Below are 140,845 nucleotides of genomic sequence, written 5' to 3'. Positions count from 1 at the left end.
ATGCTCTTTCTTTCCGCGAATGAAAGAAGGATCTGCAGGGCAAGAACTTGAGGAACTACATTCCACAACAACTCAGTCCAATTCCATTTCATGAACTTTTTTTTTTGGTGAGGAAGATTGCCACTGAGCTAACAGCCGTGCCAATCTTCCTCTATTTTGTATGTGGGATGCCGGCACAGCAAGGCTTGATGAGCGGTGTGCAGGTCCACGCCTGGGATCTGAACCCACAAGCCCCAGGCCACCAAAGCAGAGTGTGTCAAATTAACCACTACACCTCTGGGCTGTCCCCCCATTTCATGAACTTTTACTAGCACGTGAATCTATCTTTCCAATCTGCTTCTCTTCCCTTCCATCTCAGATGCAGCATCACCAACACCATCATCTGTCTTGGGACATCTGCAGCAGCTTCCTACCTCTTCAACCTATTCTCCTCACTATAACCAAAGACATATTTCTAAACATAAGCCTCATCATGTCGGTCCCCTAATTAAAACCCTTCAATGGCTCTGCGTGGCTCTAAGGACTTGGGCTAGAACCCTTCATATGGCCTAAGAGATTGGGCGAGAGCTGGGCCTTCCTCCCACTTCCTGCCTCATGGCTCAAGCCCTGTGCTCCTGTCAGACTGCACTTCCTTCCGTTCCTCAAAACCACGCTCTGGTGTTGGATACACAAGCCTCTCTCTGAACTTTCTTCGTCTGGCCAAGTCCTACTCGCCCTTCAAGCTTCAGCTTAGAACTCAGCTCTCCTGGGAGGCCTTTTTGCAATTCCCCTCACAGCACCCTGTACCTCCCCCCCCCAGGAGTGCTTGTCATCCAGCATTGTCATCCAGCATTGTCATTTCCGTGTCCTTGCCTATAGGTCCCACTGGAATCGGGTTTCTGAGGACAACTGCCACGTCTCTTTGGTTCACTGGAACACCTCGCACCTAGCACAGGGCCTGAAATAAGAGTTACATATGGAAGATAAATACAGATGCTGGTTGAAACTGAGGAAGTAGAGACTATTACCAAAGGGGAACTTGTAGGGAGAGCGAGACAATAAATCAACAAGGGCAGAAACATTAGGCACATTCGCAGGGATGGTGAAAGAGATTGCTTAGAGGGCCAAGAGGAGGAGAAGCCAGTGGCATCACCACGGGAAGAGAGAGGGTTAAGAAAGAGGAGCCAGGATGCGGGAGAAGAGGGTGTTGAGGTAACTAAGCGACGAGGCCATCAGACTGGGGGGCTCTGATGCCTTGTAGCCTAGGTAAGCGAACCAAACCTGAGCCAGAGTCAACGCACTCGAATCTGAGAAGATGAAGTCTAATAACAACCAATCACAAACAACTAGGTTTTCCAAATAAGGCAACTGCTTAAGCTATAGCCAATCAAATCATTTCCTTGCTTTGCTTCTGTCTTCTCTTTGAAAACCTCTACCCCAGCTCCTGTTGGTGCACTGCTCCTAGCCACGTCTGGCTTGGCACTGCCTGGTTCCAATCGATGTAGGCTCAAATAAACTCCTGAAAATGTTACTGTGCCTCAGTTTGCCTTTTAACAAGGGGGTTATTGTAGGAGAGAGGGGATTACTGACCAGGCAGGTACCAGAGTAGCGGGGTATGGATTACAGTGACCAACTATCCTGGCTTGCCTGGGACTCACTCAGTTTTCACACTGAAAGTCCTGTATCCCAGAAAACTCGAAGTCCAGGCAAACCTAGGTTGGTCACCCTAGGGTAGACTCAAGATGACCAGAGGAGCCAGAAGTTTTGGACAAAGGCTACCTCTCCCCCGAGTTACGCGGGTTGGGAGAGAGGTAAAGCAGAGCAGGATTAAACAAGGTGTAAGGGCTTTGGAACCGGGAAAAACTTTGCTTCTGAGCTGTGTGATCTTCTTAAAATTACTTAACCTCTCAGATTCAACTTCCCGTAATTTGGCATAATTAAACAAGAACGAGCGACGTGAAAGCGCCTATTCCAACTGTAGGCTCACAACTAGAGCTAAAATGCTGTTTCCTTTGTTTCCTCACTCTTGCCGCTGCTCCCCTCTCCCACTTTCCTATCACTCTCCGTTTCCCTCCTTTATCTTTTTCTGCTGTTTCTCTCGTCTCGCCGGCTCCTCACTTTGGGTACCACCCACCGCTAGGTGGCAGACCGGAACAAACGAAGATGGGTGCCTCTCTAGCTCCCGCAGGTGAGCTCTCTATGGTGCCTACCCCTCCCACCCCCCAGCCCGTGCCGGGGGAGAAGGGGGTGGGGCCGGGGTCCCGTCACGTGAGCGGGGTGCCCGGCTCCGGCGCAGGCGCGGTGGTCACCTCGCCGTCGCCGGGCTCCGTCGCCCGCGCGGCTTCGCCTTCTCGGCGTGCGAGGCGGCCGCCCGGCGGTCCTGCGGGGTTCCGTGTTGCCGCTGCGGGCCGTGGGGCCGCGGCCATGTCCCGAAAGCAGGCGGCCAAGAGCCGGCCGGGCAGCGGCAGCCGGAAAGCCGAGGCCGAGCGCAAGCGGGACGAGCGGGCGGCGCGCCGGGCCCTGGCCAAGGAGCGGCGGAACCGGCCGGAGCCCGGCGGCGGCTGCGAGGAGGAGTTCGTCAGCTTCGCCAACCAGCTGCAGGCCCTGGGGCTGAAGCTGCGGGAGGTGCCGGGGGACGGGTGAGGCGGGCCGGGAGCGCGGGGGCTGCGCCGGGGGCGCGCCGGGCCGGGGACCGTCGCCCGCTCGCGTCCCCATTCATTCCGGCCGCTGCCCGGTGCAGGGCTCCGGCGGCGGGCGAGGCGGCGAGCCCCCACTCTGGACGCCCGAGTATCCCCATTGCCCTGATGCTGGCAGAGGCCGCTCGGGACTGGCCAGTGGTCCACAGATAGGATGCTGGAGCTGGTGTCCTTTAGACGGGTGCCCAGGGAGGCCTCTCCGCAAGGTGACGCTTGAGCCGAGCCCCGAAGGGACGGGATGGGGCCAGCCCTTCCAAGAACAGGACGCACGTAGAGCAGTCCGAACGACCATCACACGAGTAGACAGAGGCGGAGGCCCCGCCGGGGACCGAGCTCTGCCTCCTTCCTGCTGGGTCCAGCCCTCCTTTTACACTTGGGATGTTGGGGCCGTGAGGGCCTGTTGTTTACCGAGCTGCAGCCAGCTTCTCTCATCCTTACTTACCTGGGCCTCAGTTTTCTCTTTTGCAAGTAAGGGTGCTTACCCAAGCTTGCTTGGGGCTTAGACTGGAATCCAGGTTCAGCTTTTTTAGGGAACACGAGATAAAGAAATGGGGTGGGAGGGAGAGGATGGGGGAAGGGAAGGAAAAATGGCCTCAGGAAAGGTGATGTGGATGCAGGTGGACGCAGGGAAGAAGGAAAAGGTAGGGCGGGGGCAGAGAACGGTTAGCATCCCCATTGCGGGGTGGGTCAGAGGGCATCTGGTGGCTGGGATGTCACTCCGGAGGAGGCAGAAGTAATAACTGCCTGGCTGCTGTTCCTCCCTTCCATTGAGGGCTCAGATAGGGTGGAGGGAGGAATAAGATGAAGCTAAGGACCATACGGAGTTGCCTTAGCTATTAAGCTTGGAAAAGAGGGAGGAAAAAGTGTTTTCTGTAATTTCACATTACATCGTAGCTTATCAATGAAGACTTTGTGAAGTGGCCCTAATTTACCTTTCCCACCTTTCCTACATATATTTGCCCAATGCCCCAGGCGCATTGGATTTAGAGCACGATTGCATTTTATTCACCACCACCTAGTACAGTGCCTGGTACGTTGAAGGCATTCAGTCCATTTTTGTTGAATGAATGAATGACAAAAATATCACAGAGGGAGGCCAATTAGACCCTTAGGAGGGCTTCTCACAGGGACATTTTCTTAGTGGAGTCACTCCAGTTAAAGGCTTGCTTTGCTGGGTCTTGCTTTAGTGCCTTGATTTCGTCAAATATAGTTTATTAACTATTCAGGGCCTCACTGATCCTAATCAAACTCACAAGCACAAGAAGCTGCTGTATAAATCAGAATACCAGTTGGACACTTTACAGTGAGATTAAGGTGGGGTTGTCCCTGCAAATGATGGGATTGCATGTGTCTGCTCTACCGGGCATGGTATTGTCAACGTCGGGGGGTCCGGGAAGCTGCAGGACTCAACGGGACGTTCCTTACGGGCAGGAATCGCAGCACAAGCAGTTGTAAAATCTTGAGGGAGCGTTCCTAATGCTGTGGGAAGCTTTCAGGGTACTACCTGTGTTCTCCCCTCAAAGACAGCATGCTTCTTCAGTTGTTCAGCAAACGCTGGTTGGTTGAGCAAGGTGCTGGGAGCTCACTGATGACTAAGATGCTTACAGACTTCGTAGCCTAGTGAGAGAGACATACAACAGCGGGGCTCAGACACTGGTCTTAGGAGTCTTTACGCTCTCAGAAATTACTGAGGACTCCAAAGACCTTTTGTTTATGTAGGTTATAGCTACCAGTGTTTACTGTATTAGAAAGTAAAACAGAAAGATTTAAAACACAAGAAAATGCACACACGTTCCATTAGCTCTCAGAGCGATAACCTCAGGTATCAGGTAGCTTCTGGAAGACTCCACTGGACACTTGTGAGAGAATGAGTGAGAAAGAACAAACATCTTAGTTTTGAGCTCACAGATGCCCTGAAAGGGTCTCAGAGACATGCCTCCCCCAAACTGGGCCACACTCTAAGAATGGATTATATAGATAATTAAAGTACAGTTTGATGAATTCTTCACGGTGCCTGATTATAGTGGTGCTGTTGAGAAGGAAGTGGCTGACTCTCCTGAAGTGGTCAGGGCGGCCTTCTTCTCCGTTCAGCAGATACTCATGGGAACGTGCGCTGTGCTGATGCCCCTCAGAGGAGGTCTTACTCAGACCGGGTCATGAAGGCGCAGTGGGAATATGCCAAGAGGACCGTCTAGGCTGAGGAGTAGTATGTGGAAAGACACAGGAGCACGTTGTTTTTTGAGAGATCTACAGGTTGTTTAGGATGACAGGAGTATAGAGTAGAAGGGTAGAGGTCAGGGGCCCCGTTGACTGGAATGCTCATGTCTCTCACTCCTGAGGTCTCCATTCTTTGGACAATGTTAGATAAAACGACAATGGTAATTCCTCTTGTACGAGCTCCACGAAGCTAACCTCCTGTTCACGAGGTCTTGCCGTGGGTACCAGGAGATGGACGGGGTTCAGCCCTCTTTACTATCGTGGCGCTTTTGGATATGGTGATGATGGGAGTCATCACTGCAGTGGATGGTGTTTCCTGTGTATGTGATCAGTTGGCAGGTATCAGCAGATTCTTTTATTAATATTTATTGAGTACTCTTGGTGGAATCTAATAAAGTTATGGTAGTATAAAAGAATTGTTGACAGTCTCCGCTCTTCTGTCTTTCCATTCTGGTCTGATTACAATATTGAGTAGCCTGAGAGAGCATCTTGCTGTATAGGCGTATTCCTTGTTGGCAGGATGGGTTCTTGTAGCATTCTGGAACCTCCGGGTGCTTGGGGATAAATTAGCTGGTATCCTCTAATGTAGCCTTTCCATGAATGGGTCAGTTTAGCATAGATTAATCAGGGAGCTACTATGGGGTTTTGTGATGCGTCATGGGTCGCCTTCATATTTGTCGTGTTGTCTGGAGGGTGGACCCACATAAATTGGATTCAATTCCAAAACAAGAAAGATGTTTTACCCTTGATATTGTCCTTAAAAACATGATTGGCTATAGGGTGAAAAGAATCGCTAATAGGATTAGGCAATACAATATTAGCATCTCTGAACTGTATTTAGTTGTATCTTGCTAAATGTAGCCCTAAATTACATTACTAATTAGTAGTGTTCTAAAATTAAAACATTAAAGAATGCTTAATTTTAGCCATTTTTCTCTAAAAAAGTTGTTTTATTTTTTAATTTTGTGTTTGTGGTCATAGGATCTTAGCGATGGAAGGGCATTCATACATTGTCTTATCAAATTATCCATTAGTTACCTGCATCAGCGGTACGGCAGCCTCATGTTTTGTGTCTAGCTCAGTAGTTTTCAACGCTGAGGGCACGACAGAGTCGTTGGGGAACTTGGAAAGAAGTACAGTGCCTAGGCTCTCTCCTAGATCAGCTAGCACCAGAACCCCAGGCAGCCGGGCCTGGTTATTGACCATGTTGTAAAAGGTTCACAGGTGATTCTAATGTGCACCCATAATTGCAAACCACTTATTTCGAGTCTAGGTTCTCAACTAGTGTTTCTCAAACTTGAGCATGTAACGGAACCACCTGGAGGGAGTAGATTGCTGGGCTCCAACGCCAGGGTGTCTGATTCATCAGGCCTGGGGTGGCCCCAAAATGTTCAATGTGAACAAGTTCTCAGGTGATGCTAGTCAGGGCTTATGCTTGAGAATTAGTGATCTAGACCAGCGCTGTCCAATAGAAATAAAATGGGAGCCACATACGTAATTTAATGTTTTTCCGGTGGTGAGGGAACCATAAAGAAACAGGTGAAACTAATTTTAATATATATTTTAAGCCACTTTATCTAAAATACCATTTGAGTATATAATCAATATAAAAGTTTTTAATGAGATATTTTACATTTTTAAAAATACTATTCAAAATCCAGTATTTTACACTTACAACACACCTCAGTTTGGATTAACCACATTTCAAGTGCTCACTAGTCACACGTGGCTAGTGGCTACTATAATTTACAGCACAGATGTTGACAATTCCTGAGGATGGCCAATAGAAATTTACAAAACCCTGAGTCTGTACAGTCTGTAGTGCTAAAATAAAATTTCCTTTTATTTGCCAAAATCTTTGTCTCAGTAGGTCCCATGTTTTAGTTTTAGTTTCGTTGTATAACATGCCTTTCACCATAACAAATTGTTGGAGGCAACTGTCGTGTCCCCCTGAGCCGCCTTTAGGCTAAACGTCACTATTGTTTATGTTCTTCATGTTATGCATTTTAAAACCACGTCATCTCTTCTGAACACGTCTCTCTTCAAGTACGGTAACCAGGATGGTACCCAGTGCTTTAGCTGATGTGATCTCAGAATAGAACGAAACATGTCCCCCTCCTTTTCCTGCACATTTACTACTGTTACTGCAGCCTGGGGGCCCTTTCATTTTGTTATGTCTGTGTGTAATATTGTCTCATACTGAATGGTCGGGCACTGAAAACCCTTAGATGCTGCTTATGTAATGTGTTGTTTTTGTGAACTCAAATGCAAGACCTTATATACATCCCTGTAGCACAGTGGTTCTTAAGTAGGGATGATTTGCTCCCCAGGGGACATTTGGTAGTGCCTGGAGACATTTTGGTTATCACAACTGGCAGGGAAGGACGTCGTGGTGGTGCTACTGGCATCTTTTGGCTAGAGGCCAAGGATGCTCCTGAACATCCTGTAGTGCACGGGACGGCTCCGACAACAAAGAGTTATCCCCAAAGGTCCACAGTGTGGGCATTGAGAAGCCCTGCTGTAGTGTGATGGGTGAGGCTGTGGCCTCAGGAAATAGCCTGATCCCTTAGAGGTCCTTTGGGCAATGGTTGCTCTGTTCTCCGTGGGTGCTCTTGCTGGGCTCCCTGCGGGAACCCAGGTCGGCTGTTTGTTCACATTTCCTTTGTCACTACCTTGTAACTCTGTCAGAAGAGGAAGGGATTTGTCTATCTTGATATTTCATTTTGACTGTTTATTTTTGGTGAGCTCAAGGAAAGTTTGGTAAGTATAGAAAAGTATATTAGAGTAGGTTTAATAGTTACTCCTAACTCCACTCCCTAGAGATAACTATGGCTAAAGTTTTGGTGCCTGGGTTTGCATCCTGGGTCCACCACCTACTAGTTTTGTGACCTTGGGCAAGTTCCCTTACAGGGATTGTAATAGTACCTATCTCACGGAGTTGTGAGAACTAAACATGTTTAATACATGTGAAGTGTTTAGAACAGTCCCTGGCACATTCTAAGAGCTGTCTAAGTGCTGGTTTCAGTTTTTTTTCTTTGCATACATTTGTGTATCTCTCTGTATGCATATACTGCACAGATGAACATGGTTGAGCTCATGCAATGTACCCAGTTTTCTATCAGTTTTTGGCTTGTATAGAGAGCATTTGCCCGTGTTACTACACGTTTTTTAGAAAGCATGGTACTTTCTGTAAAACACCCTGAGTTTTGATATAGTAAATGTAAAATAACTAAATACATAATTTTGGGCTAAACCACACCTCCCCTTAAACTAGATTAAAGAATAGACTAGTGGTGGCAGATGCAAAAGGCTTAAGAAAAGTTTGAGAGAAAAGCTTAAAATTGAGAATGCTTTATCTTTTAGCTTACTTTTTTTCCTGTGGTTGAAAAAAAGACTGCCATTGTTAGATTTTAGCAACAGACATCTCAGTCTAGTGTATAGAACTGCTATATTCCAATCCCTTCTAGAATCTTGCCCCAGATTGAGGCAAAGCTTCTTAGTTTCTAGTTTATAGAAAATTAATCTTTAAATTCTTCCTTGCCCCTGCAAAAAAAAAAAGTGTAAATCTTTGTATGTTTGGAGAGATTCCTGCCTCTCTATAAATTCCTGTTGAAAACTCACTTTTCTCAGTTGAAAAACAAAAAACCTCTTTCTCCTACACATTTAGGTCTGAAGTCTTTCTGGAAGTGATGAGTTTATATTTTGGAATTAGAGTATCAGATTTTCATGTGGAAGAGCAAACAGTTTGCTGTGAAACTGGGCTACTGTTTGCCTTCAGAATGGCATATTTCCTTGGTTTAAGGATACTGATACCAGACTGTGTTTGTATGTTTCGTTCTCTGTGTATCTGGGTTCTGTGTCTGTGATATAGTTTGGATTTTTAGAAGCTTTTGAGGGGTTTGAAAGTAAAGATAACTCTTAAATTTTATTACCAGTATTTAATTTTAGAAACAAAACAAAAAATGGTGTTTCATTTGGCAGGAGTAAAAATAGCATTGTGGTTCCCTGGGTGAGAAGTTAGGAGCCAAGGAGGGGAAGTGTCATTGCAAGTGTCACTCCATGTTGTCCAAGTGCCCTCCTTCTCATGGCATTCTCCACTGTGTTCTTAGGACTCAAACTGTATGTCGAGTTCAGTTGTTTGTATTGGGAGCTTGACAAATTGCTCTCTTTTGGGTATTGTTTGTTACATGAATGATTAGTTAGCTGGGCAGCTATAGTGAAACTTGTTTCAGAAAAGAGGCAGGAGATAGGATTTATCATTTTGGAAGGGGATCTGGGAATCATAGCCCTTAGGTGTGCAATGGCCTATAAGGTCTGGACCCTGTCTTCCGGTGGATAACGTGTCACAGCTTCACTTGTTGAGGCAGCTGAGGCCCAGGGAAGTTTAATAACTTTCTGAGTCAGCCAGCTGGTAAGTGGGAAATAGGATCCTTGTTTATTGCTCTCGTGAAGGTGATGTGCTTGGACATCTGCCCTAGTGCTCTCCCCTAAGTGTCTGGGAAGAATTCTGGACTGGAAAAGTGCAGACTTTCTGTCTGCTCTATAAAAGATTTCCCGTGGAGGGCCTAGCGTGAAGCATCATTGTTTTGTATGAACTAAGTTCACTTTTAAATGGTCTTGACCAACATTTTTGTTTTGATAGCAATTGCCTGTTCAGAGCTCTTGGTGATCAGTTGGAGGGACACTCACGAAATCATCTCAAGCACCGACAAGAGACCGTGGACTACATGATACAGCAGCGGGAAGATTTTGAGCCCTTTGTAGAAGATGACATTCCTTTTGAGAAACATGGTAGGTTCACCGTGGAACACTGGATCCTCCAGGAGGAATGCATTGGGTAATTAAATCCATCAGAACCCCCACTCTCCCAGCCAGGGGTTTGATTACACAAATTATGGCATTCATTTATTCAACAATATTTATTTGCTTGCTCTGTAATAGGCAGCATGCTAGGCAATTAGGAATCAATAGGTTTAGATGTGTATGCCCTTAATAAAGTTGATAATGTTAATTGATCTGAAAAGCTATTCATGACTTCTTATTTAGTGGAAGGAAAAGCAGGCTATGAAATAGAGTATATAGGCTGGTCCTATATTTAAAAGGTAGACACACACAGAAGCACAGTAGGGAAATTTTGGAATGATACTAACATTTTATGGTGGTTAATTCTTGGCTCCACTTATTTTTCAGAAACCACTCATTCTCTTTAAACTTCTTCTATAAAGGGGAAATAGTAAGAGCACATATTTCACAGGGTTTTTAAATGAAGATTAAATTAAGTAACACAAGTTAAATAAGCTCTTAATAAGTATTAGCCATCTGGGGATAGTGGGACCTTGAGTATTTAAATTATCTTCTGCAGATTTTTCTGATTTTAAATGACCATGTATTACTTTTGTAATCAGATCAATAGAGTCATTTTAATTTCTCATCAAAAACCCAAACACAACCTGTTTTCTTTGAGGCTAGTCAGTTAGTGATTTTAATTAGTTTCTTAATAGGCACAAATCTAGTAAGAAAATATAGATGAGCTTTTAAACTTTAATATTGACAAATATTTGCTGAGGAACTACTATGCTAGGTGCTGATACATTTATGTTTTGCAATAACATTTTCATCACAGGGCTCACAGTCTTATCTGTCTGTTATCAGGAAAGAGACTATTTCCTGTGTTTTAGAGAGCTAACTCTGCAAACTGTCAAGAACGGATGGGGAGAGAGACTGAGAAGGGAGACGAGTTAGAAGGCTCTCCACATTGGCCATATGAAAGAATGAGATGTTCTCCACCAAGGCAGCTACTAGGGATAATGAATAGGGTCCAGCCCGGGACACAGTTTGGCAGCATAATTGACAGGACTCGTTGAAGGTGGGGAGGAGGGGAGAGTGAGGAGACAAAGGTGATTCTGAAGTTTCTGTTCGGGGAAAGGCTAGGTGGCTATACAGTCATGCGTCACTTAACGATGGGGATAGGTTCTGAGAAATGTGTTGTTAGGTGATTTTGTTGTTGTGTGAACATCATAGAGGGTACTTACACACACCTAGATGGCATAGCCTACCACACACCTAGGCTGTATGGTACTAATCTTATGGGACCACTGTCGTATATGCGGTCTGTCGTTGACTGAACTGTGATGATGCGTTGTGTGGCTGTGCTGTGAGCAAAATAGGGGGCAGCAGGAGGTAGACATTTGGCAGGGGATCTATCAGTGATCCCAGAGCCTTCCTCATTCCTCACTGTGAAAGAACTCCTTCATTAGGCCTCAGCAGCAGAAGAGACACAGCAGCAGAACTCTCCGTGAGTACTTTATACGAGTCCCTGAGTTCTGATGGCCCCTCCTCCTGGATCACTTTCTGTCTAGTGGATAGACACAGTTTACCAGACGGTCAGCAGTTCACAAATTAAATGTGGGTATATGAGGCAAGTTTTCTAGTTTAGTGCTATGTAAATCATTAAAATATGATTCTGGATGAAGTAAGTTTTTAGTTGGTGACATGAAATTCCGCTTTGAACATCTTCACTGACAGTCTTGTGGTAGATCTGGGGGTATGGCAGGACAAGGAACTCAGACCTTCATTCGCCAGTATGCTCGTCACTTTAGAGGTACAATGGGAAGGTGTTTTCTTGAAACGTCTCTGTGCACTCCTGATGGTTGGTTGGTGCTACGTGAGAAGTGGAGCATCAGAGAAGGAGAAGTGGCGCTGACTGCCATAGCAGAAGTGAAAAGAATCCTAGAAGGCGGCACATTCTCTTTGTGTGCCAGTGGAAGGCTAGACTTACCACATTTATCATTCTTAGAGTTATGTGTTTTTAGTCCCTGTCTGCCTTGTTACACTGAGATTCTTGAGCACAGGGCCTATGGCTGTTCCCCAACACAGCAATGCCTGGCACATTGTAGGCAATGATGTTTGTTGAATGAATAAATGAATGGCTCACTTAACTCTTCGGGACCTGATTACCCGTGCATCTGGCTGTCTTTTAGGATTATTCTTTTCCTTTAGACTGTGGCTTTGGAGAATCAGCAACCTCTTTCCCCCCAACTATACAGATATCCAGATCAGAAAGCTGAATGTTCTTAAGGCTGCCTCAAACCCAGGCATTCATTAGTGTCATTGCTTCTACTTCAATATTTTTTCTTTCACTGCTACCACCTTGTAAAATCAGGCCTCTGTGGCGGTTTGCCTAGATTTCTTGCATATTCTTTGGACTGACCGCATTGCCTCTTGACCCGTTCAGTTTGTTTTCCATGTTGCAGCCAGAGTGGTGAATGTAAACGCACGTCTAATACGCTGTTCCCCTATCTGAAACCTGTTGGCAGCTCCCCATTGACCTCAGGATAAAGTCCAAACTCTAGCCCTTTGTGATCTGTGATTGTCTTATTTCTCTATCCTCATCTCTGGTCATTTCCCACTACGTTTTCTTGCTCCCCCACCCTGCCATCTCAGCATTCTGAGTTCCTGCCGCACTGTTTAGTCCACAAGCTCGGCCTTCTCTCTCTCTCTCTCACCTCTGCTTGGAAGGTCATTTATTCCTCTTCTATCTGGCTGTTCCTACTTGTCCTTTGGGAATCAGCTTAGTTGTTTCGGCTCAGAAGTTTATCTGATACACCTTACCTCCCCTCCCCTCTACCAAACTGCCTTATGTTCCTGACCTGGAGTCAGCCAAAGTGTAAGGTTGGAGGGCACCAGTCTTCCACAAGACTCCCTCACTTCTTACACCAACTGTAAATTTGGGGTTTCCCAAAGCCACTCTCAGGTTTGCTAATTTGCTAGAAGGACTCAGAGAACTCACTGAAGGCTGTTATGCTCACAGTTATAGTTTATTACAAGGAAAGGATACAGATCAAAATAAACGAAAAGGTGGAGTCTGGGAAGAGTTAGACAGTACACAAGGAAGCTTACCTGAACTTCGGTGTCTGAAGTTTTTATTGGGGCTTCATAATGTAGATGTTATGAATTGGTCGCCTGAGTGGTTGAACTCAGTCTCTGGCCCTGCAGCCCCCTAGGTCCTTCCGACAGCAGAGGGCCAGAGAGACCCACCAGGAGTCACCTCATTAGCGTGAACTGTCAGGTCTGGCTGAGAGGCCCACCACGAATAACAAAGACACTGCTGTCACTTGGGAAATTCCAAGAGTTTTGAGATTATCTCCAAGGAGCAGTGACAAAGGCCAGACCTCTCTTTGAGCAAGGCCAAATTCTTTACTCCACATTCCTTTCCTGCAGCACTTGTGTCTGTTTTCTTGTCATTTGTCCCCCACCAGTTGTAAACTCCTTGAGGGCAGACTGACTGGCAGTCTAATGGAGTGGCCACGAGCCGTTCTGGGAGCCAGGTTGCCTGGGATGAAATCGCAGCTCTGCTGTGTACTGGCTCTGTGACCTTGGGCACAGTTATAAACTGCTCTGTACCTCGGTTTACTCATCTGTAAGATGGTGTGCATAATACCTCTTTCAAGATGTTATTTTGAAGATTAAAAGTGATAATCTGTGAGAAGTGAGTAGAGCAGCGCTTGACACATAAGCGTTCATTAATGCACACTATTATGATTACTGTGGTTATTGTTACATTTCCAGTGTCTTTTATAGAGTTAGTCATATAGGAAGCATTCAGTAAATATTTATTGAAGGAGTAAATAAATGAATCCTTTATTAATGATGGATTTATTAATCCTTTATTAATAATTCTGAGTAGCAGTCTATGTACTGTTCAACCAGCTAAATTCCTAGACTCTGACAAAGCTAATGGACTTTTCAAATGTATGCCCTCAGTTCTCATTATTTGGAACAAAATAAATACTAATTTTTGCATTTGCTTTTTGCATTTGGATTTTTCCATTGTAAAGACTTCATTTCACTCTCTCTCCATTTCCTTGCAGTGGCCAGTTTGGCAAAGTCTGGTACATTTGCTGGCAATGATGCAATTGTCGCCTTTGCAAGAAATCATCAATTGAATGTGGTGATTCATCAACTTAACGCCCCTTTGTGGCAGGTAGGTCACTTATTCAAGAATTTCTCTCAAGCTCTTGTTTGTAAACTAGCTTTGGGGATGTCCTAAGATGATGGAGCTTGACCTGTGATATTGAACTCTAACACAGTAACTAGGACTACAAGCCTAACCAAAGACCGGAAGCTTATGGGGGCTTGGAATTCAGCCCTGCACTGTGTACAAATGGAGTCTGAAGTATAATACAGAAACCTTTAAAGGGCCAGAAATATTATTCAACAGTCAGTTAGTTGGATAATTTGGAGGCAGAGAGCCTAATCTGGAAATATTTTAGGTAATTCTGTAAAAATATCTGAGTGAGAATTTAAAAGATTAGTGCATACAATTCCAGTTTGAAGTATGCACTGTTCCCTTGGTGTTCATATGTGTTTTTTAGGTGGAGGGAAACAAAGACCAAATTCACTATAACATGTTGAATTTTCCCTTACAGGGCACAGTGAGCAGGAGGGAAACAATATCTGTGCGTGGTGTTCTGTGGGGCCATGTTATTGGGTGCAGTGACGCTGGGGAGAGCTATCATATTTTTAGTGAGGCTTTTTCTTTCTATCGGTGGTCACTGAGCCAAGAATAGTGGTTACCTCCTTCACTGTCCCAAATTTTTGTCGTTAAATTTTCACTTTTTACCACAAGTCATCAAAATCATTTGAATATGCAGCATACTGACCTCATTCTTGAAGGAAAATACTCGATGCCAGCTTAGTAATCATAGCCTGCCTTTTCCTCCATCGATAACTTTTTTTTTAGTTTATTATTTATCTAGGTAGTTGTGGAAGATAATTCTGCATAGTTAAAATTTTTTTTTTCAAATACTTTTCTGTAGTACTCTCTTTCATGGTTAGCTAAACACTGAAAGTATGTTTTTAACCTAAACATATTTACTTTGTAATGGAACTGTCCCCTGGATCTTCCCCATCTCCCCTCACCCCAATGAAGCATCTTAGAAAGTTTGAGAATTGAAATTGCATTGGTTGCTACTGTCATGGGTAAGAGCGTTTTTGTGAATAATGAGTAGGCTTATACTCACAACGTGGAGATAGTGAAACCTACATTTTTTTCCTGGTTAGAAATAGAATATATGCTTCTGTGAACAATACAGACGTGTAACATAGAAAGTGCAAGTCCTCTCTAATCTCCCTTGCTATGAACATCGCAGTTAACCATATGGTGACAGTTGTTCCAGTTATTTTTTCCTATTCATAATGTGTGTGTAGATGATTATTACTTAAACATGTAAGAGCTTTAGGGATTCTGTCATTCAGAGTCTAATAAGCTAGTTTCCTTTTCCAGTACCCTTCCTGGGAGATAAGTGGTGATGCCATCTCTATTTTGTATGTCAAAACCGGACTCTCTGCACTTTGAGACCCAGATATTCTACCTGGGGAAAACTTACACGGTTCTCACTTCTAGACCTGTGTGGTTCCTGTTTGTTCCATTGACTTTTGCTGTGTTTTTAGACCACAGATATTGTTTAAATTAATAGTTGTATCTTACCACCTATGACTTTCAATAAAAACAAGAAGGAGGTACTGATGTTTTGGGGTTTTAACAAATAGATAGATAGTTCCCGGGCTTTCTAAGGGACAGATTTGGAATTACGTTCGTGTTTCGTGGAGGTAGTGGTCTTTTGGGAGTAGATGCAGGCTGGAGCTTAGGGCTGCTGTGTTGCAGGACTGTGGAGCCCCATTCCTGGAGGGTTGTGCTCCAGGGGCACCGTTCACGTAGAATGCCTTGTGAGTAATGCCTCCAGGGTTGTAAAAAGCAGTAGTACTGCGAGACTACATATAATTTTGTTTTGAAATTGATTAAAGTGGAAGATTTTGAGTTTGTGGTTCATGCTTCTCAGTAGGTGGTTGATGGAGAATGCTGTTTTCTTTTAACAGCAGAGGTAGGTTTACTGTGGAGCACAGCTGTCAGGGCCCTCATTTTTATGGCCTCCTTTCGAGGTCTTGGGAGGCAGTCTAGCAATATTATAATGGTAATTTTGTATTCTTTTTCTCAAAGAGGGCTCCATGATTGTTTGAGTTTCAAGCCCAACAAACCTGCATCTGGCCCTGGGCTTTGCCTCTTGGAAGGGGCCTGTGCGTTTGAGGGGCTGAAAGGTACTAGCGCCCCTGAAGCTTAAGCTCATTTAAGTTCATGTTAAGTTTTCGTTATAAAACTGCACTGTAAATCTGCCCCTCGTTTTTGAATATGTGTTTTCAAATGGATTTATTTCCATATCATTACATATTAGTAAGCACAAAGAAGTGTGCATACATGGGTGGGAGAGAGATAATTCAGAACTTGCCTAAGCAGTTTTTTTTTTAAAGAAAAAACGCCTTTCCTTTATTTTTTCCTGCAAATTAATGCAGAAGCTAAGAACACAGGACCCAGTGCCCAGGGTGCGGCACCGCTGCTCTTGTTGCAGCGGCTGCTTCTCAGACACCTTGTCTTCCAGCCCAGCCCTCTGGCACGCCCCAGTCATATTCCCAGTCTGTGTCTGTGTAGAGCCTGTTGACGGGGCTTCCTGGGCATTTCTTGGACAAAGTCGACACCGTCCAAGTCCTCGCTGGCATCTCTCCTTCTCTTGCCTGCAGATCCGTGGTACAGACAAAAGCAACGTGCGGGAGTTACACATTGCCTATCGGTATGGAGAGCACTATGACAGTGTGCGGAGGATCAACGACAACTCAGAAGCACCTGCACATCTCCAGACCGATGTGAGTGTGGCCTCTGGTTTCTTCTGTGCTCTCAGCCCTGGAGGAACCAGGGCAAGTGCCAAATGCCCTGGAGCTGAAAACTAGTAACGTTTTATGGAAAGGTGCCTTTAAGAATCTGTGGCATGATTGTTTACTGTTTTTAGCTCAGGTGAGAGTGACGGATAAAATTTCTTGTCATTCTTTTGCTTTCCCTAATAGCTGATAGCTATGATTACATGAATATAATTTATATAGAAATTTTAAATTTCTTTTTTGTTTTAAAATTACTCCATGCTTTGTATCTAAAGTTTGGAAACTATAGAAAAAGTAAAGAAAATGAAAAGTCCACAAAGTCAACTACCTGGACAGAATTTTTGTTATTGCTTTGGTATTTATATAGCTTTGTTTCCTGCTTTTATCAAGTAACGTTATTTGAAAAGCCTTTTCTGGCATTATTATGTGCTTTCTTTGTAATTTAAAAAAATAAAGTGAAGTCACTCTCCCAACCTTGTTTCCCTTCCTGGACGTGACCATTGTCATCAGTATATCATAAAATCTCCTAGAGATATTTTACATAGCAAGCAAATGTGTGCGTTTGTGCATGTATTCCACTTTTGCTGTTTTACACTCTCCCTACCCCCACTCGTAGCATCCTGCACATGCTGTTCTGCCCTGTGCTTGTCAGATTGAACATGTCGTGGAGTTTAATTTGTAGCAGTCCGGAAGGAACTTCGCGCATCTCTTCAAATGGCTGCATGGTCTTGTGTTGTATGGACGCATTAGGCTGTGTGTGACCAGTCCCTTCTGGGGACCTTTAGGGGCTTTCGAAGTTTTGCTTTTACAAACAGCGTGTGTTGCTGTATCTCTGCGTCTTTTCACACACGTGTGAGTGTACCTGTGGCATCAGTTCCTAGAAGGGCCTTACTGCCTGTATGATTTTGACAGGTGTTGCCAAACTGCTCTTTAGAGAGTTTTTCCCAGTCTACACCGCTACTCAAAATATATGTCACTGCCTGCACCTTTGCCCCTTCAGTGTGCTGTCAGATTTTCTAATCTTTTTCGATGCTAGGGGAAAAATTGTTAACGTAGTTTTAATTTGTATTTCTCTTACTAGTTACTTTATTTGACTTATTTTTATTTCCTTTTTTGTGAGCTGTATTCATTTTCTTTGCCTATTTTTTTTCTATTAAGTTTTCTTAGTGATTTTTAGGAGACCATGTATTAGGGAAATTATTAACCTCTGTCTGTGGTATGAGTTGCAAATATTTTTTCACAGCCTATTATTTGTGTTTTTATTCTGTGCTCTGAAGGAATTTTAGATTTTTATGTGGTTAAATTTATCAAGCTTTCTTACGTCTTCGGGGTTTGGGGTCATAATTAGGAAGGCCTTTCCCACTCTTGAGGTTAGAAAGAATTCTCCCATCGTTTATTTTAGCACTTTTATGGTTTCATTTTTTTTAAAGAAAATGAAATCTTGTCTCTATTTGGAATTTATATTCATATAAAGGTATGAGGGTTTGGATCCAACTCTGTATTTTTCCTTGTGGTTACCTAGTTGTATTCAAAACATTTATTAATTATACAGCTTTTCTCTACTGATTCAAAATGCCGCCTTTTTTCATACACTAAATTCCCATATGCGTGTGGTTCTATTTCTAGACATTGATTTTGCTTCACTGGTTTCTCTGTTCATGTGTTAATGTGTTCATTATGTTAATTAAGTAAGAGTCTATTTTAAAATCTGGTAGAATTTTTCACTCATTACTTTTTTTATACTTTCCTGTATATTCTTTTTTTGTTTGATATATGAATGTTAGAATGTCTAGTTAAAAAGAAGTTCTGTTGATATTTGTTTTTATTGGGATCTCATTAAATTAATAGATTAACTTAAGGAAAAATTGACATCTTTATGATGTTGAATCTTCCTAGCCAAGAACCTGATAAGCTTTTTTATTTGTCTAATCAACTTTTTTGGTGATCTGGAGGAGCGTTTTCTTCATGTAGGTCTTTCCCATTTTTTGCTAAGTTTATTCTTAGATGTTTGTGTTTTTTGATCCTATTGTGAGGAAAGGATCTTTTCCCTTTACATTTCCCAGCTTGTTATCTAGCTGTATATATGAGAGTTGTTAACAAAATGTTAATTATGTGTGTACCAGCTATCCTACAGAATTCTTTTTTTAATGGAGGTAAAATTCACATAACATAAAATTAACCGTTTTAAAGTGTACAATTCAGTGGCCCTGAGTACTGCCGAACCCAAAGCTGTGCAGCCACTTCTTCCATCCAGTTCCAAAACGTTTTCATCGTCCCAAAAGGAAACCTCGTGCCCAATAAGCACTCACTCCCCCTTTCCTTTCTCCTCCAGCCATGACCAGTCTACTTTCTGTCTGTATGGAATGACCTATTCTAGGCATTTTATAGAAATGGAATCATACAGTATGTGGCCTTTTGTGTCTGGCTTTCACTTAGCGTAATGTTTTCAAGGTTCATTTGTGTTGCAGCATATCTGAGTACTTGGTTCTCTTTTAAGGCTGAATAATATTCCATTGTATGGATATCCCACGTTTCGTTTATCATTCATCTGTTGATGGGCATTTGGGTTGTTTCCACCTTTTGGCTATTATGAAGAGTGCTGCTGTGAATATTTGTGTATAGTATTTGTTTGCGTACCTGTTTCACTCTTTCGGGTGTATACCTAGGAATAGAGTTGCTGGCTCCTATGGTAGTTATTTGTTTAACTGTTTGAGGAGCTGCCACACTGTTTTCCACAGTAGCCGCAGTGTTTTACATTCCCACCAGCAATCTGTTGAGGATTCCGCTTTCTCCACATCCTCACCAATACTGTTTTTCTTTCTTCCCTTTTAAAATTATGGCCATCCTACTAGGTACGAAGTGGTGTCTCATGGTTTTGATTTGCGTTTCCCTAATGACTAATGATGTTGAGCATCTTTTCATGTGCTTGTTGGCCATTTGTATATCTTTGGAGAGGTGTCTATTCAAGTCCTTTGCCCATGTTTTAACTGGGGTATTTGTGCTTTTGTTGTTGAGTTGTAAGAGTTTTTTGTATATCCTGGATACCAGATTCTTATAGATACGTGATTTGCCAGAATTCTTCTTCTTTGTCGTAGTGTTTTGGTTCACTCTGTTTTTTGGGTATAGAATTATATCATCTGCAAATAGTGATAACTTTTCTCCTTCCTTGTCAATTTTTTTTTTTTAGAGATTGGCACCTGAGCTAACAACTGTTGCTAATCTTTTTTTTTTTTCCCTGCTTTTTCTCCCCAAATCCCCCCAGTACATAGTTGTATATTTTAGTTGTGGGTCCTTCTAGTTGTGCTATGTGGGACGCTGCCTCAGTGTGGCCTGATGAGCGGTGCCATGTCCGTGCCCAGGATCTAAACCGGTGAAACCCTGGGCCACCGAAGGCCGCCGAAGCAGAGTGTGCAAACCCAACCACTCGGCCCTGGGGCCGGCCCCACCTTTTCAATTTTATACTTCGTTTTTTTCTTTTTGGTTAATTGCATTAGCTGTTACCTCCAAAACCTTGTTAAATAATAACAGTAGTAGTGAAAATCTTTATTGTGTTCCTCACTTTAATGGGAATGAAGCATCATTCTACGGATTTACTGTGGTTGTTTAATGGTCCCCACACTCTGGAAGCTTTAGGATGTTCCCCGTCCTTCACCACTTGGATAGCACTGTGATGTGCACTTTTACATGAATCTTGTCTATGCTTGACACATTTCCTTTGGATAAATTTCAAAGACTCTTGGTTCACGTTGCCAAATTGTCAGGGTATTATTTTATAATAGGTTGCTTTTTATTAGCATTTTAAGGAATATACTACACATTACTGGATTCCACTTACACTTTTACATGCAAAAAATAGAAGTGTCCTTGCCCGTTTACCATCTCCCTGCGTTAATAGGAAGCAGAGGGAGAAGGCACCTGAGCAGCCGGAGGGATGATTTTACCTTTTCTGCTTTAGGCTTGGCTTGTAAAGGCCTCATGGACGCCAAGTGAGCTGCTCTTTGTGGTTTTAGAATTTGGATTGACAGGTTCCCGTGAGTGTGGTGGTGTGCACACGAGGTTAGATGAGTCCTGCTCACCTGTGCCTGTCCATTGGCACAGGAGCTTCGCACGGAAGGTTGCTGATGATCAAATGGAGCCTGGCGAACCAGATGAGAAGCGTATGTATGTTTCTTCAAGACGAGTTGTCCTGCTGCAAAAGCTTGGCGGGTGCTAGTGTAGAGGATCTCTGCTGTCATTAAGCTCACAGCTCTGGAAATCAGTTGAGACAGATGTGTGCTGCACGAGTTAGCAGTCACTCCCAAAATCTTGGTATCTAGAAACTCTAGGAGTTCTAATGCCATTCTTGCTGAATAGTTTATCCCGTATCTTGGGACTTTCTTTCTTTTTTCTTTTTTGGTGACTAAAAAAATCTCAGGATGTTTATTAGAGCTAGAAGGAATCTTTTTTTTTATTGCAGTAATATTGGTTTATAACATTATATAAATTTCGGATGTGCATCATTATATTTCAATTTCTGTGTAGATTACATCATGTTCACCACCCAAAGACTAATTACAGTCCATCGCCACACACATGTACCTAATCACCCCTTTCGCCTTCCTCCCTCCCCACTTCCCCTATGGTAACCACCAATCCAATCTCTGTCTCTATGTGTTTGTTTGTTGTTGCTCTTATCTTCTATTTATTCGTGAGATCATATGGTATTTGACTTTCTCATTTAGGATAATACATTATCCTCAAGGTCCATCAACATTGTCACAAATGGCCAGATTTCATCCTTTTTTATGGCTGAGTAGTATTCCATTGTGTATGCACACCACATCTTCTTTATGCATTCTTCCCTTAATGGGCACCTAGGTTGCTTCCAAGTCTTGGCTATTGTGAGTAATGCTGCGATGAACATAGGGGGAGCATATATCTTTATGCATTCATGTTCTTTGGATAAATACCCAGCAGTGGAATAGCTAGATTGTATGGTAGTTCTATTCTTAATTTTTTGAGGAATCTCCATACTGTTTTCCGTAGTGACTGCACGAGTTTGCACTCCCACCAGCAGTGTATGAGAGTTCCCTTCTCTCCACATCCTCTCCAACACTTGTTATTTCCTGTCTTGTTAATTATAGCCATTCTGATGGGTGTGAGGTGGTATCTCATTGTAGTTTTGATTTTCATTTCCCCAGTAATTAGTAATGTTGAACATCCTTTCTTCTGCCTGTTGGCTACCTGTATATACTCTTTGGAGAAATGTCTGTTCAGCTCTTTTGCCCATTTTTTAATTGGGTTGTTAGTTTTTTTGTTGTTGAAATGTGTGAGTTCTTCATATATTTTAGATATTAACCCCTTATCAGATACATGGTTTGCGGATATCTTCTCCCAATTGTTAGGTTGTCGTCTTGTTTTGTTGATTTCCTTTGCTGTGTGGAACCTTTTTAGTTTGATATAGCCCCATTTGTTTATTTTTTCTATTTCCCTTGCCCGGTCAGACACAGTAGTGGAAAATGTGCTACTAAGACTGATGTCGAAGAGCATACTGACTATGTTTTCTTCTAGAAGTTTCATGGTTTCAGGTCTTACATTCAAATCTTTAATGCATTTTGAGTTAATTTTTGTGTATGGTGTAAGATAAGGGTCTACTTTCATTCTTTCGCATGTAGCTCTCCAGTTTTCCTAACACCATTTATTGAGGAGACGTTCCTTTCTCTATTGCGTGCTCTTGGCTCCCTTATTGAAAATTAGCTGTCCATAGGTGTTTTGGTTTATTTCTGGGCTCCCGATTCTCTACCATTGATCTGTGTGTCTGTTTTTGTGACAGTACCATGCTATTTTGATTACTATAGTTTTGTAGTATATTTTGAAATCAGGGAGTATGATACCTCCACCTTTGTTCTTTTTTCTCAGGATTACTGTGGCTATTTGTGGTCTTTTGTTATTCCATATAAATTTTAGGATTCTTTGTTCTATTTCTGTGAAAAATGTCATTGGAACTTTGATAGGGATTGCATTGAACCTGTAGATTGTTTTAGGAAGTATGGACGTTTTAACTATGTTAATTTTTCCAATCCAAGAGCATGGAATATTTTTCTTCTGTTTCTTTCAACAGTGTTTTATAGTTTTTGGTGTATAGGTCTTTACCTCTTTGGTTAGGTTTATTCCTAGGTATTTTATTCTTTTTGTTGCAATTGTAAATGGAATTGTATTCTGGGCCTTTCTTTGTAATACTTCTCTTGTGGCCTGGAATCTCAATGTCTGGATCAAATTTAGCCTAGTCATTGCTATTCCCTTAAGGTTGTTCTTAGAGTCTTTTCCCCATATATTTGAATGTTTTTGAGATTAGGGCATCTTCCTATGTTGAGGATTCTAAACATAGTTTGCTCAAGTTCCATGATTATTACTTTTTATAATTCCTTTAGTTTCAGATGCTTCATCAAGATGAATCAAATAAAAGAGAAAAGATCAAGACAAAAGGAGTGGACTTTGAAGATGACCTGAGAGATGAAGTAGAAGATGCTGTCCAGAAAGTGTGCAGTGCAACTGGATGTTCAGTTAGTGTTTCTGTCCTGCAGTGGTAATGATTTGTAACGAGCGGTGCTGTGCCCAGCTTACCTGCTGGTTCTGTAGCTCCGCTCTAGTGTGCCAACACCTGCTGGACCACAAAAGGTCCATGACGTTTGTAGTTTGATTAGGTTATGCGATGTGACTTAATGAGAGCTGTTTATTCATTTCCCTCTCGTTTGCTAGACTTTACCCAATACTGCTCAAAATCCTAAGGAAGTCTGTGGATTTATTTTTTTCTCATCAGTGCTGTTTTATAAAGAATGTATTTATTTTAAATAGTTATTTCAGATAACCAACGTTACTGAAAATTAAGACATTTTCTAAATGGAAAGGGTCTTGAAACCTTGCCTCAGTTCTCACTATTGCATCTTTTTATTTATCAAATTGTTGAAGTAGTGATAGGTAGAAAAATATACCCATAGTCTTGAAGTGTTCCTTTGTTTCTTGGATAGGATTTTGATTTGATAGTCCAGAACCTGGAAGCTGAAAACTATAATATTGAATCTGCAATAATTGCCATGCTTCAGATGAACCAGGGGAAAAGAAATAGTAAGTCTGTGATGGATATTTATGAGCTTTCAAAATGATTGTATTGGCCATTTTCCAAATATTTATTTTTAATCGAGTCACGGGTAGTAATTATACTGTCGTTTATTCATCCAGCAGAATGCGGGTTATCATCTAGGGCAGTGGAGACAGATAAGTAAACAGATACAACAATACTTAATGGAGTCGGGGGCAGGGTGCTGGGGGAGCACATGAAAAGGCCACCTCACCCAGTTTGGGAAGGGGTGGAGAGTGTCAGGGAAGACTTTGTCCTTTGAGAGTTAAGACTCCTTTATAAAACCAAAATGATAACCAAAATTTATGGAGAGAAAAATACCTTATTTTTCTGATGGAAATATTTAAATTACTAGAACCTATCAACTGCTGATAATTCAGACTTTTTTTACTTGAACTGAGTTTAATTTTGTGTCTTAGAGGGAGGGAAAAAGATGTGACATCTTACTGTTTTTTATTTACTGTCATTTATTTAAAATGATTTCAGTACTTGCACTGCCAGATATTATGTGCCAGATACTGTTCCTGGCATGGTAGATTTCTATGTGATTGGGTATTACCATCCTCTTTATACGTTTGCTAAGCCTTCTTAGAAAACTGTAGGTAGTGTGGTCTTTGTGCCTCTAAAGTGGCCCTGCCCCGTGTCCGTGCTGTCCAGTGTGGTGGGTACTTGACATGTGGCTAAGTGAGGCTGAGGAACTAAATTTTAAATTTTATTTCGCTGTAATTAATTTGAATTTAAATAGCCATATGTGGCCAGTGGCGACTGTATTGGACATCACAGCTTCAGAGCCTATTTCTTTTCTGGTTTTTGGGTGCGAATGAAAGATCCCCCCCTAAAAATTCATGGTCGAAAGTGCTTTAATCTAATAAGAGACTCTGCTGGTGGGAAGCTGATGATGATGCTGGTAAACACGTTGCTTTAAATTTCTCTTCCCAATTTTACCAGTGGTTTTTTCCCTATCTTGCCCGCTGTATTGACTTGGTGTTAGAATTTTGCCTCAAGGAAACCTGCTTTCCAAATGACAGTGATCTAGGAACCCAGGTATTTTTGGAGCCATTTAACAACGATCGCATTGTGTAACTGTCTTAGGTTCGCAATTCTAATAAAATATCTTTCTTTGGAAGATGCAGAGGAGAACCTCGAGTCCAGTGGCCGAGTACTGAAACAGTATGGCCCTTTATGGGAGGAGGGTGGCAGTGACACCAGAGGCTTTGGAAACCAGGGCTTAAATGAAGGCAGGACTGAAAACAATAAGGCGCGGGCCAGCCCAAGTGAAGAAAACAAAGCAAATAAAAACCAGCTCCCAAAGGTATGAAAGATGGGGTGGAGGGGACATGGTTGCTGCTGTAATGCGGTGGTGGTGGTGGTGGGAACTTGGAGTTTATTTTAGTGCGTCATTTTCTTTTGGTCTGTATAAGTAGTTACTGTAGAAGATACGGGGAGTGCATGAGGGTATATCAAGAAGCAGAATGAAGACCTTGCCCGTCCTGTTTGGTGTAGGAAGGTCACCTACGCCAAAGGAAGGAAGAACGCCCTGTGCTCTGTGTGCACACGTAGTCTCCTTTGCCCGCCTGAGGTTACTACATGTCTGGGTGCTTCCCGGTTAATCAACGTGCTAAACTCCTATTTCTCATTAATGCTGTCATCCACAGTGAACAACTTTGTGTACAAATCCTTGTATTTTGCATTATTTTCTTGGCTGGAGTCCCAGAAGAAGGACTGACAGGTTAAAGGGCATGGATCTTTGAATCTTTTCAAGGCTTTTTGGTAAATTGTCAAGTGCTTCCCCAAAATGTTGTATGTCTCCCCTCTCCACCCCCGACTCCCACAAGTAGTATATGACACTGTTCATTTTACTGAATTTGGAGTTCATTTTAAAGTCTTGACCAAGAAATTCTCAGCTCAAAATGCAATATAATAAAAGCCACAGGCAGAGGCAAAGATGCAGGAAGCTTCTGAGGACTGTGTTAGGATTCCCTGGGCCACTAAATTATGTAGAGAAAGGTGTCCTCTGGCCTGTTTGAGTGTTATCTCTTGCTGGACTGGGTTAATGTTTCTTCAGTTCATTTTGAATTGGTTTATGAGGAGAATGGAGTTGATTTTGTTTGCTAGCTGAGCAAGGGGATAGAAATTTAAGTGTAAATTTGAGCAGTGATGGAAAATAATTTTTGGTCAGTTGGGTGGGTTTCCTCTGCGGTTGTTGAAAGGCAGCGTGTGCCCTTTGCCTCTGTCAGCCCCACGTCTTTCTTCAGCAGGCGGCAGCCTGAGTCAGCTGTGCTGGCGCCTCACCAGCTATCTTCTCTTTCAGGTCACAAACAAACAGAGGAAAGAGCAGCAGCGACTAGAGAAGAAGAAACGACAGGAGGAGAGGCACCGTCACAAAGCCCTGGAGAGCAGGAGCAACCATAGGGACAACAGAAGTGAAGCAGATGCGAACACGCAGGTCACCTTGGTGAAGACCTTCGCTGCTCTCAACATCTGACTCTGGCCCTCTGGGAGTCGCAGGCGTGGATGGAAAATGGACCGCTGCGTACCAGGCTTTCCAGTGAGGCCGTCCTCGACAGGATGAGACACAGCCTGCGGAATCCACACGGAGGCTTGCACTCTGAGTTAATTTCCTTCAAGCTGCCTCTTTTTTGTTCAAAGTTTTGTTAGTGATGTGTTTTATTTTATGAAAGTGCAGTGAAGCCATTCATGTTCTGTAATTAAAATATCGAGTTTTAGAGGTGGATAGTTGGGTCAGGAAAAACCTTTTAAGTGTGGTTTTATTTCCCCTAAACATCAGAGTTAAGTGACGCTGGAGCTTTCCTTAACACTTGTGGTGAGTTTTGTTGTAATTGTTCATGAAGTTGTTTAGATTAGTTGCTAGAAATTCAGAATGACAAGTTTCTCTTTCATTTTCAAATAGATATTGATACACAGGATGGTTTATAAGCAATCTCCAACTCAGGAACCTGTTTAGATTTAATTTTCTTCTAAACCAAGTTAATCAGAAAATAATTCAGGAAGTGTTTTCCCAAAGTAATATGATATGAGGCTGTGGCCTGTAGTCAGGGGGGAAACTAAACAACTGTGTTCCTCTCCTTACTGATTCTGATGTTATTTCAGGTAGGATGCAGGTGCTGTTGGTCCGTTGCCCTCAAGCCATGTGATAAATGCGCCTGACTGTTAATTAGGCCTGGGCTTTGCTGGAAAATAAAGAGCGTTGTTGAGTTTTTGGTAGTTGTCTTTGACAATGAGGAGACGGTATGTTACTGCTCACATGGTTCTGGGATTCTGATAGAATGGAGAGCAGAAGCCCTAGTTGCAAAGGGAGGAAGCAAGGGATTTCTGAATTTTTGTCTAGGAAGAGTCTGAAGAGTTACTGGATTTTGTAGGGGAAGGATGTCTGGAAGAATATCTCAGGTGTTTCGTGTTTGCATGTGAAGTAACTATTTTCTTCCCTACTATCCTAGACTCAGAAAGATGCCTTCAGAGAAGTAAAAGGTAACGTGGTCTGTTGTTAAATTTTCTTACTATTGTGAAAATGAAAACTCATAAAATGCTGTGTTTATTTCTTTTTTTTGAGCTGCTGTTTGGGATTTTGATGTTGGAAAAACTCTCCAGCATCTGACAGTTGTCGATGACTTAGGTCAGACCTACAGGGCAGAGAACATGCTTGGGCTGAGGCCTTTGAATGACTCCGCTCTGGAGTTCTGAAACGGACAGATGTGGGCAGTGGAGAGATGTTGTTCCTGAAACCGAGTTAGCGGATGTGCCGTCTCCTGAGTGAAGTGGCCAGTCTGGGACAGTCTTTGCTGTTTGGGGACCTGATATGTGGATGATTAATATATGCTGAATCAAAAGGCAAATTCTCTCTCCCGCCACTCAAGTTTCAAAATTATGAAAGTTCTGAGGTGAAGGGAAAACTATGAAAAAGTTTTGACTTGTAGATGTGTCGTTGTCTGGGCTGGTCCTGGATCATTGGGTTGTCTCTATTAGCAGGCACTTTGCTTTCTTCTGTTTTGATAATGTACTTTAATTTTTGTCTGTTTGAATTGGTGACTTTTTGTGGTTGGATTATCAGTAGTCTCTTGGAATTGCTCCCAGGACATGGTGCTTTGGGCTTCTTCCTGGTACAGTACATTGTAATAGTTAGCAGATTTGGAAACTGCACAGCACTTTTTCTTTGCACATCCCAGAGTTCTGAGTTTGAGGCTCGAGCAGTCAGTCCAAACGTGGGAAGGGTCCGCGTTGCCTTGCTGTCTCCGAAGGAGTGAGGGCCACTGCCTCAGGATCTCCTGTTCTCTTGGCTTTCAGCTCTGGGCAGATCCTGTGGCTGAGCTTCTCTAAGGAACACTCTTTCTTGTCTGTCTGTGCTGCGAGAGTGCAGCAGCCCAGATCCTCTCAGAAAGATCAAGATTGTGCATCAGATATTGAGCAGAATTAGGAGTCAGAAATAGCTTAAGGGAGTCCCATTGTCAGAAATAGTAGAATTGCTTTAGTTACTTGGTGAATGAAGGTGGCCTTAGGCCCTTTTGGGTTTTAGAAGTTTTATAAGTTGTTAAAGTTATTAAAGAATATTGGGCACATTTATTTATAAATTACCTAATTCTGATAACAGACCAGCATTTCTGGGGTAAAATAATAGTGGTTTTAAAAACTAATCAAATAGCTTCAGTAATTTTCTTTTGTTTCCATTTCATGGTTTTCTAGTTACAATTGATCTGTGTTCAGTATGTTAATTATTAGAAATGGGGTGTATGTGTCCAACTTTAGTGCTGTCTTCTAGCTAGGGTTGAGTTTAGACTTCACTGCCTCAGTCTCAGCGAAGTAGGAGGTAGATGGAATCCATATACTTGGCTGCCTTGCTAAGCACTTGAAAAGTAGTCCACTGGCAGCCACAGTGGGGGCCCCGTGCATTTAGTTCTGGGATGGCTGTTGTCAGTGCCTGTCCCCTAGTGCAGGCGCTCATGTGACTCCGCATTAGGAAGCGAATCTTCCTTCCCCTCTGTGTTGTTCCTTGGCTGTTAGAGGTTTGTGTTACATGGGATTGTCTTGGTATCTTTCAGTGAGGCCGGGAGGAAAGGGCTGGGGCAGTGGTCCTAGCTGCTTACTAGTCTCGTAAACTGTATATAGAGGTTTTATGGATTTTAAAAAAAGATTTTTTAAATGTCCAAATAAGAAATAAAAGTTTAGTGGCAACAGCTTTGTACTAGAGAGGTAGATGTATTAAAACAACGTAGAACCACAACTTCTAAATAGTATAGTTGCCACCAATTAGAGAATAGAATGTGTATGTATATTTAATTTTTCAATAACATGAACATGTCCTTTCAGGAGCAAAGTCTGGTTGAGGAATTGTGGCAGAAAGAAGGATTTTAGTTTAGTTGAGGTTGTCTCTCGTTTCTTTTATGAACTGTAAGAACGCTTCCAAACCCGTTTTGATTCCGAGGGCTTGTGAAGTGGGCTCTCCCTGTGGGGCAGCTCGAGCTGGACTCGGAGGGAACATTTGTGTCGGAAATTTATAATGCCCTGCCCCGCGTCCCTGGGGAGCTTTCACTGTGTGAGGTGGGAGGGGCCGTGTTAAGTGGGGGTTGCTCACATGTTAAGTAGGTAGGTATCACGTGGACTTTGGCCTTGACCTGTACTCGCAGTGAGTCCCTGTCGACAATGTGCACTTTCTCTCGTTCTGAGAAACTACACACTCTGCCTGGGTTTTACTGGGTCAACAGAGAATGCTGTCCGTTTACCTCTGTGGAACGTTCACCTTGAGTATGCAGTCGGTTAAAGGAAGCTGGGATTCCTAGTCAGAGCTGCCCAAGTCACCCTGACCTGCGGCGTCCTGGTGGGCGGGCTGGGAATGGAGCGTCTCGGTTTCAGTGTGTCACATCTGTGGCCCTCCCCGACTCCCGTTTTGGGTAGATGCATAGCTCTTCGCCTTTTTACCTCCAGGCTCTGTCTGTCTGTGGCAAACCGTTAGACTCGGAGTCTGATGCTGTCTTTCTGTCCTGCTGGCCTCATTGTTCGCTGTCCTTCATCTCAGCTTTCAGAACAGGTGCTGCTAAAACTCTGGGGCCTTCCAGCAGTTGTTCTGAGGTGATTTACTGATGGCACTTTTTGCAAGGTGTGTGTTCCTGACTGAAGCAAATTGTGTTTTTCCACTGGTATCGTTGAGGATCTAGATGGCATATTTAAATGATAACACATCTTCTGCCGTCACAGATTAGAGGGGGATGTGGATAACTGGCTTGGAGTGGAGATAGCGAGCCCCAGTCTGAAAGCACTTGTGCAATGTGGAACTTGAAACATGTGCCGCAGAGCCTGGCCCTGGGGAAGAGCTGGGCCTTGTGTACTGCCTGGCCCTGTTGTGTCCCAAGGTCCAGTCCCTGTGAAACTCTCAGGCTCTTAACCATTTCTTCCAAGGGATTACTTTCCGGAGTCTCTCTATCCTAATTAGGATGACTTTGTAGCTTGATTAAAATGCTTAGCATCCTTGCCAAGTTACTTGAGAAGGGGCTGATACCAGTAAAGAGTATATTTCTGTAAAAGCAGGAGCTTCTGCGTGGTGTCTTTATTGGAAGCAGAACATACCAGTGATACAGAACTTCCGCTCACTGTGCTGACGGTCGTGGAGTGTAATGATCACTGTATGAAACTTCTGTGGTCTGCCCCTAGTCCTTTGCATGTCAGCCTCCAGCAGGTTGCTGTTGCCAGCCGTCCATAACAATCATTTGAGCTCATTCTGAGACCTTAGCCTGTGATTTGATCCCCTGGCAGGTCCTTCGACCAAAACTTGGGGAATGCTGGTGTGGGGCTCCTCATATCTTCTCACTCTCACTTTTCATTTTCCATAGTGGAAAGGGCCCTTGGCCTCCCTGGCTGCCCTTCCAGCATCCTCCACCAGCACTGAGCTCAGTGGGAAGAAGAAAAGAGCCAGGAGTTGGACTTGAAACCTATGTGTTCCTCTTGCTGATGTACAAGTGCTGGTGGGCGTCAGCCGCCTTTATGAAGGAGGGCAGGTGTGGCTGTGGAGAACATAGGGGCCTTCACAGGCTCAGGAACCTTCTCTTTTTTTTTTTCTAATTGCACTATACTTGTTCTAGCTTCAGTCTGGAGATATTTCAGACCTCCATGGGCTCATGATCCATAGACTTAGCAAGTCTTGCCTTATCTGTGGAGCTCGATGGGGAGAAATGTGGCCCTCGTCGATGTCCGTAGGTCATTTCCTCTAGCGTGTTTCTTTCCACAGAGTGTGTTGATCTGAACCATTTTGTTTTTTATTTACCAAAGTACTGTACTTGGCTATTTGCAGTGTTTTCAAAACCAAATGTTTCTTTTTTTGTGTTTTTAACCTTCAATACTTGGTGCAATAGAAGCTGCAAAGATGTGCCACTTTATCTATGAAATGGAGTTTTGTATGACAATAAATTCTAGTTTAAAGACAGAGTTTTGGGTGGTTTTTGTCACTCTCCGACCACTGTTTGCGCGCACGAGTCTGAGAGAGCATGCCGGGAAGCATCCTCCTGGGAGACCTGTGCGTGGAAGAGGTGTGAATGTCAATCCATTGTTTAATTGTTTGGAATCTCGCTGAGCTTAAAACCGCTACTTGTAGCTTTAGCACGGGCGAGCACAGCCACCACACACAGGCAGAGCCATCCAGAGGACTGAGCGCTGAAGATCTCTGCTTAATGTCTGAGAACATCTCTGACAATTCGAAGTTGTCTGAATATGGAGCAGCTGTCTGTTGGCTGCCAGCTTGGGGTTTCTCCAGAACTCCGAAGGTTGGTTTGACCCCATTCTAGGAGGGGGCACAGTCCCCCAGACACACGGGGACAGAAGTGATGGGAGCATGGACTCAGCTAGAACAGGTCCTCCGAAGAGGAGGAGGAGGGTGGCCACTGGAAACCAGAGGGAGGAGACCCCCTCAGCGCGTGCAGTAGGGCCAGCCCCCACCGGCCTCTGGGCCGTCGCACCAGGCCTCGCTGTGTCCTTGTGAGTTCGGCCTGGAGACTCCCACTCTCTCTGGTTCTAACTCATACTTATCAGGCAGCTTTTAGTTGACTCCACAGTACCTTGATACAAAAGGTATCTGGTATACCCTGGATGAAAGAAAAGAATCCTTTTGTGATTTTTACCCTGGTCCACGACTGAGGACCTCTGGGTGCACACACTCTCCAGTTCCTGAGCCCGTGAGGCACCCATTCTGATCCCTGTTAGCCCAGCTGAGTCCTTCTGAAGGATCTTCCAGGACTAAAGTGATGCCCCGATTTAGGCACACCTCCCCGCTGCTGGGAACTCCTGGCTCCTTAGTGCCATCTCCACAGTGGTTCAGCAGGGGCCAGGCCAAGGGGCCACTGGTAAGTCGGGTGGTATTTGAGGGGCTTCCTGCCTGGGTCTAGAGGACCTGTGAGGCTCTGTCTGTGAGGCTGGATGCCTCTGTAAGGACGGAAGTGTTCTCAGGCCAGGTAGGGAATAATTAGAGAACACATGGTTTATTATTTCTATTTTCCTCTAAGGCTATAGCATTGCTCACTCGGAGGGAGTGACAATTTATGAGCTAAAGATTGAAATACCATAACGGGGAAAGTGGCTGTTTCAGTGTCCCTTCTTGGAAACGAATTGCCCATGGTTGCCTAGGAGAAAGCCGGGTTGAAAACCCAGGTTCAAGTTACCTGTTCACCAGACGCCACAGCAAAGCCCTGTCCCCGGCATGCGGAGGCGTAAGCGTGCCTTGAGACACTATCAAAGTTTGTCATGATGTGCTCTGTGCCAAGGTGGCTTTGCTGGACTGCAGCCCAAGCGGACGCTCAGACCACCGTGAGGCTGAGGCTCAGAACTGTTTTAAAGTAAACTGTTGTAAAGGATCAAGACCAATCCAGTCACTTCAAAGATGCTGGCTTGGCAGAAGGAAAAATTGTCCAGCTGGGAGATACTTGTCTGAACCTACCTGTGGTGGAGGGACTTCGATATCTCAAGATAGTCAGTTTTTAGTCACTTATTCACCCATCTAAACATCCAGGAATCTGTCTAACATTTCCTAAATCTGTGCTGCGTGTGGGTCTTTATTTCTGGGCATTCAATCAGAAGTGGACGTTGTCCTCAAGAAGTTTCCAGTCCAGGAGGGAAAATGGACACATCATATGACCCAAGAGAACACAGACCATTAAGGGAGGTAGTGACAGGAGGGCTGTGAGCTCAGAAGGGAAATCTAGGAGGGCTGTGAACTCAGAAGGGAAATCAAGGAAGGCTTATCGGAGGAAGTGACTTTTGGACTAGGCAGGAAAGGGGAGACAGAATATGGAAATAGGGAGTGAAGGCATCTTGGACTGAAGCACCAGCATAAGCAAAACCTAGAGTGGGATGTCCCTCGTGTTTAGGACAGTTTATGAAGGATATACAACTGGTTTGGCGAAAGACTGGAAACTTGTTTCTTCCAACACTTGTCATATGCCTTTTGCTACTGGAAGGGAAATGCTGTGCTTGCTGCATGAACTCTAAAGACGGGGTGTACCGCATCCATCCTGACTGTTTTAGTGTCAGGAGTTGGCCCCGGTGTGCGTTTTGACCTTGGAACACATCTCAGGCAGCAGCCCTCCAGCAGGAGCGCTGCACAACGTCTCTCCAGCCAATCTTGCCCCATTGCCTTGGTGAGATGTCGGTTCAGGGCACTGAAGGTTGATGATTTTCAAACGCGTGTCCACGTAAGATAAATGAGCACTCAGAGGAGTGAGCCGAGGGGCTGTTCAAATCAGTGAGTAACGCGTTTATCATACACATGATGCCGCCTCCCCAAAGTACTTCCAATGATCAGGTTTCTGGGGCATCTAGTGAACAGATTTATTTAGCATCTCCTGTGGGATGGAGGCAATAGGGGAAGCAAAAATCCTGAAGTGACCCAGCATGGCTGGAGCTTCTCCAAGGCTCCAGGCACTTTGAATACGTTGTCTCGTTTAAACCCTGCAACCACTCTGGCTGACGGTTCTGTCCCCGTCTGACACACAAGAGAATACATAAGTGGCCCAGGATCAGATTGGTAGCAGAGGCAGGAACTGAACCCAGGGCAATCTGCCTCCACCCGATAGGCACCCCAAACAAGAACCCAAATACCTGGGGTAAGCGACACCAGGAAAGGCATGAACACACTGCTTGACATTCAGAGGAGGGTGAAATCTGCTCCAGGTGGACAAGCATCGTGGAAAAGGTTGCGTTGGGGAGGCACCTTAAAGCACGTGGATTTTAACATGGTGGTGAGTGAGCAGGGAAGCTTCTAGGTTGAAGGAAGCTACTGCACAGAGGTGTGAAGGCAGGAAGGCAATGGGCATATTCTGGGAGCGGTGAGGAGCATAGAGAAATACATATGGCTGGATAAATGAGACTGGAAAAGCAGATGATACCAAACTTGAATGCCAAGTGCTGGTGGACAATGGGGAGCCATTGATGGTTCAGGAGTTGAGGAGTAACGCGATGGAAATCAAGCTGTGGGAAGATGCAGCTGGCATTGATGGACAGGATGGAGGATGGAAGGCTGAAGAAACTTTGATCCTGCTAATCCGATCGTAGCTCTGTGACAGCACTTACTAGTGTAGAACAATTGTCTGTCTGCCGGTTGGCCACATCTGATTTGTCTCCATCTCCAGCATTCAGGAAGGGGCCAGGAGCATAGTTTGTATGAAAGCATATTGAAGGAAAGAATAAGCTTTAATACGGTGTCCAGTTCTCCAGCAGCGACACTGCAGAAAACCCCCCAGAGAAGCAGATGGACGTCCTGATATCATAATCAGACTCTTGAGTTAACTCGGGAATTCCAGTGTGATTTCTAAGCACTGAGTGAGTTATTTAATTGAGCGCTTCATTAGTAGCTTTTGTTAGGGGCTAAGTGAGAACAAAAGCAAAAACAATCCAAATCCTGTCGTCAGAATTGGAGAGGGAAGCTGTGAAACATCCGGGGAACGAAGTCTCTTCTCCAGGCTTGCTGTAGCCCCCATGCCTCATTCGTTCGTTCATTCATTCATTCAATGAATTAAGAAACGTAAAGTACTTAAAACAGTCCCTAGTCAATGCCAAATGCTTAATAAATGTTAGCTGTTATTGTTATTATGACTACATTCATTCATTTATAGAATACAAATGTTTATTATGTGGCCAGGCATTATTTTGTGTACTTTCACACAAGCTAACTTACTGAAACCTTACCACAATGGACCTGCCAGGGAAATGTCCTTGTTCCATTCTCCAAATGCAGAAACTGAAGCTGTGCCTGTGTATCAGTGCATCTTAGATTTTAACGTGCCCACGAATCACCTGTGGGTCGTCTTAACCTACAGATTCTGACTCAGCGGGTCTGGGGTCAGATCCAAGATTCCGCATTTCTAACAAGCTCCCTGACGATGTTGCTGCTGCTGTCCTCAGACCACATCGAGCGGCGAGCTCTGCAACAGATGCTAACTGCTAACTGGCAGAGCAGAGGTTTCTACCTGAACCTCTGACCTCAAGTTTGGGGCTCTCCTCTCCTTTTTTTAGTCCTTTCCACAAGTCTGCAGCTGGAAACCAAGTGTGTGTAGTATAGACACGCACACGCAAATGGAATTTAGACAGACCTCTTGATTCAGTCACCAAACGTTTATTGATCCCTGGGAAAACAAAGGATAAGACTTGGTCTCTGGCCCAAAGGTCACAGCAGGCTGCTCTGAGGTCTCGTTCTTAAGTTCTGAGTTTTGCTTTGTTGGATTGTTACACAGCTATGAGGTTATGAGGTCCTCGTCCATGGGAACCTTAAATCCATCACCCAGGGCACAGCTTCTCTCCGCCTCCCCAAGTCAGTTCCCCCTTCCCGCGATTCTTCATTATGCAGTGGCACCATCATTCTGAGATGGTTGTAAGGACTTAGGTGGTTATGTCCCTGCATGTTGATTATTTACAATGCGGAGCGAGCGATTTCACTAGCCCAGAAGCACGCTTTGCCCACCTGATAAAGGGGAAATCTAGGTTTAAGCCAAACTTAGGTTTCCCCCATTAGCCTGAATAAAGTGGACACCAGAGGGCGCTCCAGGACCACTTTCCCCGGCAGAGACGGCCGGCTTTCTTCCCCACGCGACCCATTTTTGCTTTGAGATCTGGTCTTCTGGTGATTCTTGACGGAGGATCTGAGTCAGTTACAGCAGCAAAGCGCGCACACCTGCTCTCCCTCCTTCTGCTAGCACAGAACTTCTTCACCTTTTACAGTTTATGGTGATCATCCCTTTTATTTCTTCACGCTCTCTCCTGCCCTCAAAGTCCTGAATGGTGTACACACGGCATGAAAAGGACAAAGGGAGTGAACATTTATTGTGTGTCCCCTGTGAGCTCTGCCCCGTGCAATGCCTTCTTACGTGCTTTATCTCATTGAATAGGCTCATCCCAATCCTGGAAACTTTTATCATAGTATAGATATGATATATCTATATCATATTATAGATATATATGATATTTATCATGTGATATCATATATATGACCATTTATCATTTATATATGGTATTTGTCATATATATAAAATCATATCATTTATATACGATATCGTATGATATTATAGATATATATATTTATCATATCATATTATAGATAGTGGATATATTTTATCTGTGTTTAAGAGTAGAATCTGCTGAATTATATTGTTCCCAGGGTAGGCTGGGGATCCTTTGGTGCATTAAAACCTTTATGGTGCCAGAGTTGGCCCCACCATGTTGGATGTTGGAATGTCTCCACTTCCCTCTCTGTATCAGGAACCTGACCCGGCCTGGGCACCCTCACTGCTGTCCTGCGCTGGCCACCCTGGTCTGTGTGAGATGACAGTCAGAGGGTCAGAGTGTCAGTGGCTGATACCAACTCATGAAGAAGTGAAGACACACTGGCCTGGGAGTGAGGAGCCGCCCTCAGGTAGAACTTCCCCTCTCTGGCCCCCATCTGTCAAAGCAGGGGTTTGGATAAGATGATTCTAGAACTTCCTTTCATTCTTAACCAGTCTTTGCTCATGAGAGGGATTTGACACCTGATGACATAGTGGGGACAATAGTTTTAGGTTGGTATTTTTCATGCTTCTCACATTATGTGACACGGCCAGAAGTATTTCTTCTGGAGACTGCCATTATTGTCTTAAGTAAGATTGTAGAATTTTAGAAAAAGAGAATCACAAAAACTTGCCATAGTGGAAAATTAAAAGGACAGAATGTTGAAACTGCATGTTGGGCCATCCAGGTCAGATTTGTTCCTGCCGAATCCCGGTACTTAGCATATTGCTGGCACATAGTAGGTGCTCAGAAAATGAATGAATGAATGAAACTGAAGACTAATTAAATCCTACAGTGATGGAATCTGAGAATATTAGAATTATGGGCAAACATTATTCACTTGTTCAGAAGAGGGACCTGAGGTCCCAGGGGTGGGGTATAGAGTCTTCTGGATGCAGAAGGTCCCAGGGCCCATGGGCTCAGCTCTTCCTAAGGGGAAGATGTGGTCTGGGAGGTCAGCGATGGTCCAGGCCACGGTCTGGGAGCTCTCAGGGAGGGATGGCTTTGCAGGAAAGGAATTTTCCAGAGGGAGGGCCTTCGGTGCCCATGTTCCCCAGGGCCGGGGCTACAGCAGCAGGAGGCGGGGGCCTGGGAGGCGGAGTACAGCCTCAGCAGGGCGGGGTGGGTCCGGTGCACAGCTTGTTGGGGTAACGGGCGTATTTGCGGTTGTAGGTGCCCAGGTTGTCGCGAAAGCAGAGTGCAGCTCTCTTGTCACACTCGCAGGTCTGTTGCTGGCAGGTGGTTCTCCCAGCTGGATGGGACAAGGCAAGTCAGGGACCCGGCTGCTCAGGCCTCCTGCTCTCAGACACACGTGGGACTGCTCTGGTGTCCGCGTTCTCACCCCCGTTCTGCTGGAAGCCCTTTCTCGTGGAGGATGTTCCAGGATGGGTGAGAGAAAGGGCAGGGCCTGAGGGGGTCCTGCTGGGGCCCGGGAGGCTGGGAAGGCTGGAAATTGGTCCTAGCCGTTCTTCCTTCCTCCCCCAAGCCCACTCCCCCAGGGAGACCATCTGGCCCACTAACTCTAGTCGGCCCAGCCGGGGGCTCTCTAGGCAGCTCCTTTGTCTGTGTGATGCATGGCTGACGGTGGATGGCAGCCGTCAAGCCGAGAGGAAAGCTATGAAATGACAGCAACCCAATCCCAGGTGGCCTGCGCAGGCCCCAGAGCAGCCCCCGTCCAGACTGGAGGTCACTGGGACCGAGGCTGGGGCCTGCTCGGGCCCTATGCCTGCCTCCATGAGTGGACGGACCCTATTTTCTGACATTTGCCTTAGCCCCCCACCCCCTTCTCCAAGTGTGTGCCCACACTCAGCCCAAAAGCCTCCCTTTGTCTCCGCTGCCTCTGTTTGCCCGCGGGACTCTGGCTCCTTCTTGTCCCCACGAATACATCTCACAGCTCAGAAGTGCCCGGGGCTCTCCTTTCCCCCTTCAAGGTCGGCCTCCATTTCGCGTCAGGGTTCTGCCCACACCTGCTGTTTCAGCAACACTCAGAGGTGGAGGGGGCTTGACCACCACGGCCGCTCTCTCAGGTGATTCTCGGAGGAGCAGGCCTCAGCCAGGGACGTGAGAGTGCTCATCTCGATTTTACAGACGAGGAGGCAGAGACTTTCCAGGGCCGCTAGCCCAAAGTCACGCATCGGGTAGAAAGCAAATCCCTGAGCCTGTGTCCCTATTCCCCTGACATCCCCTCACTCATCCTCTCAGTGCCATCCCTGATAGGTGGCCGTCCCCACCTTGCACAAACCCCCAGTGATGGGGAGCTCACTGCCTGACAAAGCTGCCTTGCTGAGTGGATGGCTGCAGAAGCAAGAAGCCCTGAGCCAAAACTGCCCCTGGGGGTTCTGGTTCTGGCTTCCCCCTCCCCCAGGACAGACCTTAGAGACCTGAGCTCAGTCTTCTTTGACTCTCCCAGGTCCTTCCACTGTGCCCCATGCTGGGCCTGCCCACCCCGCCCTGGCTGTGCAGTGGGAAGAAGACCTGGGTCTCTGACCTGGGCTCCCTCCGTGGGGCTGGGCTGCCTGAGGCCCTGCACGCTCACACTTGGTTCAGGCTGCTTCCCTGGGCCGGGGACCAGAGGAAAGCTAATTGGTCCAAGTGGGCACTGGACCCGGCAAAGCTGAGCAACAGGGCCCAGCCTGGCAGCCCCACTGGGGAGAGTCAGCCTTTGGGGACAGGCTCTGCGGTCCCAAATCGAAGTGCCCGCTCTCTCTGTCTGGGAGTGTGCTCTTGAGGCTCTGTCCTGGGGACCAGGCCTTTAGCTGCAGACCCCTGGGGAGGGCTGTGTGAGGGCAGCTCCTCTGGGGCCTGGCTCAGTTCTGCCCTCTTTGCTGTTTCCCAGAGGCAGAAGCTAGGAGGCCTTGGGGTGGGGGGCAGTGCCTGGGGCCAGGGCAGGAGTTGATGGGTCCCGGGGTTCTGTAGACTGGATGCCAGGTAAGCATCTGGGCAGAGGGACAGGCCTCTCCCCAATTCCGTGATGATGGAAGACCCCACTCCTCTTGGCCCTGACGAGGCCCAAGGGTCACCATCAGGAGGGGATTCCTGTCTGAAGCTGTCCCTGCTCCCTGGCGTCTGGGGTGCTTAGGGCTGTTTACTTACCACAGAGGATGCGGCGCCTGCTGGCAGAGAAAAGGTACTTTTCCAGCTTGGGTTCACAGCCCAGCTTCTCCAGACGCCCGTAGCAGCAGTCATGGGCGTGGCAGCACCTGTAAGGGTCACGGTCGACCTGGCGTGGACTGTGAGCCAGGCTAGGTTGGACCGGGGGCTGCCGGGGGCTCAGGGCCCAAAGGGCTCCAGGGAGAGGTCAGCACCCACTTTTAGGTGTCCCCAGCTCCTCCGTTCCCCAGGGAGCTCCTCTGGCTGGGCTGCCTGCTCACCAGTCCGTCTGGTCCACAGGCCAGTGGGAGCCGCCGACGCCGCAGTAGCAGCCGTAGTCGTTGTACTGCAGCGCGGGCTTGCCCGTCATCCTCTCGATCATCACCCCAAACTGGACCAGGTTCCCGCCAGCCAGGGCCACTTTGAGGAGGGAGAGCAGAGGCCTCAGATCCTCAGGGCCCCACCCTCTGCCACCAGCTTCCCCTGAGGGCCCCTCCAATCTGAGTCCAGAGGCCTCTCTGATGGTTCAGCTAACTTCGCCTTGCCGAGCACCTCACTCGCAATAACAAGGATGCTAATCAGTAACAATATCTCTGAGCCCTCCATCCTGCCTTGATTCCTAGTCCTCACCCCCATCATGTCAGCGCACCCAGTCCCCCTGCCGCTCCTCCACCATCTCCCAGAATGCCCCCACTCATCTTCCCGGTTGCTCCCCGCTGTTCCTCAAATGTTTCCCTGTGGGTCCTGATTGTCTCCCCAGGTGTCAGCCCCGGGCCCCCAGGAGCACTGTGTCCCCACCAGGTCTCCTCAGATGCCACGGGATAGGCTTTCTAACCACCTGGGCCCCCCCGGATTCCTCCAGGTCCTGCTGGTGCAATGATGGGGGACAGCCCGCCTGGGCAGGTGGCAGCCTAACATGGGAGCTGGGGTGGAGGATGGAGTGCGGGTGGCGGGAGCCTCGTGTGTGCAGTCTGGGATGCCCACCAGCCCCTTTCCCAGGCCCCCGAGGCCCCCCAGGCTGCACTCTTCACCTTCTCTCCCCTCTCGCTGGCCAGAGCTGGTTTGGGGAGAATTGGCCTCAGGATGACCCACCATGGCCTCCCCAGGGTCAGGCCAGGGGCCTCCGGGGAGCTTGGAGTGCCCAGCTGGGGTGGGGCAAAGTCAAGGGTCATGAAGATCACTTACCCAGGAGGCAAAGGAGGGTCAGAAGAGGGGGAGACTTCATCCTCGGGGGAGGGGAGGCAAGCAGGGGGCCAAGGAGCTGGGCTGTGGGAGAAGGAAGTGAGCAGGGGCACCTCTGATCTCAGGGCACCTCCCCAATTAGTTAAATACCCAGGTCCTGTCCACTCCCCGTCATTAACCCCCAAATGCCCAGTGATGCAATGACACTTCCAGGTCTGACACTTTGGCCAAGTCCCCAGGGGAGGGGCCAGCCGGGGGGCCCGTGGGCTCCCCTTCCAGGCAGTCTGGGGAGGGGACCCATCTGTGACTCTTTCTGCTCACTGCCGTTCCCATCACCTACCCCTTTCTAAAAACCGTCACACCAGCTCCCACTGATGGAGCGTGAGCCAGGGGCTACATCTGGTGCTTTTCATCCTTGGCATCTTCCCCTCATCCCCACGAGAGGCTGAGAAACGTAAGTTCACAAGGCCACGTCTGTCCTCTTTCCGTGCCCCTGGCTACTTGAGCGTGCCCTCTGCTCCCTGCCCCTCGCCCCATCCCCAGCCTCTGCGTTACCCAGAGTGAGAGCTTGACCACGCAGCAGGGCACCAGGAGTCTGGGGGGCCATCTGTCTAAGAACCTGAAGGCCACATAGGCTGGGACGTATAGGAAGGTATAAGCCAAGGGCTGGGCGCTCAGCCAGCTGTGCTTAAGGGTTTTTCTTTATTGTTCTTTCCCAGGCAGGTTCCCGCTTGTCTGACAAGGAAAATACTCCCAGATGTGACTTCTGTCTGCCCGGATCCTCGTGCAGTGGCGTAGTGTGGCTGCTGTAAAAATGGGCTCTGTCTGAGCCAGTTGGAAAACCCACATGCCTGCATAGCCTGGAAACTTCTGTCCTTTTGATGCTATCTTAGGGGCTGGGTGGGGGAGGCAGTAGCCCCCAGGCCCAGCTTGTCCAGCAGGTCAGGTCAGGACATGGAGGCCAGGCTTCAGAGCGTGGCTGCTTGTCAGTGGGATAGAGGAGAGGGCCCAGCTCAGTCGTGGTCAGAAATTTCAGTCCCACCAGCCGTGGACTCACAGTGGCCTCATTTGCTGGCTGCTGCTGGCTTCCGTGAGTCCCCTGAGGCAGAACTGGGGGCAAGATGCTGCTGTCCTGCCTGGGACTTCCTCCTGCCCCTGCCCTCCCTCCTTCTGGTCTGTGACTAGGATAACTTGACCAGCCACGTCCGTCGACCTCCAGGGCCTGGAAGCTGCTTGATCTGTGGCCTTGGAGTCCTGACTCCATGCTTATGATTATCCCTTGCTCCGGACCCTGGTTTTCCCGGCTATATTACAGGGATAGAGGCGTCCCGGGCTTGCCTCCTTCATGGGAGGGTGGCATGCAACTGAGCAGCTTGTTGCACCGAGAACTTACTACGAACCAGGACTGCGCCGAGCCTTCTCAAGCAAGACCTCAAGGAGCCCTCAAACAGGCCCATGATGCACGGGCCACCATCATCCTCATTTTACAGAGAGGCAAACTGAGGCACACGACTATGTAAACGGTGAGCCAGAATTTGGGCCCAGGCGGTTCAAAGAGGGTCCCGACGGTGGGTGTGGGGTCCAGCCTCCCTGATACCTTAGGGGCCTCCAAAATGTTCTAATTTCTTTAAAATCAGAATGACGACCATCCAGTCTGGATTATATTTGTCTTCATACCAATGGGGTCATAAGACTTGCTTTTTACTTTTTTTTCCTTTCTATGGAGAAAAGGGCCCACGGAAGCTAAAGCGCCCAGGGCCCACGCCACTTTCACGCTGCAGCCTTGAGTTCAACCACTGGGCACGTGGCCTCCTCCCTCGGGAGCCGACTCGGCCCGGCACCGGCCTCCATTCCTGGGGAGGAGGCTGGGGCTCCCATCACGCCCAGGAAGGACTCCGATACAAATTCCCTGACCCCACCCTGGCAGGGAGAGTCCCTGGGAGTGTCACCCTGGAGCGGGGAATGGAGCCCTGGTGGCCGGGATCCTTGACAGTGATTTGAGACTAATGGTTTTTAACGCAAGAATAAAGCCGGGTAAACACTGACATGTATTTGGCTAAGGCCCTGCCTCCATCCCTCCCATTTCCTGCTAATAACCGGTCCTGGAACTCTGCATGCTGGGCTGTCCTCGTCCCACTTACAGAAGACTTGGGGGGTGAGGGGCCAGAGAGGTGACTCCACCTGGCCAGGGTCACCCAGCCGCCATGAGTCATGGTCTCAGACAGGTGAGCTCCCCTTTGCTCTATTGCCTTTTGATTTTTAATGAGGGCATCTCCTGGCATCGCCTGGCTCCTGGCCTGGGACACAAGAGCCCAAACAGTGAGTCACTGAGGAGCTACGTCCTAAACAACCGAAAATTAGCTTTGATTCCCTGGAGGTCTGGCCCACAGCCCTTCCTGTAGCCGCATAAGGGTGCACCCCAGGAAAGGCCAGGTTCTTGAGACAGTCCCATTGGTGAGCCATTTTGAACCCTGTCCCAGCCAGGATGGGGCCCCTGCAAGCCCCTGTCAGTGTGTATCTGCAGCAGAAAACCGAGGACTGTAGGACCAGAGCCAGGCAGGGAAATCCAGGCAGGCTTCCAGGCAGAGGTGTCCCTCACTGAGGTTCGAAGTGGGGACGTTGAGAGGACTTGAACCTGGAGGAGGGTGTCAGGCATTCAGGAAACGTGGTGGATTTCATGGTTTTCTCACCAGTGGCAGAATGTGGCTGAAAGCACCAGGTTTCTGCATCAGCAAGACTAGGACTCAGGTGTTGGCTCTACCACTTAGAGGCTGTGTGGCCTTGGCCCATCCCGTCCCCTCTGGAGCCCAGCTCCATTATCCATGTCAGGGTGATGAGACCTGCCTTTCAGAGTCTGGGACCAGATGAAAAGAAAACGAAATGTGTAAAGCCCTTCGCAGGATGCCATGCCCCTTGGAGGAACCAGTACATACTGGGTCTCTCCTCTTGTCCCTTGTTACCTGGCCACAGGGGAGCCACCTGCTGTCCAAGAGCTCCCAACACTCACCCGGGCTGTGGTATAGCAGCTGGGTGAGGGTCCCCGGCCTTTCAGTGGGATAACTGTCCCCCTCGACAGATCTTAACTTCCACGACGGAGGGTGGTTGGGGTGGAGGACAGGAGAGGGACGAGCCCGGCAATGTCTTCTTTCCGGGAGTAAACTTGTCCCTTGAGGTTCAGAAGTCTTTGTCGTCATCAGCATCATCAGCATCAGCATCAGTGTCAGCATCATCAGCATCATCAGCATCAGCATCATCAGCATCAGCATCAGCATCAGCAGCATCTGCAGCAGCAACAGCACCTTAACAATAAAAATGGCAAACCAACTACCATTTATTAAACTCCTACAGTGCTGCGGGCACTGTGCTGAGAGCTCTTCCTCTGCTCAATCTCATCTTCTGTTGCTTCTCTCAGAGCCTGAAGCATCCGATGGAGCCCGCCCAGCGAAGTGGGATGACCTCATTCCTCATGGGATGCATGGCCTGTCCAGTCAGGAAACTATACTGGGGGCTTACTATGTGCTGGGATACGCTGGAGAGCAGAGCCAGGTACAGTTCCTGCCTTCATGGAGCTGACAGTCCAGGAGGGCACAAACGTTAGTAATTATATACTGAATGGAAACCTGCGCGTAGGGATGAGTAGCTTGACAGACTGTCCTGTGGGGTTATGAGAGCATTTAACAGGGGTGTGTCGTATGGGCAGGGGGTCAGTGAGGGCTTCTCTGTGGAAGAAATGGTTTAGCAGGGATCTCAAGAAGTTTATTGGATGAAGAGGGAAGTGGAGAGAGTTTAAATAGAGGGACAGCCCGTGCAAAGGCCCTGTGGTCTGAGGGGCACGGCACCCAGAAGGGGCTGAAAGGAGGCTGGGGTAGCTGGGCTGGTGGTGGGTGGGCCTTGAAGGGCATGATTCCCTGCGAAGCTGAACCTGAGACTGTGACCTCTCATTTACCCCACAGGAAGTCTTTGCCTAGCCTAATGGGGAGATGGCCTGGAGCTTGCAGTGCTGGAGAAGGCCTGGGAGTCCCCCATGAGAATGAGGCACCTCTCTGGAAGACCCAGTGGTATTTTCATCCAATGGGGAGCCTCCAAGGGCACCTGAAGGCCACGGAGGCTTGTCCCTCCAGTGGGAACAGGCTTGGTACAACTGTCACCACACATCTGGGTTCTCCTGCCTGTGATGGAGAGTAAAGAACAAGAATCCTTGGCGTGGGCCTGTTGTCGTCTTTTATAAGGTGGCCGACGTCCTTGTAAAATGGCCCACCGCGCCTTCTTGGTCTCTGTTCGGGGAACAATGGATGGCCAGTGAAGGGTTTGAAACAAGGAGGCGTCCTGCTCACATCTGTGTTTGGACCCGACGCTTCTGGCCGCTGAGAGGAGAATGAATAGGAGGGACACCAGCAAGGAAGAAAAGGCAGGTAGCGGGGTATCGCAGGCTCCAGAGGGGCACGGGCCACACACGTCAGGTGAGGGAGGGGCTGTGTTGGGAGCACTAGGTGGGTGGGGCCTGAGGAGGGGCGCCGAGTGCAGCGGGCCACACCCTCACTGAGCCTTCACGGGTACAGCGGCCGGTCATGAGGTGGGAGGGGAAACAGAGGATGCTTGTCCCGCAAGAGCCCCACCGCCCCGGGCTGACCCACGAAGGGAGCGGGAGGAGGAGGGCCCTGGGGCGCAGCGCTGCCCACGCAGGTGCAGGCAGGGGCCGTGCGCAGCACCAGCACTGTGCGTTTTGCTGGGGTGCGTGTGTCTGTAAGTTGCTGTGCGTGTGGGGGACAGGTAGGCCCCTCCCGCTGTGACGGCCCATTTGCTCTGAGTGCCACAGTGTCCTGGCTGAGGTGACTCTAGGGGCTCTGGGGTCAGGCTGCCTTGCTTCACCACCAGCTAACTGGGTCCTCTTAGGCAAAGGACCTCACTTCCCACGTCTCCGTTTCCTCGTCTGTACGGTGAGGGTAATAAAACTGTCTGTCTCATGACATTGTTGGGAGAGTTAACAGAACAATATGCGAAGGGCTTAGAGGAGGGCCCTGCAAGTACCATACTGTGGCTGCTAACAGCAGGGTTACTAGTCAACACAGATTTGGGGGCCTCCCCTACAAAGCCCCTTCCTACCCGTAACCCTCTTCTTTCCTCGAGGCCTTCAGAACCTGTTCTGGTTGGTGGTGTTCAGGATCATTCTTAACATTTTATGTTTTGGGGGTTTTCTGGTGTGTTTTTTTGGTGAAGAAGATTGGCCCTGAGCTAGCATCTGTTGCCAATCTTACTTGTTTCCCCCTTCCCAAAGCCGCAGTGCATAGTTGTATATCTGAGTTGTGAGTCATTCTAGTTCTTTTATGTGGGATGCTGCCTCAGCATGGCTTGACGAGTGGTGTGTAGGTCCACCCCAGGTTCCAAACTAGTGGACCCCCAGCCGCTGAAGTGGAGCACGTTAACTTAACCACTCAGCCACGGGGCCAGCCCCTCACCCTTAACATTTTAACATTTGTGGGGTCTGGGGATCCTCATGGTGTGTGCCTAAATACTTAGCTTACTAATCAAGCCGACAGACTGGGAAATAGAGCGTGTTCTATCCTTCCATCTCAACATACTTTTCTAACACACATTAAAGGATATATGAAAAGCCACAGTTTTTGTAAGACTGAAAGTCAGAAATATGTCTAAGCTGATTGAGTTAATTCTTATTGTGTGTGCTTGGGTGATCTGTCAATGGGCTGCCAATGTTCAAATGATATAAAACAAAGACTTACGTATTTCATAAATTATGATACATTTGTTCCATAAAACGTATTTTTCTTGCTTTCATTTCAGCAAAATCTCCATTTATGTTGTAATCAAATTTTTACATGATTTGTGTTCCCCTGACAGTAATGATCTAAAAGATTTTTCAAGTGTTATTGTATTTGAAGTGTATAAAATGTAATTGTTTCACAAAGAACAAAATAAGTCTAAAGAGAAAAGATTAAAATTATTTTAATATCTTTTCATAAGTTTTTTCTTCAAAAATACTCTAAATTCTCTATTAAAATTAAAAGGCAAAATATAAATTATAGCTAATGAATATAAAACATTTTAAGTAAATTTATTTGACTAAAAGTTGGCTTTTTGAAAACTGTTTTGTTGAAATTGGATCACGTCTTGCCAAATATTTTAATAAAAATAAAACTATTTGCAATTCTAACATTCAATCTCATTTAGCTGCCAGTGTACAGAATTGCCATCATGACCCAAAGTTATGTGTAAACCTACATTTATGTAAATTTATGAGTAACATGTATTGTCTGATATCACCCAGTGTCCTTTAGTGCCCCTGTGACCCTGTGGTGAATCCCGCACTAATTCAGGGGCACCTCTGGACCTGTGAGTTGGAAATGAAGGGGCACAGGAAAGTGGGTGTTTGGAGCTAGTGGCAGGCAATGTTTTGCTGGGCAAGAACTAGCTCCCTGGGAGGGAGCCTCTGAGCTGACCCTCCTGTCCTGCGCTCGCAGCCTCCCTTGGGAGCAGCATCCGTCCACGATGCGGCAACAGCACAGCCCGCAGCCTCGGTGATGTTCTGAGGCAGCTGCCCTTTGTCTTGTGGGCCCGGGGCAAGAGATGCGAGGAAGCGGTTTGCTGGGCCAGAACAGTGATAGTTAGGAGAGCCGATGTTTAAGGCTGGGGATTGCAGTGTCCCAGTGCTGGTGCCCGTCAGAGGACAGAGGCACTCTGGACCTTTCAATAGATTTTGTGTGTGTGTGTGTGTGTGTCCGTCGGCGTGTGTACATTTATGTGTGTGCATATGTATGTATGAGTGTGTGTGTGTCTCTGTGTGCATGTGCATCTCTGTGTACACGTATGTATGTGTATGTATGTGTGTGATTATGTGTCTCAGTATGTGTCTCTGTGCCTCCGGGGGTATGTACGTGTGAACCTGTGAGTGTATGCCTATGTGTGCATGTGTCTCTGTGTGTCTGTATGTGTGTGCGTGTCTCTGTGTGTGTCTGTGCATATGTGTGTCTGCATGTGTGTGCTCGTGCTTGTGTGTGTGTGATATGTGGGCGCCTTTCCCGCATGGGGCCCAGGGCGGCGCTGGGGGTGGTGACTCAGCTCCTCCTATGTTGTTCTAGGGGCTTTACATGTAACCGGCAGCACAGCCCTGTGAAGGGGGTATTGCTGCTTCTGTTTTACAGATGATGAAAGTCAGGCTCGATGTCCTGCCAGGGAAGGCCACAAAGTCACCCAGTTCCTGAATGGGTCAGGAGCTGGAGGCCAATGCTGTTGCTCCATGCTGCCTCCCAGTGGTGAGTTTAGGCACAGGCCTGCTGTCTCTTGCTCACTTAGATGTCCCGGGGCCCTGGGTTCCTGGAAGGTGACGAGGCCTAGAGAGGAGTAGGGATTTGCTGAAAGTCACTCAGGGAGTTAGTGGCCAAGTTGGCAGTAGAAGTTGGGTCTCCTGTCTTGCTGTTTCTTTGTTTCCCCCTCACACTGAGGGCACCTAGTAAATATGTTAATTTGCCTTGCTTCCAATAATGGCCGATGCACCTATGGTGGGTATATTCACGGGGGAGATATCCCAAGACCTTCATGAATCCTGAAATTTACGAAAAGTCAATAGCAGGAAGTAACATGCTGTGTGTTAACATACCATAATAATATGCATGGACTCTGGACAATCGGACTCAGTTCGAGTCCCAGTTCTGCCCCTGAGAAGTTCTGGGATCTGGAGTAAGTTACCTCTTCGAGATTAAGCCACATCCAGTGCCTGGGGCGTCCCACCCACACAAGGTACAACTGAAGATGGTAAGTAACCCATTAGGCCCTCAAAGAGAATAACCGCCTAGGTTGAAAGACAAATAGACGAGACAGTTGCTGCACTGCTGTAGATGCTGGGGACTGGCCCAGTGACTTGCCCGGCACAGGGCGTGACGTGTGCTAGCTGCAGGCTTTCTTTTAAACCCTTACCTGCACCACGCTCCTTCCTGTCCTGGGACACTTACCTGGAACGCTGCTCCTCACGGTCTCTTTACCCAGCGATCTCCCTCCCATCTCAACGCTGAGGTCGCTTCATCCAAGAAGCCATGTTGGTTAAGATAATACTGGAGGCTATAACAAACAGCTCCCCAGATTTCAGCGACTTAGCGTAGCACACCTTTGTTTCTGTTTCATATGATGGTCCAGTGCAGGATGGCACGGGGAGGGAAGGGTGGGCGGCTCTGTCTCATGCAGCCTTTCAGGGATCCAGGTGGATGAAGACTTTTCCGTCTTCAGCACGTGGCTTCCAAAGTCGCCCTGAGCTTTGTCATCAGCCAGCAGAAGAGAGAAGAGGGGAAGACACACCCGTTTCTTAACCATTTTAGCCTGGAAGTGATAACCATCACTGCTGCTCACCTTCCCCTGGTGAGAGCTAAGCACACGACCTCATGCAGATACAAAGGAGGCTGGGAAATGTAGTCCCTGACTGGGCTGCTGCCGTCATTCCAGCAATAATCTCCCAACAACCAAGGAAGCCTGAATTTTTGGTGTCTCTGCCACAGAAGTCTCTTTCATGCTTTAAAGGCATTCTATTCTTTTCCTTTGTAGCACTCATCATTGTTTTTAGCATTTAAAAAAATTTGATGAGTATTTTATTATCTCTCTCCCTTTGCAGACTCTAAGCTCCATGAGGGTAGGATATTCGTCATTGTATCTTCAGTGCTTAGCACATAATAAGTGTTCAATAAAAGTTTGTTGAATGAATAAAGGAAAGAAGATATATATATCATTTACAAATTTGTTGACTTTTTTATGACAATATACTCTTATATATTGGTGCTTTCCACTGCAAGTAACGAAAGAAACAATTTTCCATGCTAAATAATAAAGTGGATCTTTGGCTCAAGTCAGTGAAGATTCTGGAGGCATGGCAGCTTTCAGGCATGGCTGGATCATGGATCTGGTTCTGTTTTCTTTGCAATTCTTTCTATCCTGCTCTCTCCCAGGGTGCCCTCTGTTCTTAAGCTGGCTTCTCTAGTGACTGTAAGACAACTGCATGCAACCAGGGCCTCACACTTCCTCATTCTCACTGAGAGAAAAAGAGGAGGCATAGTTTCCCACAGTCATTGCACAAAAGGCTTCAGCTTCGTTCTGGGAAGACCAACCCAAGACAATCTATTGCAAAGGAGATAAGATGGAAATGATTGACTTATCCTTTGGGGCCCACCCTTGGATCTGGGGGAATGGGAGTAATTAACCCAACTGGATGATTGCTATTCAACAGAGAAGGGGTGGGTCCCCAAAGGGAAACCTGGGTTCTGTTAGGAAGGTGTTCAAAGGGCAAATGTATGCTACTGAGACACAGAGCATGTTCCCTTCACTACGGTATTTCCAGAAATGAGGGCATTTCTAGAACAACCTACAGTAAATCCAGAAATGCCTATTAAATTGGAAGCGGGGTGGGGAGAAGAGCCCACTGTTGTGAGATTGGGGAGAAAAACTGAATCCAAACCAATTCAGTAAAATTGTGGCACTGAAACTGCTCCCGGAGAAAAACCCAGAAGAATCTCACCTGGATTTGGGCAATTCTGGAGATAGTTGTTCTAAGCCCCAGAGCCTTGATCTAAGGATGTGAATGTTGCCGTCATCAGTTGTTGGAAGATACATCAGGGATATCAGGGAGTCAGCATTAAGAATCGCCCAGGGTGAGTCTCTGTCAGCCAGAACACACCCACAAAAACAATTGGATCCTCTTAAACAAAGAGAAATGACAAGCCTAGGAAGAAAAACCAGCAAGATAAGATGCAAGAACAAAGAGCAACATCTCAAAAACAAAGCAAGGCCGCTCTGGTGCTTCCAGAAACTCTTACAACATGAATAAAGAAGCTGCCAGAGGTCAGAGAGAAATTGCCAGAGCAGCAGCAGGCCCCCGTTGCCCTGAGATACCCAAAATAGGTGCAAATTAATGGTTACCAAGTCCGTACAAAGAGAGAAAAGAATTCAACACATTCAGTTTAGCAAACATTTAGGGTTCTAACATGGTGTTGATTCCAGCAGACAGATAAACAAGAGTGTGAGCGGCTATAACAGAAATGTGGACTAAAGCACCAGGGAGCTACAGAGGAGGGCACAATTCGTTCTGCCTGGGTGGCCTTCGAGGAGAGCTGCAGAGCGGAGCTGTCATAGGGTTCAGCTGACAACAGCCGCAGGGAGGGAGATGCAGCAGGAGCTGTGGGTACAGAGGCCCATGAGCTCAGAAGTCCTGTGAACATCACTGCTTTTCTCTGCTCAGCATCCCTTCTTCCTTTGATATCATCCCATTTTCCCTTCTCTCATTCCATATAGTCCTGGTAGAACTGCCAATCACAATGAGACCCCACCCCCAAAGTTGGGCACATGACCCCAGCCAGCCAATCAGACTCTGTCCCGGGACTCAACATCTTCAGCAGAGCAATGCACTAGCTGAAGGCAGATGGAGCACAGCGAGTCTGCTGTTGGTGTCCTAAAGAGGCCGTTCGTGAGGTCTTGCTATTGAGACTTCTTGTGTCCTGTCCTTCTCAAAGCCTGCTGGATCAGCTCTTCTTTCTATTTCACGAGTCACCGGCTTCCTTTCATCAAATTCCTTTTTGGCTTTGGTTAGCCAGAATAAGTTTCTGTAGCTTGCAGACAAAGATCTTTAACTGATGTGGAAGTTGGTACCAGAAAGAAGGTTGTAGGCAACAGGCCCTGCGGGAAACAGGGAATCTGGGATAGGTTACTCGGCAGAGATGGGACCATGGTTAGGCACGCTGGCTGCCCATGGTACCCACAGTCACTAAACAGCTACCTGCTCACCAAAGGCAAAGTTTGGGGGCCTGGATGGTTGCTGACATACAATTGAAAGGGGATGAGGAACGGGGAGGCCTCATCATGGGATGGGTGCTTTGACAGAATTAGGTTAATTAAAGATGGAGATGTTTATCATACCTGGCACCACCCAACACTTTATATGTCACGTTTCTCTGTTTATTTCTTCTGTTCTCCTCTAACAGAACGTGAGTTCCTTGAGGGCGGCCGCTTTGTCTTGCTCACTCTTCTATCCCCAGTGCCTAGAACAATGCCTGGCACAGAGCAGGCACTTAAGTATTCAGTGAACAAATGCACGTGTGAATAAACAGCAGGCTCAAGCTTAGGATTTCTGGAATAAGAAACAGAAGTGTTATCCCAGAAAGAATCAAGGGAATTTGCTAATTCATTTTACCAAAAATCTGGGGAGAAATTGTGGGAATAGATATTGAGGCTCCTCCACCAAGAATAAAATGTAGGATGAGGATGGAGTTGTTACTATGGGGGCCCTGACTTGAGATTCTGCAATTCTGTGGGCTAATTTGGGCAGCGCCTGTGTGTCTAATGTTGCCTAGATTGGCAAATTCAAATGCTGGTGCATATCACATGTCATAGACTTGCGCTCAGAAGACCCCTGGATGGGTGTCCCTAGGTGGTACATGGAGGTGAGGCAGAACCCCAGGCACTGTGGTTGGAAACCTCAACAAAGCTCCGTGGGCTCAACCTTGACTTGGAGAGAGTATAGCCCCAGCCTTTCAAATGGGCCAAGGGACCACCAGGAAACACAGCTGTGGCATACCAAAACTCTTTCCCAAATGTTCTTGGGCTGGAAAAATCCTGAGGACTAGTTACAACTTCAAGGGAAGGGGGAAAAATTTCCCCAAAACATGATTTGAATTGCCCTCAACCTGAGTTAGGGGAACCAAATTGATTTGATTTGGAAATTTGAAGCAATGTGACATTTCTCGTACTTGAGTGTCAGGGAAGAAATCATACTGCTGTCTCCCCTTCTTCCTCCTTATCATCATCGTCATCCTCATCACCATCATCCTCATCACATTTCCCAAGTCTAGGCTGGTCAGTGTCACGTCACACCACGTGTGAGATACCCACAGCCACGCTCAGGTCCCTTCCTTTCTCATTTTCCTCACCAACAGTTAAAACAGCTTCGTGTCCCTTCCTACCCAGGGTCACCTTGTTATACTCTGATGTTAGACAGAGAACATTTTCAGCTCAAGATCTGAAATAACTTGTCAATCACGTCCTTAGCTGCTGAGATAATGGAACAAAGGTGATCCAAGAACGGATGAAAGCAAACGAGATAAAAGTGACTTCAAGCATTAACAAAAGGCTAGCAATGAGCTACACGAGCAAGAATCAACCAGCGAATTAGACAATATGACACAAGACCTGCAAGCCATAGTTTCAGAGTTCCCATCTGTGGGAGGGGTCTGAGCAGGGCTGGCTGACCCACAGAACCAGGCTCTATGTCACAGCTAGAAGGAATGGAAGGATTACTTAATTCATAATAACACAGACCAAGGGGCCTAGTAAAAACAGTCATGATCACTCATTAAATGAATGTTTATTGAGCATGTCTTACGTGCAAGGTTTTGGCCGGGTACGAAAACAAATCAGATATGTAGCCTTTCCTCCAAGTTTGCCATCCCGAAAAGGAGATAAGCAGGGGCAGAAATGACTTTAACTCATGTAGAAAGTGATAAGTGGCAAAGGAGAGGTAGACTGAAATTCTACAGTACTTGTGTTAAAATGTTTCAAAACGTTGCAATTAGGCGAGATAAGGTATCCTTTCGGATCTGTGTTAACAGGAGACACATTTGAAGGTTCACCGCAAAACCTACCTACTTGGGAAGGGAAAAGTGCTATTTAATGACCTTGGCTCCAGAACCCAAATCTAATGTTAGCTAGGAATGTAAGAAACAAATAAGGAATAGAATTAGCAAAATGCAAGTCGTATTGGAGGCAAGCTGCTGTGTGCGTGTGGGCAGAGCTTCAGGTGGCAGTCCTGGCAGACACCGGCAGATTCACGGGCAGAGACGCAGCAAAAGCGTGGGCCATGCAGGCCTTAGTGTGTCGGCTGCTTCAGCGTGACCCTTAACAGAGGGGCTTGGCCTCAGCACAGCGCCCTGTGTAGCAGGGGGATTTAGCAGATGCTGAGGGTGTGGGAGCTGCAGCAGCATGCACAGCAGAGGCAAGGACTCCTCAGGGGGGAAAAGAGGCCTTTGGGATGCAGGTCCCGCAGAGCCTGGGGGCAGCGTGATGGTTTGCTTCGGTACCTGTGTTTCCTCAGCCAGGTGTGCAGGCCAGGACTGTAGCTTCAGCTAAATTCAAGTGTGTTTTTATGGGGCAGCACTTTTCAAACGCTAATGGGGATTTAAATCACCTGGGAATTTTGTTAAAATGCAGATTCTGATTCGCCTAGTCTAGGTTGGACCATCCTGTGGGTACCCAGGCAGGCGCCACCCCAGACCTCCTGAATCAGGATCTGCTTTTTAACAAGACTCCCTGGGTGATTTTCGGCCATGTTACGTTTTGAGAAGCACTGCTGTAGGGCACGAGGGGTTCAGCTTTTCGCATGAAAGGCCTACACAGTCGGCACAGATGGGTGGCCCAAATTCCTTTCTGTTTATGTTGTGAGTGGCCTCAGAGCCAAGGGACTAAACCGTAGAGGGTTGTTCTTAGCCAAGGGTGATTTTGGCCCCCAGGGGACATTTGGCAATGTCTGGAGATCTATTTGGTTGTTGCAACTGGGAGGTACTGCCGGCATCCAGGGGTGCAGGCCAGGGATGCTGCTAAACATCCCGCAATGCCCAGGACAGCCACCACGACAGAGAATTATCTGGCCTAAATGTCAGTAGTGCCGAGGTCGACACATCCTCTGTAGAAGGATCGGCCTTGGATTTACATGGCTTGTCTGCCTGTGGTCCATCCCACTTGAAGTCCCATGTTAGCTCTGAATTTATTCATTACAGAAGTCAGGCCATGGCCGAAGATGGGGCTCACCTAGGGAAAGATGGTAGATCTTTTAACAGAGAAAAAAAACAAAAAAGTAATGGGCCCTTTTCTTTTTTTTTTTTCTGCTTTTATCTCCCCAATCCCCCTTGTACACAGTTGTATATCTTAGGTGCATGTCCTTCTAGTTGTGGGATGTGGGATGCCGCCTCAATGTGGCCTGACAAGCAGTGCCATGTCCGCACCCAGGATCCGAACCCTGGGCTGCCGCAGCGGAACGCATGAACTTAACCACTCGGCCACAGAGCCGGCCCCTGGGCCCTTTTCTTATAAGCATAACGTGCCCTCTACCTGTCGTGAGGTAGAGAAATGATGCAATTCAATTATTGTCGACTCCAGGATCAAGAAGGCAGTTAAAGTGGCCTGTGTTTGTCACATTTTGTCTCTAGGGATCAAGATTGCTCAGGAACTTAAAAAAGGAGCCAGAACTATTTGAGAAGCATGTCTCAGGTTTTTTATTTTCAACCTGAACAAGAGCAGTTGGAGAAGGGAAACAACATAAAGGGAGACAGGCAGGTTAACCGAGGGGAGAGATGCCCTTAGACTAGTGATGCTCCAAATGTGGTCCCCGACCAGCAGCATCAGCATCTCCTGGGAACTTATTAGAGATGCAAATTCTCAGGCCTCGTCCCAGATCTTCTGAACCAGAAACTCTAAGGGTAGGGTCCTGGAACTCATTTTCATAAGCTCTCCAGGTAATTCTCATGCTCACTGCAATTGGAGACCCACTGCCTTAGGAGAAAGGCTGAGATGGTAGGGACCGACTGGAAACATAAAAGGGAAAATGAGGTCTTGAATCCTCCAGTTGCACCTGAGCCCATGAGGAATTGGGGAGGATAACTTTGAACCGTAATTCCCTTGGATTTTAGCTTGCAAGGTGGAATCGTATTCTCTTTAATCTAACATACCTTGATGCTGGTTTTTCTTTGATGTTATCTGAAGTGGTCAACAGAAGGTTTTTACACAAGTAGGTCAAAAATGCTACCCGTCAGACAGCTGTAAAATGACATCGATTTTAAGATGCATCTGGGTGCATAAAATGAGGGGGGAAAATCGTTATTTTAAAATAAATGAATTAGGATAATTTTCAGACTTTATTCCTTCTTGGGAATTTGAATGGGAGAGGGTTCATGTGCAAATAAAGGGTCCTTTATTGTTGGAATTTGTTGCTGGAGTATCTTTCTGGTGTCATTTGAACTTATTGCAGAACCTCTAATAGAGTGTGCTGGACAATGAGCGTGAACATGAAATGGGAAACAGAATGTGGAATGGATTTTCAGCTTTGGGTTTGGAGTGGTGTATCAGGATTAGGTGCAGCTGTGAATGATAGAAACCAAAAATAATGGTGGCTTAAACAAGATGGAAGATTCGTTTCTCTCTCACAGAAAAGAAGTCTGGAAGTAGGCAATCTTGAGTGTAAAAGTAAGTCCACAGTCGTGAAGGACTGGGTGTCCTCTGTCTTGCAGCTCTGCTATTCTAAGTGTTGTACCTCATGATTCAATATGGTTGCTTGAGTGCCAGCCATTTTGTCCACATTCCACTTAGGAAGAGGGTTCCCCAGGACTCTGGTCAAGTAAAGGAGGAGGCCTGCAATGGAGATGGAATGAGTGGCCAGTGAGGGGAGGGAAAAACCAGGAGAGTGTGGATCAAAAGGGAGGAGAGAGTTTGAGGTAAGAGGACCAGGGCTTCTCTTTCTGGTTAAGGCCAGTGTGTGCTTCTCTTGTTGCATATTTGTTCTTTGTTCTTTAGAAACATTCTGTTGAAAGATTCATCCCACAGGAACATGTAACATTTCTCATGGCCTCATCATTTTTTTTTTTTTTTTTTTTTTTTTTATATTCAATGGGACAGGGGACCATCAGCCTCAAGGACTGAGGTGAGGTCCCTCTGATCGCCACGTATTTATTTGCGGGCAAATAATCACAAGCATGTACAATAGCAGGAACTCGTGCCTGCAGGGACACGCAAGCCAAAGCCCAAAGGTTCTGTTCTTCGTCCCTCCGATGCACTCCAGCCCTATCCAAGGTTATTCCCTTGGGGAGTATCTTAAGAACAATCAGCAAGATATGCAGGTGGTGTTCTGTTCCTGCAAGGGCCCGGCATTCCCAAGCCCTGTGACTTCATGCTCAATAACATACTCCCTTCCGGCCTTGGGTTCCAAATCACAAACAATGTGGTATAATAATTATGAGAGTCAGCAGATCACTTATTTCCCAGCCACCCATTTGGAATGTATTTTTCCTAGGCTTAAAGCCTAGCAAGAATGCTCCTATGATCTCCTGCAGCAAGCTAACCTCTGTGCCAGTCCTCCTACACTTTATATGTGGGTCACTGGCACAGCATGGCTGACAAGTGGTGCAGCTCTGCACCTGGGATCCAAAGCCATGGCCTCATCATTTTTAACTTAAAAAATTTTCTTTCCTTTAAGTCGTAAGTGTGTACTTCTTTCTCTTACAGCTGTTGCACATATTGGGCACAACGGAATTAAAAACGCTGGGAAAAGACTTCAAAACACCATTCTCTCAAACTCACTCTGTCCTGGATACGTTCCATTTGCCCGTCCAGCTCTGTTCCCTGTCCTGCCTGCATCCCGGGAGGCTGACCTCTGTGGCTGTGTCTACAGGCCGCCTGCCCTCTGGATTCCCGTAGGGTTTGGCCTCAGGGAGGAGCAGCAGGAAGTCAGAGGAGGGAGGAGGGTGAGGTCAGGGCGTTTAATCCCCTGGGCCCCTCTCCGCGCCGCTCTCTGGGTTCCAGAAGCGGCTTCTTTCCTTTGATGTTTCAGGGGTGGGGATGGTGACAACTCCTACATGGTTCTGCAGTCCTTGGGATTTCCCTACACCTGCCCACATTCTTGCGGAAACTCCCCTAGAGCTACCCAACTTGAAGGGCCACCTCTTTTCCGTCGGGACCTTAACTGATACACTCTCTGATCAATGAGTCGCACGCAGCCCCAGCACCTCACCTCACGGCTCTTCCTAAGGTCGCCAGTGACGGCCGCACCGCTGGTGCAATGGCTGATTCTCACTTCTCATCTCCGCGGACCTGTTGCAGCATTTAACACGCGGATCCTTCACCTCCTTGGCCCCTTTTCTGTGCTTGGTTTCCAGCACCTCACCCTCTCCTGGGTCCCTCCCACTCCCAGATTACTGCTTCTCAGTCTGCTTTGCTGGTTCCGCCTCACCTTCCTTCCCGGCCTGTCCCTGGGGAGCCCCAGGCTGTCTTTGGACCTCTTCTCTTCTCACACTCTCTCCCTCAGTGGTGTCACCGCTCCCATGGCTTTTACATACCATCCTTTGGCTGATGACTCTCAAGTTTATATCTGCAGCCCCACCCACAGGAGATGCATTTAGTCAACTGTCTACTCGACATCTCTACGTGGGAGTCTAATAGGCATCTCATACCCAGCACGGCCGCCAGGGAGCTCCTCACCTGCCCAGAGAGCTGCTTCAGTCAGTCTCCCGTCTCAGTTGATGGCAATTTCTACTTCCAGGTGCTCAGGCTGAAAACCTTGGCGTCATCCTTGGCTCCTCACGGCCCTTATCCAATCTGTTAGGAAGTCCTGCTGACTCTCTTTCAAATCATAGCCAGAAACCGACCACCTTTCACTGCCTCCACGGCTACCGCCCTGTCTGAGCCACCAGCATCCCTCACCTGTATGGCTCCCTTCCTCCCTGTTTCTGCCTCTGCTTCCTGCAGTCTCTTCTCCGCACATCGGCCAGAGTGCTCATGTTACCTGTAAGTCACATCATCTCACTTTGCTCGAAAAGTTGCAGGGCGTCCCCACTCATCTGAGAGTAAAAGACAAAATCTCACCATGGCCACAGGGCCCTGATGCTCCAACGCCCTGCTCCTCTCCTGTACACTTCTTCCTCACTCTGCTCCAGCCATTCTGGTCTCCTGGCTGGTCCTGCAACATGCCAGCTGCACCCCTGCTCTGGGGCCTCAGTCTTGGTTGCTCCCTCTGCCTGGCAGGTTCTTCCCCTGGATATCTGCATGGCGGACACCCTCACATCCTTCAGTTCTTTGTTCAAATGTCACTTTCTCAGTGAGGCCCCCCCACCATTTACGATTACAACCCCTCCGCTGCCTCTGTTCCTCTTAACCTGCTGCACTTTTTCTTTTTCCGGAGCATTTATCACCTTCTAACATACCATATAATTTACTTATTAATTATGTTTATTGTTCACTGACTATCTCCTCCCTCCTGCCCCCCACCCCCGCCACCCCAGGGCAGGGACCTTTGCCAGACACCTGTTTTATCTGATGTGTTCTGAGTACCTGGAACAGTGCTGGATCGTAATAAATGCTCAATAAATGTTTATTGAACGCTTGCGTAAAGAATCTAACAGGTTTAATTCTATGCCCTGTAAATAAGGCTATTCCTTCTAGTGAAGTGTGTCTCGGATATAACCAAAGACAGACCATACATCAGGTCTCAAGAAACCATCAATTAATTTTTTAAAAAGGTGGAAATTGTGCAGACTTGGTCTACAACACAACAAGAAGTAGTGATAACTAACAAAAGGAGAAAGAAAAGCCCCCAGTCACTCAGAAAGGTAATTCTCCTAAAGGACCCTTATATGCATGAGGACACTTTTAATATTGCAGAATATTGAAACACTTGCCAGATTCTGCTCTAGGCACTGAGGATACAGCAGGGAACAGCAACCCCTGGCTTCAGGAGCTGACATTCCAGCAGGGGCTCCGAGTGCAGTGAGAGCTCAGCGCATGCTGTTGACTCTCGTATCCTTTAGTCATTCAGCAAACGCTTGTTGATACCTGCCCTGTGCTGGATGCTGAAACTACAGGAGGACCAAGATGTAGGGCAGCCTGCAGTGTACACTCTAGGCATACGCTGTCTGATATGGTAGCCACTAGCCATGTGTATCTATTTAAACGTAAATTAATTAAAATTAAATCAGAGTTAAAATTCAATTTCTCAGGGCAGTGATGATGGGAAGGGAAGAAGATGGGCCTGACAGGTACTTAGCAGGCGGAACCGGCGGTACCTGTGACTGCCAGATGTGAAGGAGAGTGAGAGGGTTTGCTAAGCGATGAGCATGCTTTCAGCTTGGGTGGTCGGGTGGAGATGGGGTGGAGATGGTGGTGCCTCCGGCTGAGGTCAGGACCACAGGAGGAGGTCTTAGATGGAGAAAGAGCAGTTCCGGTGGGGACATATTGAATGCAGGGGCTTGTGGGACACCCAGGAGGAGAAGTCCAGTGGCAGCTGGAGGTGTGCACGGGAGGGTCGGGGCTGAGGACCCCTAGATTGGAGACTTATCCACTGAGAGTTGAAAGAGATTGCCCATTTCACGTTTAAGCGCTCAGAAAGGAGCGCAGAAGGAAAAACCAGGAAGTAGAAGGAAAACAAGAGGGAGCAGTGTCCTGGAAGTCAACAGGTGGAAGGTTTCAAGAAGCAGGAGGTGTCGGATGGTGTTAGAAGAGTGGTGCTAGCAGAGAGATCCAGTAGGACACTGATGGAGAGGGCTTCCTGAAGGCGGAGACCTGGAGACCACTGGGGACCTTGGTCAGTGTGGTGCTCATGGTTGGTGCGGATGAAGCGGGCTGCTATGGATCGAGAGCGAGAGGAAGCTGAGGAAATGGAGACAGTGAACGTAGGCACATTTTTTAGAAAGTCCGATTGTGAAGGGCGGCAGAAAGAGGTTGAGAGGTTGCTGCAGGGGGCTGCTCAGTCTGAGACAGATAACTTAGGGTCTCTGAGGATGGAGCCCTGAGCTCGGTTTTGAGTGTCCCTGACCTCTAGGGCTCCCCCAGGTCAGGGACTGTGTGTTCCCTGAGGGTGTGGATCCTGTCTCTCCCATCAGATCAAGAGCTCCTTCAGAACAGGATGGGGCTGCCTGCCATCAGGCTGGGAGCTCCTCTAAAGCTGGGACGGTGTCTCCACCATCAGACTTGCGGATTCTTAGAGACAGAGACTGTCTCCTCCATCAGACTGAGTGCTCCCTGAAGCCAGGGACTGTGTTGCCCTCCACTCGATTGGGAGGTCCAGAGGGGAAGTATTGAGTGTCCTCACTGGTCAGAGGCCCCAGAGGGAGGGGCCTGAGTCTACTCCTTCCTCTGTATGTCCCGGAGGTGTTCAGTATAGAACGCGACCCCGTGTCTTTCCCCTTCTCTCATGTCTGTTTTCCGTGGTTTCGGTGAAAGATGCCTTCTGCTAGGAAGCAGCCTGTGACTGAGACAAGGAGGCTGCCTACTGTTTCCTTGACAACCTCTGCACCTACAACGAAATGATGTGCACCTTCCCCAGTGCCTTGTGTGCAAAGCTGGTCCCCCCCTGCTGGGGGCCTCCTCTTCCCTCCAGCCTTTTTCCAGGACGAGGGCTTCCTCTCCTCCACTTGCTTGTTTCTGCACAACCCAGACTCTCGGTCCCCCAGCCTCTCCACCCAGAGGCAGGATGCGGCCCCACCCAAGAACAGAAAGGCCAAAGTCAGGCTGAACCATGTTTACCTGGCCCTGGCCCTGCTTCCTGGGAGGTTGTTGGGGATGGAGTGCAAAGTTTTCCGCATGGGGCCCCAGTCCTGCACTGTTTCTAGATCCACTCCCTTAGCCATCCGTCATGTTGCACTTGTCTTTGAAATAAAGCAATCCCGTGGTAATGTGTGCATGCATGTAAACGGGGGAGTGAGAGGTGTGCCAAGGGCATGCATTTCATGCATTTCCTTCATTTACTCATTCATTCCACAAATATTTATTCAAGAACCTATTGTGTGTCAGGCACTATTGTGGGGTCTCACGGTTCAGTGGGGAACAAAGCAGTGAGAAACAGAGCTCCCCTTGGCCCACTTCATTCCAGCCCCTCTGACCTTTTGCTGTTCCTGGAATAGGATGTTCCAAGCTCAAAGCCTAGAATGTTCTTTCACAGTGGCTTTTTCTCATCTCTGAGTTTCTGGCTCAAATATCGCCTCCCCGAGAGCCCTTCCATTTCTACCCAATGTACAGCAGCTTCCTCCCCCATCTCTTTACTCTTTGCCACATCATCCTGTTTGGTTCCTTCTTGGCAGATATCACAATCTTGAGCACCTCATTGTTAGTTTTTATTTTTTGGTTAGCTAAAAGAAGGATGAAAAGTGGGGCCCTATAGGCTTCTTGGGTAGAGGAAGCTTTAAAACTCTCCCCGTTTTCTCCACTCCTCTTCTTGCTTTCCTCCTGAGAGCAGGTGTGTGCCTTAGGTCTTCTGGAAGCCATGCCAAGATGGAGTTGGATGTGAAGGAGATGTCCTGGGGGAAACAGCTCTGAAAGATAATGGGAAAGAGAAGGAGGGGAGTGGGGAGAGAGGGCGTTCAGATCATGAACAGGTCTGACACCTCTGACAGGAGAGGAGGAAGGAAGGACGAGTGGATGGGCAGCCGCAGGGCAGCTCTGAGGAGTCTCAGAGAGCCTGGTGGGAGCCCCAAAGGAAGGATGCCCATTGGAGGGTCCTGCAAGAGGAAGGGTGGCCTGGATCCAGGCCCCTGTCACGCTCAGTCATGGGAACAGTTCAGGAGCACGCGGCTTTGTCATGAACAGGTGGCAGATCCCAAAGGTACAGGAGCGTGGGGGCTGCCCACCAACTACACCCCTCAAACGGGTTCTCATTGGAAGGGAGACTGACAGGGGCATCTCCAAGGTTGTCACTGGAGGGGTTGCTCCGGACTGGTGAGATTCTAGGACGCCATCTGAGCCATGTTTGCTAGTGGGTGGGATCATTGAACATAAAATGTTAAGTGCAGAAGGTCAGGCAACAGGAACTCTCGTACATTGCTGGTGGGGATGTAAAATGGGACAGATGCTTTGGAAAAATGTTTTGACTGGTCTTTGTAAAATTAAACGTACCTCTACCCTTTAACCCACTCCTAGATATTTAATCGAGGGAAGCGAAAACTTATGTATCAGAATGTTCATGGGCTGACCCCATGGCCAAGTGGTTAAGTTCGTGCTCTCCACTTCGGTGGCCCAGGGTTTCACTCCTTTGGCTCCTGGGCGTGGACATGGCACCTCTCGTCAGGCCACGTTGAGGCGGCATCCCACTTGCCACAACTAGAGGGACCCACAACTAAAATATACAATTATGTACTGGGGGGATTTGGGGAGAAAAAAATATATGGGCAACAGTTGTTAGCTCAGGTGCCAATCTTTCAAAAAAAAAAAAAGAATGTTCAGAGCAGTTTTATTCAAAATATCCCCAAACTGGAAACAGCCCGATTGTCCATCATCAGGAGAATGGATAAACAATTGTAGTGATGCCCACTATGGAATGCTGCTCAGCAGTAAAGAGCAAATTACTGACACACGGCAGCGAATGAATCTCGTTGTTATTATGCTGAACGGAATCAGCCAGACATAAAAGAGGACACACCATCTATGATTCCATTTACAGGAAGTTCTAAAGCAGGCAAACCAGTCTAATGTGAAAATAATTGGAACAGTGGGTTCCCCAGTGATATGGGCTGACTTGTGTCCCCCCAGATCCGCGTGTTGAAATCGTAAGCCCCAGTACCTCAGAATGTGACTATGTTCGGAGAGAGGGTCTTTAAAGAGGTAATTAAGGTAAAATGAGGTCATTAGGGTGAGTCCTAATTCAACCTGACTGGTGTCCTTATAAGAAGAGGAAGTTAGGGCACAGAGGGAAGACGGTGTGAAGACACAGGGAGGAGATGGCCTTATGCAAGCCAAGGGGAAGAAGCCAGCCTGCTGACGCCTTGATCTGGGACTCCCAGCCTTCTGAATTGTAAGAAAGTAGGTTCCTTCCGTTTAGACCACCCCCTCTGTGGAGCTGTGTTATGGCAGCCCTGGCAGACGAATCCACCCAGACAGGAGGACTGACTGGGGAGAGACGCGGGGGAGCTTTCTGGGAGAGGGCAATGTTCTACACTGTGATGGCATGTGGGTTATGAGGGTGTATCCATCGGTTTGGTAAACCTGTCCAGCTGAGATTTGTGTATTTCAACATGTGTATGTTTTACCTCTAAGAACGAGCTATAAATAATAATGATGATGATGTTAACTGAGTGGAGATACAGAGTGGGTGGAAGCACAGATGACGAAAGAAGCCAGAATGTGGATTACTGTTGAAGCTGGAGGATGGGTGCAGAGGAGTTTGTTATGTGATTTTGTTTACATTGTATATGTTAGAAATGTTCAAAAATTAAAAGTTTAAAATAAAAAGGTTAGGCACATGGGAGTGGTGCTCTCGTCTCTTTTCCTGGCTGGTGTAGACTTCCTGGCTCTCTCTTCCATCCTTCCACATGACTGGCTGGGGTGTGGAGAGATTCTGAGGTTCAGGCTTAGTGGAGGACCTGTTGCCATGGTTTCATAGAGCTGATGTATCATAGGGATTAGGAGCTCAGTCTTTGGAGCTCTGAGTTGGAATCCCAAGTGCCATTCACTAAGTAAGAATTTGTTTTAATCATTTGACCTTTTTCATTCTCTGTTCCCCATTTATACAGTGGAGTTAACAATAGTTACTTCATCAGAGAAGCTGAAAAATAGTAAACATAAGAATGTATACAAATCATTTGGGATGTTTTTAATGCAAGTAACAAAACTCCAACTCAAACTGGTTTAAACAATAAAAGAAATCTGTTGACTTGTGCAAGGAAAATACAAGAGGCTTTCAGGTATGGTTTGATCCAGAGGCACAAGCTTATTATTATTATTATTATTATTATTGTTACTATTACTGTAATTATTATTTCCCAAAGCCACCAGGTAGGTGTACTTCTCTTTCCGTATTTTATTCTAGATACCTAGGAGTTTTCTTCTTCTTTGTTTTTTTCTCTTCTTATCTGCCTGAGAAGAGATTCCAGGAAAGATTAAGCAGCCTTGATTTCATTTCCTACGCTCTCCTGCTTGCTAACTGCACGTTCTTTTGGTTCTTTCTGGTATTGTTCTGTACTTCAATTTCCTTCTTTCTATCCTCAATTACATCAAGCTCAGTCCTGCCTCTGTGCCCTTGCCTTAGCTGTTCTCCCCCTTGGATTGATTTTCTTTTGATCATCTTAGAGCTGACCCCTTGCTGTCATGCATGATCTCACTTCAAATGCCCTCTCCTATGCAGCACCTTCCCTGGCCACTCCATCTAAAACACGTACCCTGTCTTCCCCCTACCCTCTCCTATTCTCCTATTTTATTTTCTTTATATTATTTACTGCTATCTTCTTTTCCCTTGTAATTTGTTTCTTGGCTGCAGCTGGCTCCTCCCTGTGGCTTGTAAGTGCGGAGAGGCAGGGACACTGGCGGTCTGGCTTTTGCTGGATTCTTAATGTCTAGTTCTGCGCTGGAACATTAAAAGTTCTCAATAAGTATCCTGTTGAATGAATGAATGGAAAGTGGGAATAGCAATGTTCTCTACCTCGTAGAATCGTTAAGAGGATTGAATGAGAAAATGCATTTAAAATACTTGGCCCAGGACCTGCCACAAAGTAAGTGCTGGTAGATGGGAGTTGTTGAGACACAGCTTTCGCTGCTGTTGTCAATATCCTGGCTTCAGAGCAGCTTTCTCCACCACGCTCTCGTTTGGATGGAAGTTACTCCCGGGCCGTGACCCAGCTGAAAAGTGGGAAAGTCCCTCAGTCAGCCAGCTGTCTCTTTCATCTCGTCCACACCGCATAAGTGGTGGATGTGATTTATTTCCCGTAGGGAATGGAATTCACCAGTAGTTTTGACATTGAAAAGTCTCCCGGGCTACGTTTGAACTAAATGTGGGAAGCTCAGATGGTCTCAATTCAATTTTCAAGGTCTTCAGAGACCAGCAACAGCCTCATCACTTCACTGGCCAAATAAGAGTCATGGAAGTAAAGGGAAGATGTGCTCGTGGGAGGTGACTAGAAGAAAGGATGGTTTTTTCCCCTAAAGATTTAGCCTTTCCTGAAAGAGCCTCTTCTTTGGGACAAATCCTTTTCTCCAAGAGTCCAATCTCAGAGTTTCTTGAGCCAAGACGGGTGGCAGTACCATTCTTAGACATGGGTCGCCGGGGCCCCTGGCCTGGGGCGAGGACTCTGCTGGCCTGAGGGTGTTCCTGCCTGCAGCCTGGGGTCCCCCTTCCAGACCACGATCAGGGAGCCTGTGACTCTGGATTGTCCTTGCCCAAATGGCCCTGAGTCACTTCCAGGACCTGTGTGGGTCACTCGCCCAGGTCTATCCTCTTGAGTGAAGGTGACGTATGCCATAGGAACAAGAAATGAGCCAAAGTGTGGGCGGAGAATGAAGGAAATCTGAGATGGGTGTGGGAGGAAGGAGATGATGAGTGTCAGCTAAGACCTTAGAAGTGGCTAAAGCAGTGGGGACTGTGGCTATTTCACTAACCTTTTTTTTTTTAAAGGTTTTATTTTTCCTTTTTTCTCCCCAAAGCCCCCCGGTACCTGGTTGTATATATTTTAGTTGTGGGTCCTTCTAGTTGTGGCATGTGGGACGCCGCCTCAGCATGGCCTGACGAGTGGTGCCATGTCCGCGCCCAGGATCTGAACCCATGAAACCCTGGGCTGCAGAAGCAGAGCGCGTGGACTTAAACACTCGGTCACAGGGCAGCCCCTCACTAACCTTTTTGATAAAATCTTTTAGGAGATCTGGATTGGATCTTGAAGAAGACTCTGTGACCCATTGACCTTGTACCTCCCTCTCAGTGTGGAAGTGAGGGCATCTTGTTATCACGAGATAACAGTGGCACCGTGCTGTAGCGTGGAAGCTGGGCGGGATGGGAGAGCACAAGTGGATCCGAGTGGCTCCGGGGTTAGACTGTGCTAGGCGCTGTTTCTGGGTCTCCTCAGATTCTCTAGGACCTGTGTCCTGGAGCCTCAGCAGTTGCTGCATCCAGGCCAGGCCCCGAGCTTATGGTGAACTAGATGTAGTTTCTATCCTCAAGTTGCTCCCACAACACCACTCACTCATGCATCTACTTAATTAATGTCCCATCGCGTCATGTATAGAAGATTTCAGGCTCAGGGGATCACCTTCCTGCCACTCAGCAGGAACCTGACTTTATTCTACTGGTGATCAGGCAGGATCCACCAGTTCAACTCCATCAATAAAACTGAGGGCAAAAGCAAAATAAGAATGATTTTCAGATTCTGTATGGTCTCTGTTAACATAGCCCAGAGATAGCAATAATTGGGAAATGGGCATTTCATTCTGGCTAGATTGTATAAATGAGGACCCAGAGGCCCAGCCGGCCGGTGTGTCAGTGGGCACTACACTGACATTCCAGTCAAGCTTTCTAACATCATGGGCAGTAGAAAGAACAGACTTTGGATCGAGACAGCTCTGGGTTTGAATTTTCTGTCCCTTATACGCTGCTCATGCATCACTGTGTGTGTGTGTCTGTGCATTTATAGGTAAATTTCCAGAAGTGGGGTTGCTGCGTCAAAAGATAAATGCATTTAGAATTGACCAATTGCTTAACCTATTACACCACGGCTTCTCCTCAGGGCACACTGTTATCACTGGTTTATGTAAGACATTGGTTTTGCTTTATACATTTTTCTCCTTCATTCTCCAGCTCTGCTATCGATTTATCCTTCATTTTTATTTAAATATATGGTTCCATGAGAAATATGTAGTGTCTCCGCGTGTGTGCTTTTAAATTACTCACAAGATACTCTGCTATATATTTCCCCTTTTCTTCTGCCAAGATTGCAAACTGGCAAAGACCGCTGGCTCCCTTTGCCAAAACCAGTCTGGAAAACCTACAAATCCAAGGGAGAGGCTTGGATTTGAAGAACAAACCGAAGGGCCCGTGCAGCGTCCTGCAGGAAATATGCAGCTGATCTCGAAGGCTGGGTGTGGCTGTCGGCAGAAGGGGCTGGCTGTGCCCTGGAGCAGAGGATGGCTCGTTCTGGCAAAGACTGGATAGGTTGGGAGGAAGCTTCTTAAATTCTCTCCTTCCTCTCCCTTTGCCTCTTCATCCCAGAAGCCAGAAGTAAGATGCTCAAGTTCTGGAGATAATATTAGGACTGGCCAAAAACCTGCTGCAGCGAGGAATTGTGGAAAATAATCCAGGCTGCTCAGCGACCCTCAGGCACTCATTCTTTCATCTCATCCTTCACTACCTCCTTTTCCACTGCACCTCCAATCCCAGGGGCGGCCGACTTGAACCTGGGGTGCGACTTCTTGCCAGTGTGGCTGCTTCTCAGGTGCTATCTGACCAGAGCACCTGCCTGTGGGGGCAGCAATTGACAATCATGAAATCTAAGACTCATCCCCTCCCCTCTCTCTAAATTCACCATGAGGCATACGGACTATGCCCACTAGGAAAAAAGGAAATATACTTGATTGCATATACCATGTGAAATAGAATTGTTAGAATGGATGAACGAGAACTGAAAATAAGCATGTTAAATATACATATGTAGATAAGGGAAGATATTAGCATTACAAGCCAAGAATAAGAAATCGCTAAAAAATACCCTAAGTGTAAATGTTAGTTATGAAGAATGTAACTGTTGAGATGGGATGGCCAGCTGAAGAATGACACGGGGAGTTAGGGGCATCGATTGAGAAATCCTCATGGGAGAAAGTGTATAGAGAAAATGGGGGAAAAAATTGAAGAGATATGGAGGATAAATGTGCCCACGTGCAGATAATAGAAGTCCCAGAAGGAGAGGGAAAATGGAGGGAAATATTCAAAGAAATAATGAATATGAAATTCCTGTACTTAAAGAAAGATGAAAAGACATAAGAACGCACACAGGACAGATAAGGAAAAATCGATGACTGGACACGTTGTAGTGAAAGTTAAGAACATCAAAGACTGAGAAAAATTCTAAAGATGAAGGAGGAGCAGACAACCAACCAACGATTAGGAGGCAGATTAATGTCAGACTTTTCATCAGCAACGTTGAAAGCAAGGAGAAAACGGAGGAATATTTCTAAGGTATAATAGAAAACAATTGAACCTAGAATATTGTGTCCTTTCAAGTTGTTATACAATGTGAGGTATAAAGGGAATGTTCTTAGAAATAGAAGGCCTCGAAGATTTTGCACATAAAGACTTGCCCTGAGAATATTCTTGGAAGAATATTCAATTAGGAAGAGCAAAGTCTTCACTAGAGGGAGAGCTGTAGCAGAGTTTGTCAGTCGCTGCCTCTCTCTTCCCCTAGATCAAGGCAGAGGGAAAGAAGAGGCTTTGTCAAACACTTAATGAGGCTTTCTTCAAAGGGTGGTTCAGAGCATCTCTTCTGAAGCTGAAGCGCCATCACTGAGGAGTAATGTGGTCCCATCCTCACTCCAGCGGGTCCTGAAGGGTCGATAGGGGAGAGGAAGCAATTCTGCCTACCCAGGAATAGTGGTGCTTACCTTAAGGACAGAAACACGTTGCTGATTATGGAATCATTAAGAGCATTTGTCTTTCCTCGATATGGGTCGGACCAGTGTTTCCAAAGTGGGGTCCAAGGGCGAGTGTCTCTGTGAACTGTTTCCATCCAGGGTGAGGTACATACAGAGATTGAAAGTCTCTAGAAACTTCAAAGCAACTTAGAGTAATTTTATGTTCATTGAATGGAATAATAAAACCTTTGGGTTCGTATTGTATTTTACATTTGGGTTGTCTTTTATTTTGCAAAAGTGGTGATCTGAGGCAGATCAGAGACAACGAGAACCAGTCCTTCCCCAGGGGCAGTTTGAGAAGCCCTGGCTTAGACCAGGGATCCGCAAACTCTTTCTGCAAAAGGCCTTACCTTCTCTGTTACAACCATTCAATTCTGCTGTCGTAGCATCGAGGCAGTCATAGACAGCATGCAAACCAAAGATCATCGTTGTGTTACGATAAAACTCTATTTATTGCCGCTAAAATGTAAACTTCATACCATTTTAATGTGTCACAAAATGTTCTTCTTCTTTTGTTTTTTTTCCAACTATTTAAAAATGTAAAAACCATTCTTAGCTCCTAAGCGGTATAAAAACAGGCAGTGGATAGATTTGGCTGGTGAGCTTGGTTCCCCAGTCCTGGGATTAGACTATATTGTCTCTGAGAATTAGCGTCTGTCTCAGGGAGAGGAATATTTGTGTGTGCTTGATTATGCTAATTTTCTTTTGAATAAGAAATACATTAGAGGACTAAGAAAAATTATATATTGAGAAATCTCCCTCTCATCTCATCTGTGCCCGCTGCATTTTCCTGCCAGCCCTGCTCCTTACATAGGTAACCATTTTAATTAACTTCTTGTGTGTTCTCTAAGTGTTTATGGCAATATTGGCAAACACATATCCGCATTTCTGCCCTTTCCGACAGGAACGTGGCACACGGTTTATACCATGCTCCCTCGTGTTCTTTTCACTTGCCGCCACGTCCTGGAGATTTTCTGTATGGCAACAGACGAAGCTTCCCTCATTAAACAGATGTAGCGTGTCTCATCTTGAGGTGGTATCATTGTTTCTCTAACTAGTCCTCTCTACATGGACATTGGGATTATTTCCAACCCAATTCAGAACAATGTGGCAAGGAAAAACTTGCTCACGATTCACTGTGCATGTGCTTGTGTGTGTGTGTGCACGCATAGGGTAAATTTCCAGAAGTGCGGTCATTGAGCCAAAGGAGAAAGGCGTTTATAATTTTGGTAGCTGTTGCCCGTTTGCCCCCTGTGGGCCTTCTGGCCTCCTGCCAGCTACCTATGACAGTGACGGTTTCCCCATGCGGCCTGGCCGCTAGAGCTCGTTGTCACACTTTTGGAGTTTGATCTATTCTCACAGATAAAAATGGTATCTCAGGGGAGTTTAAATTTTCATTTCTTTTATTGTGAGTGACAGTAAACGTGATCAGGGCTACTGCCAGCAAATGAAGCATCTTTGTGCAGAATTAGAGAAAGGCACTCCTTCTGGCAGGATGACTTACAGAAAGCCATCGCCTCTGGGTGAACACAGAGCTTGCTGAGCCGTGCGTGGACTAAAGTTCAGCTCCCACCTGCGCCCCTCAGCAAGGTGCCTTGTGCAGACGTCCACACCCAGCACCCCTGATGATGGGTAGTGAAGAATCAGGTGGGGCTGTAGCTGGTCCAGGTGGAAATATCCCCACGGAACCCTGGATGACAGGAGGGGAAATAGCATTCAGGTGAGGGTAGAACCAGCTACATAATTTGTGGGCCCCAGTGCAAATAAAAAGTGGGATTCCATCTTATTAAGAATTTTGAGATGGCTGGGGCAGAGCATTAAACCAGATGCGGCATCCTTCCGAGCGTGAGGCCCTGCAGGACTCTGCACGGGTCGCATGCCCAGGAAGCTGGCCCTGGGGGAGGGGATAGTGCTCTGAGGGCACTGCTGGTGCCCAGCATTACACGAACCCACTTTCACCAAGTGGCAAGACAGGAGACAAACGTGCCACGCAGAAGATGTGGACGATAGCTCCCCAGGACATCAAGACCAACGTTGTTCCTGTTTTCCCCCCAACAGGCCAGCAGGAGCTGCCCTTGCCCAGGGAAGGAGAGGCGGACGGCTGGCTTCCACGTGTAATAAGGATGACAGATGCAGACCTGCCAGACCCAGTGCTTGACATTCCTTCTCTCTTTGAATTCTCCAACAAGCCCATGCAGTTGGTACCCACGTTATCTCCGTTTGGATGAGAGAACTAAGGCTTAGGGAGGTGATGTAGGGGGGGTTGACTCAGCCGGTCTGACTTCAGAGTCTGGATTTTAACCCCTTACGCCATACGGCCTTGTACCAGTTTGTTTTCACACTAACAGTGCCTGGGGCAGTGCACACACACACACACACACAGTTAGCCAATGAACTGCTTTATTCAGAAGAGCCTCCTGGGAGTGTAGCTACTACTACGGAGCAGGAAGCTGGACTTGGAGGAGAGCGGAAATGCTGAGGGAGCAGAGGGAAAGGGCCAGGCACGGATGGGAGAAGGGCCAGGCTTTAGGCTCCTTGTTCTGGATAGAAGGCTTCTGTCTGGGGATGGGAGGGCTTCTGGCTTGTCTCTAGGATGGGAGATGGTGGTTCCTTCATGGCCAGGGGACTTGGATCGGGCAGGGAGCGGGGTGCTGGAGAAGGACACAGCATTGGGCGGTGAGGCTCCCAGGGTCGGGGGCTGTCAGCACCGGGGGGTCTTCCCTCTGCATGACTTGTTGTTGTAGTATTGATACTTTTTACTGTAGGTCTTCCGGTTTCTTGCAAAACACGAGGCGGCTGTTTTGTCACATTGACACAATTCACTCCTACAGGAGTCCTGTTTTGCTGAAATCATAAGAAAACGAACACCAGAAGGGGGTTTGTTAATATTCTACGGCTTCTTGTGGGAACCCTGGGGGAGAAGACACAGCCCCTCTCCTCCAGAAACTTCTAGTCTGAGACAAGCACCTATGCTCCAGATATTTCTGACTGACGGGTAGACAGAATTCCTGCCCTCAGGAAGCTAACACTCAGTCTGATGGGGACACCAGTAGCCAAGCACTGGTAGACTCTGTTAAAGGCCTTCCCGACAGCTGTTGTCTCTTTCTTCTTGCTAATGGATGTGTCCAGGATGGTCATCCTTTCTTCCTTTGCAGTGACTGGCCTCTGGGTTGCACGTGACCTTGCCTTGGCCGATGATCCAAAAGAGGAAGTCTGAGGGGGCCTTCCGGGAGCATTCATTTCCTCCCTCAAAAAGAGATGTGCAAGGGGAAAGCCTCTTTGGTACGGTGAGGCCATGATACTTGGAGCTACATCGTGTGTCTTGGCATCACATGGCCAACACGGCAGAGCAGAAGGTTGGGAAGAGGCTGGGTGTTTGACGGCACAGTTGAGAGGCTGCCCCAGCCCTGGCACTGCCCTCTTCCAGGCTTCTGTTCTATGAAAGTCAGACTTCCCCATTATCCAAGCCTCCTTGAGTTGGGCATCTTGTTGCTTGCAACTCAAAGGCCTCCAAGGATACATGACCCCGTGGAGAGGTCATGATGGGGAGACATAATTTTTGATCTTAAAGGGACGAGAGCTCATGCTTTCTCAAAATCTCACCAGTGGATCTGCTGTCTAGGGCCGCTGAGCAAACCCTTCCAGCTACCACTCTGCCCTCCCCACTCCTCCCCTTCAGAGTCAAGCTTTCTCCAGAAAGTTGTCTATACTTACTGCCTCTGCTTAAATTCCCGCTTCCCGCTCGCTCCCCAATCCACTCTAATCTGGCTTTGCCCTCACTGCTGCATGGAAACGGCTCCCCCTGAGGTTTTCAATGGTCTTCCTGCCTCCAAACCCAAGGAGCCTTGTTAACCCTTATCCCGGAGGACTCCGCTGTTAAATTGGCTGCTGTTAATCATCTGCTCCTTGCCTTCCTTGACCTTCTCTCTCAGTTCTCCTGCTCTCTCTCTCTGACTATCCCTCCTCTGTCTTTTTTCTGGGCCTTTAAAAATCAAATGGGCGAGCACAACCAACTTTCAGCTCTCTGCTGCTGACTCCTGAATCTGTGCCCCTGGTCCCGATCCGATCCCTCTCTGGAGCCGTGAGTTTCTACATCCAGCGGCTGCACATCTCCCTGGGGTTCTGGAAGCCTCCTAAACTCAACGTGTTCTAAATGGAACTCCTCTCCCCTCACCCACCAGACCCCCCTCCTGTGATCTGTACCTCAGTTGTTCCATCCACACCTCATGTACCCTCTCAACAGCTGCTTATTCCCCAGTCATCAAGCCCGGCTGATTCTACCTCAGATGCATCTTAATGTCACTCTCCACCCTTCCATCCTGACCACTACTGTCACGCGTTAGGCTCTTTCTCTTGTCTGCCTTATGCCGATGGTCTTCTCACTGGGCCCCCCTTTCATCCTGCCTGGATCCGCCCTTCAGCCAGAGAGAGTCCTCCAAAATGCAAATCTGGTCCTGTCACTCCTTTACTTAAGAGCTCCCTCCTGCTTTGTGACAAAATTTAAATACAATACGGCCTCGGGAGGGACTTGGTCTAGCCCCTTCCTATCTCTCCAGCTTCCTCCCTGCCCACTCCTCCTCTTCACATTTCCCTTCAGTAGCACAGAATTGTGACAATTCCCTCTGGTCCCTTTGACCCTGCTGTGACCTCTTGTTGGATTGCCCCAAATCCTCCTCTTCCCTGACTCCTGCACAGCCTTTAGGACTCAGCTTGGATGTCACCACTTTCTGGGGCCTTCCTCGAACCTCAGCCTGTGTCCAGGCTCCGCCAGTTTGCTTACTTCCTATTGGAGTCTATCATGCTGTGTTTTCATTTTCTTTACTTCCCACTCAACTATGAGCTCCTAGGGGCAGGAACTCTGTCCCTTTGGAACTCTGTCTCTGGTGCCCAGCATGGTGCCCAGCACAGTGGACACTCTGCGACACGAATGAAGGAGACTGGGTGGAGGTGCAGAACTCTTTCTTACCGCAGATGATCTTGCCCCCGTGGTAAGAAAATTTGTAGTTCAGAAGTTTGGTGCCACACCCACGTTTCTGCAGACGATAGTAGCAACAGTCATGGGCAACGCAGCACCTGTGACGAGAACATCCTATTGGGGCTGCCCCGTCACAGCTCCAGGGAGCCTGGTGCACGGTCTCACCCCCTTGACCCTGGGCAGAGACCCAGTGACTTTGGGATAGTCTAGAGCAGAGCTTCTAACACGCTGGCTGCTTTTCCAGCCAGGCCCTCCTGGGGTCCTGTGCCCATGGGGCACCAGTCCTACCATTGCAGCTCCCGGCCCTGCCGGGGCCACAAGTGGGCAGAGGGAAGGGAGGGCTGGGGTGGCCTCACCAATCTGTTGCATCCTTGGGGGATCCTTTGCCGCCCACACCACAGTGGCAACCGTAGAAGCCATAACTGGATGTAGCTTCCTTTCCTGTCATCAACCGGATCATTTTCCGGAAATCCAGCAAATGCCCCTGGACCTGCAGCAGGCCTAGAAGGAAATCACGTGGTGATGGGGCCTAAGGCACTGTGTCCTCCCTCTCAGCCTCTCCTTCTTCCTACTGAGAGAGAGTCTCCTGCAATGCGAACGGAAACAGGAGGGCTTCCCTCCCTGGGCTGCCCCTTTGTGGCCAGAGGTCAGGGTCATCTCTTACCAAAGGCCATGATCACCGCCAACAGCAGGAGGGTCTTCATGTCGACAGCTCTGTGTGGGAGAAAGGCAGATGGATTGACCTAGACTCTTCTCCCAGGTGGTGCCAGCTTCTGCCCTGGTCCCTTGCTCTCCTGCTCACCCTTGACAACCCCAGAGAAGGGACTCTTCAAGGCAATGTTCAGACATGCTCCTCCATCCCAGGCGGGGGCCAGAGTGACTACTTTTGTCACACACAGGGTACACAAGAAGTGTGCACATGCACGACTTCCTGACCCCTCCCAGCTCTGCTGAATGAACATTTTCACACACGTGCAGGATTCAGACCTATCGCTACCCCCACCTGATACACTAGTGAGACCTCTGCCCTCAGGGGACTGAGAGTTCCTGGAAGGTCCCAACAAACTGGGAGATTCCCAACGTCATAGGTTGTGTGTCCCCCATTAGACATATCTTACTTGTCCCCACACTGGAGTCAAGGCTTGGGAATTTCCTCTATGGATCCAGTCCCCAGTATTTTTCTCCAGAATGAAAGCAGCACCCTCTCTTTGTAAGACTGTCCCGCCCCTTACAGATATACACATGCACAAACATGCACACATTTACACACGTATGCACACATACACACACTCTTGAGCTCATGCACTAATGCAGACATCCTTTTGTACGATACACTCACACAGCTGCACAACACACTTGTGCACGCATACCCTCTTGTACACATCAAACCATGTACATGCGTGCTCCTGCTCAAGTATGCCTACATATGCATGCACACGTACAGCACACACACACACACACACAACCCAGAGACTCTCAAAGGCAGCCAATGAGCAGGAAATCTTACACTCCCCCCCGGAGCACTCATTTCTGGGTATTTACCTCTCAGAGGACGTGAGAGTTGATACTTCCAAGCGACTGCCTTGTGTATTCTGAACTCCAGTTCCCCTTAAATAGCCACTCCCTCTGGGAGCTGGGGGGTTGGCAGGGCAGGGGCATGGCATGGGGGTGCGGCCAGTGCATGGACTCACAGTTTGGCATGCCCATGCCCCAGGGTAATCCCCTTTTCTTCCCCTCATCAACTGGCAGGACAGAGCTGAAAAGGGAAAAACCTTACGTGCCGCTAGCTGATGCCAAAATTTTAGATTATTTCGTAACCTTTACCACAGGCCTCACTCCTGACTGAGTAAACTCCCATAACTGGCTCCGGGCATGAGTACCGGTCACCTCCCTGCGACCACTTCCGGGAGAGGGCAGGGCATCTGCCACTGCTGGCTGTGGACTCGTTTGCACGGCCAGTGGGACCTTGACTGAGTGAGGATCTCTCCTTCCTTCTGCTCGACATGGCATTTGGGAACTGGAAACAGTGCATTTAGTGTTATTCATTCATTCACTCAATCATTCATTCCCAGGAAGTACACGCAAGGCTCTACAAAGTGCCAGGCCCCATGGGAGCCTTTCAGGAGGTGATAAGACGTGCCCTGCCCCTGCGGACCCCAGCAGGGAAAGGGTGCAATGGGGCAGACGCCCCTACATTCTCTTATAGCTCCTCTTTCTTCTTCTCTTCCTCCTCTCCTTCTGGGAAAAGCCAGAGACTGTTCTGGAATTTCCGTCCAAAGTACAGCCTTCCCCTCATCCCCAGTCCTCACCTGTTTGGAGACGGAGCCAATTAAGGCTCCCTGGCACTATTGTTCTTTCTTCTCCAGTCTTCATGGACACAGTGACTCCTGCTGTAATTTCTAAAGCAAATAGCTTATTTCCTGTCCTTTGATATATGCTAAGGATTTAAGTCAATGTTGCCAACGCTCTAAGGAAACACGGCCTTAAGGAAACACTACTGACACCAGCCCCCCAAAAGTCAGCATGGCAGAGGCTGTGACATTCACAAACATTCCATCTGCGCCCCACCTTCTCCAGGCCCCCTTATAGGGGTGCAGGCCCAGGAGACTGGTGCTGGCTGGCAGTACGTGAGCATTGGTGCTGAGGGTCACTTCCAGGCTAAAACAAGGTGCAAACCACGTGCAGTGCCCCAGCCTTTCTCCGCCCCTCGTGAGGAACCGGAAGATGGAAGCAGCTTGGACCCCTGTGTCCCGGCGTGGAGCGCAGCTGTCCTGAGAGTCCTGCAGACCCTCAGTGGACTCAGTGTGAGCAAGAAATAAACTTTGGTTGTTTTAAGCTGCCTGTCACTGAGGTTGGTAGCGACTGTAGCATAATCTAACCTGTGCTAACAGCCATCCAGGCGCTTTCACCTTGAAAATACAATTTATGTCAAGGGCTGGACCCCTGTTACGGGTTGGATTTTGTCCCCTGCAAAATTCCTATGTTGAAGTCCTGACTTCTAGTCCCTCAGAAGCTGAGCTGGTTTGGAAACAGGGTCTTTGTGGAAGTGGTTAGTTAAGGTTATTAGGATGGGCCCAAATCCAAAATGACAGGAGTCCTTATAAAAAGGGGATATTTGGACCCAGAGACACACACAGGGAGAAGGCCATGTGAAAATGAAGGCAGAAACGGGAGGGATGCAAGCTGAGGAATGCTGAAGATGGCCAGGACAGCCCGGAAGCGCTGGGAGAGGCCTGGAACAGAGTCGTCCTCACAGCCCTCAGCAGGAACCAGCACTGCCGGGCCCTTGATCTCTGCCTCCAGAAATGTGAGACAATAAATTTCTGCTGTTTCCGCCATTCAGTGTGTGGTACTTTGTACCTGGTGCAAGGCCCCAGCCAGCCAACACAACCTCCAGGGATCTCTGTCAATCTCCTTCGCTCTCTGTAATGTCGGATTTTCACTCGTAGCTGTTTGTTTCAGGTTTAAGTCACGGTTCAGAGGTGATGGGCTACAGCTTCACCTTCTTTTAAGCCCCTCAGTGTTTGGAACTCTGTCGTTTCTACAATAGGCAGACTACCCCCTCCCCACCTCCCATATATCCTGGTGGCCCCTGGTATCGCGTCCAGGTCTCAATACTCAAGGACTCTGGTGACATCACACATTGCCTCTCCTTTTCCCATCTTTTCAGGATTTTTTCCCAAGAATTCAAAGTCCATGATTTGGTCTCTTGTCTGGGCTCCTTCATCCAAGGACTAATTTAAGCATTTGGAATACATCCACGAATGAAACAAAATCTCCACTCTCGTGGGGCTTGCATTTTAGTGGAGAGGCAGACAGGAGACAAAAGACACGATCAGTAGATTATATAGTATGTCAGATGGTGACACTGCGCTGGGGAGGAAGCGCCAGAGATGGATGGGGCGCAGCAGGACTATGAGTGGGTGAAGGGAGGGTTGCAATTTGACATACGATGGACGAGCACGAAGGGAGGCATGCTGAGCAAAGTTGGTGCTCAGAAGTTTTAAATTGTTAATAATTAAAAGAGTCAGCCTATGGGCAGCGGTTGCTTTTAGTTTCAGGATTATGGTGGAAATTTTTCTACTACCCTCTGCTTCTTAATTTTTCCTTTGTGAGAAAAAATTACTCATTCTGTTTTTGTTTGGAAAAACTTCTTATTCTGAAAGACACTTACACTTATTGAAAAGTTGCATACCTCTCACCCAGCTTCCCTGAATGTTAACATCCTACATACAGCCGTGGTCCAGTTACGGAAAGCAGGAAATGCACATAATTAACTAAGCTGCAGAACTTACTTGAGCATCACCAGTTTTCCTATTAATGTCTTTTTTCTGGTCCAGGATCCACAGTGCATGTAGTTTTCACGTCTCCTTTGTCTCTTCCAATCCATCACAGCTCCTTAGTCTGTCTGCTTTTCATGACCTTGAAACTTTTGAAGAGCCCTGCTCAAATTTTTGTAAAATGTCCAGTTTGGGTTGGTCTGATGTTTTCTCATGACCAGATCGAGGCTATGCATTTTTGGCAAGAATATCACAGAAGCGATATTGCGTCCTTCTCAGAGAATCTTATTAGCAGTCAAAATTGGGAAATAGAGACACACGCATGCACTCACACACACACTCATGATGAGTTCACACTGACACCTCCAATTCTGATCCAACACCACGGGGTTCATTTTAACCTTCCCCCCTTCCTTATTTAGAGCTGCTTTCTCTAACAGGAGTTTCTCTATTCACAACATGTTTACTTACTTGTTCAATGCTAGGACAAATAAAGTCGTTTTAGAATTGCAAAATCTGTGCCTCTGTGAGAAATGGATTTATTAACTTTTGCAAATATTTTCTCCCAGTTCCTGTCTTGTCTTTCCTATTCTCTTGACCGTGTCTATTGCAGTGCAGAAGGTTTTGATTTTAATGGAGTCCAATGTATCTAAAAAGTCATCACCAAATCCAAAGTCATGTAGGTTTTCTCCTATGTCATGTTTTAGGAATTTTATAGTTTTGTGTTTTGCATTTAGGTCTATAATCCATTTTGAGTTAATTTTTGTGAAGCATGTAAGGTCTGTGTCTAGATTCATTTTTTTGCACGTGGCTGTCCAGTTGTTCCAGCACCATTTGTTGAAGAGGTTATCCTTTCTCCATTGAGTTGCCTTGCTCCTTTGTCAAAGATCAGTTGATTATGTTTGTGTGGGTCTGTTTCTGAGCTCTTGATTCTGTTCCATTGATCTATTTGTCATTGATTGCTGTAGTTTGATAGGAAGTCTTGAAGTCAAGTAGTGTCAGCCATCCAACTTTGTTCTCCTCCATCATTATTGTGTTGGTTATTCTGGATCTCTTGCCTGTCCACAGAAACTTTGGAATTAGTTTGTCACTATCCACAAAATAACTTGCTGGGATTTTGATTGAGATTGCATTAAATCTGCAGATCAAGTTGGGAAGAACTGACATTTTAGCAATATTGAGCCTCCTATCCATGAACATGGAATATCTCTCCATGTATTTAGTTCTTTGATTTCTTTCATCAGAGTTTTGTAGTTTTCTCATATAGATCTTGTACATGTTTTGTAAGAGTTATACCTAAGTATTTCATTTTTTAGGGTGCTAGTGTAAAGGGTATTGTTTTTTATTTCAAGTTCCAATTGTTCATGGCTAATATATAGGAAAGCAACTGACTTTTGCATATTAACCTTGTATCCTGCAATCTTGCTATAATTGCTTATCAGTTTCAGGGTTTATTTTTGTTGATTCTTTGGGATTTTCTACAAAGACAATCATATATCTGTGAAAAAAGACAGTTTCCCCCTTTCTTCTTAATCAGTATACTTTCCTTTCCTCATTGCATTAGCTAGAACTTCCAGTATGATGTTGGATAGGAGGGGTGAGAGGGGACATCCTTGTCTTGTTCCTGATCTTGGCAGGAAAGCATCCAGTTTAGCACCTTTAAGTATGATTTTAGCTGTAGGTTTTTTGTACAAGTTCTTCATCAAGCTGAGGAAGTTCTCTTCTGTTCTTAGTTTTCTGAGAGTTTTTATCATGAATGAGTGTTGGATTTTGTCAAACGCTTTTTTGTTTCTGTTATTATGATCACGTGGCTTTTCTTCTTTAACCTGTTTATGTGTTGGATTATGTTAATTGATTTTCAAATGCTGAACCAACCTTGCATATCTGGAATAAATCTCACTTGGTTGTATAGTTCTTTTAATACTTTACTGGATTCTATTTGCTGGTATTTTTTGAGAATTTTTGCAGCTATGTTCATGAGAGGCATTGGTTTATAGTTTTCCTTTCTTGTAATGTCTTTGTCTGGTTTTGGTATCAGAATAATGATGGCCTTCTGGATGAGTTATAGAGTATACCCTCTGCTTCTATTTTCTGGAAGAGATTGTAGAGAATTGGCATAATTTCTTTCTTAAATATTTGGTAGAATTCACCAGTGAAATCATCTGGGACTGGTGGTTTCTGTTTTGGATGGATATTAATTGTTGATTCAATTTCTTTAATTTATATCAATCTATTCAAATTTCAAGAATTTGAAGAAATTCAAATCTGTTTCTTCCTGCGTGAGTTTTGGCAGTTTGTGTCTTTCAAGAAATTGGTCCAGTCCATCTAGGCTATCGAATTTGTGAGTGTAGAGTTGTTCATGATATTCCTTTATATCCCTTTAATGTCCATGGGATCTGTAGTGATGGCCCCTCTTCTGTGTAAGATATTAGTGTTCGTACATTCTCTCCTTTTTTTAGATGCCTGGCTAGAGGTTATTGATTTTATTGATCTTTTCAAAGAAACAGCTTTTGGTTTTACTGCTTTTGTCTGTTGATTTCTTGTTTTTAGTTTCATTGATTTCTCTAATTTTTGTTATTTCTTTTCTTCCACTTACTTTGGATTTCATTTGCTCTTTTTTTTTTCCAGATTCCTAAGGTGGAAGCTTGGATTATTAATTTTAGATCTCTCTTCTTTTCTAATGTATGCATTCAATGTTATGAAGTGCCCCCAAACATTGTTTTCACAAATTTCAAAGAGTTGTATTTTCATTTTCATTTAGCTCAAAATATCTTTTAATTTCTCTTGAGATTTTTTCCTTTAACCATGTGTTATTTAGAACTGTGTTGTTTAATATCCAAGTATTTTAAAATTTTCCAGCTGTCTTTCTGTTATCGATTTCTAGTTTAATTCTACTGTGGTCTGAGAGCTTACATTGTATGATTTCTATTCTTTTAAATTTGTTAAGGTGTATTTTATGGCCCACAATGTGGTCTATTTCAGTGAATGTTTCCCATGTGCCTGATAAGAATGTGTACTCTGCTGCTGTTGCGTGAAGTACTCTATAAATGTCACTTAGATCCAGTTGATTGACAGTGCCGTTCAGTTCAACTGTGTTGTTAATTATGTCGTTGCTGATTTTCTGACTCTGTCCATTGCTGATGGAGGGGTGTTGAAGCCTCCAACTACAACAGAGAATTCAGCTATTTCTTCTTGAAGTTCTATTAGTTTTGGCCATGCTTATTTTGATGTTCTGTTGTTAGGCACATATACAAAAAAGATTGTCCCATCTTCTTGGAGATTTGATCTCTTTATAGTGTGTGAATACCTGTCTTTATCCCCGATAATTTTCCTTGCTCTGAAGTGTGCTTAGTCTGAAACAAGAATGGTTACTCCTGCTTTCTTTTTACTAGTGTTAGCATAGCATGTCTTTCTCCGCCCCTTTACTTTTAATCTATGTATGTCTTTATATTTAAAGTGGGTTTTTTGTAGACAACATTCCTGGTGTCTTTTGCAGCTAGGTTTCTGAATTAGATTTAGGTTCTGTAAATAAGTTACAGCCATGTGAATCTTGAATTCAGAACTGATTTTGGGGTCTGAGGCATGCATTTTGCTGGTGCAGTTTGTAGACGGACATCCTGATTCTGGAGCTGCAGCTCCAGAAGCAGCTTCTCCATTTGGCAAGTCAGTTTCCTGATTGTATTGGAGGCACCAGTTCCCTCTGTGGCCTGGTTGGGAGATTAAAGATATTAACGTCCAAGTGAGGAATGCCTTCTCCAGGGTACAGAAAATTGGTTCAATTAAGCTGGAAGTTAATTCCACGTGGAATTACCACATGGCCATTTTGGCATTCTCATTCCTCTGGAATAATAGGAGATCACTTAGTTGGAAGTGAGGTGCAAATATGAGAAGAAGGGCACGTGTAGCAATAGAATAAACAAAAAGACAGACTGTGGAAGATATCTGTGGACTGCCTTGTTCAACATCTCCTTCAATTCCATCTCCTTCAGCTTCCTGCACTGCAGAAGCTGGAAAACTTAAATAAGAATTCCTTGCAGATAAGATTCCATATAGTATAAGATTCTGCCTATCAGATATATTTGTTTGAGCTTTGCAATCAGAACTGAGTGACTAGGAAAAGGGGCTGGATGGAAGGCATCAATTTTCTGGCCTAGGGTCATAGCGGAGGCGAGATTCTGGGGATGGAAACCATGACGACAGCTTTGTGATTTGATGAGCAACTTCCTGTGGTGGCAGAGCAGCAGCTCCCTTCGCAGAGCAGCGCGCTGTGATGTGACTCTGGGAGTCGTGTCTGGAAACTTGGTCTGCTTTTCTGACATCCCAATGATTCTGTAGGATGCACTGCCCTCTGTAAATATTTTTCTTCTAAATAAGCTAGACCTCCAACACTGAGTGTTGTCCTAGGGGAAGCTTGTTGGAGGCATTCTACGCAGAGGAAGCTGTAAGGACCACGGCTGTGTACAGGAGGAAGTGCGCTGTTGGAGGAAGTGAGAAAAGGCCATTGGGATGGAGCACAGGGGATGAAATGGAAGTGGAGAAGTCAGAAGGGCTTAGAGTACCGCAGGCCTTCTGGCCTTCTTGGCTCAACCTATGGCACTGTGAAGCCATGTTGTAAAAGGTGGAATGCTATTGATCAGCTCTCATCTTCAATCAGTTCAGTACTTTCCACGCACAGAGATTCAATACAGCGGTACGTTGAGGTTGGGTATGAAGAAAACCTCGTTTTGTTTTAAGACTCAGAGGCATCCAGAGGCTAGCGTTGGAATGAGTTTAAGGAAGAGGCCCAGAGCCCTTTTGGGGGCTGGATAAAGCAGGTCTTTCACTGCCACAGGGGGCTGGGCTTAATGACCCTTTATGGACCAAGCAGCTTGGCGATTCTGGACCTTCCTTCTGGGCGGGCTGAGTCTCTCCATCGCTCAGACTTCTCTCTGGGATTTGATCCAGGAACACAAATAAATCCACCTCTTCATCTTTTCCAGAAAATGTCCTTGATTCTGTTTTCCACTTTAAAATAATTGTCACCCAGAGAGGTCATCTCATATTTGCTCCACCCTGGCCTGTCCGCTGCACTTGTGTCATAAATCTCTCAGCACGAGTATGAATGTGGGCTTCTCCTTCATGCTTGAAATGAGTAGGGCCCGAAAGAATCCCTCTTTCCACATATCTTCCATCAAAACACCTCTCTGGGGGTAAGGCACCCCCCTCCTTCCCTCAGCAATAAGCCAGCCCTCTGCTGTTTTATAAGGTGCTGCAAATCCTTAGAGATTAGTATTTACGGATCCAGTCTGTCCCCAAACAAGGAGCTCTTCCAATTCTGGGAGCTCTGCAAGCACAGAGCTGTGTCTTTCTCTGCAGACTGAGAACCCCTTGAGAATAAGGAATGGTCTTTCCCATCCGACAGGAAACTCTCTGCATCTCATACTCCTCTGTCTCCCTACGTTACATTCCAAGAAGACGTAAGAAAATTGTCCCTTCAATTCGAACCACATGGAGAGTGCCAGGACAGCAGAGCTGAGCAGGGAAGCCCACTGCAGAGGAAAAACTCTGTTAGCACTCGCGGATGAGTGTAGTCCCCCTCCGCTCCCGAGCTGAACGTTCAGAGGGAACTTGCCCTGGGCTGACAAGGTGAGAAATGACAAATAGAAATGGCAAGCAATAGGATATATTGGAGTATATGAGGAAGCCATTTGGTGTAAACCTAATTCGGCCTGACGTTGTTTTTCCAAAAGGGCCTGACTGAGGCCATTGAGCATGTATTGCATATCTGCTTTAGACATTTCCTATGGCAAGAACAAAGGCCCTTGAGATAAAGGTGCAACTTCCCTCCCCCTCCCAACGTTGGCATTTCCTTAAGGATTAAGTATCTTTCCTTAGGCTCCGAACTGATTGCGGCGCTCACCTGTGATCACCCATCCGCGACAACAGACTTGTTTCCTGCTGTGCCCACCAAGATAGCAGACCCACTACCTGCTGTGTCCATCAAGTGCTGTGCCAACAGGGCAATCTTGTGACTATTGTGGGAGGGACATTTCAATCATATGTGAAATATCCTGTTTGGGGGTATATAACCACTCTGTATACCTCACTTCCTTGGTGCCCTTTCTTGCTTCGGGAAGAAAGGCCCCGGGCCATGGTCCTCAGATTTTAGCTCAGAATAAACTCTCCCAAGTTTTCATTTATAGATTGGTTATGGATTATTTTCGTCGACAGAAAGCAAACTACTGTGCATCTTGTTCCCACAGCACAGGGCCTGTTGAACGGAGGGGCTCCATAAGTGAGTGTAGAGCAAATGAGTGGTAAATATGTGGGTATTTATCATCTCAAACACCGGGTAGTAGGGCACATGATTAATTCTAGGTCCAACATTTGGGAGGCTTATAAGTTGCTTGTTTGGGTCATGATTGGCTCATAACTGGACAGAGCTGTAGTCCGAAGCTTCTAGAGCCCCAGTGATGAGGATTTTAGGCTGGTTAATTTTAAAACTGCAGATCAGAAGCAGGCTCTGAGGACTGGAATTTGCTTGCCCTTTTGAGAGACATTTGCATTTGTGAAGGAAGGGGGGATGACCTTGTAGGGACCTGAAATTGGCCACCCCAGGATATGTCTCTTTGGCATTGGGATTGTTTGGGGCTGATTGCTTTCGATAAACTGGGACAGGGAGGGAGGCTCTGGGGAATGGAACTTGCCCTTTGTTGGGACACATTTACATTTGTAAGGTAAATCTCTATCTGTAAAATATGCCTCCCTCTCTGTACCAGGAAGAAGAGAGATGACCTTGTCCCTAGAAACTCTTAATGGGGAAGGCAAGAACTTAAGTTGGTTGCTGTCTGGCAATCTCACGTAACTGATTTAGGGTGGTGGCTTCTGACCTTTGCTTAATCCGATTTGATTCTTGTCTAAAAGTCATGGGATCACCCAATGACCAGACCCCACCTGCACTGATACCATTTTAACGGTTTTTCATATTCTTTCCTTTGTCTTGTAAAGAAATAACTCACATACCCATGCCTTATAAAATTAGCCCTAACCCTCAACTCAGGGCAGCAGCAGCTCTGACTGCCCATGGGTCCTGTCCCCATGCTATTCCACACTGTTCTCTAAATAAAAGAGCCCTACTGCCAGACCTTGAGAGTCCAAGAAATCTTTCTTTCGACTCCTCGGCTCGCCGATCCTGCATCACCAGGACCTGTAGCTGAGAAGGTCTGGGGCAGGTCCAGGGAAATGCTTGCTCATGGCTTCTTGAAGAGTTTGTGTTTGATTTAAGTCACGAGTTTGATTTCCTCACAGCAAACAGGTGCTCCGGTTAGTGCTGGCGGCCTATTCAGTCGTTTCCTTAACTGACTTTTCTGAATCCATTCAACTGCAGCAAAATCTTCTTTGGCTCCAGGATGGAGCCAGGTGCCCCGAGGCCATCGGATGTCAGTGGAGCCTGTGGGCAGAGGTGCCGAGAGGAGGGTGTTCTAACAGTGCCCAGCGTCCTGGGGTTTCCAGCCTGCCCGGGAGAGGCAGCCCATCCTGGAACAGGCTTCCCCCTCGGCTTTGAGACATGAAGTCAGGCAGCTGGAAGTCCAAGGCTGCAGCCTCGTCTGACTACCGCTTAACGGACCAAAGGTGGATAAGCATGGGGGAGGGAGCTGATCAGTTGTGATGTGGGCTCGGTGAGTCAAGGAGTCGAAAGAAGGATTTCTTGGACTCTCAAGGTCTGGCAGTAGTACTCCTTTATTCAGAGCACGGCATAGAGTAGCAAGGGGACAGGACCCCTGGGCAGTAAGAGCTGCAATGTGTTGAGGGTTAGAGCTAAATTTATAAGGGATAGGTATATGTGAGTCATTTGTTTACAAGACAAAGGAAAGATCATGAAAAAAATCGTTAAAATGTGACAAATAAAAATGGCAAGTAATAGGATATACTGGAATATATGAGGAAGCCATTTGGTATAAACCTAATTCGGCCTGACCTTGTCTTTCCAAAAGGGCCTGACCGAGGCCATTGAGCATGCATTGTATATCTGCTTTAGAGATTCCCTATGGCAAGAGCAAAGGCCCTTGAGATAAAGGTGCAACTTCCCTCCCCCTCCCAACATTGGATTAAGTATCTTTCCTTAGGCTAGAAACTGATTGCTGAGCTCACCTGTGGCCGCCCAGCTTGAGACAATAGACTTTGCCTCCTGCTACACCCACCAAGATAGCAGACCCACTACCTGCTGTGTCCATCAAGTGCTGTGCTGACAGGGCAATCTTGTGACTATTGTGGGAGGGACATTCCAATCATATGTGAAACATCCTCTTTGAGGGTATATAACCACCCTGTGTACCCCCACTTCTTTGGAGTGCTCTGTTCCTTTGTGGAAAGACTCTCCCGGGTTATAATCCTAAGATTTAAGCTCAGAATAAACTCACCCAAATTTTCATTTATAGATTGGTTATGGATTATTTTCGTCAACAAATGGTATCAGTGCAGGTGGGGTCTGGTTATTGGGTGGTCCTATAGCTTTAGATAAGAATCAGATCGGATTAAATCAGGACATCCTATGCTTCCTGGAGGATGATATAGATGGGTATGTAGGGCAGGACGCCTTGGGCTTCTCCCTGGGGCAGCCTGGATCCTCATCAAGTTGGAAACTTGAAACCCTGGCCTTGGAAAACCCAGAGTCGGGCCCTGATTTGGAATGAATGTGCTTAGAATAAAAGTAAAGAACGCAGAGTAGGAAGGGCCCCTAAAGAGGCTGGGACTCAGTCATCTCATTTGGGAACAGGGAATGCTGGAGAAGCTGAGACCCAGAGAATCTGGCAGAGCTGGGACTCCAGTCCCCTCTGAGTCTTTGCGCTGCGCCATAGCTGTCTGGGAACACGAAGCTGGTACAGTGCAACCACCTCCTTCTCATTGTGTTTGCCACCTGACTTAAGACTCTCTTTCAAGTAAGCAGCCTGTCCTTTCTAACCCCAAAGTAGCCATTGTCTGGGCAATGCCAGTAGTGACCTTCGAAGCCTCTAGAACACAATATTCACTTGATTTGTACAAACGCAAATATTTGGTGGCCCTATTGGCCACCATAACCTTTTGTTGGGTTTCACTCAGCCATATAAACTTCCAGTCTCAGCCGATTCATTTAGTTGAAGCAGAGAGTTCCAGTGCCTTTGGAAACAGAAAATAAATGTGATTCAGAAAGAAAGGGTATCACCGACTAACTGAGTTCTCAGAGGAACTCAAGGGTGGTTTTGGAAGCATTTAACTGTTTTTCCAAATTGTTTTTTTCCTTTTGTTACATTAAGGAGATGCAATCACCAACCTCCCTGAAGAAGACCACGCCTCACCAGAGAGCTACGCCTGTGACCTTTGCCTTATTTTTCTGGCTAAGAGCTCTCCAGGAGGAGCTGATTTCTGTAACCTGCAGTGTGTGTGGAAGCATGTTTTCCAACTGAGACTGCGCAAGCAAATACCCACCTCTTCCTTTTGAATATTCATTCTCCATCTGAAATAAAAGGTCCCAGCTTCCCTTTGTTCCGGGACGCCATAACTCTGGAAATGATTCCACGTGGTCTCCTATTTGCCACAAATGTACTTTACTTTGTGAGACAACTTCTGGTAGAATGTCCAATTTAACTCGCCAGTAGGGGAACCCACCCTGCTTTTGGTAACAAGGGCAGTGTTAAAAATGGAATTTAAAAAAGGAACCACAAAAAACACTGATGAACATTGTCATGAAATTAGACTTTCTTACCCCCTTATCTAGAAAACAGATTACAGAGGGTGGAGCCCGAGTCTTCCGGTCTTTTTTGCATGTCCTGCTACTCCAAGTATGGACCACATACCAGCAGCATTGGGATCACCAGGGAGCTTGTTAGAAACATAAAAATCTCAGGCCTCTTCCCAGACTTGTGGTCCAAAATCAGCATCTTAACAAAATCTCCAGGTGATTTGTAGGCATAGTAAGATTTGAGAAATACCACCCTAGGGCATGAAAGCAAATCAAACACAGAATAGGTTTGAACAAAGAAAGAAAATCTTTACCTTGCTTTCACTGTAATCAAGAAGGTATGTAATCATGTAAAAGCATTTATTACAACAATGGTTCTTCTAAAATTAATAGACTTTTTTTAAGGACAATTTTAGATTTACAGAAGAATTGTACAGAATTCCTATATACCTCTTCCCAATCTGGACACAGTTTCCCCTATTATTAGGGTGGCATTAGTGTGGCACAATTGTTACAATGAATCAATCAACATTGATACATTATTATTAACTAAGGCCCATAGTTTACATTAAGATTGACCCTTTGTGTTGTATATTCCATGGATTTTGACAAATGCATAATGTCATGTGTCTGCCGTCACTGTATCTTACAGAATCGTTTCATAGCCCTAAAAGTTCTTTGTGCTTCCCCCATTCATCTGCTCTCCCCGTTCTGATCTCCTGGCAACCACTGATCCTTGTACTGTCTCCATAGATTTGCCTATTCCAGAATGGCATATTGTTAGAATCTTATAGTATGTAGACTTTTCAGACTGGTTTCTTTCACTTAATATGTCTTTAAGTTTCCTCTGTGTATTCTGTGGCTTGATAGTTTCCGTCTTTTTATTGCTGAATAACATTCCGTGTATGGACGTACCACAGTTTGTTTCTCCATTTACCTATTGATGGAAATCTTGGTTACTTCCAGTTGTTGGCAATTAGGAATAAGGCTGCTATAAGCTTTCATGTGCAGGTTTTTGTGTGGGCATAAGTTTTCAACTCAATGAGGAAATATCTAGCAATTTAATTGCTGGATGCTAATGTAGGGTTATGTTTGGCTTTCTAAGAAGCTGCCAAATGGTCTTCCAAGGTGGCTGTGCCATTTTGTGTTGCCACCAGCAATGAACAAGAGTTCCTGTTGCCCCACATCCTTGCCGGCATTTGGTGTTTATCAGTGTTTTGGATTTTAGCTGTTCTAATAGGTGTGTAATGGGGGTTGTATTAATTCACATTTCCCTGATGACATATGACGTGGAGCATCTTTTCATGTGCTTCTTTGCCATCTGTTTATCTTCTTTGGTGAAGTGTCTGCTCAGATCTTTTGCCCATTTTGTAACTGGGTTGTTTATTTTCTTATTGTTGAGTTTCAGGAGTTCTTTGTATATCTTGGCCACAAGTCCTTTATCAGATATGTGTTTCGCAAAGCATTTGCTCCTGGTCTGTGGCTTTTGGCTTTTGCAGAACAGAAGTTCTTAATTTTAATAAAGTCCAACTTGACAATTCTTTCCCTATTTGCACGTTCAGTCGTGTCATTTAGGTAGCTTGAAATCAGTCATAGTAAGAGTACCTTACACTTCAGAAATTGGAGAACTCTACAAAACTCTACAAAGCTTTTTATTTCCCACAAGAGTGGGTTGTAAAACATTTGCCAGCACACTACTGCCTTCTGCTAACCTTCTGAATTGTCCCAGCTGGTCTATTACTTTACTAATGATTTTTTTTTCTTTTTTGCAGGGAAAGATTTGCCCTGAGTTAATATCTGTTGCCAATCTTCCTCTTTTTTTTTCCTACCCAAAGCCCCAGTGCACGATTGTATGTACTGGTTGTAAATCCTTCTAGTTCTCCTGTGTGAGCCACCACCACAGCATGGCAACTGACAGGTGGGTGGTGTGGTCCTGAGACCAGGAAGTGAACCTGGGCAGCCAAAGCAGTGAGAGCACCAAACTGTAATGACTAGGCCATCAGGGCTGGCTTGCTAACAATTTCTTTTTATGTATCAGAGAAGTTTTTTATTTTGTGTATATGTGTAAAATATTGGTATTTTATTTTTCTTTTGATTTAATTACTGCTATTTTTCACATTGTCCCTACTAACATAGGGGATATGCTTATGGTCATTTTTTATCTGGGTGGGAATTCTTACATAATACAAATTGTTTTTTTTCCCTCAATTATTACTGCTTTATTTATTTATTTATTTAGTTTTGAGGAATATTAGCCCTGAGCTAACATCTGCTGCCAATCGTCCTCTTTTTGCTGAGGAAGACTGGCCCTGAGCTCACATCCGTGCCCATCTTCCTCTACTTTATATGTGGGACACCTACCACAGCATGGCTTGACAAGTAGTGCCGTGTCTGCATCTGGGATCTGAACTGGGGAACCCCGGGCCACCGAAGTGGAACATGTGCACTTAACTGCTGCGCCACCGGGCCGGCCCCCTGTTTTATTTATTTATAAATGACTTTGATATTAATGATTAGACAAAGTTCTGATTATTGATGCAATTTCATCACAAGTTATTTGTTTGAGAAATAAAAATAAGTTTATACCTAAAATTAATAATTCCACATAATTAAGCCAATTCAACAAAGGAGATGAGGAGCTTTTATAACATCTGATTTTTTAGAACTTTTTATTTGAGATTATGATAGCTTACAGCCTTGCGAAATTTCAGTTGTACATTATTGTTTGTCGGTCGTGTTGTAGGTGCACCACTTCACCCTTTGTGCCCATCCCCACCCCCCTTTCCCCTGGTAGCCACTAATCTGTTCTCTTTGTCCACATGTTTGTGTATCTTCCACATATGAGTGGAGTCATACAGAGATTGTCTTTCTCTGTCTGTCTTATTTCACTTAACATAATACCCTCAAAGTCTATCCATGTTGTTATGAATGGGATGATTTTATCCTTTTTATGGCTGAGTAGTATTCTCTTGTATATATATACCATATCTTCTTTATCCAATCATCAGTTGATGGGCACTTAGGTTGCTTCCACATCTTGTCTATTGTAAATAATGCTGCGATGAACATAGGGGTGCATGGGACTTTTGGAATTGCTGATTTCAGGTTCTTTGGATAGATGCCCAGTAGTAGGATGGCTGGGACATACGGTATTTCTGTTTTTAATTTTTTGAGAAATCTCCATACTGTTTTCCATAGTGGCTGCACCAGTTTGCATTCCCACCAACAGTGTATAAGGGCTCCTTTTTCTCCACAACCTCTCCAACATTTGTTACTTTTTGTTTTGGTTATTTTTGCCATTCTAACAGGTGTAAGGTGATATCTTAGCGTAGTTTTGATTTGCATTTCCCTGATGATCAGTGCTGATGAGCATCTTTCCATGTGCCTATTGGCCATCCGTATATCTTCTTTGGAGAAATGTCTGTTCACGCCCCCTGCCCATTTTTTGATTGGGTTGTTTGATTTTTTTGTTGTTGAGTTGTGTGAGTTCTTTGTATAGTATAGAGATTAACCCTTTGTCGGAAATATGATTTGCAAATATTTTTTACCAATTGGTGTGTTGTCTTTTTGTTTCAATCCTGTTTTCCCTTGCCTTGAAGAAGCTTTTTAGTCTGATGAAGTCCCATTTGTTTGTTCTTTCTATTGTTTCCCTTGTCTGTGAAGAAATGGTGTCCGAAAACATCCTTTTAAGACTGATGTCAAAGAGTGTACTGCGTATATTTTCTTCTAGAAGGCTTATGGTTTCAGGTCTCACCTTTAGGTCTTTGATCCATTTTGAGTTTATTTTGGTGAATGGTGAGAAAGAATGGTCAATTTTCATTCTTTTACATGTGGCTGTCCAGTTTTCCCAGTACCATTTGTTGAAGAGACTTTCTTTCCTCCATTGTAGGCCCTCAGCTCCTTTGTCAAAGATAAGCTGTCCATAGATGTGTAGTTTTATTTCTGGGCTTTCAATTCTGTTCCATTGATCTGTGCATCTGTTTTTGTACCAGTACCATGCTGTTTTGATTACTGTAGCTTTGTAGTATGTTTTGAAGTCAGGGATTGTGATGCCTCCAGCTTTGTTCTTTTTTCTCAGGATTGCTTTAACAATTTTGGGTCTTTTGTTGCCCCATATGAATTTTAGGATTCTTTGTTCTATTTCTGTAAAGAATGTCATTGGGATTCTGATTGGGATGGCGTTGAATCTGTAGAGTGCTTTAGGCAGTATGGACAGTTTAACTGTGTTTATTCTTCCAATCCATGTGCATGGAATGTCTTTCCATCTCTTTATGTCATCATCAATTTCTTTCAGGAAAGTCTTGTAGTTTTTGTTGTATAGGTCTTTCACTTTCTTGGTTAAATTTATCGCAAGGTATTTTATTCTTTTTGTTGTGATTGTGAATGGGATTGTGTTCTTGAGTTCTTTTTCTGTTAGTTTGCTGTTAGAGTATAGAAATACTATTGATTTATGTAAGTTGAGTTTATATCCTGCAACTTTGCTGTAGTTGTTGATTATTTCTAATAGTTTTCCAGTGGATTCTTTGGAGTTTTCTATATAAGATCATGTCATCTGCAAACAGAGAGAATTTCACTTCTTTATTGCCTATTTGGATTCCTTTTATTTCTTTTTCCTGCCTAATTGCTCTGGCCAAAACCTCCAGTACTATGTTGAATAAGAGTGGTGAAAGTGGACACACTTGTCTTGTTCCTGTTCTCAGAGGGATGGCTTTCAGTTTTTGCCTATTGAGTATGATGTTGGCTGTGGGTTTGTCATATATGGCCTTTATTATGTTGAGGTACTTTCCTTCTATACCCGTTTTATTGAGATTTTTTTTATCATAAATAGATGTTGGATCTTGTGGAATGCTTTCTCTGCATCTATTGAGATGATCATGTGGTTTTTGTTTCTCATTTTGTTAATGTGGTGTATCACGTTGATTGACCTGCGGATGTTGAACCATCCCTGTGTTCCTGGTATAAATCTCACTTGTTCATGCTGTATGATCTTTTTGATGTATTGCTGTATTCGGTTTGCCAGAACTTTGTTGAGGATTTTTGCAACTATGTTCATTAGTGATATTGGCCTGTAGTTTTCCTTCTTTGTGTTGTCCATATCTGGTTTTGGGATCAGGGGGTGTTGGCTTCGTAGAATATGTTAGGAAGTGCTCTATCTTCCTCAATTTTCTGGAATAGTTTGAGAAGGATGGGTATTAAATCTTCTTTAAATGTTTGGTAGAATTCTCCAGAGAAGTCATCTGGTCCTGGACTTTTATCTTTGGGGAGGTTTTTTTTTTTTTTGAGGAAGATCAGCCCTGAGCTAACTGCTGCCAATCCTCCTCTTTTTGCTGAGGAAGACTGGCCCTGAGCTGACATCCGTGCCCATCTTCCTCTACTTTATATGTGGGATGCCTACCACAGCATGGCATGCCAAGTGGTGCCGTGTCCACACCCGGGATCCGAACCAGTGAACCCGGGCCGATGAAGCAGAACGTGTGCACTTAACTGCTGTGCCACCAGGTCAGCCCCTGGGGAGGTTTTTGATTACTGTTTCAATTTCTTTACTTGTAATCAATCTATTCAGATTCTCTATTTCTTCCTGATTCAGTTTTGGGAGGTTGTAAGAGTCTAAGAATTTATCCCTTTCTTCTGAGTTGTCCAAATTTTTGGCATATAGTTTTTCATAGTATTCTCTTATAATCTTTTGTATTTCTGTGGTATCCATTGTGATTTCTCCTCTTTCATTTCTAATTTTATTTATTTGAGTCTTCTCTCTTTTTTTCTTCATGAGCCTGGCTAAGGGTTTGTCAATTTTGTTTATTTTCTCAAAGAACCAACTCTTCATTTCATTGATCCTTTCTACTATCTTTCTTGTTTCAATTTAATTTATTTCTGCTCTAATTTTTATTATTTCCCTCCTTCTACTGACTTTGGGCTTTGTTTGTTCTCCTTTTTCTAATTCTGTTAGGTGTAATTTGAGATTGCTTATCTGAGATTTTTTCTTGTTAATGAGGTGAGCCTGTATTGCAATGAATTTCCCTCTTAATACAGCTTTTGATGCATCCCAAATGAGTTCATATGGCATATTTTCATTTTCATTTGTCTCCAGATAATATTTGATTCCTCCTTTAATTTCTTCAATGATCCACTGGTTGTTAAGTAGCATGTTGTTTAGTCTCCACATTTTTGCCCCTTTTCCAGCTTTATTCTTGTAGTTGATTTCTAGTTTCATAGCATTATGGTTGGAAAAGATGCTTAATATTATTTCAATCCTCTTGAATTTGTTGAGGCTTGCTTTGTTTCCCAACATATGGCCTATCCTTGAGAATGTTCCGTGCACACTTGAGAAGAATGTGTAACCTGCTGTTTTTGGATGGAGTGTTCTATATATACATCTATTAAGTCCATCTGGTCTGATTTTTCATTTAATTCTACGGTTTCCTTGTTGACTTTCTGTCTGGATGATCTATCCATTGGTGTTAATGGGGTGTTGAGGTCCCCTACTATTATTGTATTATTGTTGATATCTCCTTTTAGTTTTGCTAGTAGTTGCTTTACGTACTTTGGTGCTCCTGTGTTGGGTGCATATATATTTATAAATGTTATGTCTTCTTGACGTATAAACTTTTATCATTATAAACTGCCCCCTATGTCTCTCTTCACCTGTTTTGCTTTGAAGTCTACTTTGTCTGACATAAGTATGGCGAAACCTGCTTTCTTATGTTCATTACTAGCTTGGAGTATCATCTTCCATCCCTTCACTCTGAGTCTGTGTTTGTCTTTGGTGCTGAGGTGTGTTTCCTGGCAGCAGCATATTGTTGGGTCTTGTTCTTTAATCCATCCTGCCACTCTGTGCCTTTTGATTGGAGAGTTCAATCCATTTACATTTAGAGTGATTATTGAAATGTGGGGGCCTACCACTGCCATTTTATCACTTGTAGAAATCTGATTTTTTAAAAATATCTAAAATCATTCACACTGTAGGTAATAATTATATTTTGTGACTTTTTCAGAACTTAAAGAGTTATATTCAATTTGATATGACAATAACCTCCTATTTTGCTTAACTGCCTGCTTAGTAAAGTGCCTGTCATATAGTAGGCACCCAATAAATATATACCTAATTAATGAATCAATTAAGGCCAAGACTAAGACACAGATACCTGCTATCACACCTGGAATTATATATTTTACCAGAAGTCTTAGCCAGTGGAATGAAACAACAAAAATAAATAGGTGTAAAATTTAGAAAAAAATAGACAAAATTCTCATTTGCAGACACTACGATTTTCTTTGTGGATGATCCAAGAGACAATCACCATGGTTCACTAATAAGAGAATTTGATAGTTGCTAAATATCATAGCAATATACAAAACCAAAGGCATCCCTATGTATCACCAATAATCAATTAGAAAATGTAATGGAAGGAAAGATGCCATTCATGATAAGATAAAAAAAATACAGGATTTCTAGAAAAAAATCTAATAAATATATGTGAAAACCTTTACGAAGAAAAGTTATAAAATATTAATCAAGAACATATAAGAAAACCTAAATTAATAGAGTAACATCATGTCATGTTCAGAGTTGGCAAGACTAAATATCATCAAGTCATCTATAAAATTCAATGCAATTCCAAAAGAAATCTCAATGGGAGATGCCATGGAATGTGAAAAGTGGATTCTAAAATTCATATGGAGGAGTAAAGGTCCAAGAATAACAACAAAAACAAAAAAACGTTTTTGAAGAAGAAGAAGAAAGAAGAGGGACCTCCTTTAGCTTCTATGAGGACTTACAAAGACATAGTGATTGGGCAAAGTGATATTACAGCAAGTGTAGACGCATAGATGAGAGTAAGAAAAAGGAAATCCCGAAATAGATCTAAGCATAGGTGGAAATTGAGGGAGCATTAAAGTCGGAGGGGAAAGATCAGACTGTTCAACAAAAGGTGTTGAAATACGTGACCTTCCCTACGGAGACGCTAAATTAAATTCCTGCTTCATACTATACACAAAAGCCAATCCCAAATGGATTAAAGGATTCAAGTTCCGAGTGGAAAAACTAAAAATTTAGAACCAATAGAAGAAAAATATCTTTATGACCTCAGAGTCACGAGAGACTTTTCAAACAAAATGCTAAAGCAGATTGGTAAGTTTTATGACATAAAACACAAAAGCTTTTCTACTATATAAGCTATCCTGTACAGTTTACTGTATTGTGTAGTATACTATAGTATAAGTATGGTATATAACTCATATAGCACATAACTTACATAGTATAAGTTGTGCTATATAGCATAGTACACTATATAAGTTTATAGTATAAAAGTTGAAAGCTTTTATACTAGACACCATAAATAAAGGTAAAATACAATTGATGTGCTTAGAGAATATATTTGCAACATACAGAGCAAAAGATTGATGTCTTGCTCTCCAGTCTCCTGCCTCCTGGAAGCAGCTGATACAGGAAGGAATGTACCCCCCTCACCTCACCCCTGCTCCCAAATAGAGCTGAGCAGGGGAAGGATGGGGATGGAGCTGGGAGGAAATAGGACTGTAATTAGCACAAATATGAACAGGTGTTCATTAAAGAGGAAGCCCAAATGGCTGCTAAGTACATGCAAAACCACTCAGCTGCACTAACAGCTAGGGAGTTAAAACTAGTTAAAATGACAAGGATATACCATTTCCTACTCATGAGATTGGGAAACAAGGACAAGTGGAACATTGTCAAGTGCTGGCTGTGGTGCTGCTGGGAGTGTAAACTGGTACAAACATTAAGGACAGTATTTTGCAATAATTAGTAAAATTGAAAATGTGCATGTCGTATTCTTACCAAAAATGTCTAACCTAGTAACCATGAGGAAACAGTAAGACAAATTGAAACTGAGGGGTATTCTGCAAGTCTACTGGCCTGGATTCAAAAGTGTGAATGTCATAAAAGACAAAAAAAAAAAAAAAAAGATTGAGGAACTTTGTAGATTAAGGGAGACTGAAGAGGCACAACAGGTTGCCATGACAGGAAATGCAGCGCCTGATTCTTGTTTGGATTCTGAATTGGAAAAAAGCAAACAAATTGGATATAAAGGACCTTGGTGGGACAATAGGGAAAACTGGACATTAGACATTTTTAATGTATAGTAGATAATTGTGTTCTATCAATGTTAAATTTCTTGAGTGTTGTAAGTGTGTTAAGTTATGTAAGAGAATGTCTTGTCTGGATGACAGATTGCTCAATTACTTAGGATGAAGTGTGTGGGGGACTGCTCTTGGCCACACCAAGATATGTCTCTTTGGCATGAGGATTATTTGGGACAGGGAAGGAGGCTCTGAAGAGTGGAACTTGCTTGCCCTTTGTTAGGAGACATTTACATTGTAAAGGAAATCTCTGTGTGTAAAGGTCCCTCCCTCTCTGTACCAGGAAGAAGAGGGGGATGACTTTATCTCTAGAAACTCTTAATCAATACCAAAGGCAAGGACTTAAATCTGCATAATAATCTTATTCCTGTTTCTGGTAACCTCCTGTAACTGACTCCCCCCATCCTCAACATCCTCCTTTGTCTTTGGCTGGACATGATATTTAAGGTGAGGGCTTCAGCCATTTTGGCAAGTTGCTCAGTTTGCCTGAGCCTCCCATGTATATATTTTATAAAGCTGTGTTTAATTTTCTCCTGCTATTCTGTCTCATGTGAATTTAATTCCTTCTCTGGCCAGACGAACCCAGAGAGGGTAGAGGAAATGTCTTCCTCCCCTACAAGTGTCTGCAACTTACCCTCAAATGTGTGTGAGAGAGAAGTAAAGCAATTGTAGCAAAATGTTGGTGAGTTGAAGGATTTATGGGTGTTAATTGTTCTCATCTTGCAACTTTTCTGTAGATTTCAAAATTTTCAAAATAAAATTTTGGGAAAAAATGTGAATATTACTCAACATTGCCCTTTCCAATATATACCTTAGAATAAATCACTTCTATTGGGATGAACATGGATAGAGGGAACAAAGTAAGTTGCAAATGTTAAGTACACTCTCATTCCACTTGTGTAGAAATAGAAAGCAGGAAATAATGTTATATATTGTTTATGGATACACATCAATTTCATGATCTGGTTACCTGTGGGCAGAGAAGGAAGGAGCAGAGAAGGAAGGACAGAAGTAGGATGGGAGAGGGGACAATGAGAATTTCAATTTAACCTGTAAAGCTTTAATTTTTTTTTTTTTTTAAAGATTGGCATCTGTGCTAACATCTGTTGCTGATGAGGATTATTTTGGGCTGGTTACTTTTGAAAACTGCAGACAGGAAAGAGGCTCTGAAAAGTGGAATTTACTTGCCCTTTGTTAAGAGACATTTACATTTGTAAGGGAGGTCTCCATCTGTGGGGGTGTCTCCCTCTCTGCACCAGGAAGGGGGGGGGGGATGACCTTATCTCTAGAAACTCTTAAAGGGGACAGCAAGGACATCCTGACTTAATCTGATCTGATTCTTACCTAAAGTTATAGGAACCACTCAAGAACCAGACCCCACCTGCACTGATACCATTTTAACGACCTTTTTTTTTTACATAATCTTTCCTTTGTCTTGTAAAGAGATAGCTCACATACCTATGCCTTAAATTTAGCCATACCTTCAACCCGTGTTTGAAGTTCTTACTGCCCATGGGTCCTGTCCCCATGCTATTCCATATTATTCTCTGAATAAAAGTGCACTATTGCCAGACGTTGAGAGTCCAAGAAATCTTTCTTTCGACTCCTTGACTCACCAAGCCCGCATCATTGCCAATCTATTTTTTTTCTTCTTCTCCCCAAATCCCCCCAGAACATAGTTGTATATTTTAGTGTGGGTCCTTCTAGTTGTGGCATGTGGGATGCCGCCCCAGCATGGCCTGATGAGTGGTGCCATGTCTGTGCCCAGGATCGGAGCCAGCGAAACACTGGGCTGCGGAAGCGGAGCGTGCGAACTTGACTACTCGGCCATGGGGCCAGCCCGTAAAGCTTTATTTCTTGAAAAAAAGAAAAAAAAACGAAAATCTGAAACCAAAGTGAAAGCTACTATGGACAAAAACGAAAAGAAAGAAAAATAAAAATTATTAATAGTGGTTATCTTGGGTAGATTATGGCAAAGGTTCACTTTTAACTTTACACATTTCTGGATTGTTTTTTAATGATTTTTTTGCTCCTCTCTGATCATGAGAAAAAAAAGATTTAATATCCATATTGTGTCAAGGACTATACCAATCAAATGAGGGGTTGCCAGTCTGAGTGAACGGAGTCCTAAGCTCGCCGGAGCGTCTGGTTAGCTGTGTCACCTTGGCCCACGCCCTGGACCCCCTGTCTGCACAGCCCTTGTCCCACAGTTAATGTCTATGTTGAATGGGATAAATCACGGTTTGTGCTTAGCCTCGTCCTGGTACACGGTAAGCGCCCCATGAATGTTAACGCCGCAATTATTATCAGCGGCCGCTGTTGCTATTACTCCCCAGCTGCCCTGGCTGGGCTGGGGGCCCTCTCCACGCTGGGCTGGGCTTCTGTGTCCCTGCACTTCTGCAGTGTTTCTGACAGCGTGCTCACTCGTCAGGTCTCCACCATTAAACTGAGCAAAGAGACCCCGATTCATCTCTGCACCCGGACCCTCTGCCCAGTGGCTGGCACACAGTAGGTTCTCAGGAAATAATTTTTGAATGAATGATACCGCCACACTTCTGGCCACTGGTCCCCACTCTCAGAATTCACTTCTAGAAGTCTATTTGCTTCCTGGATGGCTCCAATTCCTCCTCTGACCCCCTTCCTCCCCATCTGTTTTCCTGGGCATCCCATCCCCAGGCTCTGTGTTCATGCTCCTGTCTCAGCAAAGACTAGGAACCCCCAGGTACTCAAATGGTCAAGTTGCTTAGTAGGGTGTCAGGTCCTTAAGGAAGTTTGAGCTCAGGGCCGAGGTGGCAGTGATTGCTCCAGGCTGAGGGGATTAGCCAGGCCTTGTGAAGCCGGATGAGGCTGTGACCTGGATAATTCAGGTCTCTCATCCACCCCCACTGGAATTCTCTGGGTGGCTGCCCAGGCCCCTTTGCTGGAGAGCCAGCCCCAGGCTCGGAGAGTTTGCTGGACTTCCTGTGTCTGTGAAAGCAGCTGGGGGCTGAGCAGAGGAATGCCTGGCCGGGTCCAGGCAGAAGTTTCTCCTCACCATCTCCAGGCCTGTCTTCACCGCTCGCTTGCATTCTTGGCTTTAAGATTCTGGAGGCCAGGAGTCTGTTGGGATCTACACCCCATGGACCTCAATGTTGTGGCTGGTGGTGGGGAGCCAGCAGGGCCGGGGGCTCCAGGCTCTGCCCGATGAGGCTGCTCATGGGGGCAGGCTGCAGGAGCGGGAGCTGAGGCCAGGCCAAAGAGGTCAGAGAGGGCTTGGGGGCTGCACAAAGCTGGAGCGGGAGAGACTGGAGAAGGTGGGGGGGGGGGTGGTGTCTGGAGAGCAAAGCGGGGTCCCTGGGAAGGGAGGGCAAGGCACAGACCCTGTTGGAGGAGATCCCTCAGGCTGCTGGTGTCCTTTACTCATAACATATCAGACCTGGTGAGCTGTGTCGTTTTCAAGGAGGCAAGGCCACATCTCAAGGGAAGACGGGGGTGACCCGGAAGATGGAGGTGACCCAGAAGATGATCCCTGAAGTTAGGGGCAAAGCTGGGCTGGGCTATTGATAAGGTTAGAGTTGGGACTTGTTATGTTAATCTGAGGCCCTGCCTGAATTTCTTTTTAACCCAAGTCACATGAAAATATTCATCTTTAGGAAAAGGAATTGTCAACATTCCCTAACCTTTTCTGAGCATCCTCTGTGCGGCAGGCACTTTGGGGCACGGAGAAAGAAACGCGGAGACGGGGAAGGTACCATTCCAGGCCCTTATGCGGGGGTCTTTCTCTTCCCTTCCTCCATCTTTCTCTGGCACTCCCCTCCCTCAACTCCCAGGCCTCCCCTCTCTCTGGAAGGCAGGTTAGCCTCAGGCTAAGTATATGTGGGGCCTTGGGAGTCAAACTGATCAGGTTCAACTCAGAGCTTAGCCACTTACCAGCTGTATGACATGGGTGTGTTACTGTCTTCCTTTGAGCCTCAGTGTCCTAATGCACAAACTGCATGTGATAGTACTGCCTACATCATAGGACCACTTTAAGGATAAAATGGGATAAGCCACATAAAGAACTTAGCATGGTATCTGTGCTTAATAAGCATTAGCTATTTCTATTAGTCATTCAACACACCTTTTTTTTCTAGGACCCAATCTGTGCCATACAGTGTACAACTAGGTGCTGCCACGGCTAGGGATGAATGAGATGTCCTCAAGGATTCATTGTCTAGTTTGTTCATTCATTCATTGATTCAGTTAGGCAGTCAATAAATACATATGAAACCCTATGCTGGGCAGGGGAATGTCAAAAGACACACTCCCCGTCCCCAAGTTGCTCACAGTCTTGGGGGAGACACTGTAATAGAATATGTTTGATGCTGTGATGAGGGCGCTCACAGGATGCTGGGAGAACACGGAGGAGGGGAACCCATTCCGTTTCGGGTAGCGTGGTGGGTGCAGTAGAAGGCTTTTTGGCAAAGGGAGACCTAACTTTCTCCTTGATTCTCCAACTCACAGGCTTGCTCCTGCTCCAGGACCTTTGCACTGCTCTTCCCTCTGCCTGGAACATTCTCCCCCAGGATATCCCCACAGCCTGCTCCCTCACCTCCTTCATAGCTTTGCTCAAATGTCACCTCTGCAGTGCGAACTTTCCTGGCCACCCTGTTTGAACTGGCTGCTCCCACCATCAGCCCCCTCCCTCAACATGCACACGCACACGCACATGTGCACACACATGCACACACACATATGCAAGACGCACACACACGCACATGCACACACCACTCCCATCCCCTCCCCTGCTTAATTTTTCTTCATAGCACTTAACACCACCCCTAAACTGTATATTTTATTTATTTGCTTGTCTATTTCTGTCTCCTCCCACCAGAATGCAGGGTCCATGCGGGCCACAAGGGTGGAGTTCTCATCTGTTTTGTTCATTGCTGTTTCCCCAGAAGACAGCCTGGCACAGAACAGGTGCTACCAAACAGCTATTGCATGACAAGCATGTTAAGTCTAGAAAGAGGAGTAGGAGCTGAGCAAGAGAAGAAAGGCCAGGGACTAGCAGGTGAAAAGGGAGTGAGGGGAGAGAGGGAGAGAGATGCAGCGCGTTTGGGGAACTCAAGGGCTGGCACAGGCCTCTTCCCAGGGACGCGCTGGGGAGTGGATGGTGTCTAAGGCAGGGCTGAGGACCTGGTGGCGGGGCCAGATCGCGAGGGGCCACGTGCCTGTGCGGGAGGCTGGTACCTCTGACTTTGGCAGCGTGTGATGTGTGCTGAAATGGAGGTTAGGAAGGTGGACCCAGGAACAGAGGAGGAAGCCGGGCACCCTGCCTGGCGGGTGTCAGGGAGGGCGGCTCAAAGGGGTGGCAGCTCGCCTTAGGCCCAAGGAGGGAGTTCAGACGTTGTTCTGGTGTCACGGGCATTCAGAGACCTGGTCTCGTTTCCCACTCCTCACGGGCAGATGCTGGATGATAGACTGTGGAGTGCAGCGGCTGATGGAATCAGCTGTGTGTTCTTGGCGCCTCCCTAGGGCTCTGCCCGCAGGACTGGCTCCGGAAATGGCTGCTGGTTTGCTCTGGGATTGGAGGCAGGTGGAGTGGCCTGGAATCGACAGTGTTCTGGAACCCTGGATCTTGGATCTTGCCAAGCAGAGCAGTACCTGACCTAGGGTTTCTCCCCCCTCCAAGAAACAGGTGACAATACAGCATGGAGAAGCAAGGAGGCTCTCACCAGGTGAAAGAGAGGTCAAAGGGCATTCCAGGGGGAGGGAACAACAGACGCAAAGAGAGAAAGAAAGGCCGGTTTGGGGTATGTTTCTGAGAGTGAGCAGTTCAAGTGGTTTTTCAGATAAAACATAACGTGGACTTGTGATCAAGGAGGTGACTGGATTTGCATTTCCACCAACAGTCTCGGTGAAAGGCGGACTTGAGCCCGTTATTGAAAAATAGCTGTCACCTATGGGTGACCAGACTGAGACCAAGATCGGCCGAGCTGCGTGTCCCTTTAGAGCAAGCTGCCAACTTACAGAACAGCTGAAATCCAGCCAGGCTGCCACCCCCTCCCGCCCTAACTGGTCCACCCACCCAATCGTTCTTTTCGCCGCAGATAAGTATCGACCCCCAAATATGTACCAGGCTTTGTGCGGCTGCTGAGAGTAGGATGAAGAGCAGGACTGAGAGTTTCCTGCCCACTAGGGGTTGGGGTAGGAGACATAAATCATAAAAAGGTAAAGAAAGAAATTAGAGAGAGTTAAAGATGATGGTAAGTGCTACAAAGGAGAAACAGGAATGTGAGATTAACTGGGGGAGGAAGAGCTATCCTGAGTGGATGGTCAGGGAAGGCTTCCTGGAAGAGGTGCCATTTAAGATGAGACCTAATGCTAAGTATTAGTGTTCTACGCAGGGGGAGCAACCAATGCTAACGGCCTCAGTAGAAAAGCTTGGAATGTTCAAGAACAGGTTAACGCGAGAGCACACACTGTTACCAAATGTCGCACCGGGTGGGCCCCCCGGAGCTCATCCAGTCCATATCCCGCTCAGCAGATGTTGCTCTTTGCATCCTCCCTGAATGTGACTCGGGCATGAATGAATGTTGGGGAGGGGGGACCCGGAAGGCAGGGAGCACAGAATATTTGACAGCCCTCTCCAGGCCACAGAGAAATGGAAGGGCTCCTGATTTTTCTGTTTTTCTTTAAAAGTCCTGGTAGAATGTTAATTTTTTTCACACTTTTACAGACCTGTGAGCCCACGCTTCACAACTGGCATGACTGACTCTGTGTGCCCTCCGTGAGTCTCCCGTGTCCCCAAGGCTTCAAGAAAGCTCCTTTTCCCGAGAAGTCGAGCGGGGGCTTGTCCCACCCCTCAGCCTCCACCTCCCAGACCGAGTTTCTGTTTCTGAAAGTACCTCTGGGGACAGGAAACTCACCAGCCCCCAGACAGCTCGTCCTTTCAAGGACACTTGAGTTGCTAGAAAAAACTTTCCTGGGTGTAACCAAAATCTGACCCCTCAGAGGCCCGGCGCCTGGCGCTGCCCCCACAGTCTGGAGCCCCACAGCCCTTCAGAAACGTGGAGACGGAGGCTGGGCGCCCCAAGCCCCCTTCCAAACCCTAGGCAGCCCACATTCCCTCCATCCCACAGGCATCCCGTGACCCGGACAGCCCCGTTTTCCAGAAACCCTCCTAGAGTGGGGTTCGGGACCAGGCACCTGTCTGAGGGCAGGTGGGCTAGGAGGCCCCGTCCTGGGCCCCACACTCCTGCCACCACCGCCAAGACAGTGCTGCCCCTGTGACCTGACTGGTACCCGGCTTGGGGGTCACACGTGTGATTGCTGGGCTGTGTCGCCCCACCCTGTCCTTGTGCGTGTAAGTTTTGGGGGTCTGGGGCAGGAGATATTCAGTCTCTTTTTATTGAACTCCCATCTCCTGGCTGTTGATGGAGGTCACTCTGGGACCCCCTCCGGAGAAAAGGCCAAACTCCTTAGCCTGGCACCCAAGGCTCTTCGTGACCTACCCAGCTGTGTCCCTTCAGCCAGCCCTTCCTAAATTCCTACTAGACAGGTCAAGAAAGTCCCCTTTCTGAGAAATCAAGTCGGGGCATGTTCCACCTTCCGAGTATAAAAACAGCAAGCATTTATTGAACCCTTACTCTGTGCCAGCACAATTCTGAACACCTGCCATGTGTCAACTCAGAACGTGGGGATGAGGCAGGTCAAGTGATTAACTCCCTTATTCAGCTTGGAAAACTGAGGCTCAGAGCAGTTAAACAACTTGCCCAGGGTCACACAGCTAATAAGTGGTGGTTCCAGGTGGTAAGAGCATGGGCTCTTACCTGCCACGCATCCTGCCTCAATCAGTGGCGTGCGATTGTACATCTCTTTCCAACTCTGCAGTCAGTGACCTGTGTTAGTAGCATGACGTTGCCCGTGATGGGAGGGGTTACACTACAGAAATGGGCAAATGTTGAAAACCAGGGCTTTTTTTCTGCCTGGAGAGCCAGTTATTAAATATTTACTAGAAGACCCCTGCCGAACTCCCCACGTATCTCATCAATTTGTCGTTCCCTGAACGAGCCACTGTAATTGATGCATGCCCGTGAGGCTGGCGTAGGCTGCTCCTTCTACTTAAAATGTCCTTCCTCACATTCTTGCTCTGGTGAACACCCATCCACTCTTTTTTTTTTTTTTTTTTCCAATTTTTAACTGTGGTAAAATACACAAACCCAAAATTTACCATCTTAACCATTTTATGTGTACAGTTCAATGGTATTAAATACATTTGTAATGTTGGACGACCATCACCACCATCCATCTCTATAACTCTTTTCATCTTATGAATAAAACTGAAACTCTATGCCCATTAAACACCAACTCCCCACTCCCTTCTCCTCCCAGCCCCTGGCAACCACCACTCTATTTTCTGTCTCTGATTTTGTCTACTCTGAGCACCTCATGTAAGTGGGACCAGACAGTATTTGTCTTTTCGTGGCTGGCTTATTTCACTTAGTGTAACGTCCTCAAGGTTCATCCAAGTCGTGGCGTGTGTAGCAGTTTCCTTCCTTTTTAGGGCTGAATAATATTCCACTGGATGGATAGATCATGTTTTGCTTATCCATTCTCCTGTTGCTGGACCCTTGGGCTGCTTCCACATTTTAGCTATTGCGAATAATGCTGCTATGAACACGGGTGTACAAATATCTCTTTGAGACTTTGCTTTCAATTCTTTTGGGCACATCCCCAGAAGTGAATTACTGGATCATATGGTAGTTCTACTTTTAATTTTTGAGGAGCCACCATACTGTTTTCCACAGCAACTGTACCATTTTCCATTCCCACCAACAGTGCACAAGGGTTCCAATTTCTCCAACCCACTCTTAGCAGGTGACTTCTCTTCCAGAAAGCCCTCAGTGATTCATGCTGGGATGGGGCCTCTAAAGTGCTTGCACAGTATTTACTCAGCAACCATTATGTCCTAGGTCTGAGCTCAGCACTTGAAACACAAATTTGCACAAGAGATGCTCTCTGCTCTCAAGGCGCCCACTCTCCCATTACTGATACACCTTGAGAGGCTCGGACTCAAGATTGAGTTCCATGGCGGGCCACTAGAGAGCCCTCCAGACAGAGAGCAATGGGGAGGGAGGTTGGGCATAAGGCAATAAGGAACGGTGAAGACTAGAGCAAAGCTAGACTCCTGTCCAGTCCACGGGGGCAGCTCCGGCTTCACTCCGGCCAGTCGTTGCCGTGTGGGAATCCAGAGCCAGGACTGCCAGATCTTTTAAAGAGAAGCCGGAAATTTGGATTCTGTCTGAGATCTCTTAACCTTTATACATTAGCAACTCACTCCATTTTCCTTTAGGGCGCTGTGTGGGACAAGCAAAGCGTTTCCAAGGGCTGCCTGTAGTCCCGGCCTGAAAGCTTAACCACAGCGCCAGTTCCACCCATCGAGCGAATATCGGGAATTATGAGTTGTAACTAACTCAGCTTTCACTTCTCCATTTTGTCTATAAGGAAATTGTGACACTTTGGGCAGATATCCTGTGAAAATCCCAATCATGCCTTTATCGGGTCTCAACCCCGGTGTGTAATGGAAAGAACATGGCCTTGGGTCACAGAGAGGTCAGGCTTAAGGTTCTGGGTCCAGCTTTACTAGCTGTGTGGCCTTGGGCTGTGAGCTGCCTGACGGCTGCCCCTCGGTTTCCTTACTCACGGAATGGGATCACGACGCCCCGTGAGGTTTTGGGAGGAGTAAAGATCACGAACACTGAACATGCCTTGTGCTTGTGGCACAGCGGATGCTCACTGAATACTGGGTCCCTCTTTCCCTCCTTCCTGAGCCATCAGCCTGTAATCCCCTCCAACGGGAAGTGCGAGAGTGGACCGTGTGTGTAATGAGTTCTATAACATTCCAGAGACGGGCAAGCTTCCTGTGGAAGAGGGATCACGGAGACTTCCTGGAGGAGGAGGACTCAGTGTAGACTTTCCGCCAGGAAGCCCAGGGCAATCCTGTTCTACGTGCCAGCCTCCTGGGGGGGCATTGAACCATTTGATGAGGCTGGGGTGTTTCAGCAGCTCGGGGTCTCAGGGCCAGAGAGCATCCGGTGTCTGCGGTTGCTCTCCGAGCCTGCACAAGACACAGAAGTGCCAGAGAACGAGCATGCCCATGGGAGCGTTCATTCATTCCATGGATATTTCTTGAGGACCTACCACGGGTCAGACCTTGTTCTAGGGGCTGGGGTCAGAAATGAATCGGAAGAATCCTGCCCTCAAGAGTCTCCCACTCTGCTGGGGGTGGAGGTTGTCAGGGTGTTTTAATTGCTGAAGTGTGATTGGCTGGATCCATGACCAGAGAGAGGGATGCTGGAGGGGCTGGGTTGTGGGGGAGACAGTGAGTTTAGTTCTGGGGTTCCTGGGGGACACTGAGCTAGAATATCAGGCAGCTGTTTGCACTTTATTTATTTAAACATATATTAAATTTTACAAATTAAAAATATATATTCAAATAAATATTATAATTAGGATTCAAATACCTGCCTGTTTAAATTTAATAATAATTCAAATTACATTTAACAATTATATTTGAAGGGTGGGCTGGGACAGTAGGGTGAGTAGGAGGGTAGAGATGGAAGAGTCAAGTATTCACTCAACAAACCTTACTGAGCACCTTCTATGTGCCAAGTGTTGGGGGGAGAGAAATGAAGCAGACACAGTGCCCGCCTGGTGGAGCTCTCACTTTAGCAGAAAAGCGTAATAGTAATGATGTCTGTAGTGGTTCTGATTCACTGAGCGGCTACCGGGTGCCAGGCGCTGTGCTGAGCCGCTCTGCCTGCCTCATCTCATTGAGTTATCGCAATTATGAAACGAAGCTGATTCTACTATTCTCCTGTTTTACAGGTGATAAAATGGAGACCTGAAGAGGCCAGGTGACACGGAGTCAGAGGTGACACCTGGATTCGGATCCGGTTCTGTCTGACTTGAAGCTCAGGCTCTTCCACTTGACATTGTGCTTCCCCCTCATTCATTCGTTCATGAATTCAATCATTTGTTCACTCAGTATTACTGGTGAGTCAAAGCTAGTCCAGGCACCGCTCGGCTGGGCTAACTCCTGGACGTCTGCACAGAAATGAGACCGAAATCCCTGAACACGGAGGAGCTCACCGCGGGAGGGGTGAAGAGAAGGAGGGGCAGATCCCTTGAAAACACCTGCATTGGGGGGGCCAACAGAGAGGGGGATGAGCAGCAGGTGGGCAGAGGGCCGGGTGCGGCCTCTTGAAGACCAGAGGGAGGGAGAATCTTGAGAAGGAGGAGGTGGTCGGTGGGATGAGTGTCTGAGAGATGGAGAGCATGAAGCCCGAGCTTGGGCATCGCCAGGCTTGGCGGGGTGGGATGTCCTGAGAGCCGGCTCAGGGACGCAGCACCGGGCTCAGACGGAAGCGGAGGCTTGTCTGTCCAGAGATGGGGCTTTTAGAGAAAAGAGAAAACTGGATGAGGTCAGCAGAGGCAAGGGACGTTTTCCATCTCTGGGCTTCCGTGTGTTTGGTTTAGGATGGCGAGGTGTGTGTGTGCCCGTAGGCAGCAGAAGGAGCTGGCGGACAAAGAGAAATGAAAAGCAGAACACAGAGCACTTCCCCCAAAGCTGTTATTGCCCTGGACGTATTGTCTATTTCCGATGCCTTTATTGTCTGTTTCCTTGACCTGAAGGGAAGCTCATGGGGACCGGTCTCTGTCTAGGTCACAGGGGGTCCCCAGCAGAGTCAGGCATGCAGTAGACGCTCAATAAGTACTTCTTGTATTGAATCGAAATCACAGGCTTCTGCGGGGAGCCTGGTGGTTAGGTCCTGGGGAGAGACGGGTTCGTGAGGACCCGAAGGAGAGAGGGGCTTCTCTCTGATGCTGCCGCCAGGGCAGAGCGGGAGAGGAAAAGAAGTCAAGAGCAGTGAGAAGAGCGCATGTATGTGGGGGTCAGAGGGGTGGGGTAGGGATGGACAGAAGTGGAGAACGGAGCATAAGGACAATGGAGCTGCCGAGGTCCTCGCCAGAACCCTCTAGGAGGTTACTGATCATTTATTTATCAGCATTATTTTGCCACTGCTCTGTTACAAATGTGTTAATTCATTGAATCTTAACAACTGAGACACGCGAATTACAGTCACCCCTGAGGGATGTAGCTCGTAGGGGGAAGCCAGGATTTGGAGCTGATCCCGAGTCTGCAATTTTAACCCCGGAGCCGCCTGTCTCCCCACAGCCTAGTTCTATGCAGTACATTCCTCACCACCTCTGGGGCGTCAGGGGGTCTCACATTTCACAGGAACAGAGAAGCCTGGTGACTTGCCTGGGCTCACACAGCTGCTAAGTGACCCAGCAGGGACTCCAGCATGCTTCTCTCTAACTGCAAGCCTGGGGTTTTTCTCCTTCCCGAAGGAAGAAATGCAGGAATTCAGTAAGGAATCAGGTGCCAAAAAGGAGACGCCAGCAGGGTCTGGGGGACCACATTTTACAGCATCTTGAGAGTGGGGCTTTCCCAGGCTCCTGTGGGGCCCTTGCCTGGGAACAGGAGAGAGAGAGCTGAGGGCTGGCAGATCGGGAATAGGGGCAACGCTTCCAGTCTGGAGGGGATGCTGCCTGGCTGCCATGGCTGTTTCTGGGCTGAGGCCAGCAAGACAGGATGAAATGTGAGCAGGAGCCGGGGCTGGAGGACAGGACAAAGACCAGGCGTGGTGGGAGGGTGGGAGGCAGGCTGCCATGGGGGATTCCAGGTCTCTGGTCCCTGGTGGAGGAGAACCCTGGACCGTGGGTGGCCCCAGCCAGCCCGTCCCCAATGTCTCTCCTGAAGGCCACTCAGGTGCCATGCCGTGCTTCAGGAAATCACCATTTGAACACAGAGAGGATGAAGTCCCCAGGGGTCTGGAGTAGGGAGGTAGGGCTTCCCATGTGAGTTACCAGGAACCCCGCAGCAGGCCCACACAGGAGTGTGGGAGGAGGGCAGAGAGGCCCTAAAAGCAGGTGGGCCTCGGCCCGGCCACTCTCCAGCCTGAGGACAGAGAGAAGGTCTCGCTGGTGAGGAATCTCATTCGGGGACTGCTTTGCTGGGGAGTGTTGGGGGAGCAGGGCACGGAGAGGGGGCTGCAAGAGGAAACACCTGGCCACCTGGTGAGGGGAGCAGGGTACAGAGAGGGGGCTGCAAAAGGAAACAGCTGGCCACCTGGTGGGGGGAGCAGGGCACAGAGAGGCGCTGTGAGAGGAGACCCCTGGCCCCCATGTCTCCCCAACAGATGGAGGGGAGGTCTCAGCAGCGCCTTCTACGTGGTGGGGTTTGGTGCTGTTCATCCTTTCCAGTCCTGGGGGGTCTTGGGGGTTGCTGCATGTGTACATGGAAGACCTGCCCCTGCAGTGACCCGGCCACTCCCCAGCCTCCACGTTTTCGTGCTTCCTTCGGGCTGTCTGACTCCACTCTTCCCACCTCTCATTACTGTGGCCACTGCTCCACTCCAAAATTATCCGGCGGCTGCACTCATTGCCCTCTGTGGTTGCTTGATAAAAATAGCCAACCCCACATCCTTCTCCTGGGGGCCTGCTTTGGGCTCCATTGATGGCCATTGTCCTGGCCCCTGGGGGAGCTGCTTCAATGCGTCTGCCATGTTCTCTGTGAAACTTCTCTTGGACTCTTTCAGATCCCTTTGCACGGGGCCTCGTGCTGCTGCCTCACACCCACAGCCCGTGTCCCAGGGTGTCCTAAAATGCACCTGGGATTTTGGTTTTATTCAGGTATGATGAAGCCAACAGATTGGGAGATGATCGCCATTTAAAAGATAGTTTGTTACTCACAGTTTCCAAGAGACGGGACACAGCACACCTTGCAGGGCCATGCGAGGAAGCACCAGGCTGATCAGGAGGCAGAAGAAGTGAGCGAAAGCATGGTCCAGAGTCTTTATTGTGTTTTCTGCAGGAAAGGCAAGGCAGTGCAGCGTGGATGGCTTAGGATTGGCTAGCTTGAATTATTTCAGTCGACTCTGGGCTATAGGGGTGGTCCCTAGGTTTCTGGTCCTTGTCCTTGAGTGACTTCGGGCAGGGGAAATGTTGGCTTGGAGTGTGAGAGTCAGATAAAGGAAGTGGCTGGGCACGTGAGTTTAGGATTGATTGGTTTGCATATGAAAGGCACAGCTCACAGGAGAGTCTTGCTATCTCTAGGCAGTCGCTAGTCGGGGGAGGGGCTGTCTCTTCCCAGCTCAGCAAGGCCCCCAAGATGTCAGAGCATCATAAAATATAGAAAACGAACAACATAGTTAACACAGAGGGGCTGCTCAGAGGCAGTGGAGTGGAGTCAGTCAAAGGAGTAGATTCTTAGTCCTGGGCTGAGGCCTTGGGCCGCTCACTTCCCCATCCTGAGCCTCGATTTCCTCATCTGTGAATCAACAGCTGCTGTTCCCTCATTCGGCAAATGAGTGTTAAAGGCACAGACGCTGTGCCAGCAGGTGGAACGGTACCCACCTGCCAGGGTTGCTGGTGGGTTTAAAGAGACAGTGGACAGTGTCTGGCACATCGTAGGGGCCCAATACGTGGTAGCTGGTGTCTTCCTCCTGCTAGAGCTCCAGGAAGAAGCTGAGATCGATTGGCGTGGAAGGGCAGGGTCTAGGGCCATTTTCTTCAGCTGTTTAGAGCCCTCGGCGTGGAGGCCGTGGTGGACAGAACCCTCAGGAACGTTCTTGGAACTCGGAGGAGCTGCTGGACAAAGGATGGCATGGAGAGGCCAGCCCAGTGGTCAGGAGCCCTGGGGACTCAGAGATTGTGTGTTTGCAGCCGGGCATTGGGAGGTGCCAGGGGCTCGGGGCAGAAGAGACCACTGCACTCAGGGATCAGAGATGGCAGGGCACCGAAGGGGCCATCCCGGCAGACCATAGGCCAGCTGAGCAGCTCTGGATAAACCAGGACTTTGGGATCCAGAGAGCGAAGGGAAGCAGGCAGCTATCAGTAAGGAACCTCTGAGAGGCCAAGTTAGAATCAGATGCTGGCCCAAGACATATGGAATTTCCTCTGCTTTCAGGATGTGATTTTTTTGGAGTGAAGGCCAGGGATTCATGTGTTTGCCCAAGGCAGAGGCTGGGGAGGGAAGCTGGGGCCTCCAGGCCCCTCTGCTCACAAGACAGCACATCCCTCTGGTGGGAGTCTGTGTGGTGCATGACGGTCACTGGGCTTGAACCCTGCCTCCACTTCTTACTAGCTGTGTGACTTCTGGAAGTTCCTTGAGCTCTCTGAGCCTCCATTTCTCCACTGGCAAAATGGGAACAATGATACCCACCTTTCAGAGCTGTCATGAGCACCCGGGTTCAACTTATTCTCTAGGTAGACACAGGCCCTGGGGCCCATGAAAATGTTAATTTTAAATTCTTTTAAAACCAGGAGAAAAAAACGAATATAGTAATGATGAATACATAATAATAACTGCAGCCTGGATTGTAATTGTTTTTATACCAACGCAGTTGTAAAATATAATTTCAAAAGAATTTGTTTTTGGAAGAAGGGGCCTATGAAAGCAAAAGTGCTTGAGGCCCAGAAGAGCCATGACAAGGCCCTGAAAGCCCCGTCAGGGGGTGGGGGCGGGCGCTGTTCGTGCTTCATTCCAGAGCGCATACTCAGCCGGCAGTATTCTCAGCGTCGGGAGAGGAGGCCGAGTCCACCCAGTTTATGCCCTCAGAACACGGGCCAGAAAGACATTCTTGAAAACAGGCCCTCAGCACCATAAAGGAGATAAAAGGAATACAAGACTTGGAACAATCTGTTTCTCTTCTGCACCCCCAGACCCGCTGTACCAGGCGCTCCCTTTGTCCCGTTTTCTTTTCTCCCTGTCAGGTCCTTGCATCCTTCACACAGGGCTGTGTGCAGGTTGTGTCAATTTCCATCCCTCGCTTCTTCCCCTAAATCTCCATTTAAGAATCCTGCCTATTTCTCTGGTTACTTTTGGCCATTTTTGTGGAGCATGAAACTGTGTTGGGGGCATTTGTGGTGAGAAGGTCCTTTCCCATCTCTACTGGGGACAATACCCCACAAATGCCCCTCTGCCCCCAGGCACCCTTTGGATCAACTCCTTGAGATTTCTGCCTCATCTTTTCTGGCTAGGGTTGCCCAATTATTGCCTATCACTCGAGTGTGGGGCCTGGCGGGGGGAGCAGGGGTGGGATCTGAATGGGCCATGGGAGCATCTCCTGATAGACATGTTATGGGATGTGTTTTCTTTTCCAGAAGCCCAGAGATGAAGGACCTCCTCACGCTGGCTTGGTTCCTGGCTTGCAGTAAGTGCTTGCTCCACGACCTCTGAACTAACGACCTTCTACCCTGTAGGAGCAGTAGGGTAGTGGAAAGGAGACCAGTTTTTGAGGTCCTAGAGGCTTGAGTTTGAATCTCTGCTCTGCACTTATTGTGTAGACGTCAGCAAGAGCCTTCGCCTCTCTGAGCCTCTGTTTCTCATCTGTGACACAGGGTAGTATTCAGCCAACAGGTTGGGCTGTGGCAGGATGATAGGACATGCATGATGTGTGAAGGTTGAGCTATGTGGGCAGCATCCGCCGCTTGTGTGGGGGAAGTGGGAGAATTCCCCCACCCCCCGCCCCTTTTCCTTAAGGTTCTTATGGCTGGTCAAATAATTAAAAAGGCAGGTTAGCAGGAGAAAATCAAACAAAGTTTAATAGCAAGTATACATGGGAGAAACTCAGGAAAAACTGAGCAACTCAGGCATCTGCCGAGGTTGCCTGTTTCAGTATCTTCAGCTACAGACAAGGACGATGTCTGGAGTAGTGGTTTGGGGCTTCAAAGGGCAGGAAGGCAACCCACAGGGAAATGGAAAAGCAAATGTTTGGCAAATAGAACTTTGATAAGAGTGGGTTTAGCCAGGCTCCTCCCAGACTACCGGAACCAGAGATAACACAGAGTTATCTATGGCAAAGGCTTGTCCTGGGGACAGGCCTTGATTTTAAATTTCTTTCAGGCAGTTAGTGGGGAAAGGTCAAATGTTCTTCCTGAGTCTGAGCCTTTATTGTCTTAGCTCGAAATATTCCGCCTACCAGAGTGGCGCATCTTGGGGCGGCCTGCCCTGAACTCCATCAGTTCCATCCTCTGAACCTTTTCTGGAAGTTTCACATATAAAAAGCTTATCTGGGGGCTGTGGAGAGAAAAATCGAGTTAGTAGCTGAGTGGTAAGAAATCTGCAAAGAGAGAAAAGAACTTAGATTAGAATGAGGGTAAACAAGCAGAAAAGGACAAACCATAGCACAATTCCCCACACTCCATGAAACCAGTTCCTCAATCCTGGAAATAAGTCAGACCAATAAAATGTGTGAGCTTCGTTTATCTGATGGAAAATGTCAATCTTCTCTTTCAATAGATGTAAGTTAGATAATCCTTGCCCAGTCTGATTCACGTAAAAGTGACATTTTTCCCCGATGGTTGCACAGGGTTCTCCTTGCTGGGCAGTCAGTGTATCCAGAGCACGTTGACTCTGGAGCCCCACAGAGGCCGGGGTGCTCATCTCTGACTGGAATATTTTCACAGTTTGCGTGGTGGCGTTGAACTCTTGTTCCATCACCATGGAGAGATTTAAGATTGCCTTTTCCAATTCGTAATCTCCAAAGCTGGGGAATAAGACTCTCAATGCGGAAAAGAACTCGGAGCTGTGATACACAAGCGCATTCTGCTGCTTCCCCGACACTTGCAAATGTGGGAGGCAGATTTTTGACTCTGATGCCAAACAAAATAAGATAAAGCCAAAACAAAAACAAGCCCAGGATATAAATACTGCATTCCAAGTTTCCTGGGTCTTTCTCTAGGCTACCTACCCCACCTGCTGGCCCCTCCCAGCTGAAGGTAGCTGCTGGGGGAATGTTGGGGGGAGCCGGCTTTAGGCCTCACCTAACCATGTACACAGCCGCCGACAGGCTATCCCAGTCTTTGATGCCTTGCCAGATCCCTGGAGACCCCAGGAGGAGCGGAAGCCTAGTGCACGGGGAGAACCTCAGGGCCACTGTGAAACCCCGGGCAAGGTGCTTAACCCTCCAAGCTACAGTTTCTCAGTCTGCAAGATGAGGGAGCTGGCTTCAGTGATCTCTGAGGTCTGCTCTAGGCTTCTGTGCCTTATCTCGTACATGGCATTAGTTGCCTGGGAGGGAGGGGTGCATTGTCAGGACAGAGGGGGGCGCCTGTCTGCCTGCTTCATATGGATACCATGTTCATTATACCTAACATTTCTTGATCGCTTACTGTGTGTCTGTCACTGTGCATCTATCACTGTGCTCAAAATTTACTTACCTTATTTTAACACTCATGACAACTCCAAGAGGTAGGTGTTCATTGTAGGTGCCTGTTTTGCAGATGAGGAAACTGAGGCTCAGAGAGATTAAGTGACCTATTCAACACCTTACTGTGAATCAACGACAGAGTCAGGATTTGAACCCAGGCCTGCTCCCTCTCCAAGTCCAAACTTTTAACCGCTCCTCCATACTGCTTGCGCTCACCTTTCTTGTTCCTCTCCCACTAATGGGAAGAGTGAAAAAGAGACACCTGGGTCCCTCCAAGCCCCAGCGTGGGAGAAAGGGCAGGAGCATGCTGGGGAAGTGGCCAGGAGCAGCCGTGCCTGGGTTTCATCTGGGGACGTGGGCTGTCTTTCAGGTGTGCCTGCTGTGCCAGGGAGCTTGCTGGACCTGAGGTCAATGATTGAGAAGGTGACTGGAAAGACCGCCCTGACCAACTATGGCTTCTACGGCTGTTATTGTGGCTGGGGCGGTCGAGGGACCCCCAAAGATGGTACCGACTGGTGAGCTGATTATCATAACGGCGCTTTATGCTCCAGGCTCTGCACCCACATTATCTCATTTAATTCTATGTTGATGCTGGTAGATGAGCATCAAAGCCCCATTTTTCTACAAAACTGAGCTTCAGAGAGGTTAACTGACTTGCCCAGGATATATCTAGTAACCCCCAAATCTCAGTGGCCTAATATATCCATTGGTCTGTTGCTACATCATAAATCATCTTAAAACGTAGAGGCTTAAAGTGACGATGACCGTATGTTTTGCGAAGAATCTGCCATTTGGGCAGGGCTTAATGGTGTTGATGCATAGAATCAATAATTATTCTGCAGTACAGAAAAAAGAGAGTTTTAATTGAGCCTAAACCGAGGACTATAGCCCAGGAGCTGCAGCCTTCAAAGGAAGAAAATGCTCCACAGAAGAATGATCAGCAGCTATACACAATTTTCAAACAAAGAAACTGACATCAAGCATGACAGGGATACATTCTTTCAAGGGTTCAAGGGGATATTTTGTTACAGATTAGCATACATGGCGGGTCAACATGACCCTGGCACCTTGGGAATGACTTATCTGGGGTCATAAGAAGGGAGGCATTAACTGCTATCTTCAAAGGGCCCATTCTTTACTCCAGGGTAATGATTAAAGCAGATGGACAATGTAGGTTTGAAAGGACGTCAGTCAGGCTTCTTTGGTTTACTTAAAATTTAGCTCAAATCAGGTTTAACCCAGAATGGCGTCCCCATACACCTCAGGATGTAAAAATGTCTTATATCCGTGGGACGGCTTGTCTCTGCTCTGCCTGGTTTCAGCTTGGGCAGCTCGACTGAGGCTGGATTATCCACTTTCCAGCTGGCTCACTCCAATGGCTGGCAAATTGTCGCTGTCTGCGGGCTGGCAGCTCACATGAGGCTGTGGCCTGGGGGCCTCAGTTCCTCTCACTCAGGCCCCTCCAAGGCTGTTTGGACCTCCTCACAGCACGGTGACTCTTGGGTTCCAGGAGTGAGTGTCCCAAGACGGCAAGACAAAAAGAGTATGGCATTTTTATGATCTGGCCTCACAAGTTCCATGGTGTTGCTTCCCGTGTCCTCTTGGTCCAGGCAGTCACAAAGGGTTTAAGAGGGAGGGGACCTAGACCCCAGCTCTTGATTGGGAAGTATCCAAATTCTAGAAGAACATGTGAAATGGGAGAGATGGAAGATTGCTGGGAAAGAGTTGCCCTGAGCTCACATCTGTTGCCAATCTTCCTCTCTGCCTCTCTTTTCTTTTTTCCTTCCCCAAAGCCCCAGTGCATAGTTGTATATTCTGGTTGTAGGTTCTTGTAGTTCTTCTGTGTGAGCTGCTGCCACAGCATGGCTACTGACAGACGAGTGGTGTGGTTCCACGCCTGGGAACTGAACCCAGGCTGCTGAAGCGGAGCGCACTGAACTTTAACCACTAGGCCATTGGGCCTGGCTCCCAGAAGATTATTTTTGTTCACGTAACAGTTCAATTTGAATCATATGTTGACTCTGGGACTCAGGTTCCTTCCATCTTGTGGCTCTGCCATCCCTATGGCCTCAGAGCCTCCTGCTGAGAGATGGAGAAAGAGAGAAAGCGGAGGATAGTGTGGGAGGTTTTTATGGGTCTGTCTGGAAGTGGTGTATATCACTTCTGCCCACATTCTTAGGGGAGCCTAGTCATGTGACCACATGTACCTGCAAGGGATGCTGGGAAATGTAGTCTTGCTGTGAGCCCAGGAGGAAAAAGTGGGTCAGTGAACTGCTAGCTAGTGGCAAAGCAGGGTAGTACTCAGCCATATTATTAGATTCTTTCTCTGCCAGATCACACCCCCCAAGATGGCCTCTGCCCCTCCCACTCAGGATGGAAGTGTCTTGTGTTGACAGGTGCTGTTGGGTGCATGACCATTGCTATGGGCAGCTGGAGGAGAAAGGCTGCCACATCCGGATGCAGTCCTACAAATACAGATTCACACGGGGCCTGGTCACCTGTGGTAAGGCTGGGGCTTCCCATTCAGGCCACTGGAAGAGGCTGGGTCTCTGCTGGCTCTGAGGTCAGCTGCCCCTAAGGGTCAGCCAGCCTGTATCTTGTTGGGGGGCAGAGCTGGGGGCAAGAGGGACAGGATTACTGCAGGTGTATCTGACTTCCAGGGGAAGGGCTGAAACATTTTAGACTGAGCAGTCTCAGTGCCAGGTGCTTTGCATACCTCCTTTTACTTGTTCTCCCAAAATACCCTGTGGGGTAGGCTTGGTCTGTCCATTTTACAGATGAGGAAACAGAGACTCAAAGGCTTGCCAGTGCACACAGCTAGAATTGGGATTCAAGCTCAGGTCCATCTGAGTTCAAAGCTGTCTCCTCTCCGAGAACTGGTGTTCCTCTGGAGCAAAGGCCGTCTCTACCATCAGACTGGGAACTCCCAAGGGGAGGGAATGTGTCCTTCGTCAGACTAGGAACTCCTTGAGGATAGCAGCTGTGTCTCCCTGGGCTGAGATGCAACCCACCTGCCCGCCCCCCGGGCAGCTGTGCCTCTTCCATCAGATTCTGCATCCCCCGGTGTAGAAGCTGTGCCTCCCTCGTCAGACTGAGAGCTTCCTTGGAGCAGGAAGCAGGCCGGGGAAGCTGCTCAGTCTTGAAGCAAGTCCTGACAGAAGCAAGCTGGGAGGCAGTGTCTTGGAGCATGTCTGCCGTTCCTGACTCTGCGTTTTGTGTCCTGTTTGCAGAGCTTGGCCCCTTGTGCCAGGTGCAGCTCTGTGCCTGTGACCGGAAGCTTGTCTACTGCCTGAGGAGGAACCTGTGGAGCTACAACCCTCGTTACCAATACTTTCCCAACATCCTCTGCACCTAGTCGCCCCAGGGAGCCCCTCCCACACCAAGACTCCCTCCCTTCTCCTCCAGCACAGAGCTCACCGACTCTGCTGGGTTCCTGAGACAGGCCCCCAGGTCTCAGACCTCATCCTTTCTCAGTGGTCCACCAGGTTGGGAGGAGCCCCACGGCCACACTTCACCCTCCAGAGTCCCAGCAGAGTGACTCTGGTTAGAGGACTTGGTAAGGTCAGTGTCCCCAGCCTCCACTTGTGAGGTCAGCCCCCTGGTGCCGAGAGCTCGCGCCTGACTCCAGGCCAGCTGTGTTTCTCCTCGCCCCTGAAGACGCGCCCCTTTTCCAGAAGGAAGACTTTCCCGGGATGCACTCACATTTCAGTTTCTGCAGTCGCCTTATCACTGCCACCCTCTAGAGAATTTTTACTCAAGTAGAAGCAAAATTGACTCCATAATCTGCCATATAGATATTAAACTCCTTCTCTAGACGAATAGAAAGCACACAGGCATTTTCCTCTGCTGTGGGGGTTGCCTGTGCTTTTTCTCTGCCACTATGGCACTAAACCCAAGGTTAACCACGTTCTTTCAGATGTAGAAGTTGCCGATTAGCAAATAAAAGATTTTCTGGGATGAGATTCAAGCCTTCTTTGGGGCTCGTCTCCCTAGCCTTGGGGGTCCTCTCCAGCAAAGCCCTGCAACTCATTCTTCCTCGAGGGGGTGAGGAGAAGATGGCTGGCAATTAGGACAGCAGCCTGGGGTTCCAGGCCAGAGGGGCTCATTCAAATTCCGGCTTTGGCTTCTCAGCTGTGTGGGCCCAGGCCCACTACAGAACCTCTCTGACTTTGAGTCTTTTTAAAAAAGAAACTAATGTTTCTTGCAATGTAAAATGGGGATGTTGAAGCCACCTTGATGCTGACACGGAGACGCTGAGGTTCTGGGATTTCACAGAGAGGACATTTCAAAAAGGAAAAAAAAAAAGGGTTCATCTATGGGGTTTATTTTTACCAAGTAAGGACATTTAAAAACCCAACACATCTCTCCATTCATAAAAGAAAGGGCCTTCTAATACCAAGACTGAAGGAAGACAGGACACGCTCCAAAGCGGAGGGGAGTCCTTTCCAAGAAAGGACCTGTGGCTTCCTTATGCTGACAAACCCGAAAATAACCACATGATAAATGGGATCTTTTTTTAAAACCTCCAATGTTGAACATTTTCAGAATAAAATTTAATTTTTTAAGATTACCCTGAATGTACTGGTGTTTTAGAAAAGTTTGATATGGACTCATGTCTATCGTTGACAATGCAACACAGAATGGGACCCAAATGTCCACTCGACTCATAAAACTTGTTTGACCAAAGCCATTTCCCAATCCATTTTTAAGTAGGCATGTGGAGGAAATCGGATGCTTCACTCAATGCCATTTCTCTTCCGTTGTGACGTTCTGGATGACGGAGGAGAGACCCTGGCCCAGGATTCTCCCTCCCCTTCAGGGTCGGTTGGCAGGCAGGTGGGGTCTTGTTGGTAGTTCTGTGCGAGGTGGCTGTGGGCAGCCTTTCTTACTGGGATCCCAGTATTTAGGCATCTGTGGGTGGGGCACGCAGTGAGGTTATGAAAGCAACACCACAGGCTGACATGGGTTTGAGCCGGAAGGACCCATGGAGAAACTTCATTTATCTACCAGGAAATTGAGGCCCAGAGAGGTTAGGAGACTTTCCCAAAGTGACACAGCACATCAATAGCAGAAGCAGGGTTAGACCTCAGATCTTGGTCCTGAACCCTGGGCTCTGGCCACTATCCCACTGTCTTCAACTCCAGCCCATAAAGAGAGAAAATGGAACCTGGAGTGGTTCAGGGACTCACCCACCTTGAGGGTTCTCAGGAGGATCCCTGAATTCCGCCCGACGGCCCGCTCCATTTCTCCTCTGCTCTGACGGCCTCTTGGGATTCCAGAGTCCGTCCTTGGGTGGTTAGTCTGGCTGGGACTCCGGGCTTCATCGTCAGGAGAGGGGACCCCCACTGAGGTCTCCACAGCTGCTGTCCTAGGCCCGCTCTCACTGCAGTGGACAGCTCTGGGGAAATGCTGAGGCCGAGAGATCACCAAAACCCGGGAAGAGGCGGGCTCCCTGACTGCTTTCTTCGACCATCTCTCGGCTGGGAGAAGAACCATCAGGGAGGGCCTCCCTCTCAAAATCGCATGACCCCCCTTTCAAGGGGGATACTGAAGTGTACAGACCAGACCGTAACTGCCTCCTGGATGGATCTTTACGTAACAGCAGGCAGATAACACAGACACATAGACACTAACGGACAGGGTGCCTTGTAAATACAGGCCCTTCACTGGTGGTTGAAATTGAGCTTTGGATACAAATGGGACCCCCCCCAAACACACATAAAATCATCTGTATGAGCATGTGTACATTTGGGAGGGGGTTACTCATAGCTGTTACCAACTGGAAAGGCGCCAGAGTAAAACCCACTGGTTGTAGAGTCCCTTCTCTGTGCTGGACACCACATACACAATATCATCCACCCTATGGGGCAGGTGTTCTCATCCTCATGTTAGGGGTGGCAGCTGAAACTCAGAGAAGTCAAGTGTTTTGCCTGAGACCACACAGGTAAGACAGACAGGCGGGATGGACGCAGTGTGCTTGATTCCAAATCTGGGCTTAGGCTGTAGGATGGATGGTGTTCCATCACGGAGACTCGGAGCCTGGCCAGGCGTGGGACAGGCACGGGGGGAAAATGCATTTGGTTTGGTTCAGGGCAAAGCAAGGTAGATGTAGATTCTGTCACCTTAGCTAAGCTGGAACAACACGTCCCAGAATTCCTTTTCCTGCAGAGTTCTGGGTTAGCAGAGGCCAAAAGAAATCTTTTGTGTGAGGCCTGGAAGGCGGAAGTGAAGCAGCAGCGTGTTCTTTTTACGTTGGAAGGCAGTGGCTCAGGTGTGTCGTCACAGATCTGCTGGCTCCCCTCGCAGGTGCGAGCCTGCTGGGTCTCCTCTTTTGTCTTCTCCAACTCTCGGGCCAGGTGTGAGCTTAGCTTTGTAAGTAAGGGAGCCAGCTTGTCCCACTAGACATACCCAACATCAAGGTCGGGGCTGGGGGAGGTGAGAGACCCACATGGATTCTAGCCCATCCTTTTCAGTTCCACTCCTCCTTGCAGGTTCCAATTTGTCCTACTTCACATCCTTCTTCCCTCTTCAGACCGTCTGCCCTAGGAGCTTCAGGCTGTAGCTCCAGGCACAGGAGAAACAGCATCCTGCAGAGTACTAAACCAGCTGCCACATCCGTGCAGGGTCAAATCCCTACAATAAAGGTGTCGTGTTGTAGAAAGAAGTCTTCTCAACGGAGGGTGGAGAGGCTGGAGCACCCCTTGGAGGAGCTGGAACAGGGTAAGAGAGAACTTCGCTTCCTGCCCTAAAGACTGTGGCCGCTGCCACGGGAGGCTCCGCGAGGGAAGGAGTGGGGGAGGGTGTCGAGTGACCGTGGGATCACCCAGGACTCCCACGGGCCCTTGCAGCCTAGAGGGAAGCCCTCTAGTCGCGCAAAAGCTTTCACACAGGGTGACCTTATCAAATCAAGACCCCAGGAGACCAGACAGTGAGAGCTGACAGAGAAATCCCAGAGTGCATGCAGGAAAAATCACCGCTCCCCCCACCGCCCCCGCTGCTCCACTGCCTCGGATCTCAGCTGAAAGCAGAGGGCTCAGGATATGAGGCTCTTGACCCCCACCCAGTGGCAATAGGCGGTAACTGCAACCGAATAATATCAGAATGCGTTAAGACCCGACCTTCCAACATCACACACTACATCAAATCTCCAGACCAGAGAGAAAATGACAAGCACCCAGAACTCAGTCCTGAGGACACAGAAATATGTAAACTAAATGACAATTAATTCAAAATAGCTGTCATCAAAAAACTCAGTGAGGTAAAAGAGAATATAGAGAAACGATTCAACAAGTTCAACAGCTCCTTCACAAAAGAGATCGAAACTGTAGAGAAGAATCAATCAGAAATATTAGAGATGAAAGACACAATGGAAGAGAGAAAACAAAATACGGCTTCCCTGAATGCTCGAGTGGACAGCACAGAGGAGCGAATCAGCATGATCGAAGATAGAAATGTTGAAATGCTCCAGACAGAGGAGGAGCGAGAACTAAGACTAAAAGGAAGTGAAGAAAGCCCCCGAGAAATACCCGACTCAATGAGGAAATGCAACTTAAGAATTATAGGTATTCAAGAAGGAGAAGAGAAGGATCATGGAGCAGAAAGCATGTTCAAAGAAACAATAGCAGAGAACTTCCCAAAATCTAGGGAGAGAGGGGGAAATCTATGTGGAAGAGGCTTCCAGATCTCCTAGATTTGTCTATGTAAAAAGACCTACTTCTAGGCATATAGAAGTAAAACTGGCAAAAATGAACGACAAAGGAAGAATATTAATGCAGCAAGGCAGAAGAAAATAACCCACAAAGGAACCCCATCAGGCTTTCAGCAGATTTCTCTGCAGAAACCATACAAGCTAGGAGAGAATGGAATGACACATTCAAATCTTTAAAAGACAAAAATCTTCAGGCCAGAATACTCTATCCAGCAAAAATATCCTTCAGATATGATGGAGAAATTAAAACTTTACCAGACAAGCAAAAGCTAAGGGACTTTGTAGCCCACGAGACCCTCCCTATAAGAAATCCTCAAGAAGGCCCTCATACCTGAAAAAAAAAAGGGGGGAGAAAGGGGTCACAAAATACAGAATAAGGAAATAAATAGGTAGACAGAATCAGAATAGGATAGCAAATATTCAACTATAGCATTAGGTTAGAGGGAAGGAAAACACCAAAAACAAAGATAATCCTGCCATTTTTAACCACAAACTCACAACACAAGATGGAATAAGACATGAGAAAAACAACTTAGGAGGGGAGGAGGAAAGGGACTGAATTAGTTTAGACTAAGGAAATAAGATGCCATCAGAAAATGGACTATCTTATACACGAGATTCTGAAAACAAACCTCAGGGTAACCACTAAACAAAAAAGCAGAACAGACACACAAAGAATAAATAAGGAGAAAACAAAGAAACACGTCATAAAGAACTATATAATTCAATGGGTAGACCAAAACACATGGGACGAGAAACAAAGGAAATGCAGGAAAATCGGAAAATGAGTGATAAAATGACAGCATTAAGCCCTCATACATCAACAATCACCCTAAATATAAATGGAGTGAACTCTCCAATAAAAAGACACACAGTGGCAAGACGGATTAAAGAGCAAGATCCAATCTGCTGCCTCCAGGAAACACATCTCAGCGCCAATGAAAAACACAGGCTCAGAGTGAAGGGGTGGAAGATGATACTCCAAGCTAATGGCAAACAAGAGAAAGCAGGTGTCGCAACACTTATATCAGACAAAGTAGACTTCAAGATAAGACAGGTAAAGAGAGACAAAGAGGGGCAGTATATAGTGATCAAAGGGACAGTCCGTCAAGAGGAAATAATGCTTATAAATATCTATGCATCCAACATAGGAGCACCAAAGTTCATAAAGCAACTGTTAACAAACCTAAAAGAAGATATCAAAAATAACACAATAATAGTAGGGGACTTCAACACTCCACTCACATCAATGGATAGATCGTCCAGACAGAAAATCAACAAGGAAACAGTGGAATTAAATGAAAAGCTAAACCAGTTGGACTTAATAGACATGTATAGAACACTCCAACCAAAACCAGCAGAATACACATTCTTCTCAAGTACGCAAGCAACATTCTCAAGGATAGACCATATGTTCGGAAACAAGGCAAGCCTCAATAAGTTTAAGAAAATTGAAATAATAAGCATCTTTTCTGATCATAATGCTATACAGCTAGAAGTTAATTACAAGAAAAAAGCTGAGACAGGGACAAAGATGTGGAGACTAAACAACATGCTATTGAACAAAGAATGGATCATCGAAGAAATTGAAGGAGAAATCAAAAAATATCTGGAGACAAAAATGATAACATACCATACCAACTCATATGACATGCAGCAAAAGCCATATTAAGAGGGAAATTCATTGCAATACAGGCACACCTTAACAAACAAGAAAAATCCCAAATAAGCAATCTCAAATTATACCCAGCTAAACTAGAAAAAGAAGAACAAACAAAGCTCAAAGTCAGGAAAATGAGGTAAATATATAATAAAAATCAGAGCAGAAATAAATGCCATTGAAACAAAAAAGGCAGTAGAAAGGATCAATGAAACAAAGAGCTGGTTCTTTGAGAAGATAAATAAAATTGACAAACCCCTAGCCAGACTTACAAAGAAAAAAAGAGAGAAAGCTCAAATAAACAAAATCAGAAATGAAAGAGGAGAAATAACAACAGACACCACAGAAATACAATGGATTATGAGAGAATACTTCGAAAAACTAAATGCCAACAAAACGGATAATCTATAGGAAATGGACAAATTCTTGGACTTTTACAAGCTCCCAAAACTGAATCAAGAAGAAACAGACAATCTGAATAGACCAATCACAAGGAAAGAGATTGAAACAGCAATCAAAAGCATCCCAAAGAATAAAAGCCCAGGACCAGACAGCTTTCCTGGGGAATTCTACAAAACTTTCAGAGAGGATTTAATACCTATCCTTCTCAAGCTATTCCCCCAAATTAGGGAAGATGGAACACTTCCTAACACACTCTATGAGGCCAACATCACTCTGATACCAAAGCCTGACAAGGACAACACAAAAAAGGAGAACTATAGTCCAATATCGCTGATGAACACAGATGCAAAAATCCTCAACAGAATTTTGGCAACCCGAATACAGCAATTCATCAAAAGAATCATACATCATGATCAGGTGGGATTCATACCAGGGACACAGGGATGCTTCAACATCTGCAAATCAATCAATGTGGTACACCACATCAACAAACTGAGGAATAAAAACCACATGATCATCTCAATAGATGCAGAGAAAGAATTTGACAAAATCCAACAGCCAGTTATGATAAAAACTCTTAAGAAAATGGGGATAGAAGGAAATTATCTCAACATAATAAAGGCCATATATGACAAACCCACAGCCAACATCATACTCAATGGGCAAAAACTGAAAGCCATCCACCTGAGAACAGGAACAAGACAAGGATGCCCACTGTCACCACTGTTATTCAACATAGTAACTGTTATTCAACATAGTATTGGAGGTTTTGGCCAAAGTAATTAGGCAAGAAAAAGGAATAAAAGGAATCCAAATAGGGAGTGAAGAAGTGAAACTCTCACTATTTGCTGATGACATGATCTTATATATGGAAAACCCCAAAGAATCCATTGGAAAACTAATAGAAATAATTAACAGATACAGTAAAGTTGCAGGGTATAAAATCAACTTACATAAATCAGTTGCTTTTCTATACTCAAATAACAAACTTACAGAAAGAGAACTCAAGAATACAATTCCATTTGCAATCACAACTAAAAGAATAAAGTACCTAGGAATAAGTTTAACCAAGGAGGTGAAGGACTTATACAATGAAAACTAAGATAATACTGAAAGAAATTGATAATGACATAAAGAGATGGAAAGAGAGTCCATGCACATGGATTGGAAGAATAAACATCGTTAAAATGTCCATACGACCCAAAGCAATCTACAGATTCAATGCAATCCCAATGACATTCTTCATGGAAAGAGAGCAAAGAATCCTAAAATTCATATGGGTCAACCAAAGACCCCGAATTGCTAAGGCAATCCTGAGAAAAAAGAACAAAGCTGGAGGCATCACAATCCCTGACTTCAAAATGTACTACAAAGCCATAGTAATCAAAACAGCATGGTACTGGTACAAAAACAGGCACACAGATCAATGGAACAGAACTGAAAGCCCAGAAATAAAACCACACATCTACGGACAGCTAATCTTTGACAAAAGTGCCAAGAATATACAATGGAGAAAAGATAGTCTCTTCAATAAATGGTGTTGGGAAAACTGGACAGCCACATGCAAAAGAATGAAGGTAGACCATTATCTCAGGTCATACACAAAAATAAACTCAAAATGGATCAGAGACTTGAAGATAAGTCCTGAAACTATAAAACTCCTGGAAGATTGTATAGGTAGTTCACTCTTTGACATTGAACTAAAAAGGATCTTTTTGAATACCATGTCTTCTCAGACAAGGGAAACAAAAGAAAAAATAAACAAGTGGGACTTCATCAGACTCAAGAGCTTCTGCAAGGCAAAAGAAACCAGAATCAAAACAAAGAGACAACCCACCAATTGGGAGAAAATATTTGCAAATCATGTATCTGACAAGGGGTTAATCTCCGTAATACGTAAGGAACTCAACAAATGAACAATAAAAAGCAAACAACCTGATGAAAAAATGGGCAGAGGAGATGAACAGACATTTTTCCAAAGAAGATATCCAGATGGCCAATAAACACATGAAAAGATGTTGAACATCACTAATCATCAGGGAAATGCAAATCAAAGCTACACTAAGATACCACCTTACGCCTGTTAAAATGGCTATAATCACTAAGACTAAAAATAACAAATGTTGGAGAGGGTGTGGAGAGAAGGGAACCCTCACACACTGCTGGTGGGAATGCAAACTGGTGCAGCCACTATGGAAATCAGTACGGAGATTCCTCAAAAACTAAAAATAGAAATACCATACAACCTGGCTATCCCACTTCTGGGTGTCTACCTTAAACAACTTGAAATCAACAATCCAAAGTAACATATGCACCGCTATGTTCATTGCAGCACTATTCACAATAGCCAAGACATGGAAGCAACCCAATGTTGGATAAAGAAGATGTGGTATATATACACAATGGAATACTACTCAGCCATAGAAAAAGACACATTCTTCCCATTTGCAGTAACATGGAAGGACCTGGAGGGAATTATACTGAATGAAATAAGCCAGACAGAGAAAGACAAACACCAGATGATTTCACTCATATGTGAAATATAAACAAATACATGATGAAGAAAACAGTTCAGTGGTTACCAAGTGAAAGGGGGTAGGGGGTGGGCACAAGGGGTGAAAGGGAGCACTTATGTGGTGACAGACAAGAAATAACGTACAACTGAAATCTTGCATCGATGTAAACTATTATGAACTCAGTTAAAAAAAATAAAAATAAAATAAAAAACAAAGTCGGAGCAGGGCCTGAGAGCCTGTCACCTGCTGGCTCACCGCGTTGGTGTCAGGGAGCAGCCAGAGCTGCACCACGCCAGGTCCTGCCAGATCCCCTCCTTGAGCTTCTCTTGTTGAAGATTTGCCGGTGGTGAGATGCCGAAGGGTGTCCTAGGCTGTCCTCGTGGGTTCCACTCATCCTTGCAGTTCCAGTCTGCCCTGCCACTTGGGCCGCAAGACTTCAGGCAGCAGCACCAGCACAAAAAGAATCAGCCTCTCACAGACTTTCTTACTGGCTCCTGCAATCATGGAAAGTCAAATCTCTATAAAAGATCTCTTATTTTATGTGTAAGTGTCTCCTGGTGGTTCTGCCCCTCTGATCAAACCCTGGTTGATCCAGCAGGCTTCCCATGGCCTACTGGAGTGCTTGGCACATGCACGGGCTCAACTAGCGTTTGTTGAGTGAATAAATGACTGAATGAACAAATAAATGAATGAGACACAGTCTCTGCCCTCAAGGAGTTCACAGACCAGTATGGGAATCGGAACTGAGGAGTTGGGCAGATGATACAGTGGTGGTAGCATTTAGATCTCAGTCGTGGGGCAGCTGGACAAGCATTGGGCTCACCCATCAGCCTCCCAGTCACTGATGTCTCTCCGTCTGGGCTTGTGCTGTGTGAGGGGATGGGCACTTGGTTAGGCTGCCGTGCTAGGTGGTGTCCTCAGGGGTCCACAGGGAGATAACCCAGTGCCCTGATGTCCAGCAGGGGGGCGTGGACTTCCTGCCTGTCTCGCTCCTGAAGATGAGTTTCCAGCCAAAGCACGTGTCCAGAGGCTGCTGGCCAGCTTGAGGTCACACCTGCAGAACTGCTTCTGGCATTTGCTCCCAGGACCTGTACCAGCCTGGGAAGGAAACTGGAGCGCTCCCCTCTGGTTAGTGAGTCAGAGAGACTCATCGCCTCCCATCCCACCCAAGTGGCAAGAGCCTCTCTTGGGAACTTCAGAAATCCTGCCACCTCCTAGAGCCTCCCAGGATGGTGGCGGAATCCCCGTTCCTGCTGAATTCAGAAAGCCCCCGACTATAAAAAAGGTAAACTGCCTGGCAGGGTCATCTAGCCACCTTTCCTTTCATGCACTCCAGGTGCACACTCCTTTCCTCAAAGGCCTTCAATGGCTCCCCATTGCCCAGTTCTTTAGCTTGACATTTAAGGCCTTTACCCTGGTGGCGGTACCGTCTTTCCAGTTTGCTCTTGCAATTATTCTCTCCCTCTGAAACCCTCTGCTCCTTTGATCCTGCCTTGTGCTTCCCCCTCTGTCTCCGCTCATGCTGTTTCTTCTCCTCTGGGATATTTGTGCCCTTTCCTTACCTGCGAATTACAGTTTTTCTTATCAGTAATAATAATAACAATAAAAGGTACCACTTACTGACTGCCTCCCATGTGCCAGGGACTTTCATACAGGTTATCACATTTAATCTTCCCCACAGCCCAACAGGTAGGTATAATTATCCCATTTAACGGGTGAGTAAATTAAGGCTGAGCATGTAACCTTGGCCATGCAACTGGAGAAAGGTCGAGTGGGGATTTGAAGCTGGGTCTGAGCAGATCCAGAGGCTGAGCTCACAGGGGCAGGGCTGGCGCCTCACGGCTCTCAGCACCCACTTCCTTCCTTGGCACAGGGCCTGGCACAGAGGGAGCCCCCGGTAAGCGTCCCCTGAGTCAGGCCCCCTGCATGCCGCGCCCTCATCTGTCTCTATCAGGGCTGCCTTAGATCATAGACGCCCAGAGAGCGGGGTTCACGGCTGTGTCTTCTCGGGACCCACACCCAGGAGCCAGAATTAGGAACTCAATACAGGAGACCTGGTTTGGGGGAACCTGGCCACCGAGACCCCTGGTGGCTCAGCGAAGACCAGGGGCCGCTGTAGTGAGCCGGAGGCACTGCAGGGCTCTGAGAGCCTTCTGAGCCCGCAAGAGCATGGAATTCGACTCCATCTAGCTGTCGGGATTCTGTCCCCCGAGAGCGGCCAAGCCCCTCCCACTGCTCAGCCGCGTTAGCATTCTGTTAATCAGAAGTTTAGGGAACTAGAAGTATTGGGAGCTAGACACCGGGTTCTAGTCCTGCCTTTGCACATGTCCTGGGTGACCTTGGGCAGACCCCTTACCCTTCCTGACCTCGGCTTTTCCATTTTACAAGAGCAGGTTTGATGGATAATTTTAACTGTAGCCCTGGTGCATTAGAGGATCAGGAAATCAGTTTAGAGGGTTGCATCTGGTGCGTGTGCGTGTGTGTGCGTGTGCGTGTGTGTGTGTATGCATGTGTTGATATAACATAAGTAATAAAGTGCTGCTTCAGCAAATTGTGTTTCTGTCGTGGTTGTGTACGTGCGGGTGGACTGGGTCCAGGTGTAAATTTTATTACATTCTGTGGGTTGCCATTAAAGTCTTCGAGCAACTCTCATTCACATGACTTCTTCAGGGCCCACCCAGCTCTGAAGTTGCAGGCATCTGGGTGGCTTCCGTGTCTTAGCCTTAATTATATGAAACCCCAAAGGCTCCCCTGGGGCTTGAGACCCCCGGACCCCTCAGCCTTCTCTTCAAACATTAGATCGGAATTGGGCTTCTGGCTGGGGATCTTCAAGCCTCTGGTGGCATCAGTTCCTAAACCTTCAACAGCCACCCAGAAGAGGAACTGGACATAAACACAGGTGTCTGGCTTCTCATCAGGAAACAGAGACCCAAGCCACTGAGTTTAAATGGTGGGGAGCTAGTGTTTAATGGCTTTGGAGTCAGATGGGGTCTCATACTGTAGCTCTGTGGAGTTCCTCACCATGTGACTTCAGGCCTGTGATTTGCATTCTCTAAGCCTTTGTTTCCTCAGCTGTCAAATGGTCTAATAACACCTTCCTCACCAGGTTGTTGGGAATGTTTGATGGTACGATGCACGTGAATTACCCACTGCCGTGCCTGCTTACAGTAGGCACTCAGTAAATGGCATCTGTCATGGGAGAGGACCACCAAAGCCAAGCCCAAGGGTTTTGACTCGAAACACAAGCTCAGGGGCTGAGGTTGGTGTCCAGAGCAGCAGGTGGCCCCTCTTCTCCTCGTCTTCCCAGGTGGCCCCATGAAGCACTTAGCACGTGGGATGTGGCCATCGGTGTTGCTGTGGCTGGAGTGGTCCCATTTAGGGGAGCACTGGCGAGCTGTCAGGAGGGTGTAGCAGAAGTTACGGGCAGGGCAGCGCCTGTGGGGAGATCCACACCACGCCCGGGGCAAGTGGCCCTGCAGCCAGTCCGGAGGCTCTGCCTTTCCACAGGTCTGGCCTCTGACTATGCTGTGCCCTGAGCCTGGGATGCCTGTCCTCTTCCCTTCCCATCTGCAGAGGCCCAGCTCAGATGCTACCTCTGGGTGACGTCTGTCCCAGCTTCCCCAGCAGAGGCCATCGTTCCTCTTCTGAGCTCCCACAGAGTACCAGTCATTTGTCTACTCCAACACCCACCATTAATCGTTCAATGCGCACTTATGGAACACCTACTTGTGCCAAGATGGGTTAGGCACTGCGGACACAGAGACTGAACAACAGCAACAAAATATAAATCTCTCCCTCAAGAACCTCGGACGAGGGGAGGAGAGAGACATGCAATAGACGAGCGCTCGGCAACACGAGGAGGGTGGGATAGCCGATGAAGGAGTTTGAGTTGAACCAAGAGGCTGTCATCTAAGCAGGAAGGGGGCAGGCTAAGGCTGGGGGCCAGCTCCTCCTCACAGATTCTCTTGGAGTCCCTTGTGGACTACTCTACTCTAACTCCACCAGAGCAAGCAAGGAGCCTGTGCACTGTGCATAAGGACCCGATTCATACACTCTCAGGCCTTGAAGAGGTCACTCGGCCCCATTCGCCAATGCAGGGGGGTCCTGTGACTCCAGCTCCAGACCACAACGTCCCAGTGTCATCCGCATCCTCTGTTGGGGTGGAGGGTTAAGAGTTTAGCTCTAGTGGAGAGGGCCAAGCTCTGCACAGGTGGACCCCGATGCATTTGCAGGCGGCTCCAGGGGCTGACAGGTAGAGCCTGTTTCAGAACTACCTGTTGTTAAAACTATAAAGCCACGAGCCGAATCAGAACCTCTGCAAATCTGTATTTGTAAACAAGCTCCTCGGGAGACAGAAGTCAGGAGCGGGGACACAGGGAAGCTGTATAGGTCACAAAATGTGAGCAAAGTGTCCTTGATCTATTTGCACATATCCCTGGGTGTAGACCAATGCCATCCACAGAGACTGGGACAACCTGTGGTCCTGGTCCTAATTTTATACATTTCTAAATTTGGGACGGTGACCCCAGGGGGAGGTGTGTAAGAGGTGTGTCCCCCTAATAAATACAGAATTATATATCACCATGATCATCCACTTAACATATGTACATTTTATAACTTTCTCTTTTAATTAAAGAAATTATTTATATTTTATGATAGAACAAAGCCGGCCCTGGTGGGTCTAGTGGTTAAGATTTGGTGCTTTCACCCCTACTGCCCAGGTTCGTTTCCTGGTCAGGAACCCACACCATCCATCTGTTTTTGTTGTACCGTGGCAGCTGTGTGTTGCTGTGATGCTGAAAGCTGTGCCACCGGGATCTCAAATGGCAGCAGGGTCGCCCATGGTGGACAGGTTTCAGAGGACTTTCCAGACTAAGACAGACAAGGAAGAAGGACCTGGCCACCCACTTCCGAAAAAACTGGCCATGAAGACCCTGTGAATAACAGTGGAGCTTGTCTGCTACAGAGCCGGAAGGTGAGAGCATGGTGCAGAAAGACGGGGCAGGGTTCCACTCTGCTGTCACAGGGGCACTAGGAGTCAGAATCCACTCCACAGCACTAATGACAGCAACAAAACACAATGATAGAACGTTTTCTCAAAATGTGTTACTCACCTCTCTGCCTTTTAAACAGAGTACAGGCCCTGTAACTCTGTTACTGGCAGACTCTCCTTAACCAAACTGTAGTCACCCTCTTCCAAGCCCTTTTCTGACTGGGCCTTGTCCTTGGGGCTTGTCCTCAAGAGCAAGAATCTTATTCAGTCAGTTTCGGCAGATCCCTCCGACCCTTACTGCTCTCAGTTTCCTCTCTGTTATTTTCCTCTTGGTAATTTTCCATCCACTGACGCCACCCTGCTCCTCGGCTGTAGATCCCCACTTGTCCGTGTGGGTTCGGAACCGAGCCCTGTTTCACTCTGAGGTCCCTTTTCCTCCATTGCTGTCATTCCTGGTTAGAATCAGCTTTTCGCATTTTAACTACTGCCTGGCTCTTGTTTTCTTTAACAGTTATGTGCTCGAGACTCAGATAGGATCTGATTCATCAGAGGATACCGGACCTCTCACCCAGGACCCCAAGTGTGCACCGTTGAAGCCCTTGTCTTCACCTCCGACTGCCTGATCGGGGATCTGTTGGTGAGTCCGACTTCTGAGCCAGTGCTCCAGACAAACATCCGGTGTAGCACGGTAGAGACACATTTTGATTCCTAAGGCTCCGAGTAGTCTCTAGAAGCTGGGCTGGAGCCCCGCGCACACAGAGGCTGGGTTGGAGTCCTAGAGCTGCTTCTCTGTGTAAGAGGCTAGTTTCTGGAAGGAACAGATGCTGGGTTAGAGTCTTGAGTGACTCCGTTCGTAAGTGTAAGGGCGCCGTTAATTAAGAACGTAGGAGCTTCTCAGTCGACTGAAAACTCCCTTCTCGAACCCCTGCTGACTGTACGCTCCGTCACCTCTGTCTGCTTCCTTTCCTGGTGGAGCAACTTTACTAAGGATAATATGGAGCTTCAGGGGTCTCTGGGAAACTCGAGATCTCCCCACACTGGCTCTTCTAAGACTTCTCTCCTCTCCCATCTCCCCCGCTCACCACCTTCCATCTTCTCTTCAGTTCCCGTGAAACCTTTGATTTGACCCCCTTCAAACCCCTCCCTCCTCCATCCTTCTGTCCATCTCTGCCAGAGCTTTTTTCCTCCCACTCCAGCCCCTCAGTTACTTGAATATTCGCCCCCTGGCCCCCACTGGGGGCTCTCAAGGGACTCAGGGGCCCCTCATAGCACTGCCTGAAGCTGGAAAGGAAAAGCCTCATTGGAAACACACTGGATCCTGTGTCCACTCAGATGGACTTTGGAGACATCCGGGTAGCTGCTGGACGTCCCCTCGGTCCCTTGTCTCAGATGCAGGCCACAGCCTCCTTAAGGTGACCTATCAGGGCAAACGCAAATCTTAAAAGTCTCCTCCACAAATATTGGTACAAAGCTTTAGCCTCGCACTGAGTATGTTGCCTCAACTTGTCCTGCCTGGTAGAAGGGCAATTCAGATAAAAATATAAAGGGGAGCAAAGATGAGAGTGTATTACTGTGTTTGTCTGGCTCATGGCTAGAATTTTAGAAGGAAAGCTGTAAGGTCTCTATTTGTGTCTGTCTGTCCGTATGTGTATATATGTGCATGTTATGTATGTGTGATATCTTTCCACCTCCAGATGGTATTACCAAATTCACTTATGAAATCCCTTAAAAGAGTTCTATTCAAATTGGCTTAGAGATAAACTAGCACTTACATAAATTAAACATTCCTGAAACTCCCAGAATTGTGGAAATGAACCCAAATTTTTCAAGTTCACGTGTGTTGAGTAAATCTTCGGTAAATAAGATTAGCAAATATTTCTGGTTTAACAAAGATGGCTATATATTCTGAAAAAAATCAGCATTAAGTATAAAACGAGCACACATGGTAGTTTTATTTGGGTTTACTAGTCATCTAAGTTAATAGTATATCTACTAGATAGTCAAGATTATAAAATTATAAATCCAACCTAAGAACAAATGTAAAGAAAAGATGCAATAAAAATAAATTGCTTGGTATCCCTTACTTCATACATATCAAGCACAGCAGTAAACAAAAAATTCAAGTTCTTAAATAGTTTTAGGTTTTTGGTGGGTTGTTTTTTTTCTTTTGTAATACTTGCCTAATGTGCGTGGGCTGTAAACATAGCTAACAGGGAAATAACTTGAGATTAAACTTTGTTTAATATTATAACATATCTGCCTAAAAACAGTTTTCAAAATCATTTTGGTAACTTGCAATCTTAGACCTATGCTAAGTTAAATAGATAGTTATTAAATATCTAGATCATTTGTAAGCAAGATAAATTACTGAAACACTAATTATTGAAGATAAGTTTAAGTCTATATACTTTTGGCTTCTTATTTTTCCATAGTATAGAGAAGCTAAATATATTTGGGTCTGTGAATAAACAGGTTCTTTTTGCCAAGTTGGTAAATTGTGCTATAAAGAAACATGTCTCGGGAAATTGTGAGATGTATTCATAAAATTTGCTCGTCTGCAACAAAATGCTAGTGTGTGACAGTTCACAATTGTCTACTTCCTAGTTTTCTCTGGAAAAGAAAGGTTACTAATGGCTAAAAATTATAATCAAAATATGAAAATAAAATTACTAAAAATAATAAGAGAAACAAGGTATACAAGGAAATTAGGATGTGTTTTAGTAAGGAAAAGTATTCAAGGTATGAAGGATGTGTTTTTGTTAAGGAAAAAGAGAGTAATTTTGTCATAAAGTAAGATGACTGATTGTTCCAGAACGAGAAAGTGGAAAAGATAGGACAAAACCTGAATGGAGGGGCTGGTCCCATGGCTGAGTGGTTAAGTTCGCATGCTCTGCCGTGGCAGCCCAGAGTTTGGATCCTGGGTTGCAGACATGGCACTGCTCGTCAGGTCACGTTGAGGTGGCGTCCCACATACCACAACTAGAAGGACCCACAGCTAAGATATACAACTATGTACGGGGGAGTTTGGGGAGATAAAGCAGAAAAAAAAAAAAGATGGCGACATTTGTTAGCTCAGGTGCCAATCTTTACAAAGCAAACAAACAAACAAAAAAAGCCTGAATGGATATAGGAAGTTGTGGGTTTGCTGAACAAACATTTTATGTGTGGTCAAGCTGGCTAAGATTGAATTGATTTACTTATAAATTTTTTTTTAAATGAACTTGATATCAAAAGTATGCTGATGCAAAACTAGAATTTGGTTTTCTCTTTGTTAAAATGATAAAGAGTTCTTAGACTATTGCTCTGCTCTTAATAAGAGATTGTAAAAAGCAATCTGCCTAGGAAGCAAGATTTTGTCTTATCAGAATAATTTCCTATACTTTATATTAACCTTTATTATGTCCTTGATTATACAAGAGCACCGAGACTTCTCACTTTTAAAGGATCTAAGGGTTTTTACATTTTGACAATCTAGCCTTCTTAAAATCAAATCCTAAATGAAATCTTTTTGTACTAGACCGACTTTGAGATTTCTCAGGAGATCCTTGGAAAATCTCAAGTAGTTTATTCCCTCATTTTGTAAAAAGAGAGATGTTGAAAATAATTCAGTTTATTTGATATATTAAGTTGCATGAAAAGCATTGTCAAATAAGGAGAAATACTTAACCCTCCCTATGTTACATTTGTGTGGGTAAAACGTTATTTCATAAATTTTATGAAATTTCTGGAAATTTGTGAACGTCCTTGCTGTCCACTCTATCTCCTGATTTAATGTTATCAGTCATAATTCCAGTTATTATTTCAAAATGTTGGGTGCCACAGAAATTGCCAAGGCCTTTTGTCAAATGAGCTCACATCAGATATTTAAACACAGCCATTTCAAGCTTTTGTCAATCACAAATAGTTATTGTTCTATTCTGATTCTTCTCTGAAAACATTGCAATCAGCTGTAGGCCAGAATCCTTCATGGTGGTATTGCTTAAACAACTTCGAGCCCAGACCACTCGACTGAGTAAGGATTTCCAGAATTAATGGAGAAGCTGATGGGTTCATAAAACTGCTAACCCAAGGTCAAGCAGAACAAGAATTAATTAAATGGGACTGAATGAACTGATGAAGAGTGATTATGGTTTTAATCTGGAACATTCCTGGTTCTTTAATGTTCTATTTTTCAGATATAAGGAACCTCTTTCCTTTGTCTCTTAATGTATCTATGCTTATAACAATTTAGTAAATTCTATTTTTGTAAACATAAAGGAAACATTTATGTTTTCTCCTTACCTGATCCCTCCAAAATCCAGAAACTCTTCCTGAGTATTCTTATTTTCATGGCAATAAAATTTGTTCTCCTTGTAACAGGAAATAATTGGAAACGTTGGTTATATTACCAAGACTTTGACTGAAATGTCTTATTTGAGAATGATGTGTGTAAAATCAGATATGACCAGATAATTTTAAGGAACTAAGGTTGACTTTATGGAGCCAATGCTTACAAAGCCCTCTTGGAAAAACTAGTCTGGTACTCAGCCTTATAGGTGAGTACAGAAGGTCACTTCCTGGCAAGCCCAGGAGCCTTAGGATATCTTGGGGACCTCAAGAAGAGAGGCATTCACCCAAACCTATAGGCACTGAAGGCAAAGTCTGGTAGTGAGTTCTTGGCTTGTCGTCTTGGCCTTGAGAGGCTTTTAAAAGTCGAGCCTGAGGTTCCTCGTGAAAGGTTCCAGCAAAGCAGACTGAAAAAGGCGTGTGTGGTCAGTTATCATTCTTGCTGCCCTTAGGTAAATACTCATGCCAAATCTAGTGAGATCAGACTTATTTTGTAAGCAGGAATAACCTTACTTTGGTCATCTTGGATGAAAAAGGAGAGTAGCTAGCCGTAGAGAGAAATTTTGTGTTTCAACGGAAAACCATAGCACACCCTTGTGTGTCCTCCAATACCTGACTACCACTCTCCAGATTAAAGTTTCCAATTATTGTCCCACTTTCCTGACTTGGCATCACTGAGAACTAAAACTGAAGCCTTGCAAGTGGAAGTTGGGTGACTTGATCTAAACTTTGGAGAAATCACCCCAACAGACCACGTATGGGCAACCTTCGCACTTGTTACTGTGTGGACCACTCAGAAAGTTCACGGGAACACCTGATGCCGTCCCCAAAGGCATTCGAACTGCAAACCAGGAAATTTGTTAGATTGCCACTGCCATCCTCACTCCATCGTCTGAAGCTGCTTCACCCTCACGTCTAGAACTCTTCTCGACTGACTGCCCTCTGGACTCAGAAACCCGGTATCCAACCTCTAATCTTTGCTTTACTTTTATTTTAATAGAAATTCCCCCATTAAATGACTTACTGCTAGCACCATCCAGCAAATTTCCTCCATGACCAAGTTCCAACAGATGGTTTAGCTGATCTTTTTTTTTTAATTTTTTTTTGTTTTTTTTTTGAGGAAGATTAGCCCTGAGCTAACTGCTGCCAATCCTCCTCTTTCTGCTGAGGAAGACTGGCCCTGAACTAACTGCTGCCAATCCTCCTCTTTCTGCTGAGGAAGACTGGCCCTGAGCTAACATCGTGCCCATCTTCCTCTACTTTATATGTGGGACACCTACCACAGCATGGCTTGCCAAGTGGTGCTGTGTCCGCACCCGGGATCCGAACCGGTGAACTCCTGGCCGCCAAAGCGGAACATGCGCACTTAACTGCTGCGCCACTGGGCCAGCTCCGGTTTAGCTGATCTTTAATGAACAAAAGGCGATAAAATAAGAAATTCACTTACGTTGTTCAGAGGAAAGAAGAATGTCTCTTCTGGGACTGACAAAGACTCCCTCCTTGACCAGACTTTAGTCGGGTTCCTCTAAGACCTTTTTGGACTAGGCTTCATTCTCAAGAGCAAGAATCCAGACAAGTCAGTTTTGCAGAACCCCCACCCTCGATATGTGATCAAACTCCCCATCCGCACCATCCTCCAGGCGATGTCCGATCACCCTGACCTGCCTTCAGCAAGAATCCTGTTGTGTCTGTTTAGCACGAATTTCTCTTTACCCCCAATGTTTCCTCTTAGTAATTTTCCTCCCACTGAACCCCACCCTGCTCCTTGGCTGTAAATCTCTGCCTGTTTTTGTTGTATTCAAAATTGACCCAAGTTTTATATGGAGGTCTCTTCCCCAGTTGCAATGTTCCGGGTTAAAAATCTGTTTTTATGGCTTAAACTACTGCTGTAGCTACTTTATGGTTCAGCTCTGTTTCCTTTGAGGTTACTGTTTTCTGGAAGATTCCTGGTCATTGTGTTAATCCCTCTGTACTTCAGCTGCCCAATTCCTGGTCCAGTAAGGAGCTGGGGAGAAAATGAGATGAATCTTGCAGAAAGAAAAGTCACGTCTCAAAGTCACTGATCCCTCAATTCTAAAATGATAGATTCTGGGAATTGGGAACAACTTAAATTATCAAGTCTGAGAACCTGGATCAGAGACTCTGAAAAGTTTTGGTTGCCATTTCTAAAACTCCGTGAATCATTAATTCTAAACAGCTGATTTAATAAATCTGGAATGTTGTGTAATTGGTTTTCTATAAATCAAAGTAAGCCAGCTGCTGGACGCTGAGATTACTCAGGTTTCAAAAGAACCTGTTGGTTGTAAACCTGGAGCCTGTTATTATCTTCTCTGAGGATCTATTTATCTAGAAACAGCTGCGCTATCACACTGAGCATCCAGTCAAAGCTCTAACGTGTTTGAGCTTGCAGACTTCCTTTCTATGTAGGACACCCAAGACCTTTTAATATTTTATGCTATTTGAAGTGTTTTCAAGTCCATGATCCAGTAGGGCCTCAAAACATCCCATTTTACAGACTGGGAAAGAGAGACAGAAAAGGGTCTTGCCCAAGGTCACACCCAAGCTGGTGGTGCAGGACTTGACCCAGGCTCTCAGACCCTGAAGTTTGGGATGGTCTCCCCAGCCTGAGCTGGTTCCCTGTAGCAGCGTTAGAGCTCCTCATAGGAACGGGAACCTCCTGACACCTGGGGCTGGGACTCCTTTATGAGCCCCACTGCCTTGCCTGGTGCCTGACACAATGGAGCAGATCCCAGTGTGGATGGTGGACGGTGTCCTGAGTGTCCTTCCCCAGGGTTCCACTGAATCCTCATATTAACTCATGAGGGAAGTACCACGAATGCCCCATCATCTGCATGAAGAGACTGAGGCACAGAGAGGTCAAGGAGCTTATCCCAGGAAACACAGTTGGTGACCACTGCAGAAGGCTATGAATCCCAGAGCCTACCCTCTTTTTGCCCAGGAAAAGTGAATCAAGGCGGCTGCTCCCTGCTCAAGATGACGCCCAGGTGAGGCTTCAGTTCAGACCTTGGCCCGCCCGCCTGCTGTCCCAGGAAGGGAGAGTTACAGTTGGTGGCATCCACAGGCTGCCCCTGGCCCGCAAGCCACAGTGACAGACATAGGTGAGGTAGCTGAGGAGGGGCCACGCCCCCGTGGCCTGCTTGATTATGCTGTAGAGCTCTAACAGGCTGACCTGGGTGAGGACCAGCCCTGCGGGAAAGGGGGAAAACGTCAATCAAGTGATGATGGTGATGCTGCTGCGAACATTCATTCAGCAACAGCCACAACAATTGCAACAATTGCAATGACAGCTGCTCTGTGTCCCACAGGCTAGTCTCTATATGCCAGGCAGAGTGCTAAGTGCTTTCCAGAGGTCTGTCATTCACCCCTCACGATACCTTGTGGAGACCATATTATAATTCCCATTTTATAGACAGAGAAACGGAGGCTCAGGGAAGTTCGACGACTTGTGCCCAAGGTCCCACATCCAGGAGTCAGGAGGCCCCAGAGCTGGCAACCCTTGTGTGTGGGACTCAGAGCCCACACTGTTGCCTATGATGTTAGAGCATTTCTCCTGCCAACCTTCCATGCAACACATTTTCCCCATAGAGTCAAGCTGGACCTACTGTTGTCATCATGTTTTATTTATTTTTCCTTTTAACATGAACTTTTTCACCTGGGCCACTTTGGGGTCAATGGGGAATTGCAGGCCAGTGTTGGTGAGGAAAAACTTTTCCTCTACCCTCTTATGTTTAGTGAGCAGAGGCCTGTGAATTAAACCAACAAAAGACAGATTAATGGGAGAAAAGGCACAGGATATTATTATTAATATTAATAATAAAAATATTATTAATTATTAATATTTATGTGCACAGGAGTTCACAGGAAAGAAGTAAAACTCAAAGAAGAGGTTGGATTCAGGAGCTTATCCACCTTTTTAGAAAAGGAAAGAGGGTTTGGACTTCAGGGGATAATAAACTGTGGGAAAATGACTAGGAAATATATGGAGGAACCAGTGGATGATAAGGGCTATTTTAGTAACGTCTGTTTATGCAAACTCATCTTGGTGTTGATGTCCGTCTTTGATGATGAGTTGCTCTTCTCTCCCTAGTACCAGGGCCACAGGGGCACAGTCCAGAAAGGGAAATTTGTGTCCTGCTTTTAGGCAGATAAGGGGAGGGCAGAGAGCTCTTCCCGCATGTCAATTCTCAGTTGCTTTCAGCTCAAAATAATTCTTACGCCAAAGTGGCATATTTCGAGGTGGCATATGCTGATCCTTTCTGAGGCCATGGAACAAA

General features: G+C 46.5%; 4 protein-coding genes and 1 long non-coding RNA gene across 10 annotated transcripts; 3 read left to right on the top strand and 2 right to left on the bottom strand.

Annotated features, from left to right (window-relative positions):
• Positions 1 to 2,209: 2,209 nt before the first annotated feature.
• Positions 2,210 to 31,147, top strand: OTUD3 (OTU deubiquitinase 3). 2 transcript variants are annotated; one of them, XM_070600749.1, is made up of 8 exons: positions 2,210 to 2,618; positions 9,535 to 9,683; positions 13,763 to 13,875; positions 16,467 to 16,589; positions 23,012 to 23,143; positions 23,609 to 23,705; positions 24,846 to 25,030; positions 26,030 to 31,147. In XM_070600749.1, exons 1-8 carry the CDS (start codon positions 2,404 to 2,406, stop codon positions 26,201 to 26,203), a joined length of 1,188 nt encoding a protein of 395 aa, XP_070456850.1. In that variant the 5' UTR covers positions 2,210 to 2,403; the 3' UTR covers positions 26,204 to 31,147. The 2 variants fall into 2 exon arrangements, with proteins under 2 accessions (XP_070456850.1, XP_070456858.1); XM_070600757.1 differs by having other exon boundaries at positions 2,229 to 2,618; positions 23,012 to 23,119.
• Positions 31,148 to 35,307: 4,160 nt separating this feature from the next.
• On the bottom strand, positions 35,308 to 40,709 carry PLA2G2E (phospholipase A2 group IIE). Its single transcript, XM_008519136.2, has 4 exons — positions 40,522 to 40,709; positions 39,618 to 39,756; positions 39,340 to 39,446; positions 35,308 to 37,498 (listed from the first exon to the last, which is right to left on the bottom strand). The coding sequence occupies exons 1-4, from the start codon at positions 40,559 to 40,561 to the stop codon at positions 37,356 to 37,358; spliced, it is 429 nt and encodes a 142-aa protein (XP_008517358.2). The 5' UTR covers positions 40,562 to 40,709; the 3' UTR covers positions 35,308 to 37,355.
• Positions 36,479 to 49,246, top strand: LOC103550321 (uncharacterized). 2 transcript variants are annotated; one of them, XR_011534873.1, is made up of 6 exons: positions 36,479 to 36,616; positions 37,471 to 37,635; positions 41,238 to 42,041; positions 43,931 to 44,064; positions 44,472 to 44,926; positions 47,676 to 49,246. It is a non-coding gene; the product is annotated as an uncharacterized lncRNA (long non-coding RNA). The 2 variants fall into 2 exon arrangements; XR_544761.2 differs by lacking the exon at positions 47,676 to 49,246 and having other exon boundaries at positions 44,472 to 46,686.
• A 21,771-nt stretch (positions 49,247 to 71,017) lies between these two features.
• PLA2G2A (phospholipase A2 group IIA) lies at positions 71,018 to 111,357 on the bottom strand. 3 transcript variants are annotated; one of them, XM_008519139.2, is made up of 6 exons: positions 111,149 to 111,357; positions 110,486 to 110,600; positions 74,274 to 74,323; positions 73,966 to 74,110; positions 73,601 to 73,707; positions 71,018 to 71,478 (listed from the first exon to the last, which is right to left on the bottom strand). In XM_008519139.2, exons 1-6 carry the CDS (start codon positions 111,297 to 111,299, stop codon positions 71,336 to 71,338), a joined length of 711 nt encoding a protein of 236 aa, XP_008517361.2. In that variant the 5' UTR covers positions 111,300 to 111,357; the 3' UTR covers positions 71,018 to 71,335. The 3 variants fall into 3 exon arrangements, with proteins under 3 accessions (XP_008517361.2, XP_008517362.2, XP_070456821.1); XM_008519140.2 differs by lacking the exons at positions 110,486 to 110,600; positions 111,149 to 111,357 and adding an exon at positions 75,152 to 75,262; XM_070600720.1 differs by lacking the exons at positions 110,486 to 110,600; positions 111,149 to 111,357 and adding an exon at positions 74,728 to 74,752.
• On the top strand, positions 99,478 to 119,515 carry PLA2G5 (phospholipase A2 group V). Of its 2 annotated transcripts, none has more exons than XM_070600733.1 (6): positions 99,478 to 99,943; positions 107,555 to 107,722; positions 112,898 to 112,947; positions 115,316 to 115,460; positions 117,342 to 117,448; positions 118,176 to 119,515. In XM_070600733.1, the coding sequence occupies exons 3-6, from the start codon at positions 112,908 to 112,910 to the stop codon at positions 118,298 to 118,300; spliced, it is 417 nt and encodes a 138-aa protein (XP_070456834.1). In that variant the 5' UTR covers positions 99,478 to 99,943; positions 107,555 to 107,722; positions 112,898 to 112,907; the 3' UTR covers positions 118,301 to 119,515. The 2 variants fall into 2 exon arrangements, with proteins under 2 accessions (XP_070456834.1, XP_070456840.1); XM_070600739.1 differs by having other exon boundaries at positions 99,649 to 99,943; positions 112,901 to 112,947.
• Positions 119,516 to 140,845: the final 21,330 nt, after the last annotated feature.

Source organism: Equus przewalskii, chromosome 2, assembly GCF_037783145.1.
Source record: "Equus przewalskii isolate Varuska chromosome 2, EquPr2, whole genome shotgun sequence".
Lineage (NCBI taxonomy): Eukaryota > Metazoa > Chordata > Mammalia > Perissodactyla > Equidae > Equus > Equus przewalskii.
This window is presented reverse-complemented; position numbering and strand designations above follow the sequence as displayed.

Excerpts from the sequence above, each read along its gene's own strand:
- OTUD3 (XM_070600749.1), top strand. The coding sequence starts at position 2,404 with ATGTCCCGAAAGCAGGCGGCCAAGAGCCGGCCGGGCAGCGGCAGCCGG. Across the intron at positions 2,619-9,534 it reads CGGGAGGTGCCGGGGGACGG|CAATTGCCTGTTCAGAGCTC; the intron begins GTGAGGCGGGCC and ends TTGTTTTGATAG. Across the intron at positions 16,590-23,011 it reads CTGCACATCTCCAGACCGAT|TTTCAGATGCTTCATCAAGA; the intron begins GTGAGTGTGGCC and ends TAATTCCTTTAG.
- PLA2G2E (XM_008519136.2), bottom strand. The coding sequence starts at position 40,561 with ATGAAGTCTCCCCCTCTTCTGACCCTCCTTTGCCTCCTGG. Across the intron at positions 39,447-39,617 it reads CCTGTGGACCAGACGGACTG|GTGCTGCCACGCCCATGACT; the intron begins GTGAGCAGGCAG and ends TGACCCTTACAG. Across the intron at positions 37,499-39,339 it reads CAGGCGCCGCATCCTCTGTG|CTGGGAGAACCACCTGCCAG; the intron begins GTAAGTAAACAG and ends TGTCCCATCCAG.
- PLA2G2A (XM_008519139.2), bottom strand. The coding sequence starts at position 111,299 with ATGGCCCTAGACCCTGCCCTTCCACGCCAATCGATCTCAGCTTCTTCC. Across the intron at positions 110,601-111,148 it reads CCCACCAGCAACCCTGGCAG|AAAACACAATAAAGACTCTG; the intron begins GTGGGTACCGTT and ends CCTTTCCTGCAG. Across the intron at positions 71,479-73,600 it reads CGGGGGCAAGATCATCTGCG|CAAAACAGGACTCCTGTAGG; the intron begins GTAAGAAAGAGT and ends TTATGATTTCAG.
- PLA2G5 (XM_070600733.1), top strand. The coding sequence starts at position 112,908 with ATGAAGGACCTCCTCACGCTGGCTTGGTTCCTGGCTTGCA. Across the intron at positions 112,948-115,315 it reads GGCTTGGTTCCTGGCTTGCA|GTGTGCCTGCTGTGCCAGGG; the intron begins GTAAGTGCTTGC and ends GCTGTCTTTCAG. Across the intron at positions 115,461-117,341 it reads CCCAAAGATGGTACCGACTG|GTGCTGTTGGGTGCATGACC; the intron begins GTGAGCTGATTA and ends TTGTGTTGACAG.